Source organism: Lepidochelys kempii, chromosome 1 (assembly GCF_965140285.1).
Source record: "Lepidochelys kempii isolate rLepKem1 chromosome 1, rLepKem1.hap1, whole genome shotgun sequence".
Lineage (NCBI taxonomy): Eukaryota > Metazoa > Chordata > Testudines > Cheloniidae > Lepidochelys > Lepidochelys kempii.
In genome coordinates, this window is record NC_136380.1 from 158,884,937 (window position 1) to 159,029,115 (window position 144,179).

The 144,179-nt window shown below is 42.2% G+C and overlaps 1 protein-coding gene and 1 long non-coding RNA gene across 3 annotated transcripts in view; both read right to left on the bottom strand.

Moving 5' to 3' along the window:
* The window catches only part of LOC144930900 (uncharacterized), a 7,592-nt gene extending 3,217 nt beyond the window's left edge, over positions 1-4,375 (bottom strand). The window contains exons 1-2 of the long non-coding RNA XR_013636374.1: positions 4,249-4,375; positions 3,550-3,630 (exon numbers count right to left, since the gene is read on the bottom strand). This is a non-coding gene — a long non-coding RNA (uncharacterized LOC144930900). The remainder of the gene's footprint in view (positions 1-3,549; positions 3,631-4,248) is intronic.
* Positions 4,376-10,233: 5,858 nt separating this feature from the next.
* ABCG1 (ATP binding cassette subfamily G member 1) lies at positions 10,234-93,015 on the bottom strand. 2 transcript variants are annotated; one of them, XM_073359972.2, is made up of 15 exons: positions 92,910-93,015; positions 89,052-89,292; positions 36,075-36,192; positions 34,809-34,941; positions 32,727-32,777; positions 27,541-27,686; positions 26,290-26,413; positions 24,552-24,666; positions 23,503-23,651; positions 23,231-23,332; positions 21,616-21,784; positions 20,805-20,905; positions 20,100-20,258; positions 19,202-19,320; positions 10,234-17,287 (listed from the first exon to the last, which is right to left on the bottom strand). In XM_073359972.2, exons 1-15 carry the CDS (start codon positions 92,949-92,951, stop codon positions 17,059-17,061), a joined length of 1,998 nt encoding a protein of 665 aa, XP_073216073.1. In that variant the 5' UTR covers positions 92,952-93,015; the 3' UTR covers positions 10,234-17,058. The 2 variants fall into 2 exon arrangements, with proteins under 2 accessions (XP_073216073.1, XP_073216083.1); XM_073359982.2 differs by lacking the exon at positions 92,910-93,015 and adding an exon at positions 92,581-92,665.
* Between the last annotated feature and the right edge of the window lie 51,164 nt (positions 93,016-144,179).

Consider the following 144,179-nt stretch of genomic DNA (forward strand, 5'->3'; position numbering starts at 1 on the left):
GTCCAGGCACTACCTCTGATTTGGGATTTCTGAGTATACTTTTGGGATGCAGATTCTCTTTCTAGCACCCGCTTCTGAGAACTGAGACCCCACAGTCTGAATGCCTGGTTTCTGTGACTTGTGCTGGCACCTCCACTGCTTAAGCATGTCTTTTCCCAGAGCTCCAACCTTGAGGATTCTCTAGTTTACCATTTAGTTCTTTGGGGACACTGAATAGTTGAACCGAACAGACCTAGACCTTGCAAAGATTTCTAGCACAATTATTCTTTACTTTAGATAACACAAGAGAGAAAGAGATCTAGGACAAAACAATTTTTAAAAAAGCCTGTATGCCATTCACTACCTCACTTCCTGCAGCATTCTTTGGGATTTGGGCCAAATCCCAAAGAATTCCAGTCATTCACTCCCGCAGCTCCTGGTTTCCTTTCTGGACCATGGAGAGAGACAGACCATCTTTCCATTGTCTCTCAAATGGTCAGCAATAGACCCTTCCTTTTACAACTTCCAGACCCCTTTTTCAGGTGACCCCCTGATCAGCCTCATCAGGAGATCCAAGTCCCCCACCTTTGCCTGGCTAGCAGTTCACTTGGCAGAATCACTCTTGGTTTGGCCACCTTCTTTGGCATACCCATTGTATGGCCCAGGTAGACCTATTCAAATGACAATGAGTCTTGATAGTCCACTCACCCAACCCAGACACACTACTGCACCGATCACCTATTACTCCCAGCGAGCATCTCTGGAAAGAAGTTAACCCCCTGCAGTCAGGTAACAGGCAGCAAAAGATTAAACAGGTAAACTGAGTCACACATAATATTTCATAAACATACTGCAGAAGTGTCCCACATTCTCCACACCTGGCAATAATAAATCATTTATATCACATTTTCTCTCTGTTAGATTGATACTGTGATTGACAGAGAAGGTAAACTGAGAGAATAGTGACCAATTCAAGGGTAGGTATGAGTGACTCATGAGGGAAAATGCGCAGCCTACCTTTGCCACATAAACCTCCCACTTAGATTAATATCCAAACCCTCATTCCTGTTTCTTGATCATGCACCTGGGCTGAACAGGGGTTACCCCAAAATAAGTACACAGGTGGAGTCGGGATACAAAATAACTCTCCCAAGATAAACAGTATCTGAAATGACTGAGCAAACATATGGGTATAAAATTAGCTTTTCTACAGATTTTCACACTGTACTAATTGTCCTAACCACCCTGAAGGTTCAGGACTGAGGACTGCAAGCGACAATGGAACACAAGGGGTGCTGGGTACTGGCAATTGTCTTTATTTTAGGGCTCAGCAGCCTGGCTAATGGATACATACAACTATGTAAGTGCATTTGTTTCATTTTTTTATGTGTTGATAACAAGCAAAGTCTTGTGCTGATTATTTGGTTAATCAAACCAAGTAATACATTCAAGGGTAGTCTGGGAGAAATCTTAATTTTATCTAAAGAGCTCTGTTAAACCACCAAGCTCTTTCTTGATGATTGTATCCTTTTACTCATCGTTATTATCAGTAATAATTATTATTTCTTGAGCACCATTTGGCCCAAAAGTTTACAGTCAAATTAGCTTCCATTTTTTGTGGGACGCTGCAAAATCTGTCTTTTTTATTACCAAGAACTGTACATAATGCCACAGTAAGTCAAATGAAATCAAAATTAGGATTCTTTTAGGATTTTTAACGTTACCATTTTATAGAAAGTCTGTTTTATTGCAGTAGTGGGGTTATCACAGAATGGGATCTTAATCCTTCTAAGATCCCTTGCAATGGAATGCAAAATTTCTTATTACAAATTCAGCTTATTAGTAACAGTCAAATGTGAAAACCACAAATGATGAAGACATTCTTCTTATTATTTTCATATACAGAACAGCTGACTAAAACATTTGAAAACAATTCCCTTATATGTCAATTAGCTCATGTGTTTTTCCTTTGCCTCATTTGTAGCCATATCACAGTCTTAAAGTATAAAGATTATCTCAGCTCTTGTCCCATAAATACTTGCACACGAGTGACTTTATAATGCTGCATGGTCCCATTAGTTACTCATGTATGCATGTGTTTGCAGGATTGGGGCTAGAGTTTTTTTAAAAAAAAACAAAAAGCACCATGCAGGTTTTATATAACTTTTTTTAAAAAAATCTGTGCAGATCACAATGGGCTTGAGATTGATCTCACTTCCACCCATCATTTTATATTGTATTAAGTGAGTGAAGTTCTTAATGTTTTTCGGGGGGAGGGGGAGAAGTGTCAATTCCATAAATTGTCTGTCAGTCAGTCAATACCTTGACCGCAAGTAATTCTCTACTCTAAAAAGAGCAAGACTTTGTGGTGATGTATGTAGACAGCAATCTGTGTTTGAAATCACAACTGGCCATTAGCCCTAAATTGAACTTCTACGATTAAGACAGGGTTCTGTAACAAAGCCTTCACTTACTACTGTAACTGAAAACACAACGCTTGGTGTTGCAAATTGGTCCTCATCACTAAAGACAACTTTATAGTAGCTTTAAAACAAACCTAAGGGGAAGCTGTCAACGGACCGTGGAATTCTGAAGCACCGGGAGAAAATTGTGGCAGAGATGCAGAAACAACAAAAGTGCCGTGGGCAGTACATTGTTAGCATGAATGGAAAGGAAAGTTGTAACACCCTAAATCATTTGGAAAGGAGAAGTAACTCAAAATTCTGTGAAAACCTGACATTTAAATGTACTCACTTGCAATGTATCATGTAGGTAAATGTTTTGCAATTAAAGGCTCTGGAAAATCTCAAGTCAATGGCTCTAATTGAATTAGCATGAGTGAGATGAGTGAGATGAGTGAGATGCCTGCATGAGTGAGATGTTTCTGCATCCAACAATTGCAATTCATTTGGGCCCTGACTGAACAAAGCACGAAAGCATGTGCTTACCATTAAGGACACAAAGCCCTTGACTTCAGTGGGAGCACACATGAGCTTAAAGGTAGGCATGTGCGAAAGTGCTTTGATGAATCTGGTCCTCAAGATGCTAAAAGCAGCTCAAAGAGATTTTTGTCAAAAGAAATAGACAAAGAAAGAACCCTTTAAATGTGATGTTTGCAAAGGACACAAATAATGCGGGGACTGATACTGCAGACATTACTCAATCAAAACTCCCATCAAAATGAGCCCTGCAGAGAAGTTTATCATCTAGAAGTTAATAAGCCAAAACAAGAGGGAATACAGAGACTTAATTGTTTCCTCTGTTGGGATTGCAGCATTGGCAACTCTCACAGTTTAACAAGTGTCTGGTGCTATTTGGTGCTTTTCTTAAAGCCCCTCTTCTGGAGTCATGAAAGTTAGAGGAGAATCTCAGCTTTCATTTGAAAAATAAGGCAGTTTCTAACCCTCCTGGCTGCAGAGAAAAACTTGAAAACGTAGCCCAAATGTAACCGAAAGGCCCAGAAGCCAGAAACCAAATCAAAAGAACCCAAATTATATATTTGTTCATTTGGGATTTTTTAAAATATCATAGTTTTAAACCAATTGAATGAGTTTTTGAGGCCTTACTCACAATTTTTGAACACTTGAGGCTGGCAATACTGGGATTGTGAGTCATCGTCTCCAAACAGTTTTCTCACAGGAGGAATAACAGCTGCAACAGGAAACAATAAAGTTTACAATGAATTAAAAGTTTTAAATAGGACTCATTTTATTACTTACAACTGACATCACCATTGTTATTGAATGGATGGGAGACTGTAGCCAAGGTATGTTTTGTTCCAGCAGTTTTGTTATAATGAAAGTATTATATTTATAGAAGCATTTGATGTCTGATCAATTACCATTACAATATGAATTTGAGGCATATTGATACTCAGGAATATATTTTGCCCTTGGATGCATGTGGGCTGAAATTAATGTGAGCTTCAGTGGGTGATGTTTACATAGATAACAAACCATGCTGTGTTACGCTAGGCTGGTTAAGGGATCTAAGAACTATAAACCCTCATGCTTCATATTTCATGAACCAATATCTAACAAAGGCGTTTAGAAAGGAACTTTCTCTATGGGCAGAGAATTCCATAATTACTTGCTACAGGGTTTTTGCACCTTTTTTGAAGCATCTGATACTGGCCAATATCAGAGACAAGATGCTGGGCTAGATGGACTGCTGGTCTGATGCGGCATGATAATCCCTAGGTTCCTGTGTGCTCATTGAAGTGTGAAGATCACAGTGCAGAGTGGCCGTAAATCATGAAATGAAACTCACACAATCAGTTAACTTGACTTTGTTTTAAACAGCTCAAGAGCAATGTGCGCAGCAGCCATCTGCCAGAGTGAACTGTGGTTATCCGTACATCAGTGCTGAGGCATGCAACAACAGAGGGTGCTGTTTTGATAACTCTATTGTTGGTGTCATCTGGTGCTTCTTTCCTAGGACAGAAGAAGGTAATAGAGCCATGGGCTTGTTTTTCCCAGTTTTTGAATACACGGAAAACATCACTGTAGTATAGATTAGCTCAGTGTGATTAACCTAAAGCAGTAGTTGGATGGGAGAAAATCGTCTGTAAACAAATAACAGTTCTGGGCTGGGATTATGTGCTAAGACTCCAGGAGGCACAGAACACACAGGACAAGCCAGCGGCAGAGAGGGCCAAAGCCTTTAATCTACTTTGGGGAACCTTCCCAATTCCGGACACCTTCCAATTCTGGACTAGTCAGTGGCCAAAACTTGGCAGAATGAGTGAGTGTGAGGATGGGGGAAAAATCAGTGTCTGGGGAAAGCAGGGGCATGGCGGGTGAGAAAGGAGAGTATCCATCTACATATCCATTCCTTAATTTATTGGATTATTTTTACTTACATAGTAAACACCATCTGACATATCCGAGACTGCATATTTCTGAAGTTCCTTAGGGTTTGTGACTTATAAATTAATACTGTTGGGGAAACATGGGACTTTTGGTGCCGCTCTGTAAAACATTAGAACTGAACAAAATTTGGAATTTTGGTCCCTTGGGAAATCCTGACATTTCCACATTTGTTTTCATCCCACAATGGGGTGAAAGGTGGAAATTTCTATTTATTTGTTTGTTTTTTGCAGAATGGAAATTCTAAAAACATTTGATTCACCATTGTTGAAACGATTGAAATGTAATATTTTGACATTCCCAAAACTGAAATGTTTCATTTCGGTGTATTGAACTGAACCCAAACATTCAGCATTAATCTGCCTTTTCCCATTGTGGCTCATTGACTCTTGGGAGCTATAATTCAGGGGTTTGATGTCCCTATCCTCCCCTATGGGCCAGACTCCCTGGCCAAACTACATCTCACATGATACACCCAGAGTCATGTTACTCCCATGATGCATCATGCAGCTTGATCAGAGGGAAATCCACTTTGGATTATGGGAGATGTAGTATTCCAGGGAGCCTGGCCCAGAGGAGAAGATGGTGCTTCTAACTACAGCTCCCATAAGGCAATGCACTGATAGGGAAATTCAGCTTAATGTTTTGTTGAACTAATTCAAAACAAAATGTTTGGGATCAGTTCAACAAAACAAAATGTGCTGATCTGGGTTTAACTGATCCAAAATTAAATATTTCATTTCAGTTTTCCTAATGAAAAATCAATTTGGGGGGCAAAATCAAAATTCTCCTGTGGAAATTTAAATTTTGCTGAAACTCATTTTCCATAGGAAAATCATTCCCAACCAACTATAGTAAACACCTTTGAAAGTTAGCTAGTCCTGTCTTTGACGTGGAATGGACAGACTTTGGTTTGGAAGCAGATATCAATTATGTGCTTTTGTTTTGTTTTGATTCCAGAATGTGGCATCTAGAGTGAATCTGTCTCTCTCCGCTGAAATTCCTGAAGCAGGACAAGAACAGAAAGCTTTCCTGGCTTACACTATGATTTACATTAATTGCCAAGCCATTTTTGGCTCTCGTACTTTTGCTTTTCAGTGAGATGGCTCACCACTTCTGTCCACAAATGTTTCAATACTTTACTATACAAAGCACATGTCTTAAAAAAATAAAAGCGGCAAACTAAAAGCTTTAAAGCAGTTTCCAATTCTTCTGCAATTACCTTGGGGCTAGATTCTGATTTGTGCTAAGGAGTAAGAGGGATTACAAATCCCCCAACATCCCTATAAGGGCCCTTGGATATAGGTATGCGTGAACAGGTGTCCCACACACGTTGGAAATGGGCAGAAGCTTTACCTGCAATGGTAATAACAAGCAGAACATCTGTAAAATATGTATGTATTATGTAACTCTTCATGGCACAGAAAGAATGCAGAGTGCCAAATGAGACCAAAACAAAAAGAGAGAAATTGATGTAGTCAGTGCTTCTGAATGATCTGACTCTTGACAGTTTTTCTTCAGGAAATAGATCTTCCAAAATATACTTCCTAGATAGGTTCCCTTTTATGGAACTTCTAAAGATAGGCCTCACTACTGAGGCATTGTACTACCTTAAAACTACTAACCATCTCTCTAACAATCTGATCCCTGCCCAGTTACTTTATCCTTCAAAATAATTTTAAAGATGATGTAGGAAAAAGATTAACCCTTATTGTGATAACTTTCCCAAGACTTTGTGCTTTTATCCTGCATTATGAATCAGGATTTAAACGGCTAATAAGTTGAAGATACAGCACAGAAGAGAAGCACAGAAAATCCTTTTACTTAATATTCTCTTTATTTTTTTTAATGTACTTAAAATGAGTTACAGAAGGTAGTTGTACATGTAATGTATACCACTTCTTGCACAGTCGCTAATGAGAGGTTTGTGTTTTGGCTTAGTTTTATAGTATTCACTATAGAATCACACCCTGAAATAATGAGTTTACATTGACACTAGCACTAGATAACATTTTTGGGAGGCCTGGTGCTTTTTGGTCTAGAAAGGGTTAGTTTGGGGAGCAGAAAAAATCCATGACTATGACCCATACCCAACCTTTTAATTTTGCAGGCCTATATAAATACAATATCCACGGCGATCTCAGCTTTAATTGTAAAACTGTCTGGCCTGTAGCAATAGGTTTGCCTTTTTAAGGCAAAGGATGAAACTTTGTTCGTGTGATCTTTCCAAAAGCTCACTAGTTGCTCATATCATCCAGGATTGGCCATTTTACTGACCTGTAAAAAAAAACAATAGCCAAGGGTCCCCTTATTACGAGTAGCCCTGTGGACCATTTAAGAATGGGAGTCAGTGTTGTATGAGCTGCCTCTAATGAGCTTAGACCCACTACACAAATCGACAGCTTAATAGGATAAGAGGAAACCTTGCCCAATGAACTAAGCATTAGGACTGAGAGTAAGAGACTCATATTCTAATCCCTGCTCTGATACGGGTATCCTCTGGGGCTTCAGTCAAGTCATTTAATTTTTCTGATGTTGTTCCGTGCCTGTAACATGGATCATCTACTAATAGGACCTCCATCATTGAAGTGTCTGAGCACGGAGTGTCTGAATTTAGTCTCATAATACTCTTGTGAGGCTATTATCACCATTTTACAAATGGGGAGCTGAAGTACAAAGAAACTAAGGGAGAAATTCTGACTCCACTGAAGTTAATGGCAAAACTCTCACTAACTTCAATGGGGCCAGGATTCCACCCTTGAGTGGCTTGTCTGAGGTCACACAAAGTCTGGGAGAGATCTGGGCATTGAACCTAGAATTCCCAAGTCCCATTTCAGTGCCATAGCCACAAAATCCTCCCTTGTAACTCTGTCACAGGGAGCAGGAGATTCCTTAATATTTGTAAAGCACAACTTGGAGTGCTAAAAATCACCAGAAGGAACATGTATAAAAGTATCTGAACAGCTCCCAGACAAAAAGGCGGGGAATGTGGGCAAGAAGGAGCATGTCTGTGGTGACATGGACTTCAGCATGATCCTCAGCATGAAGATGAAGTGCTTAGCAACATGCTCCTCTCTTTGGCCTTACTCCTCCCAGGCACAAGTAACTTGGCAATGCTCTCATTTATACAGGATTGGGTTTGTCTGCACACCCTGGCCTGTTCATCGCTCCTTCCTTGCATTTATACGGACTATATCTTTGTCCTGCTCTTCTGCTTCCTCCTTGATATTTTATCTGAAAAGGTTCACCTAATGAGAAGATTGACCCTGTACCAGAACTGTACATAAGGAGGGCATGCACACAAGTAATATACAGCATGCTTCATTAGCATGTGTGTACAGGAATGAAACTGTTGTAGACCTTCAGCTTTTCAGAATGAAGAAAGGAGAAGATGAGGAGCACAGAGAGTTGAGTAATGCTGCTTGATATGGCTTATTCTTTAAGAAATTTCCCAGCACCCTCTAGTGCACAGTCGGTGACTATCTCATCTGAGAAAAGGCATTGGTATAAATAGAAACTAGGGTCATGGCTAATTTGTATTATTATTAAATATTGATATTGTGGGTAGTAGCAAGAGGCCAATCAGGCTGGGGTTCCATTAGGCTAGGCACTATAAATGACAGTCCCTGCCTCAAAATTCTTATGAAAGACCCTAAAAATTCACTATAGACAAATAAATTGATTTCATGCGCAATTCATAATCCTGGGACACGTGAGCTCGCATTTGCTCCAGATTTGTATTCACAGCACTTTTCACTGGGTAAGAAAGCCCCTGGCATATGTTGGGCTTGATTTGCAAAGACAGTCACCTAATTTACACATGCAGGAAAGCATGAGCAAACTGACTCTGTGTGCGTGTGACCAGCGAGATACATCATTGCCCAGCTGTGCACACAAATTCCTGCCTTATCGGTACTGCCACAATAAACACACATACAAATTAACCATGCATTTGTAATTACTTTTTGCACATGGCCCTTGCAAATCTGCCTCTTTGAACACGAGGCCTTTCCTTAAAAGTGAAATATTCACGTTTGCAAATTATTAATTTCAAACCAGTTATATCTTTACGACAAGTATATGTTCTGTCACGACTTCAGAGGCTTGTCTACACTGTGGGGGCTTTGGCAGTACAGCTCTGATGTCATAACCCAATAGCGTTGATGCATCCTACAGTGACGGAAATAGATTTGTTTACCTGCCGCATCCGCAGGTGCGGCCGATCGCGGCTCCCACCTGGCCGCGGTTCACTGCTCCAGGCCAATGTGGGCTGCGGGAAGCAGCATGGGCCGAGGGATGTGCTAACTGCTGCTTCCCGCAGCCCCCACTGGCCTGGGGCTTGCCCTGGAGGGCAGTGTGCCGAAGGTTGCTGATCCCTGACCTAGCATCTTGCATCCCAACCAAAACACTTTACAAACTTAAACTGGGATAAAAACTATAGGCTTGAGCCTGCAAAAGCCCTTACTCCTGGGAGTAGGCTCTACTCATCCAAGTAGTCACACTGACTTCAATAGGATTAAGCAGTCAGGTTGATGGGAGTTGTAAACATGTATACCAGGGCTGAATTTAGCCCAAAGAGAAGTTAAGTGATTTTTTCAAGGCCAAACAGCAAGCCAATGGTAACGGAACCAAATTCTGATCTCATTGCAAATCTGGAGTAACTTCATTGAAGCGTGGGAAGTATAAATCCAGAAGGAACAGCTGTAAAAGTTATAAGCTTGCAAAACCAGGGGAGTACTGCTAATATTGTTAATTTGTTTCTACTGGTGCCCAAAATGTGTAATCTACAAATACAACAAAGGGCACAATCCCTGCCCTGAAAAGCTTGCCTTCTAAGAACACAAAACAGAGTTGGAGGGCAAGAGAAAGAGGTTTGACGCAGTAATAAAATGGTCAGAGGGGAACTGGCAACATCCTCATTAAACAACATTTTAAGAACATTTGCATATAAGAAATACCAACCCCACAACTTAGCCATAATCAGCCAGTTCGTTTCTTGAAGGCACTAGGGTAGAATGTTGGTCTGTGGACCAGCTCAGGACGGATACTCCTTGCATAGGGGATAGTGTGGAAGAAGGCATAGGGATGCTGGTGGAAGATGCAGACAAATGGAATGTCCAGGTTGTCATCACAGGCAGAACATTGGGATGGGAATAGGGGTATAATGGAAACTCTTCTTCAGCCTAACTATATTGGGAGATACCTGTAAGTGCCATAATACATATGTGGAACTAAACAAAGAGCAATACACTGCCCTGGATTCATGGCAGAACCTCCCCAGATTGGGTGTATATGTCTAAGAGCAGTCTATGAAATTCCAAATCATTCACTGGCAGATATGCTTGTCATTTCTGATTGAGAGTGAACAGGGAGTAAGGCAGTAATCTTAAAATAATTAATACTTTATTTGATTTTTGTTACATCATCATAAATGTTCTCTGTTTTCAGAAAACAAAGCCCTAATTCGGAAAATAATGCACATACAAATCTCCTACAAGTATACAGAAATATACAAAGCTTAATGTATCGTTAGAATGCCTCACCTCCTAAAGTTGGTACTCGGGTCTATTTCGCCAATGAGTATGAACTACAAAGGTAACAAGCAACCTGAAGAAGACCAGGTTTATATATATCTACAACAGTGCAAATATATCTCAGCGCGCAGGCAACAACTGTCTCTAAAGAAGCATAACAAAGTTGATTCCAAGTAATGCATCTTGCATCACGGAAACGAGAGAGAACAATTACATATTAGACAGACAGTGTATGCACACCTTTGCACACTGATTTAAAATGTTACTTGCATTGAATCTTGCTTTTTTAAAAAAATTAAATAACAATAACAAATTCAAGGGCAATATCTCACTACAAGTTCAACTGACTGAGATCAGGTATTGCACAAACAGTCTAAAACAAGTTAGCTAGAGTCCCAGCTACACTGTAGGACTGATTTTTTTCCCCCTATTAAAACATATCTATAATAAAAAATATAATTTTCCTTCCCCATCAGAGGAGGACACTACAAATGCAGTATATTAACTTTTGTAGCATGCTTTATGAGCATTTTTCTGTCGGAGCATTTTTTATTTAGATTGCATTGTTTTTCAAAATATTCCCGTTGGTATAGTCAGAGTTAACCCAAGCAGCCTGGTTTTCTGAAGTAATAGAAAGAAGTCATTAATAGCATTTAATTTTAATGTGTTCCTAAAATAAGAAGTAATGGTGCAAAATCATGGATGTCACCAAAGCACAAAGATCTTTCAGAAACAAGGACTTCATATTGTCTCTACAATACACTTAAAGTACATTTTAGATTATTTTGGGGGGAAGGCAGGGGGAACACCATTAAATCCAGCACTTCCATTTTCAATATTTCAATAAATTTTGCAAAGGCTGTTAAGATATTGGAATACTTAACATTGGCACCAAGGGCTCAGCTATGCCATTCTGTTTCTACACTATACAGTGCAACACCCAGTGAATAAGGACATGAAGTAACTTGGAGTGAAAGGGTGAAATTCACTCCTGTGCAGAAGCCTAGCAGAAGGACCATGGCCCAGAGCCTTAAAGATATTTAGGTATCTAACTCCCAAGGTCTTGATCTATGCCCCAATGAAGTCCCACTTAAGCTGTGGATAGGCCTTGTGCTGGTCCCATGCACAGAGGTGCCATTCATAAAGTGTGATAATACTGAAGACATTTTAAAAGCTGTGCTGGAACTAAGAAGTAGGCAGGGGCTGATGTTCTGACATGTCATCTATATGTTGTATAACCCCCGTCCCTGCCATGTCACCAGGTAGGCCCTGTTAGGTCTGCAGCACGGCCACTAGTGAATACATAGAGCAAGTAGTTAAGTCCCATTGAGGTCAATCTTGTTTTCTTAGAGTTAGGCATGTGCTAAAGGGCTTTGCTGCATTGGGTCCCAGAATACTCAGCAACTTTCCAGGATTGAATCCAGACTATCCTGTTTTAAATCATATTTTTATATAGTAGGGATCATTTTAACGTGTTACATTCAGGTGGATTGCAGTATGTACGCTACTGTGCTTTGGACATGTCTATGAGTTGCAATTGCCTTCAGCCATAACAACTTCGTTTTAACTCTATGTAGACACTGGCCCATTTCTACTTATTTGTACACATTCCATGCAGCACCTACATACACTAAGAACAAAAGTACTGAAGAGCATGAGCCCTAATTTAGACTTCTGATACCAACACCATATAATGCAGGGGTCTCAAAAACGCAGCCCGCGGAGTTAGTTCCTGCGGCCCGCCAAGCTCCCTGCACCCACCCCCCGCCCTCCCGGAGTTATTTCCTGTGGCCCGCCAAGCTCGCCCTCCCCTCAGCGCGCTGCGTCCCCACTCCTCTGCCGACCTCCAGGCGCTTAGGGCTTTCCAGGAGGTGGGGAGAGGAGTGGGGAGCCGCATGCTTGGGGGAGGAGGCGGAGAAGAGGCAGGACAGGGATGGAGATTTGGGGAAGGGGTTGGAATAGGGGCAGGGAGGAGGTGGAGTTGGGGTGGGGACTTTGGGGAAGGGGTTGGAATGGGGGCAGGGAAGGGATGGGAAGAGGCGGGACAGGGGTGGGACCTCATGGAAGGGGTGGAGTGGGGGCAGGGCTGGGGGCGGAGGGTGTCAGTGATGTGGCCCTCGGACCTCATACTGTACTAGTCCTCATGTGGCCCTCCTGGTGATTTGAGTTTGAGATCCCTGGTGTAATGTATGGTACTTTATATTGTTTTCATTTAAAGGGTCTTCCTTCAATAGGTCTTTGCTTTGTTCCAAGTCTTTTTTTAATGTAAATTATCAAATTGGATCCTCTTCTGGGATGAAATCCACTTCACAATGTGTAAACTACAAGAGCGCAACAGATGTACATACAGCTGAGCAAAGAGCTGATAGGTCAAGGCTGCATACCGCACATACAATTTTTGTTTTCCTGCTGCCAGGGGGTGTGGGGTGCACTGAGTCAGGATTTGTCAACGCACAAGGTCAAGGTAAAATGCATTAGGGCTTAATGTCCCCATTGCTTGTGCCACGGGAGTTAAGACACAAACACCATAAAACAGCAGGTCAGAGAAAAACAAAACAAGGCTGAAAATGAGTCCATGGAAGTGCTGGGTGTGCAGTGAAGGCAAGATCAAGCCCTAGGTTTGCTGTGTTATCGTAGTAAGATTTAACATCTCATGCAAGGCTCCAGTGCAGCGCTAGGGTGAGGTTGCTGTCTTTTAGCCAACAAATAAGCAGAATCAGACACAAACACCATGATGTACAAATAATTCGCTAATGGGATTTTACGTAAAGGGCTGCAAAAGAAACAGAGCTACACAATCGCTGTCAGGAAAAGACTATGTTGATGTTAAAATTTAAAATAAAAGATATTCACATTTAATTGGCAAAATCAGTGTAGACGGTGGCTAAAACAGCACGGAAATAATTTTCATTGTGGTTCCTAACTACTGGTGCAAATATTAGTGCTGGATCTTTGGGACAGGAACTCTAGGCTCTTGCTACATGCATTAAGAACGGGCTTCTGCTCTTGCTCCAGTGCACTGCCGATTCCATTGTTTACCACCCAGCTATTTGTGTTCATGCTAACTCCCAAAGCATGGGTTGAACCAAAGGCACGGGTCAATTCAGGAAAGCATCCCTGCTCAGGAAAACACTTAAGTGGATGTTTAAATCCCACTGAAGTCAATGGGGCTGAAGCACGTGTTTAAATGCTTCCTGAATAGGGATGGATTTAAGAACATGCCGAATCAGGGCCCCAGTTGCCAGACTGGAATACAAAATTCTGCAAAAGGGAGGTGTCAAGTACTGACTAGCACAGCTTAACCCTTGTGAACAAATCCAATTATCTGAAAAAGTTGGGAATCACTAAACTAATAACACTTCCTACATCAGGGCCTGATCCAACTGCTGTTAAAGTCAATGGGAGTCACAGTTTCCACTGGTATCAATGGGCTTAAGATCAAACCCCATACATGAAGCCCTGTCATCCTGCAAAGCCTCAAAGGACTAACTTCAACCCACTGAGTTAGCTACTTTCATAGATCCTAGCGCTGGAAGTGTCCTCTTGATTTGTCCACTACGAGTCCATTGTATTTATCTGGAATGTCAGGGGGGTAAGTAAATGGCAATGTTGAGGAGAGGAGAGCTTGGTGAATTGAAAAAAGGAGGCACATGTTGTTAGGCCACCTGGGGGTTGCATCCCCCTTTGCAAGGATTTTCAGTGGGGGCTGTGTTCACAAATACAAGTTATGATGCCTGAACTCTTCTCTTGAGCCCTGTACGGTTCCCGAATACAAGGGTCACAGGGCAGGAGAGAAGAGGGAAATAGAATTAACACAGTATGTTTAAATATAACTCTATTATGTCACCACACTTATGGCTGTAAATACTAAACACTTTTTTTAGGATCGAACAGCAGTTCTAGATTTGCACTTGTTATACAGCGAGGAAAATATAAGTATACAATAATTTTTTTGTTTAGCACAATTATGCCATTAACAGTAGTATCTGTTTTACAGTGAGCACATAGAAAAAAAATATACCTTCTTCTCTGTGGTGGTCAGTTTCTTCCTTCCTTCCCGCCCCCCAGGAGAATACTTTGCATTGTAGTAAAGAGCTTAAAAGGTTATTTCCTATTTAGTCGGGGTCACTCTGGGGAATGAACCCATTACACGAAGGCCATGTCTACACTACAGGGACGATAATGGCATAGCTACAACGCTGTAGCTATGCTGGCGTAATCCCATAGTGTAGACACAGCCTATAGCAATGGAAGGAGTTTTCCCATCGTTGTAGGAACACCACCTCCCTGAGTGATGGTAGCTACGTCGAGGGAAGCATACTTCCATCAGCCTAGTTGCAGCTACACTTGGGGTTAGGTTGGCATAGCTCTGAGGTGGATTTTTCTCGCCCCTGAGCAACATAGCTATATTGACCTAAACTATAAGTGTAGACCAGGCCTTTGATATAACAAATACACTTTTCACCACAGCCTTGGAGCCAGTGCAAAAAGGAGATGTCAGCTTTCTGGACAGTATGGCCCTAATCCAGCAAAGCTTTCCAACATATAGTCCACTTTGAAGACATGAGTAGTCCCAGAAGTCAAAGGACAACTCTCAAGTATAAAGTTAAGTATGTACTTAAGTGCTTTGCTGGAACTGAGTTTATAAGAACCTCATTGGAATGGAATAGATCCATCTAACATGGAGTAGATGGGGTATCAGAGAAACTCTTCCTTTTGTGAGAACAATCAGGACAGAATGGGTCACCTTACACCATCACACCATTTTCTAAATGAAAACATGGTGGTGATCAGTACAGTGTTAATTTCTGTAGTCACACAGACATTGATGCAAGACCGTAGACCCACACGCCAGCCTCCTACATAGAGTACTGTGATGGGGTGTCCTCTCTACGCAAGGCCCGAAGGGGTTAAGGTGGCCAGGGGGGCCTATTAATTGCCTAGGCTGCACTTGTAGGAGGAGCCAGAGAGCAGGGACTAATTAGAGACCAGGCTCAACAGGAAGGAACAGGGGGGCTTGCATAAAGACCAGCAGCTGAGAGTAGCTAGGGGCTGCAGAGAGAGAGGATGCAGTTACTCTGAGGGTGAGAGCAGGCAAGGCAGGAAGTAGCCCAAGGATACAGCAGTAAGTTTTAGGACTGTGCAGACCTTAACTGCTTGTTGTAGGTTCTCTGGGTTGGAATTCAGTATAGAGGGTGGGCCTGGGTTCCCCTACCAGCCACTGCGGAAGTGGCACTATGAAGGGGCAGTGAATGGGAAGACTGCCTAGGATAGTAGGTCCTGAGAGACTCTGATACCCAAGTCAGGGAAGACTACACTGACCTGGTCTGAGGGCCAAGCCATGAAGCAGGAGCAGTTTCCGTCCTGAGATAGAGAGAGAGTGATGGAGTGCAACAGCAGGAAGGGGAGTCGCTCTGGTAGAGCTAATCCCGAGATGTGGACAGAAGGAGGCGCTTCAGCAGTGAGTAGAGCATCCCATGACAGTAATTCAGACACAAATGTTCACTGTCTCACAGACAGCATTTAACCAGCTATCCTGGTTTGCAGGATTCCTTTAACTATATTCAAGCTTCAGCCAAAAGGAAATATCTGAAGCATTTAATGTTTCAACTGATGCATATATGACCAAAAGTAAAATGATACAAACCATATCCACAGATATGGGCTAGATAAACAAAGAACCCAACAGAATGCTAAAAACTTCTAGATGTCATTACAAAAGAAAACAGCCTTGGAGCTCTTTGCTTTTGCATTCATAGGAGGTAATTCATGTGGATAATGAACACAATTAGCATTTTAAGTATCACAATTAAGGTGGGTTTAAAAGACTTTGCAAAAACAGATTTTTTAAAAAAATAAAGCAATCATCTGTGGACAGCTTAAATATTCCTGACTATCTGTGCTCTATATTTTTTTCCATAGGGAATCACAGGTTTACAGTTCTAACTCTGATTTTGTCTTTTTTCCTTACTATTACAATTTCTGAGTCTCAGACCATCTTGTCAAGTAAAGCACCAGAATTCTAAATTTAGATACACACACAAAAGTGACATGTATCACTGATTTTCTTCTTCTTTTTTTACATATTATCCATCCCTATTGAAAAGATACATCTTTTCTTGAGAATCAATAAGCTTACAGACTTTGGGTTTGGATGGATAATTCTTGTGGAAGAGAACTGCAAAGTGATACATAAAAAAATTTCAGAGATGACACTCTGAATTTAAAATGAAGTGATAATGCTACTTTCTTTGCATTCCCGCACTTGGTACTTGACTGAATGTTGATCAATAGTCACCAGCCACGTAAAGATGTCATTTTACAACTCTGGCTATCAGGATAAACATCATCTTATCACAGAGATGGTTTTCAAAAAGCAAAGTTCCTGGAACCAGTTTTTACATCGTTTCACAGTTGAAATTCTACATGGCAAAATTCCCTTCTATTTCTTCTTCCCAGTTAAAGCTAGAAGTGTAATGAAAATGTGACCCAATCCAAATGGACTGATTAGCTTAACACTACACATCCACTAACCCAATACGGTTCTCTATGGGCTGGATCATAACAGCGTCTGTAACTGGGCACTGGACACCAGCCTGCCACAATGAGACAACAACAAGTGCCCTCTACTGCATGTCTAGGGTTCTTCCTATTGGATAGTTTTGTTTGTTTTTCCTTTACCTCTCTGCTTGGATTTTGTATCTGAGAACAAAATAGGCAATGAGACGCAGAGAGAAGAAGAAAATTCCAAGCACAATGAAGTCCAGGTAAAGTTTGGCATTTTCTACATCCAGTTCTCTCAGGATGGCCGCTGATTTTTGGAAGTGGCAAGTATCATCTTTGTCGCAGTGAAGATCTTCTCGATCCAATCCATAGATGGAGAGAATAACACCTTCAAACCCATACCTAGAAAGGAAAGGATGGATTACAAGATAAAATTCTAACCAGGGCAAGCATTGTTCATTTTTTCAGATGTACCGTATATACTCATTCATTAGCCCGTTCGTTTATAAGCCGACCCCCCCAAGGTGGATAGGTAAAAATAGTAAAAACTATATGACCCTTTCATAAGCCAACCCTATATTTCAGAGGTTGGCAAACTTTGGCTCCCAGTCTGCCAGGGTAGGCTGCTGGCAGGTCAGGATGTTTTGTTTACCTGGAGCGTCTGCAGGCATGGAGCCCCTCAGCTCCCTGTGGCAGCGGTTCGCTGTTCCCAGCCACTTTCCGCAGCTCCCATTGGCTGGGAACAGAGAACCATGGCCAAAGGGAACTGAGGGGCTCCATGCCTGCAGACACTCCAGGTAAACAAAACGACAATGTATTAGATATTCAATTCAATGATTTCGCAGAGTTTTAAATCATCAAATTTTGGTGTAGACCTGTTTATAAGCCGACCCCCGCTCTTTGATGTGTCACGTTTTTACCAAAAATATTCAGCTTATGAATGAGTATATACGGTACTCAAAATGGAAAACACTCATAATTACAGCTCAGATGGTAAACACTGAAGATTTAAATACTGCCCTCAGAGGCAGGAAGTTTTAGGCTAGATTCTTTCTTCAGTTGCATTCAAGCAAATCACACTTCAGTGGGTTTTGCATGGGTGCAATAGGATAGAATTTTGCCTTTAATAGAATATGCAAAAACAATACAGTCAACTTTCCTTAAAGGAGAACACTTTTTAAAAAAAATCAGAATAATCTCTTTTTATATTAAAAAAACATGCTAATGACTTTATTAAAATTGACATGGTTAATATAAATATTTTTAAAGAGAAAATATACTTAGTGCCTGGAGACAGTTGTATTGTGTGATGAGGAAGAAACTGGAATGTCTCATTTTAACTGTCCTCTGCATGCTTCTCGTGGCACACCCTCACCACGAAGGAAACTTCCCCCAGCTCCCCCGTCTAACCTGGATCTGGTCTCACTTAGGACCAGATGAGCTAGCATGGATCCCTCTGTGGGACTCTGATTTCCGTGGGACTTCACATGGGTTGGTCAGGGGCCTTAGGAACAAAACCATTTCTCCTCCATCCTGACATTGGATGCTAGCTACCATCCCAGTTTACACTGACTTCTGGCTTCTGATAAGTCTTTGGATATGAGGCATGAACTCGGTCTGGTGTATTTGCAAACAAGACCAGAGTTTGACTTGTGTTGTCTTTATAGTTCTACAACCTGGAAAGAAACTATTTTTCCCCACCTCAGACTGACTTTGCCATTATCTAGGACATATACAAAAGTTCTTTTAGTGGACATTTTCTAAGTCCCCTTAGCTCCCTCTGCGATGTCACCTTCCTGACCCTTTTCCTCTGGAGAAAACGCATTGCTCACCTACAGTAGTATCAGTATTGGTTAAACTGGACAAACAGGCTTTATCCAGGAGGTCTGTCTGAACCGTCAGTGAGATATGCCATGAGATACACAATAAAGTGCTAAATAGCCTCCAAAGTGAAGTGCTGGCAACCCCATTCAAGTCTTGCTATGGACACTTTTTGTCTTCACCTTTATATGTCAAAGCAACTAGTCCAAATTCTCTGCTGTGCACCCATTGAATTTAGTGAGATTGAACAAGGCATAAATCAGCACAGATATTGACCCATTACATATAATCCATGGTAAGATTTTTCTTATTTCATGTTGTTATACATACTTCGTACAGTAAAATAATTTGGTATTGTTCTTTTACATATTTCTTACTGGAAACATGGAAATACATCACATTAAATCCTGAAAGAATGTGCTGTAAATGTGGTAACCTTAGCATTAAAAGACAAAAAATTCCAGGTTAAGATACCACTGGCTTCCCACATGGTACCTGACATATGAGATGTAGGACATCCACTGGAGGTATGCGGGAATGGTATCAAAACTGACAAAGAATCCTGAGAAAAGGAGGACTGGGATGGCTGTAACTGGACCCACGAATGTTGCCACCTGGAAAAAGGAGGAAACAAAAGATGCCTTCTCAGACAGCCAAACAAACATCCAGGGGCTCGGGGTACTCCCTGCTTTTAATTTCTGCATTGCTGTGAGTCTTTAATTCAGCAAACACTCTCTAAGGCACAAATCCTCTGTCCTTGTGTCAAACTCAGATAAGCAGTTGAAGTTCACCCGGCCAGGCTATGGAATGGCATTGCAGTGTCGCCCCCTGCAGCTAGACCTTCTTCAGGGCAGCAGTCATGTCAACAGCTGCTTCACTCCCTCTATGTAGATGGTTTGGGTTATAGATCTGTTTAGTGGTGACTCTGCCTTGCCTCCTGCACTTTTCTGTCTGTACTTGGATGCCATCAGTGAGCACAGCTGCAGGTCCCCAGCACCCTAACTCCCTTTGCACTACAGAATCACATCAGTTCTGCAACTTATAGGACATAGTGCACTTGTGGGTGAGTGGGGTAGAACATCCATTTGAAAGAGATGGGTGATCTGGCAACTCATTCAGTGCTGAGGTGCTTAAAGAGCTCATTCTTTTAAAATGCTGTAACAACATCATTGCTTTCTCGCTATTATTTATTAATTCTCAAGCAGCTGTAAAGATACCAAGAACAGGCTAGAGAACCCCTTCTTTGCTGTTTCTTTGCAGGTGGTTCAGAGTCAGATGAGAAGTGCAAAGGAGGTCAGAGAACTTACAGCAGCAGCCGTGGCAAGAAGGCATAAGTAGCCATTGCCAGGGGAAGCAAGGTTCTGGTGAGTTCATAAAATACAAATGCCAGTACCTGAAGTGATGTGGAGGCTGCACCTATCAAAAGACCTAATGACTGAGCCACTAGCGATGTCATTGTTCCCAGGGCTGCGAACAGGACAAATCGGAGCGCATCTGATGGCTGTGAAGTCATCCAATACACGATGCTGCAATACGCCACAGGAAACATAATCTGCAGAAAGATACATCTGCAGTTACTACATTATAGAGTCAAGCCAAAAGCCATACAGAATGTTTCAGTGTTGCTGAAAGCAATATCAACACCTAGAAAGCATTGTATCCCACTTAACCCATCTCTCTCATCCCTCAATGCTGTACTCAAAGTGATGATGCTCAGAGGACAGTTAGCACCTCCACCACATCCTATCAAATCTATCGTGTCCTGCATGCTACTTTAGACTAAAAAACCTGCTTCCACTTGTTACCGGCCCTTTGCAGCCACTAAGCACAAAAGCAAATGAAAAGTCCCTATCTTTGTTTAGTTTATTTATTCAGGAAAGCTCAGGTTAGACACAGGATCTTGATTTCAATAAGGTCCTGCCATTTATTCCCAATGGGGTGTTTGGTTTAAGTCAAGAAGCTCACACACTAATACACAGGCAGTTTTCCACCACTCTGGTATGTATATGAGATTAAAACACCGATGAAATGCTGGTATCTACTTCATTTGCAAGCGGATACAAGAAGAATGCTCTGTGGTTTATTCAAAAGTATATACCTGAAAAGGAACATCAGCCATGGTTTTAGCTAGATAGTAGGCCTTCAGACTATACCAGTAGTTCAGATGCTCTCTGAGAAATACACCCATCTCAAGAGGAACTAGATAGAATAAAAATTAATAAGATGGTTACTTACACCGTTAGAGTGTGACATGCTTGTGCATAATAACACCCTACCCATTTGTAATTCTGAGATGCTGCAATACTACAGCGTGCCAGGAACTCCAAAACAATTGTCAGACCAGCAACACACACTGACTCATGTCTCTTGAGGCACAAGAGGTCAGCCTGGAGAGCCTCTCCTTGTGCACATATCTGCCAGGCTGCTCAGATGACACGGTTCTCCCTTAAAGTGGCTTTGTAAACAAAAACTATGTGGTTAAAAGTTGAAAGCCACAAGTCTTCTCTCCTGTCATAGAGGGATTCTAAGATGACAGCCTAAAATGTAAGACTGCAAGTCCCTCACATGTTAATGGTGACAGCCCTATAGTTAAAGAGTCACAAGTTAAAAAGCTTAAAGATGTCATCCTAGTACCTATCCATATACATTGTTTACATATGACACAGGGTCACATCACTGGCATCTTCTGAACATGGCAAATTTCAGACCAGAGCTGGAAATTTTTCTCTGTCCAGTGCAATTAGTCCTTGAGTTGAATGAGTGCAAAATTTACTCAAACACTTTAATTAAAAATTAAGCTAAAATTCATATGTGGTTTCACATGAAATAGGTATACTCCAGCACTGCTTACTTCATTCCAGCTAAAATAACTTATTTACAGAAAATATAGTAACATGGTCAGTACTCACATGTAAGGACAGTTGGCATGAGAGCAGCAAACATAAGGAACAACATGGAAAAAAAGAGGAAGCCAGAGTTGCTTAAGACCTTCTTAGCTTCATTTCCAATCCCTAAATATAGCAAGCCTATGAGAAGTCCAATTCCAATGTGTGATGTGATCCGCAAATGTGTCAGGACCTAGGAGCAAGGAAAAGTAGTATCTCTGATCACCATGTTTGGATCTAACAGCTGCCACACTGAATGTAAAATCAACTAACCGCCTGCAAAAATCTTAAATATATCCTAAAATGAACTACTTTCAAATGGGCATTTCCTACTAGCAAATTGGGCTTCAGATGGACAAAGCTACATTAATGGGATTTCTAGATGTACCCCTGCCAATCAGATACAAGGACCAATGGAAAACAGAATTTTGCTCTCCAGGCAAAGGCTGTAACTGAGGATGTGCCAGAATAGTGTCTGACAATCTCAGTGTAGCCACTGGCATACTTCCTTTAGAGAAGCAGACTTTTTCCTCTGCCTAAAAAGTAGCTGAATCATAATAGAAAGGGCCCTGAAAGAGTCAGACAAGATATTTTGAGCTTATACTGACAAAACCAAATTAATCTGATATTGATTAGCTCTTGGTATTCTCTCAATCATTCAGTATGACTACGAATAGATATGGCACAAGGTACAGAGGCCAGAAGAAAATCTAGAATAGTTGCATCTTTATGATTAGGCAAAAAGAAACTTCCTAAAGTAATAGCTATTAAGTGCCCAATTTGAGCACCCCACTGGAAGAGATGAGGAAACTATTGTACAATGAGAGGATGGTCTTTTGAAGGTCTTATCTGTGGGGTAGCCTCTGTAGGCAACTAGTAAAACTCATGATTTTCTAAGAGGATAATGCCTAGATGGTAAATCTGGAAAATCTGAAACTGGATATTCCTTTTTGGATGCTATTATTCCTTGACATTAAGATTACAGTGTCTTAACTAAACATTTTAATTTACCTTAATTAACTATTGGGAGCTTTGACCAACGGGGGCAATGGTCCCGTGCTGGCACATGAGGAAGTGCAGGGTGGTGAAGCTCCTAATCCAGCATAGCCGTTCAGAGCCACAAAAGGAACTCTAGCTGAGTGACCTGAGAATTCCTCCCAAGCTTCCTGCTGCTGTGCAGCCTCCATACACCCAAACATATACACAATGCACACTGTGACTTCACCTCATTAACTGGCCCGTTATATTTGAAAAGAACACATTTATCCCACTCCTCCCCTTATGACTCTGTAATTAATAACAGCCTGATTCTCCACTGCCTTGCAGTTGGCAGAATCATTTACACCAATGCACCTTTGCACTCCCTTTGCACTGGTGTAATGACTGCACAGGGTGTAGCGTAGCAGAGAATCAGGCCCTGGATGGGATTTTTTCAGACGTTTCTCCTATCGGAATACCAATGAAAACTGCATGATTCCCCACTCTCGTACTATTATTACTGAGACTCAAAACACAACCACCATGTTTCAAAGTTCTGTGCCAATCTGCACGCACATAAGGTGGATGCTGAAGTTAAGCCCACATCACAAACACATGAAAAGTGCCTTGGGCTACAAAAATATGTTAAAAGCAGCCTTACCGAATCCCTCATGATGGTGAGAAAAGTTCTTTTAAAGAGGATGCAGAACTGGGTGAGGCAGCTGGCTGAGAAGCTGTGACAGCCTTCTGTGGATGAAGAGTCCTGAGGCGACAGACAACACAACAAACTAAGCTCCGTGCACAATCTTATTTACTTTTCACTAACAAGCCCCAACTTCATGCAGCAGAACATGCAAAACTCTCCGCTACTTCCTTAATATTTAGATTATTTCTCTCAACCTCCCTCCCCTTCAGTGCTCTGCATGGATTTACCTCTTCAGAGGGTCGATGCCATAAGAAGGGGTTCAGTTCATGCTCGCCACCAGCATCTCTCTTGTAGTCTGTGTCGCACTTCCCTTCCCGTGCTGCTCTGACCAGCCGACTGTTCTGGTCCCCGTATTCACCAGATGCAACCTCCATCACTACACAGAGCATTTAGAAGAGATGTACTCATTCTACACCAAGCATTAGTCACAGGCTTGGCTACTGGGGCCTAATCCTGCAACACTGAAGTCAATGAGAGCTTTTGCCGCTGATTTCAATGGGAGCAGAAGCAGGCCTTAAATGCACAATATTTGTATGTAAAAAGCCCACATTTTTCTGCTGCTAATACTTGTTAAATACAACATTTTAAAGGAAATATAGTGAATGTATGGCTGCCTTAGTACTCATTATATGGATTTCAGACCTGTTTCTTTTGGTCCCTACTGTTACTGTGAATCACTCAGCTATGACTGTAGAATGATGTAGTATTGTTTTCATAAGGGCTGTGGTGTTTCGTTAGAAAACCACGGTAGTTTATAGGTGTGACCCACATTCTGCCTTTCATTTCCTACTACTCCATAGTTTGCATTTCAATCAGAAAAAGTCACTAATTAGTCCCACCACTAGATGGCATTAAAATGACAGAACGAGGAGAAATGGTCTCAAGTTGCAGTGGGGGAGGTTTAGATTGGATATTAGGAAAAACTTTTTCACTAAGAGGGTGGTGAAACACTGGAATGCGTTACCTAGGGAGGTGGTAGAATCTCCTTCCTTAGAGGTTTTTAAGGTCAGGCTTGACAAAGCCCTGGCTGGGATGATTTAACTGGGAATTGGTCCTGCTTTGAGCAGGGGGTTGGACTAGATGACCTTCTGGGGTCCCTTCCAACCCTGATATTCTATGATTCTATGATTTACAAAGAAGAGGGGACTCATTTCACACTGACTCAGTAAAAATATAGAAACAAAAACCAATAAAAGCCTCCCTATTTCTATTTCATTCAGAAGAGCTAATCAAAAGCAAAATAAGCAAACCGGAAAAGTTATTCAATTTTCCTTACCAAAATCTGCTGGATTGTGGTAGGTTGGACAGTTTAAACCGAAATCTCTCAAATAAGGGACAAGGTTTAACACTTTCCCACGGTAAATACATTGTCCTTGACTTAAAACACAGAGCTGAAAAATAAAAGATATAGAAAGTGAGAAAACATCAGAACCTTTGAATGTGTGTCTACCTGCTTTCTGACAGCAACTGGAGTAGTCAGTTACTAGCTGTTTGATTTGGAAGGAAATAGCAATGGATTGAAAAGATTTGTCAACACTGAATGTGGAATTACAATTAATGGAAAATCTGCAGAATATTAAAGATGTTCAAGATGTGAACTCTGCAAAATTACCCCTTCAGGGCTTGTAGTGTACTAATACAGAAACATCATGATGCATCCCTTAGACCAGAAGTGGGCAAACTACGGCCCGCGGGCCACATCCAGCCCACAGGACCATCCTGCCCAGCCCCTGAGCTCCTGGCTGGGGAGGCTCACCGCCAGCCCCTTCCCTGCTGTTCTCCCTTCCCCGCAGCCTCCGCTCACTATGCCGTCAGCGCTCTGGCCCGCCGCTCCTGTGGCTGGCTCCGGCATGGTAAGGGGACGGGGAGCCCCGAGGGGCAGACAGGGAGCAGATGTTCTGGGGGGATGGAGGGCGCCAGTCAGGGAACGGGGAGGGGCTGGATAGGGCATGGGAGTCCCAGGGGGCCTGTCAGGGGGTGGGGGTGTGGATAGGGTCAGGGTAGTCAGGGAACAAGGAGCAGGGGGGTTGGATGGGTCAGGGATTCTGAGGGGGGTAGTCAGGGGGCAGGGGCAAATAGGGGGTGGGGGCCAGGCACAGCCTTCCCTACCCGGCCCTCCATATAATTTTGCAACCCCGATGTGGCCCTCGGGCCAAAAAAAGTTTGCCCACCCTGGTCTTAGACACAGGTTGGAAACCAGGCTGGAAATGGCATGACTGTGCCATCTTATTTCCATAAATTATTTGTGTTTTTGGTATGAAGATGGGGCTGGTGAATTCAGGGGGCAATGGGAGAACAGGAGGAGGAGAAGGAAGAGCAGTAAGAAATAGCTTGATTAGTCTTGCTTTTAGCCTATTGACTTCATTTAAACTTATTGAAAGAGTAGTAATCTTCAAGAGCTTGTTCACCTACTGTAGAGTGGGTTTTCTCTAAGCTCTCACAACTCTCACTTAAATGGCATAAAACGTTTAAAGTAAACTTAAATCTAATCTAAACAGGAACAGACCATATCCTGCCATCAGCGTGAACAAAGATTTCTGACAGACTTTATTTTTCCGTTTTATTCTTTTCACATGAATGCAAAAAAGCAATCTGTTCTCAGTTATTCAGGGTCAAACAGGAGTAATTCCATCAAAAATCAATGGAATTTTCTGAATTTACACCAGAGTAGCCAGGATGAGAATTTGGTCCAGCAACATTACAGACCTTAACAGTAACGCACTCATACTAATTCTTATTTACTATAACACACACCCAAAATTAAAAAGTGTGATAATCACGACTTCTAAAATTTACCAGTCAGATTCTTTAAAAATCAAATAAATAATAAATATAACGTAATATAAAAATAGGAACATGAAGGAAAAAAGTGAAAACCATTTTGTTCAAACCTACGACTCCAGTGATACTGATTCAGGACATGATCTGTGATTTTGCATTATCTCCAGCCTACACCAATTATAGATACAACATATTCAAACAAATATGTAAAGAGAAGAATTTCTGAAGGGTACCTGATCAAATAACTCAAACAGTTTGGCACTTGGTTGATGAATAGTGCAGATGATGGACCTGCCACCCTGGGCTAATGCCTTCATGAGAGAGACAACCTGAAAGCAAGATGCACTGTCCAAGCCACTGAAAATAAAGGCACAAAGGTGTTTATTAGATCTGTGGTTCCATATGCAACTGTTCAAAATAATACATGTCCTATGATGTTTCTGTTTCTCATTATTATCTTTTTACAACATGCATCTTTATCATCTAACAAGAACCCAGACATGCTGTGTGGTATAGTATTTCTCTTCCCTCCCCCTCCCTCCCCCCAGCCTTTTCCTTTATCAGGCATTCATCATACTTAATTAAAATGGGAGCTATTCTCAGAGCTACCTAATGCAATTTTCAAATTCTGTGATTGTGGGTTCTGACTAATGACGCTCCCAAGTCGAACAAACTAAATTCTACTCTCAGATACACACCTGTGGCCTGACTGTCTTCAGGGCTGTCATGAGTGTCTACCTGAGGGCAGAATTTGATCCTAAATATATTATATTTAAAAAATTCAATAATCAAAAATGTTTAAGCTAATTGGAAATCTTCACTTAAAGGGAAACTACACATTATAATCTGAAGAATTTTTTCTGCCTCTCTTCTGCGGGATCCTCTAGGATTTTTCTCAATCTCCCCCTTCTATATTGTTTCCCTAACAACCACCTTTAACAGCCTCATGTCATGTCAGGTTACAAGAGTTAGCCAGTGCACTAACTGGTGACCCTATTAAAATTATTTCTTGGGGGTTGAATTGCTCTATAGCTGTACGCAGGTGTAACTCAGTTGCTTTCTACAGTATTATGTCAGAATAAACTGGAGTAACACAGATGCAAATCAGGCCCTTTAAAAACAGTATTAAAAAATTACAGCTTTTACTGATGCTGATACAAATATTTTAAGTAAAACATACCAGAAGCATTTTCTAGCAATGAAAGGTGAGTGTAGCAAACGAGAAGCTACATAGCCTGATGCAGCATATAATCTGCTGTCTACGTTTCAAAGGAAAGTCTTGATTTTCTTCTGTTTCAGCTAAGATGCTAACAAGGGCTAGTACGTTCTGTGGTAGTTCTCTAGCACATGCTGGGGGGGGACTCACAAAGGTAGGTAGGCATCTAAGTCCCATTTATATCAATGGGCATTAGGTGCCTAAATACTTCTGTGAATCCCACCCATTGTAGCAGCGGTACACTTTCTAACATTTGGCCTTGATTTACCTGGTAGGTTCATCAAAAAACATAACTGGCGGGTTGTTCACCAGCTCCAAAGCAATGGCAAGACGCTTCCTCTGGCCCCCAGAAAGACTTCCAGTTCTTGTATTGGCACATGTCAGCAAACCCAGAGCTGTCAAGATCTCCTTTACCTGGGGACAGAATCAAAGCAACAACACAGGTCATTTAGATTGTTACCACAAAAAACCCCAAAACATCTCTTACTATTATCACTGGTTTTTCTATAAAGGATGAAAACAAACCAGTTGAACACCCTCATGATTTATGCAGATTCTCTGGGATACTTACTCAGAGGATGTACAGAACACTCCAGAAAGGAACATATGCCAGTATCTGTTAAAGCCTCATGCTCTATTGTGTTTCTAAGGTTTCAAATAGCTTTTGTCGTCCCTACTGTGTGCACAATTAGGTCAGAAACAAAGGCAAAGAAAATGTATTACAATCTCCGAATGCTTCAGGAAGGGTGTAAAGTGACCACCACACGGGTCAGAAAGGGTTTTCCCATCTCTCATCTATGAGCAGCACAGCCGCAGCTAATTCTGCAGGAAGGGGCAGAGTGGGAGGAAACCTCTGAGAGTCTCAAGCAGAGTTCCTCTCAAGTCGTTGAGTCAATAGGCCACGGAGCATCCACAAACCCTGACAGATCCCCCAGGGATGTGTGTGAAATTTGGCGGAACATCCCTGAGAGGCCCTGTGCACCTGACCTCACCCCATGCATCCAGGTAGTGTGGTTCAGAGCAATCTACCAAGGACTCCTTGTTGTCACAGCTGCCCTGATACACCACAGAAAAAGGAATATAGCTCCAGTCTGCACTCCCTTTCCAGCTATACCACCAGTCAATATGGGACTGTCCACTTCCCATCCTCAAAAAGAAAAGGAGTACTTGTGGCATCTTAGAGACTAACAAATTTATTTGAGCATAAGCTTTTGTGAGCTACAGCTCACTTCATCGGATGCATTCAGTGGAAAATACAGTGGGGAGATTTTATATACACAGAGAACATGAAACAATGGGTGTTACCATACAGACTGTAACAAGAGTGATCAGGAAAGGTGAGCTATTACCAGCAGGAGAGCAGGGGGGGACCTTTTGTAGCGATAATCAAGGTGGGCCATTTCCAGCAATTGACAAGAACATGTGAGGAACAGTAGGGGGGGAAATAAACAATGGGAAATAGTTTTAATGTGTGTAATGGCACATCCACTCCCAGTCTTTATTCAAGCCTAAGTTAATTGTATCCAGCTTGCAAATTAATTCCAATTCAGCAGTCTCTCATTGGAGTCTGTTTTTGAAGTTTTTTTGTTGAAGAATTGCCACTTTTAGGAGTTTGTGTGTGTGTTTTTTGGAGGGGGGTGAGGGGGTGAGAGAACCTGGATTTGTGCAGGAAATGGCCCAACTTGATTATCAGGCACATTGTGTAGAGAGTTGTCACTTTGGATGGGCTATTACCAGCAGGAGAGTGAATTTGTGTGTGGGGGGGTGGAGGGTGAGAAAACCTGGATTTGTGCTGGAAATGGCCCAACTTGATGATCACTTTAGATAAGCTATTACCAGCAGGACAGTGGGGTGGGAGGAGGTATTGTTTCATGTTCTCTGTGTGTATATAAAGTCTGCTGCAGTTTCCATGGTATGCATCCGATGAAGTGAGCTGTAGCTCACGAAAGCTCATGCTCAAATGAATTGGTTAGTCTCTAAGGTGCCACAAGTACTCCTTTTCTTTTTACTCTGAAACCAAAGAGACTGAAGCGTTCTCCGACGGGTTTTTGAATGTTATAATTCTTGACGTCTGATTTGTGTCCATTTATTCTTTTATGCAGAGACCGTCCAGTTTGGCCAAGGTACATGGCAGAAGGGCACATCCTCACTCACTTAGCCCTGACCCGCTTTCCTTGTATGGATTTCTGTACCATAAAGCAACCTCAGTGGGCCCTGGTCAAGTAGACTGTGCCCCGCAGGTGGCTGATCCCCCACCTCCTTTGCCATTTCCATGCAGATGAAGTGAGATGTGTAAATGGTGCCTGGATCTGGGGAGCACAAGATGGCCCCTCAGCATTTATACTAGGTTAACAGAAATTAAAATCTGGCACTTCTTCCAGTAAAGAAAAAGTGACAGTACCCAGAAAAATCACGGACACCCTAAATCTTGAACCCCCACCAAAAGAAAATGCAGCAAGCCATCTGTTTGGGATAGAGTTGTGTTGTATTTAAGTAGTACTAGTAGTATGTTAAGGCTGGGTCGTGGGTGGCCTGTGGGCACAGAATGAGCTGCTGGCATTGGAGCCGAAGGTCAAAGGGCAAGGGCAGGTAAAAACCGCAAAGTCAGAGTCCATTACCAAATTGGGAGCGTGAGGCGAGAATTGGGTCAGGCTAGGCCAGGGTCTTTCACAGAGTCTGCAATGGCCTTAAGCCAGAGACAATAAATCAAGGCTGGGCTCAGGAGCTGAGCCTAAGTCAAGAGCAGGGAATCAAGGCAAGTTGCAGCGGGGGAGACCTAAGGCAGAAGCACACCAGAGGTCTGCATTGCTCAGACGACTCCCAGAAGTGGTTTCCTGGTTTATATGGGCAGTGCCAGCCAATCAAGGAAAGCTGTCAGTCATGCCTCTTAGAATGGGATTTCCTGCAGCGCTTAGCCTCTCAGTTCCTCTTAGCAGCAACCCTACATGGGCACCTGGTGCTGATGAGGAAGCAGCACCTGCCAGATACCATAGTTCTAGGCCTATGGGTTCTTACAAGCATCAATAATAAAACAGACCAGTTCCTTTAACAATCCCTGCAATCTTTACTCAGAAACAATTCCCATCGACTTCAACTAGAGTTTTGCTTGAGTAAGTGTAACACCGACAGACCCCAGTCGTTGGCGGGCGGGATTGAACCTGGGTCCACTGAAGCTTAGTGCATGAGCCTCTACTTCATGAGCTAAAAGCCACACAGCCCTTAGCTAAGGCTGTGGCAGACTCATTAATCTCTAAGTCGTGGTGGGCAAACCACGGCCCGCGGGCCGAATCTGTCCCGTCAGAGCTTTGGATCCGACGCGTGGGATTGCCACCCCCTTGGCGCCATGGGGCTAAGGCAGGCTCCCTGTCTGCCCTGGGCCCGCACCACTCCCGGAAGCGGCCGGAACCACGTCCCTGCGCCCCCTGGCACCGCCCCCCACAGCTCCCATTAGCCGGGAACAGGGAACCACGGCCAATGGGAGCTGCGGGGGAGGTACCCGCAGGCAAGGGCAGCGTGCAGAGCCCTCTGTCCCTCCTCCCCCAGGGGCTGCAGGGACATGGTGCCGTCCGCTTCTGGGAGTGGCGCAGGGCCAGGGCAGGCAGGGAGCCTGCCTTAGCCTCACTACGCACCGCTGCCACCCTGGAGCCGCTCAAGGTAAGTGGCGCCAGGCAAGAGCCCACACCCCGAACCCCTCCTGCACCCCGCACCCCAATTCCCTGCCGCACCCCAACCCCCTGCCCTGAGCCCCCTGCCACACCCTGTACCGCTCCTGCACTGAGCCCCCTGCCACACCCACTTATAACACCAACAGACCCCGGTCGTCGGCAGACAGGATCGAACCTGGGACCTTTGGAGCTAAAGGTATAAGCCTCTACTGCATAAGCTAAAAAGCCATATAGCCTTGGTTAAGGACTGTAGCAGACTCTTTAATCTCTAAGTGATATGGGTGCCACTAGTGGGGACAGAGCACCACACCCAGGAGGTGCGTGGGTTACATAAGCACTGCAGGATTTATCCCATAATGTCACTTATACAACATTCAATTACTAAAATAACAATAGTTTAGACTTCTATAGCTCCTTTTGAATGAAGACCTTTTATAAGGATGGTGAAGTATTACTGTCATCTTACAACTGGGATAACTGAGTCACAGACTTGCTCAAAGTAACACAGCAAGTCAGTAACAGAGCCAGGAATAGAACCCAGTTCTCTTGACATGTAGTCACTGCTTTAACTACAGGAACACATTATTATGCAAGTCCTATTAGCCCCAGCACTGCCCACAATCACACTAAAGGCTTCCTACATTAAGACACACAGGGACGTGTCTTTTGCTTGTTAGTGTCATTTTATGCTGGACAAAAACACAGCTTTCAGCATGCAAAAATAACCCCCAGCTAACAAAATATCGTATTTTAGTAAAAAAAACCTGACCTAATATTTCACTTCTCATGAATCTCTCAACAACCTGAACTGTCTCTGCTTTCACCAGTGCTGTGATTTCTTTATTTTTAGCCTCAGTTGCCATCCTCCCCGCCCCAATCACATTCTGTATTAAAACATCTACACAGCAATGAATTGGTCTTTTATCACATGCATGGGAATGCTCCTGTAACCTCACCCACACAGTGATGAGCACTTGAGCTGCAAGTCTGCCTAGGAACACAGGCCCACATTTTCAAAGGCCCTGGCTTGCCAGACAAAAAGGGTGCATTTTCCAATTCTGTTACTTCAACTGAGTTAGCTTAACAAGAAGTCACATTAAGATGCAGGCTAACATGTCAGAAGCCATATCAGCTGGCTGTATTTTAAACTTAGTCTCCCCACTAGACCACGGAGTGGCAAACTTAACAGTTTCAGATGTGTTAGCCTGCACCTTCATGGATCTTTTTAATTGTGTTAACTCAACTGAACTAACATGACTGAAAAGCACACCCTTTCTGCCTGGCAAGATGTACCCAAAAACTCATGCCCTTATGTGTACAGTACCTGACTTATGCTTGCAAATTTCTGTAGCAGTTGTAAGAGCTATTGACTATGTTTGTGCATTCCTAGGTGCACACACACAGCAACGGAATTGTACTCGTAGCCAGGCACTGGGGATTAGTATGGACATGTGCAAGAGTGTGTATGCCCTTAGGCACGTAGGTCCAAAAATTTGAGCCACAAAGTGCAACTAAAAAAGCCCCACAAAAACTGCAATATATTTGAATAAATCTTTCATGTTTACCTAATCAACCTTCCCGTCAGCCATACTGAGTGCTACATTTGTAGGATTTTACTATCCCTCCCACACAGTAACAGCTGTCAACTTTGTTATGTTATTATTTACCCCATTCATGCACATTAATTGCAATTCAATTTTAGATACAAACTCAAGCTATATAAATTTCACGTTAACATCTTCACTATGCAGCCAAAGGAATACCTCAGTTTGAATAGCAATATACATACCATCTCCTTTCTGCCTTCATCCTTCTCTTGAAGTTTCAGATGAGCAGATACCTATTATATAAACACACAATATGATGCAAGTTAAATTGGAACTGGTCAGCAACATGATATCTTTGGAATATCCACTGTAAGTCTAAGCGCAGGTCTGCACTTAAAATGCTGCATTGGCGCAGATACACCAATGCAGCTGTGCTGCTGAAGCACTGACAGGAGAGCTTCTCCTATTGGTGTAGTTAATCCACCTCCTTGAGAGGCAGCAGCTATGTCGACAGGAGAAGCTCTCCTGCTAACACAGTGCTGTCTGCACCAGGGGTTAGGTCAGTCTAACTTCATTGCTCAGGGGTGTGGATTTTTCATACACATACCCCCGAGCAACGTAGTTATATCGATATAAGTCTGTAGTGTAGACCTGGCCTAAAACACACAATGCCAGAATTGCAACTGGACAATTTGTTCTAACAAGAGGCAGAAATTAGAAATCAGAAGCTTAAGAAAAGCAGTAATAGCTATGATGTTCTAATCATGAGTATAGTGTAGGCATATGCATGCTTTCTTAAGGGGCCCTCAAGGCACCGACAAAAATAAGTGCTTAATAGAAATGCTCTATCATATCAAAAAGGATAGTCCAGTGGACAAGGAAGCACCGTGGGATGCAGGAAGTTCAATTCCTTGCTCTGCCACACACTTCCTGTGTGATGCTGGATAAGTCAGAGTCTCTCTGCTTTAACTCCCCATCTGTAAAGTGATGACAGCAATATTTCCCTACCTCACAGAAGTCTTAAAAAGCTAAATTCATTAGTGTTTGTAAAGTGCTCAGATACTACAGTGATGTAGAAAATAAGTAGAGAGATAAATAATGCTGTATAAGATGCCATCTGCTGTCCTAAGAGGTAACTACAAAATTCTGCTCTACCTTTATTAGAAGCAATTAAATGTTAACTAATTAATTTTTTGTCAGCACTTTGGGTGTTTAATTTAGACAAAATATATCATCTGGGCCCAACTTACCAAAAGAGGCTCTTTTTTTGCAGCTGTAATTTAGTTAGCCAGTTTGAAAAACATTACCCTATTGGTCTTTGACTTTGATTTCAACTAAATGAACTAGGAAAGCTTTCTGACAGAGACGATCCCTTCCAGAAATCAGTATTAGAAAAATTACAACTCTGGAAAGTAAACAGACAAGGCATACGCCAGACAAGCTGATCGTAACGGTCCCTTGTGGCTTCAGAGAATTGATGAAAGCCCTTTTCCCCTTACCAAATGATAACAGCCATGAACTACTGACATTACATATTGAAGGTTCGGCAGGTACAACAAAACTATTGGGCTGATTTTCTCATCAAACTGAGCAGCAGAAGGTTACAGACTGAACACTCAAGCTGGCTCTCAGTAAACAGGCACTATGTCAAGAGTGAAGAGGAAGAGTTTTTATCAATGTTAAGGCCTGGACTCCTTCACAAGGAGCCCAGGTGAAGACAGAAGGAAAGAGACTGTATCTGAGGGCTCCTGGACCCAAGACAGGGACAAAAGAGTAGTGATAGCCAGGAGCCCTGGCATACAGCAGCATCATGCCAGCATAGAATCACCTGGTTAGGACATGGAAACCTGACAGGGAGATTTAACAGGTCACCTGCCAATGTTCCAAGGAAAGAGATTCACACAGGGGTCTCACAGACTCACTCAGTCTGGCAACACTGACCATGACCAGCATTTCAGGCTCCAATGGTTGGCAGCTACTGGAATACGGAACAAGTGACAGGATACTGATAGGCACTGGGAGGATGCGTGGGTGAGAAGGTGTAGTTGCCCTTCTCTGGTACCAGCCTATTGTTGCCGTTATTATCCAGACACTAGCCTGTCATGGTATTTTATTTCCCTGAGGGTGAAATGAATGCAGGCTCACAAATTTTCTTCTGAACCCTAACAGTGATCTTAAAACAGCAGCGAAGCCTGGGAGACTCAAGTGAAGTCCAGTCTAACTCCCAGAACCACAGCCAGGAATAAAAATGCGTGCTCATGCATAGAGGGGGCCTCACTCTAGTCCCACACCCCAAACCAATCAGAACCAGATAGAAAGTTCACCATCATAGCTTCTTGGACAGTAAGATGAGGGAGCAGCATGTCATCTTGCATGATGTAACAGGACACTTTGCGAAAAGAGCGCAGGTCACGAGGCTGCCCGTTAATGAAGATTGCTCCTTTCATCCCAGTCTCTCTGAAATGAAACAAACAAGTGAGTTAGAGTGAGAGTTCCCTTTATAATCTTTACTACACATCTCAGAGAGTGGGCCTATTGGGCAATTTTAGCCTCTTTTTAAGTGATTTCTTAGGACCAAAACGACAGTGGAGGGAGGCGCACATGTCCTGTGTGTGCATCTGTGTGTGCGCGCGTGTATTGTTACATCAGAAATGTCACACCTTGGCAAAAAAATTAATTCAAACTTGTGCAAAAAAGTGTGCTGCCCATCTGAACGTTTGCAGAAATGCTGGGTCATTTCTTGAAAGGCTGTTTGTGAGGTGTCTCTGCCCCTCCCTTTTGTGATCTGGTAGCAGGAGCAGCAGAAAGCAACAGCTTATGGGGGGGAGGGGAGGGAAAACCACCCAGTTGTTTCACATATTGCAGTTTAATCAAGAATTATTCTTACATCCTGAAATTTTTGATGGAAACATATTTTCAAAGTGTTGATAAAACCTAATTTAAAATACTCCACAGATAAAATCTTGGGCCAAATTCGTCAGATGGCAGGCCAGCAGCCATTTCTCATTTTTGGAATTTTAATAACTATATCTTAGTCTTGCATTTTTGCATTTAAACAAATAACTCAGAAATGTCTGCTGTATAGAACACAGGAACATGACAATGGGGATAGTATAATTCAATATTTGTGAAGAACTTATTTTCTACAAATATTGGGTGAGAGGCTGTAGAGTGGTGGAGTGGCCTCCCTCTGAACTAAAGAGCAAGGGACCACTAGACTCCCGCCTAGTGGGCAGAGCTGAATCCACCCTGCCTCCGGCACCGGAAGTCCAGAAGTGGGGCAGGAAGTATAAAAGGAGAGCCCTGGAGTTCAACTGGGGCTGGACCACCCGAGGGAGCAGACATCTCTTTCAGGGAGCTGAGAGTTCTACAGGATCCCAGACTAGCCCCCAGGCGGAGCTGCCCCCTGCGGTCAGAGGAGACAGATGAGTAACTCAAGTAGCTGCCAGGACTGCTGCCAGACGAATGCCCCAAGAAGCTGTGGGAACAGCGTGGCCCCTCCCCACTCGAGAATGGGGAACCACTACAGAGTCCTTCTGATTTTCCAACAGAGGTCAGACTAAATTATCATGGTGGTCCTTTATACTGACCTGTACCCTGCCAGGATATTCATGAGAGTGGATTTCCCAGCCCCAGAAGGGCCCATAATTGCAACAAGTTCTCCACTGCTGAACTTCCCTGAAATTCCTTTCAAAAGGGTCTTGTAACCTGAAGGAAGAAAGAAAATATTACTAAATGGTGACACTTCACAGTTATTCACTGTATGTGAAATATGCTTCACCTATGCAGAGGTGACAAGGATGGCTGTTAGTGAGTGGAATGCAAGAGGCTGGGAGGAAGCTGGCAGTTATATCAGCATACCACAGCCACTACCACAACCTACAGAATGCACTGGAGGTTGCAGCCTTTTTCTACTACTTGAGCAGTGGTGATGAGCCTACACTGATCCACTTAAAAATGGCTCTATTTTTGATTCACTCCAAGAAAATAAGAATGGCCGTACTGGGTCAGACCAAAGGTCCATCTAGCCCAGTATCCTGTCTTCCGACAGTTGCCAATGCCAGGTGCCCCAGAGGGAATGAACAGAACAGGTAATCATCCAGTGATCATCCCCTGTCACCCATTCCCAACTTCTGCCGAACGGAGGCTAGGGACACCATCCCTGCTCATCCTGGCTAATAGCCATTTATGGACCTATCCTCCACGAACTTATCTAGTTATTTTTTGAATCCTGTTATTGTCTTGGACTTCACAACATCCTCTGGCAAAGAGTTCCACAGACTCACTGTGCGTTGTGTGAAAAAATACTTCCTTTTGTTTGTTTTAAACCTGCTGCCTATTAATTTCATTTGGTGACCCCTAGTTCTTATATTATGAGAAGGAATAAATAACACTTCCTTATTTACTTTTTCCACACCAGTCATGATTTTATAGACCTCAATCATATCCCCCCTTTGTTGTATCTTTTCCAAGCTGAAAAGTCCCAGTCTTATTAATCTCGCCTCATATGGCGGCCGTTCCGTGCCCCTAATCATTTTTGTTGCCCTTCTCTGAACTTTTTCCAATTCCATTATAACTATTTTGAGATGGGGCAACCACATCTGTATGCAGTATTCAAGATGTGGGCATACCATGGATTTATAGAGAGGCAATATGATATTTTCTGTCCTATTATCTATCCCTTTCTTAATGATTCCCAACATTCGGTTTGCTTTTTTGACTGCAGCTGCACCTTGAGTGGATGTTTTCAGAGAACTATCCACAATGACTCCAAGATCTCTTTCTTGAGTGGTAACAGTTAATTTAGACCCCATCATTTTATATGTATAGTTGGGATTATGTGTTCCAATGTGCATTACTTTGCATTTATCAACACTGAATTTCATCTACCATTTTGTTGCCCAGTCACCCAGTTTTGAGGGATGGCAGTTGCCTGGGACTTAACTATCTTGAGTAGTTTTGTATCATCTGCAAATTTTGCCACCTCACTGTTTACCCCTTTTTCCAGATCATTTATGAATATGTTGAATAGGACTGGGCCCAGTACAGACCCCTGGGGGACACCTATTTACCTCTCCATTCTGAAAACTGACCGTTTATTCCTACCCTGTGTTTCCTATCTTTTAACCCAGTGGTCTCCAAACTGGGGTGCGCGAGATGATCCCAGGGGGTGCGCGGCAGCAGGAGTGCCGCCGGACGGCACTCCGCAGTTTTTTTTCTTCGGCGGCAGCTTGGCACGTCCATGGCTAGTGTTCCCCTCCGGCGGCGCGCCTGCGGCAGGTCTTCCAGTCTTCACCCTGGGGGTGCGTGAGCCAAATAGTTTGGAGACCACTGTTTTAACCAGTTATCAATCCATGAGAGGACCTTCCCTCTTATCCCATGACAGCTTACTTTGCTTAGGAGCCTTTCGTAAGGGACCTTATCAAAGACTTTCTGAAAATCTAAGTACTCTATATTCACTGGATCCCCCTTATCCACAAATTTTTCTAAAGTGACTTGGGAGTCCAACTGCCATTTTCCAAAGGCTTTGTTCCTGTATATTAGCCAGGTGCTAGCCTCTCCATTGCGATCCCTGCTACTCAGGAGTTAATACCTCAGCTTTGAAGCAAAAATCCAGGCAGTTGCTTCAAATTTTATGCCAAGTCCCTGCCCAACAAAAAAATAAAGAGTAATTGTCATCATATTTGGAAATCTTAAAAGCAAAATATATAAATATTTGTCTTTCCCCCTCAAAGAGGACAACAAAAGTAACACGGCAAAAGGAGACATACTGTGCAGAAAATCCTACTTGATCCTTTTCTCCTAAAGATAGACCTGAGCCAAAATTCAAAGGGCTTGTCTGTACAGGGAAATTGACTAGAATAGCTATTGCAGAATGTGCCCACATGGGGATCTATTCTGAAATAGCTATAGCACGTTAAATTCACATTCTACCGATTCAGCATAACTTCCTCATGTAAACATGCCCTAAATTGGAACACCCCCAAACTTTGGATATGCAGATTAAACTCATAGCCGCACCTATATTTGACCGGTTGAATGAAGACCTTTGATCCAAATGTTATGATCTGGGTTCATCTCGAGCTGCTTAATGACAACCTTTGAAAGTATACCCAATCTAACAATATGGCTGTTGTGCACTGAAATTCAGGACCTTTAGTATTTGACTCATTAATGATGCTGATGAAGAGAAAGACATTTTACTTGCTCACACATGGATTCAGTGTTCTGTATGCATAAAACTGTCTAGATTAGCACTCAAACAGATGACATCTAGTTAACTATCATTTATAAAGCTGAAGCCACATTAACACAGAGATTGTTAACTGCAGAACATCACTGTCTAACTGGATTTTCATTCTAATCTGTATCTGTGATCCACTAATGTACCTTCTTTGATTATTTGGATTTAGAGGTCTTTTTCCATCAACTGCACCTGGGAGATACCCTTGAGTGTGTGATGTGCATTTGTACTTCTCAGGATTGCCTTTCCTTTTGTTTCTAAAGAGTTAAAAAACGACCCTTTGCTTGGGTTAAACTTTGTAACCTGAAAATATTGGTCAGATGGCAGGAAACAGCAATGCTTTGTGTTGAATGTTTCTATAATGAAATAAAAACAAAAATGGAGGGGGAAAGAAAAGAACCAAGCATATGACATGTTGGGATTTGGCAATTCACTGAACCTAGGTTAATTAATATGCAGAAAGCATTTACACGCAATGTGTTACATATTCCCACTGTTGGAATTATTAGCATAGATTTCAACTGGGACACTGAAATGCCAGAAAATGAACTTGATCACAAGCACCAAGAAAATAGGTGGTAGATTCTCTTCACATAATTTCTGTCTCCTCGTTACCACCTCATGGCCCATCCTGCCTTATCTTGTTTTCCTTTCATCTCCAGATTCCCTCTTCCCTTTCTCGGTCTCCCCTTCTCCTTTATACCTTCTTCTCCTCCTCCTCTGTGTTCTCTGTCCATGCTGCTCTAGCAACAGAGGGCACCCTTGTGCACTCAGGACATGCGATTGAGGGATCTTTCTGATCCACACTCTAGTCCAGGGATTGGGAGCCTTTGGCATGCTGCCTGCCAGGGTAAGCCCCCTGGCGGGCTGGGCTGGTTTGCTTACCTGCCATGTCCACAGGTTTGGCTGCGATTCACAGCTCCAAGCCAATGAGGGCTGTGGGAAGCGGCGCAAGCTGAGGGATGTGCTGGCTGCCGCTTCCCGCAGCCCCCATTGGCTTACCCTGGCGGGCCACATGCCAAAGGTTGCCGATCCTTTGCTCTAGTCTCTGCTCTGAATGTTCCACAGGCAAGGAGCACATCCATGGCCAGAAGCAGCTCAAATACTTCTAGAGGGAGCAACATGCCTGCTCCCAATACCACAGACAGTTGTCTCTAAAAAAAAAAAAATAAACTAACGAAATACTCCCATATACTGGCTCTGAAACCATCCTTCCATTTTTTTTCACAAGCCAGAGGATATTTGTTTTGAAATGCTGGCCTAATCTGACTAATGCAAGCCATCTGGGAGCTGGCAAGATGCTATGTGCTTAAGCATGACCCTAATGGTGCAATATTACAACCTCCGTATGGAGCAAACCTCAAGAACAGTAATAACAGTTTAAAGAGTCTGCCGTATGAGGGTTAGGACAGGGGAATCCAGAAAGGCAAGGATGAGATACCAGTGGCTGCCTGTCTTGCCCTTGATGTCAATATCACCACAGATTGGATCCCAGAATTCAAGGGAAAGAAAAATCACACCTTTTAGAGGGGTATGTTTTTAAAATATGTTAAGATTTATTTATTTAATAATTGTAATAGGGATATGGCCCTTCACACTGGTCCTTTATGTCAAAACTGGTCCTTATTGAAGTATTCTTGGCTTTACCTCAGGTCTTTAGTAGACTGATGAAGGACCAGAATGTCAGGCCTTATCACGCAATTAAAATTACTACACATTACATGCAAATGTGATACCCTTACACTGGGTGAAAACCTGGCCCCACTGAAGTCAATGAAGAGAATTTTATCATTAACTTCAATGAATCCAGGATTTCACTCTTTATGTAGTACTTTACTCCCACAACTAGCCCAAGTACTAGCTTAGTTTAGAATACTATTGACTGTAAGAAAGGCCAATAATGAAGCTCATGTGATAACACAGAAAATACCATTGCAACTTTCTGGTACACCAATTTCTACTGTTTGAGATTATCCTATACCAGTAAAAATCTATATCAGAACAATTTATTCTCACTATAAGGATTTCATAATATGCAACACATCATAAGCACCAAGAATAGTGCAGGAAGTACTGCATGTGCTTCATAACGATTTTATACTACAGCATAAAGAACTGGGCCAGTTATAAATACGTAAGGAGATATAATCCAAAAAATACTTTCATAGCCCAAAAAACTTGCATAGCCTCAAAATATTCATCCAAAATACACATTTACTGACTAAAAATTAAGCCTCTCTTTACTAGTAGTTACACTAGTTTAACTAAAACAGGTTAAATATATTTCCACTACTGGTCCACCTAATGACTCAAAAATAAACTAGGCTTGTTTTAATTGCATTTTCCTTTTAAAAATTTATTTGTAAACCTGTAAGTCAAGTTTTAGTGTATTTGTAACTTGAGTTTTTTCACTGTAAAAACTCTTCTAAACGGAAATGAGAGATCTCCTGCCAAAAGGAGATGTAACGTGCAACAAGTCGGTTGTTCAGAGCCCGTCCATTAAATTGAAGAAAATAGCTAAAACTGCAGAAAAATAAGGAATATCCCTATCTTTAATTAGACAGATTTAAAAATTTGGATCCAGCACTACTGTCTTTGGCAGGATACATTTTAAGCATCTTACATATTGTATTTTGACTAGAGTGGACTAAACTTGCCAAAATCATCTTCATGACACACAGTACGAGAATGATTTTAAAAGGATAAAGAAAAAGAAACTCAATGAATTTTAGGTCAGGATGTCATTAATTAACATTGTCATTAATTGGCACCACTAAGTCCCAACTTATACAACACCATCCCTTATTCTCAGCAGGAGTGGGTGAGAGGTCTTTCTACTTACAAAGGTTAATTCTGCCAAATCAAAGAGAGGAGGTTTTATTATGTAGTGGTAGTATTGTGCCCTGCATAATCCCTTATCAGGAATTAAAAACGTTCTGAGCCATAAGTAACTAGAGACTTCTGTTACAGAATATTGAGGCTAATCTTCCACAGAATCAGTTGACCTATAAATTCTATACTGGAGTCACATGCTTTTCATGAGGAATGGATTATGTGTTTGGAAACATTTGCATTTCTCAAATACAGGGACTGCTTTCCAGCGATATATCTACCATGTATAGCAAAGTTTCCCTTATTTCCCAATTCACTTTGGCCAAATTGTTCCATTTACGAACTAATTCATGTTGGGGGAGCAAGGAGTTGCACTGCTTTAGAGAAAGTTCAGGGAGGGATTGTACCTCAGAGAGGCATAATCCACTCTTAGATTTGCCCAGTGTGTGTTAAGGACTATGGTCAATCCTGATCTAAGTGGCTAAATCTCTGCTGAATTCAGTAGAGTTAGACCAAGGTTGAATTTAGCCCTAGACTGTAAAATACTTTCACTAAAATTATTTTATTTTTTCTTAACAGAAAAATGGCCCGAATTCTTAAAGGGGCTGAACTCTTCTGACATTTCCCAGGAGGCTCTGTGTACTTTAAAGAATCAGGCCTGTATCTGGAATCTACCTGAAATACCCTTTTTTTTTTTTTTTTTTTGGCAAGTTGTATCTTAAAAGCTGGCTAATCAGTTCATACTATTGTCAACAGTTGAATTAGTCAATTTCCTATCGAACATTCTTCCACCAGAAAATGCGGACACATCAACATCAAAGTGTGTTCCAATAAGGTTGTTTCAAAATGACTTTTTTGTATATTACCTTAAAATACTTTTATCTGTATATTATATCAGTTACTAAATAGATTACAGATTACCAAACCAATTAGAATATCAATAACCAATTTCAATAGTTATTACCAGTGACCAGTTAGAATACCAACTGCCTGTCAGAATATCAGTAACTAACTTCCAAATGTCATTTAGACTATCAACTCCAATACCAATAATTAAGGCTAAGATTTTGTCATGGATATTTTTAGTAAAAGTCGTGGACAGATCACAGGCAATAAAGAAAAATTCATGGAAGCCTGTGACCTGTCTCTGATCTTAATAAAAATAACCATGATAAAATGGGAAGGGACTGGGCAGCTGCTGGGTGGCTGGTAGCTCTGGCACCCCGACCACCCATGGGGGCTCAGAGCTCCAGGATCTCCCTACTCCCTCCCCCGGTGGCGGAGGGGAGCTGCAGGGTCCCCCTGCCCCCTCCCCCGTGGTGGCCAGGGACTCAGGGGGTCAGCCTGTCCCCCCATAGTGGCCGGGGGCTCTGGGGGTCAGCCTGTCCCCCTGTAGTGGCCGGGGTCCAGGGAGCTGCAGGGGTCCCCCTGCTCTGCCATGGTGGCTGGGGAACTGCGAGCGTCCCCCTGTCCCATGCAGAGGCCAGTCAAAGAGGATGGAGGCACAGAATAGGTCCACAGTTAGGAATACAAGATTGCCCAGCAGCAGGGTGCAATAAGCAAGTAGATTTCTCTAGCCTTCTGATCCTAGGTCAAGTACTAAGCAACCTTGTATTTCATGTATAAACAATTAACTTTCATCAACTGAATTAGGGAGATTTCCTTACATAATAAAGAAGATAAGAGGGGTCTAATAGAGAAGAATTTTCTCTTTGCTGGAGTCAAAGGCTTTGTTGCAGGACTCAGCAGTGAAGAAGCTTGCAGGAGATTACATCTGCTTTCTCTGGTGGAAAGAAAAGGAGTACTTGTGGCACCTTAGAGACTAACCAATTTATTTGAGCATGAGCTTTCGTGAGCTACAGCTCACTTCATCGCGAAAGCTCATGCTCAAATAAATTGGTTAGTCTCTAAGGTGCCACAAGTACTCCTTTTCTTTTTGCGAATACAGACTAACACGGCTGTTACTCTGAAACCTGTCATTATGCAAGGCACTGCATTTAGCCGTATGGAGTGGAAATCTATCAACTGCATGAAAAAACTCGTAGATGCATCCGATGAAGTGAGCTGTAGCTCACAAAAGCTCATGCTCAAATAAATTGGTTAGTCTCTAAGGTGCCACAAGTACTCCTTTTCTAACTAACTAACACGGCTGTTACTCTGAAACCTTTCTCTGGTGAGGAATACAAGGGTTTCTGGGGAAACTGAGATTTTTCATTTTTTCTAAAATTAGAATAGTCCCAAGGCAGCACATGCTTAACTTTAAAGTGAACAGGACTACTCATGCTTAAAATTACACACATGCTTATGAAGTAGGCTGTCGATCTGGGGTCAAAATCATTATTAGAACTACTGCTTTTCCAATGGATTTATTGAAGTAAACAACATCTTTAAGGTGACAGATTCATTTGCATTTCATTGATGTAATGCATTCATTTGGTATTCAGAGAGATGTCACACAGACTTTCTAAAATTTCCATGAGTTCTAGCATAATTCTGCATCATTAATAGACATGTGGAGCCTGGCTGCGCTCCCATTTAAATCTATGGAAGTTTCACACTGTCTTAAATGGCAGCAGGACTGGGCCTTGAAAATGAATCTAAGCTGTTTCCATTGCATCACCAATCCTTTTGAAGGTTCTGAATGGCTGCTGATGCTGTTTATACCTCTCCTGTACACATGCCATTGACACCTTTTTGCTTCTCTGTGGATTTTCATTGCATATGATGACTAGAACTGCTACCATCTGACCTTGAGGATGTTATAAATGTAGACAATTAGCACAGGTTTCAGAGTAACAGCCATGTTAGTCTGTATTTGCAAAAAGAAAAGGAGTACTTGTGGCACCTTAGAGACTAACCAATTTATTTGAGCATGAGCTTTCGTGAGCTACAACTCACTTCATCGGATGCAGTTTCCACAGTATGCATCTGATGAAGTGAGCTGTAGCTCACAAAAGCTTATGCTCAAATAAATTGGTTAGTCTCTAAGGTGCCACAAGTATTCCTTTTCTTTTTACAATTAGCACAGTCAGCTTCTATAAGCAACTGTTGGAAGACAGGATACTGGGCTGGATGGACCTTTGGTCTGACCCAGTTTGGCCGTTCTTATGTTCTTAACTGTTTTTATTTATATAAACATACAACCTCTCTCATCCTTTTATTAAGCTACATATAAAAAACTATGTTAAAATCTTAAGATTGTAAAGTCACGGACTCCAAAATTAGGCACTGTCAGAATTAAGACTTCCCATGCTCAGTGCAATTAGCACATCCACAAATTATATCTGCAAACCTCTGACAAATCTAATGAATATGTGCAAGTGGCAATTTCCAGATGATTATAACGGAGTCAAATCTGGGTGGATATTCTCTCTTTCACTCTCACACACACACAAAAGACATCTCTTTGACCCCACCAAATTTCAAGTTCCTGCTCCAAAGCATAGAGGAGCTAGAGCTCTTCAAATAAATATTTGGAAAAATGAACATTGGCAAAACTACCTATTTTTCTCTTATCTCAGTCTAGGAAACGGTCAAACCATTTTTGCTGAAACTTTCTCAGAAACCTCAACTTCAGGCAGACACATGGCATGAGAAATTTCAGCCTAAATTGTTGAAGTTTGGCAAACGTATAAGCAACTGAAAACAAGGGTTTATAACAGAAAGTGCTAGGAAACCTTAACTATAAGCATTGTTATCAGCTTTACCTTCCATATTTCTGCCTGCAGCCAGCTGTGATTTTTAAAAGCCTGAAGATTTTGTAAAGCAATCAGTGCTTCAATTGTGCTGGGCACCATTAACTATTGGACAAAATTTATTTGCAAAGATTATTTTTCATTTTTCAGCAGGGATGTTCTCTGGATTTGGATGCTCTCCAAAATCACCCAGCTGTAAATTCAACAAACCGTCCTGGTATTTAAGAAAATCAATAACCTATGTGACATTAATATTTTCACAAGAAATATGCTTTTTAAAATATTGTAGTTACATCTGTTAATTTATTTTATCATAATTCAATTGCCTTGGTGAATTGTAAAGAGAAACCTAGGAACTTTCTTGATTAGATTCACTAGTGCTATTCCATTAGGAAAACAAAATGGTATTTTCTTGCTCTAAAATCCCTGGGCCCATTTCTGATCTTTCTGACACCAGTGTAAGTCAAAGTACAGTGAAGTCAATAGAGTTCTCCAGTATAAAAAGCAATGTAAATGAGATCAGAGTCAGGCCCTGTATTCTTTTCTTTTTAACTTGGGGGCAGAAGTAGGGAATCTTCCTACCATACAAAAAGGCTCCTAGTAAATTCATGAGTCTGCTATCTCACTGAGGTCCATTATGCCCATAAATTAATAGCTAAAGACCTCTTACTTACAGAACTTACTACAGAACAAGGCAAGCATGGACTAACGTTTTTATGTTTCCTATTAAGGGACCAGTTGGTTGAATTATTCAAGAGAAAAACAAGTTGTAAAAGTCCGCCCTGCAGAGGAAAGCTTCATCTGAGTATATTGTGAGGATGTGTAAAAGGACAGTCCCTTTAAATATGTTGCAGAAAGCCTGGCAGGACAGGGCTGGGGAAGGCTGGCAGAAACTCCGCAGTGAAGCAGAGCAGCACATATACACTAGCTTTAGGCCAGGTCTACACTGGAAATTTTTGCTGGTATAATGTGGTTAGGGGTGGGATTCCTTATGACATATTCATGCTTGAAAAAAAAGTTTTTGCTAGTATCATTTATTTCCTTCAGGGAGCTGGTATAATCTACAAACTGCATCTCCCCTGGGAGAGTTTGGCAGGGCAGCTATGCCACTATACAGGCACACCTTTCTTAAGGAAAGCAAGGTCTTGGGTTTTTGTTTTCTTTATCTTAACGTTACTCTTTGTTTCACTGTTAGAAGCAAGCAGCTTTTTACCATTGCCACACGAAAAATACGAACAGCTAAGGAAAGTCACTGAAAAAATGTAACAAGCATTTGCCTCATTCTAAAATACGGGTATTTGTCCTATTTGGGGTTTGATTTTTTTTTAGGCTGTGTTGTCTTTCCATGTACCACATGCACAATTTGTTTACCCTATTTATTTTAATATAGTGTTTGTGTGGTGTCAGTGATACAGATAGGGCACTGAAGTTCTCTGTTTGTCCACAGAACAAGCTGATCATAGACTACGTCCTACACAGGTTTCAGAGTAACAGCCGTGTTAGTCTGTATTCGCAAAAAGAAAAGGAGGACTTGTGGCACCTTAGCGACTAACCAGTTTATTTGAGCATAAGCTTTCGTGAGTTACAGCATCCAATGAAGTGAGCTGTAGCTCACGAAAGCTCATGCTCAAATAAATTGGTTAGTCTCTAAGGTGCCACAAGTACTGCTTTTCTTTATGTCCCACACAGCGTTCCACCAACGTTCCTCACACCTCACCTACCTTTAGGCTAGTATAAATTGCAATCCAACATTCATATCAGCTCAATCCTTGGCCTCTGCTGAAAACAGGCCATTACTCTAAGGAAACAGCTGTGCTTGTGAAAGAGACCATGGCCATCAACAGCACCTTACTAAGTGCAGCCACAATAGGTCTAACAAGTTTTGGTTGCTGAAGATGCTAGAGAAGCAAGCAGGGAGTGAGAGCAGGAAGACTGCTGGAGTTCTCAGAGAAGATCATCCCAGAGTGGAGTTCCAACTGTGTACAACTTTTCTTTCCCTTTACTTCACACAGCTGACTGTATCAGCTCAAGAACAAGCAAAACAAGTAATTCCACAAGCAACACAAGGAAGTTCCAGCCCATTCAAACTGATCAAATCTCACAGCCAACATTCTAAGTAGCAAATGAGTGCAAAGTTACCATCAGCAGTGCAAGTAGAGTGGTACGCTCCAGTACGCAGTACCAGCAAGAGATTTTTAAGCGGGTCTGGGGTACCGGAAAGACTTGGGGAGGCTAGCCCCTGCCCCGGAGTGGGGGTGAAGCTGCACTCTGCTCATTCTTTATATGGGTTTAACAGGCTTTATTTAAGTTTGTTAGCATATGTATTGTGCTGTTACGTTGGTCAGGAGTCCTCAAGAGGGGAGGCGTGGGGGGACGGAAGGTGTTTAAGCAGTGGTTTTGATTCCTGCTCCAGCCTCTGGACTATGAACATATACTGATGGGCGCATTCTAACCAAGGGACTGAGGACTTTAAGGTAATCTGGAGCCTTCATATTTCCTTGATCCTTTGCAGATGGATTTATGAGTTGGATATGGTACAAAGACTATTCTAGCCTCATTGATTTCCGATTTCTCCCTTTCAATGGACAAAGATAGATGTCTGCTGACTTTCTCACATGACTCAGCAGCCTTTGATACCTGTGGTATAAGCAATATAGCCCTTGCTTGAGTGGTTTTGTTCTTTCCTCTCCAAATGTCAAATCCTGTCCGCATTGAACTCAATAGCAAAACTTCTTTTGATTTCAATGGGAACAGGATTTGGCCCCAAGAGATCAGAGAATGTGATTTTGACCAATTTCTTATCTGTCCAGAGACAGTTCTGATGCACGTTCTGCCAGGCTGATTTTTATTGCCCCTCCTGTATGTCATGCGGAGGAAAATAACAACACAATTTGAGCTGTAGTTCTATCAAGATGCACATGGCACACACAGTTCTATGCCTCTTTTCCATCAAACCCAGATGGCACAGCATCTTTGCTTTCCTACCGCCTGGCAGAGAGCAATACATAGGCCTTGTCTACACTGCCACTTTACAGCACTGAAACTTTCTCGCTCGGGGGGTAAAACACACCCCCCTGAGCGATGCAAGTTTCAGCACTGTAAAGGGGCAGCGTAGACAGTTCACCAGTGCTAGGAGCTGCACTCCCAGTGCTGGTAGCTACTCCCCTCGTGGGGGGTAAGTTTTTTACAGCGCTGGGAGAGTTTTTTACAGCGCGACCACACAGCCATGTTAAAGCGCTGCCGCGGCAGCCCTTTAACACTGGTAGTGAAGACCTACCCTTAGATAGAGGTAAGCTGGCAGAAGCTTAGTTTGGATGTAAGGGAGGCACTGTTAGTGTTTTAAGGGAAAGTGGGGTGATTGTCCTTCCTATCCTTTTATTTAAGAAGTTTTCAATTTGGAGTGCTGCTGGATCCTCAATGACACCTGGAAGTCCAGGTGGCACTAGGGGCCCAAAGCATCATTTTACAACTGCATCTGTTTAACAGATTCAGTTGTATAATTTTAGACAGGTAAGGGGGGTGTCGACGGGATGGGGAGAGAGTGGGGGCCCCGGGCTGGGGAGGAATTACATGGAGGGTCACATGGGGAGGTCACGTGCCCCCCCTTGTGTCCCTCCCATGAGTGCAGTACCGGCAAGAAATGATTTCTACTTGCACCACTGGTTACCATGAACAAGTTCATTAACCTATTTGGTGTCCTGAACAGATAAAGAACATGTCTATCATAGCTACACCTTCATGGTTCTATATATATTCATTCCTATGTTTTGTTCATGTTTACGAGGCTCCAGCAAACCAAATGATTTCTGTACACAATCAAGACCTTTAGTTTTTACTCTTTAGCTCTATAACCCAAAGAAAGTCTGAGAAATGTGGCATTCTCAAAATTAGGTGAGTGTAGGTCCTCCCCAGTCCCATGAAGAAATGTGGGTTTATGGTCCGAGTAGGGGTCTGGGAATCCAGACTTCCGAGTTCTGTTATAGCTTTGCCATTGGCTAACTGTGCGGCCTTGGGGACAACTCACTTATGAACAGATTTTCAAAGATGAGTGTTTCAGAGCAACAGCCGTGTTAGTCTGTCTTTGCAAAAAGAAAAGGAGTACTTGTGGCACCTTAGAGACTAACCAATTTATTTGAGCATGAGCTTTCGTGAGCTACAGCTCACTTCATCGGATGCATACCGTGGAAACTGCAGTAGACATTATATACACACAGAGACCATGAAACAATACCCCCTCCCACCCCACTGTGTGTCTCTAGTTTTTGCATACAAATACCATAACTGTGCATATAAATTAGGTCTGTGACTACTTACTTGGCCAATCAGAAATCTCACTAATCACATAAATATCCAATTTGCATATATAAACATGAAAGCTGCACACATACATCATGGGTGTTCAACTGTGTGCTCACAAATGCATACCATTCTCAAGATGTAACTAATAAGTAGATCTGGGTAGGGTGCAGATTTTCTGTTTGCAGGAAATACTGCAATTTTGATTCTTTTTTTGCACTCCAAAATGAAATGAAAACAAAAAATTGAAGTTTCCTGCAAAATGATAGTCCAAGAAAACAAATCATTTTGGGTCAATCTAACTGTTTTATTTTGATAAAATCAAAACATTTTTCCTATTTTAACTTTGTCTATTTTATATTGTATTATAAAAAATTGGAAAGTCATTTCAAAATGGAAAATCAAAACTTTCCATTATTTAAAAATAAAAATTTAGTTGAAATCAGAATATTTCCACTAAATGTTTTTCTTTAGACAAATCAGCATTTTCCAATGGAAAAGTGTTTTTTCAGAATATTTCCAAACAGTTCCACCATTGTGTGATGCAGTTTCCTCATTCAGAAAGTACTTACCTCTCAGTGCTACTGTCAGGATTTATTTCAGAGCGACAGCCGTGTTAGTCTGTATTCGCAAAAAGAAAAGGAGTACTTGTGGCACCTTAGAGACTAACCAATTTATTTGAGCATGAGCTTTCATGAGCTACAGCTCACTTCATCGGATGCATACCGCGGAAACTGCAGAAGACATTATATACACACAGAGACCATGAAACAATACCTCCTCCCGCCCCACTGTCCTGCTGGTAATAGCTTATCTAAAGTGATCATCAAGTTGGGCCATTTCCAGCACAAATCCAGGTTTTCTCACCCTCATCCCCCGCACACACAAACTCACTCTCCTGCTGGTAATAGCCCATCCAAAGTGACCACTCTCTTCACAATAAGAAAAGGAGTACTTGTGGCACCTTAGAGACTAACCAATTTATTTGAGCATGAGCTTTCGTGAGCTACAGTTCACTTGAAGTGAGCTGTAGCTCACGAAAGCTCATGCTCAAATAAATTGGTTAGTCTCTAAGGTGCCACAAGTACTCCTTTTCTTTTTGCGAATACAGACTAACACGGCTGTTACTCTGAAATCTCTTCACAATGTGTATGATAATCAAGGTGGGCCATTTCCTGCACAAATCCAGGTTCTCTCACCCCCTCACCCCCCTCCAAAAACCACACAAACAAACTCACTCTCCTGCTGGTAATAGCTCATCCAAAGTGACCACTCTCCCTACAATGTGCATGGTAATCAAGGTGGGCCATTTCCAGCACAAATCCAGGCTTTCCAAACCCCCCCCCCCCACACACACAAACTCACTCTCCTGCTGGCAATAGCTCATCCAAACTGACCACTCTCCAAGTTTAAATCCAAGTTTAACCAGAACCCCCCCCCCCCCCAGACGTTCTGGTTAAACTTGGATTTACACTTGGAGAGTGGTCAGTTTGGATGAGTTATTGCCAGCAGGAGAGTGAGTTTGTGTGTATGGGGGTGGGGGGGGTGAGAGAACCTGGATTTGTGCAGGAAATGGCCCACCTTGATTATCATACACATTGTGAAGAGAGTGGTCACTTTGGATGGGCTATTACCAGCAGTAGAGTGAGTTTGTGTGTGTGTGGGGGGGGGGGGGCGGAGAGTGAGAAAACCTGGATTTGTGCTGGAAATGGCCCAACTTGATGATCACTTTAGATAAGCTATTACCAGCAGGATAGTGGGGCGGGAGGAGGTATTGCTTCATGGTCTCTGTGTGTATATAATGTCTTTCGCAGTTTCCACGGTATGCATCCGATGAAGTGAGCTGTAGCTCACGAAAGCTCATGCTCAAATAAATTGGTTAGTCTCTAAGGTGCCACAAGTACTCCTTTTCTTTTTGTCAGGATTTACTAATCTTCAAAGAAGGGTTTTCAGATCCTTGATGAAAAATGTTGTTATTTATAGGCATTACTTCAAAATAATTTAAACTTCAAAACCACTTGACAAAAATTGATAAGATGGATATATGATCTCCAAACTCCCTATTGGGTTTAAGCCAACTTAAGTCAATTCTAAATAATGATATTTGGGGAGGGAAAAAAAAGACATCTATTAACTTCAAGGAAAGGTGAACGACAGAATGGGCATTCTGGAGAGACAGAGTGAAATATATCGCTAAAACAATAGGAACTTTCCTTATTACAGAGAGACAGTTAGCATGTATACAAAGGAGGGCAAAATTCCACCTTGGGACTAGTAAGTGTATTAAGGTAACTATCTACCAAACAAGTCATAGCAGGAAATTCACAGGCATTGGTCACAGTGGCTTCATCTGTCATTGGTATGTTACATTTACCTTTATGAACCATTTTGCACTTTATTGCTAGAATCCAAAAATCCCCCAAAGATTATATTTCACCCATTTTCAGGGGTGCAGAACTACAGGATTTTTCCCATTGTCTGAGCTCTGTGACCCGCTTTATGACAATTAATGGAATTTACAATTGTAATGCAGTATTATATGCCTCAGAGCAAACACTCTTCATTATATAAGTGTCTGTAAAGCAGCATGCCCTGGACTAAACCATCAGAGAAGGAAGAAACACTGAATGCAGAAGTGTCTGAAGGGGCCGGATCAAATTCTACCATTTCAAGGTCCTCTTCACTGCTCATTTTGGGAATTTTATTTCATTCAGCTTGACCCAACTAATTGCTTCTTTCATAGTTGGTGAAATAAAAAAAGGTGAGTCAAGCTAATTTTTGTAGAGGGCTAATTTGCATTTCTAATTGTAGTCCATGACCAGGTTTAGGGTTATACACTTCACTTAATCCACAGTAGATCCACCATCTAATAACAATGAAAGGGATTATACAAATTCCAAAGGGAGAATATGGCTCCTATCTAGTAAGTACACAAGCTACTTACATTCAACTTCACTCAAGAAGAAAAATGGTGTCTGGCACTTTAGGACAAGTACTATTTCTGCCCTGTGTTTATTTGGCCATTTATGTGTAATTATATGTGTAATTACCTGATTTGTATATGCCGATTAGTATGCAGTAATTGTGCAAATTAAGCACACAACTATACATCAAAATTATTACTATTTGTTATTTAGATAGAAAAATATAAGTTGGTTCTAGCACCAGGTGCTTCCCAGGGGAAGAGGGTATAATCTAAATCATTTTAAAAGACAGATTTTCAAAACAGTTAAATAAATAGAGCTGGGCTTTTCTTTTCTTTTTTTGGTGGCTAATAATTTATTAGCTGAAAAATGCAGTTTTGGTTGACCTGAAACTATTCACGAATTCAAGTTGAGTTTGCTGAATAGTTTTGACCAAGCCAAAAAATTGAAATTTTTTGGTAATTTCAAAATGAACCATTTGATTTTGACATTACCAAAACATATAATTTTTTAGGCTGAAGTCATAAACGGCCAGAGGAGGCGGTAGTCTCTTTATAACCTGAGATACAGAAGACCCTGGTTCAATTCTCCCCTCCACCTGATGTGGAAAAGGTATTTGAATGTGGGACCCCCATATTGCAGGGGAAGGACCTAACCACTAGACTATGGAATATTCTAGGTATGGCTCTCCCAATCTCTCCTGTTGATGCAGTTCTATTGTGCATAACTAATTAAACAGTCATTGGAGCAGGGACTTCACAGCCTAGGTGAAAGTCCTAGCTGAGAGGCTACAGAATCATTCTCACTCTCTTCCCCTGACTCAAGGACTGTCCATTATTATTCACAGTGGCGATTCATAGATTCATAGATATTAAGGTCAGAAGGGACCATTATGATCATCTAGTCTGACCTCCTGCACAATGCAGGCCACAGTTCATAGTCATTTATGATTAAACAAAAAAAATGGAGTCAGGTGGAATGAAACCTTTCATTTGACCCTACTGTGATGGGATCCTGAGGTGCAATTTGGAAATGGGGTACTGCTGTGCCCCCTTAACTCTCCAGCCTTACACCCCAGAGCTGTATCATCTTGCTCTAGTCAGAAGCCTGATCAGTGTAAGTTAATATCCCAGTTTGCCCCTCCCCCAATGTGTAGAAGACATACACCATTTTTGTAAACTGAGCTGAAGTTTCCCAAGCACTTCAACCAAAACACACTGTTTTAGGTAAAGTACAAAACCAATTTATTAACTAGAGAAAGATAGATTTTAAGTGATTATAAGTGGTAGGCATGAAAAGGTCAGAAATCGCAACCAAAGAAATTAAAAGATAAACGCATAATCTAAATCTTAAACCTTATTACACTAGGCAGTATTTAGATCAACAATTTTTCTTATCCCACTGGATGTTACAGTTCATAATACACAGATTTCCCTCTTAAACCTGGACTAGTCTCCTCAGATACAGTTGTTGTCTTCTCAGCATTCCTGTTGCTTCCAGCGTAGGCGGGGGAGGAGAAAGGCCAAGACATGATGTCACCATCCCTCATTTTATATTCTCAGTCCAAGAGTCTCAAAGACACTTATCCAGACATGTCCTGGTGAGCTTTGTTGAGTCACAGTAACTGAGTAAATCCCCATTGTGTGGACTTGTGCAACTGAGCTATAGAGTTGATTATTGGTCAGTTAACACCCACCTAGCAGTAGAGATTCTCAAACTTACAACTTATTTCAGTAACAACCATACAGCAAAACTCATAACTTCATACACATTGACTATATTCATAATTGGGCAAAACAATGAGTTTCAGTAGATCACGAATTTTCACATGACACCTTACATGGCACGCTTTGTATGGAACCTATCATAATTATAGGACACTGGGGAATATGGAGGTTCCAGAGTGCTGTTTTGAGGTAGAGAGAGCCACCCAACACAAAATGTTTTTTGACTTTTCAATTTGCCAAATATATATATATATATATATGTTTTCAGTTAAACCCTAAAGAAAACTTTTTTCAATTTTTTTGGAATTGCCAACAACCTGAAAAATCCATTATTTGCCCTGCTCCAGTCAGAATTAGGCTTTAGAATTAACATGCCACTGAGATGAATGGGAGCAGCTGACACCTCCCAGTGCTGTTATTTCTGGCTGTCAGCAGACTCAAGAATACATCACTGTATTGGTTGTACTCAGTTCAAACTCGGTAGGTTTTCTTCACAAACATAAATACTTGTTTGTTTAATAAACCCTTGCATCCTGCAGAGTTTGAATGGACTAAAGAGGGCAGATCTTGATCAAGGCTGGGTGTTTCACACCAGTGCTCTAAAACACGTTTTGAACTCTCTTTGTTTAGGTGCCTATAGTGTCACTGCCACCAGCACAAGCTGCTCGTGTCAAAAATACAACCTGACTTTTTCCACTGGATTCCCTACACGCTGCAAGGTACAGTGGAGGCTAGTTACAAATTCTTAGCACTTAATATTGACAGAGACTTTGGCATGAAGTCATTCACCACTATATGTGGTTTTGTTAACAAAAGATGACAGGCTGGTGAGAAGTTGGGAGTTGAGGTGAGAAACTGATCTTAAAATTATAGTTGAGGGAGAATTTGGAACTAAACTGTAGATTATGAAGGACCTGAAAAGACCCTGTTAATTTATTGTTCTCTCAAATCCATGGATTAGATATTAAACTTGTGCAAGATATTGGATCTGACAGTCTGCATTGTTCACCCAAATAAAAAAAGCCCCACGTTTTCAGTCTTTTGAAATTTCACAGTAAGGGCTGTATATACCATGCTCTTTCTCCATTATGCAGCCAGCTCATTGCAAAATTTTAATATCTGAATAATGCTTTTCTTCAGGGTAACTAATAAGATGTGACAGCCTGTTAGGCAGCTAGCCCTCCAACATCATACCATTCAATTTCAAAGTTTAATAGATGGCGTGACCTCACCCATCTTGCCTGGCTGTAAAGCATCTCCTGGCCATACATTGTTCATGAAGAAACTTTAGAAGGAACAAATTTCACCTGCATATTTGCCATATCCTCACAAAACACAAAACCAAGTGCCTGAAAATGAATTCAACAAAAAAATTACAGAACTTGCCATAAAACACTCTATGCCAATTCCCAACCCTTTCCTAATTATTCAAAACCAGTACAATGTTGGAAAATGGATACGCAGATGGATTAAATGACACTTGCATTGTGAAGGCAAGATATTTGTAACATTCATCTGCTGCTTCTTTATATCATCAACTTTGAATATGTACATCATCTTAGTTTACATAAACTAGCATGTCAGAATTGTACAAAACCAAGAGCACACAATTATGGTGCATGGAACTTTAATCTGTCCTGCGCCTTTAAACTTTTAAGCACAGATATCACATGAAGAGTTTTGTTCTCACACTTCTGTAGACTGTTAGAGAAGAGATGCACATGTGCATATATACAGAGAGTGTTCTCTATCACGCGGACATAGAGTCCCCAATTCAGGAAACATTTAAGCATGCACTTAAGCTTCATTGGGACTTAAGGGCGTGCTAATAGTTAAATACATGCTTAATTTGTTTAATTGTGTGGCTCTCTGTCCCCCTCTAGTGGCAAGACCACATAGAGGGTTATGAATCTGATACTGGCTTTATGCTAACAGCGCTGGGTTTTTTATCTTAAGTAATGATGGCTCATGCCTTTTGGTCCAGCAAATTAATCCCCACTACTGAACACCTCAGGATTACATGTATATGGAATACATAACACCAAGCCTGATCTGTCCTGTCCGCTTGGGCATGGCTAAAATAAGACTCTAGTTAGTGTGATTTTGGGGTGTGTCTTAATTTGGCTCCATATAAACTCTTTCCCTCAAAATACAATACAACATTGTATTTACAATGTGGTGCACTGAGTTGGATTCATTAAGCAGTTTACTGGTAGGCAGACTTTGGGTTTTCAAATCTTAATGAACAACAACATTTCCATTCTTTATTACATATAATGATAATTTTCAAATTTCATCATTTATAGAAAAAATTGTCACATGTAGGTAACCACATAATGTGATATTTATGAGGGGCCTGGCTTTTATAAATACAGAAGTTCTATATTTATCATTAAAGCTACCAATTTACCTACTTTTGAATATTAAAATGTTTAACCAATAGGAATGTCATTTATTCATTATGGACCAAATTCTGAGACCCTTAGTATTTCTTCAACCTTTACTCAGGTGAACTCACTATAGTTTGTTCTTACTACAGCATTATTATTTTTATAATTTAATCATCATACACTCTAAAGCAGGGATTGGCAACCTTTGGCACACAGCCCATCAGGGAAATCCACTGGCGAGCCGGGACGGTTTGTTTACCTGCAGCATCTGCAGGTTCAGCCGATTGCAGCTCCCCCTGGCCACGGTTCGCTGTTCCAGGCCAACGGGGGCTGCGGGAGGCATCGGCCAGCACATCTCTCAGGCCACACTACTTCTCGCAGCCCCCATTGGCCTGGAACAGCAAACCAGAGCCAGTGAGAGCTGCAATCGGCCAAACCTGCGGATGCTGCAGGTAAACAAACCGTCCCGGCCTGCCAGTGGATTTCCCTAACGGGCCGTGTGCCAAAGGTTGCCGATCCCTACCCCAAAGTGTGTTAGGTGCCTTAGAGACAAATAAAAAGGACACAACCCCCCACCCCCAAAGGCCTTACAATGGAAGGGTCGGTTCCTGCAAACTCTACTGAACGGAAGAAAGACTCCCTCTTTAGGAAAGGTCTTTAAGCATGTGTGTAAGTTCTTTCCTGAACCAGAGGCCTATGCTTGCAATCATGAACGGTCCTATTGCAAGGCAATATGAGTTGGGATTAAGTTTAGCAATATGTGTTTGCAAGACGAGACCCTCAAGTAGAGACATGATAAGATATGTGAAAAACAAAACAGAAGGAGAAGGCAGGGGAGATGGGTGAGAAGGGATACAAACACATGTGTTAGCTTAGTTGTCCTATACAAGGAATCTTTTTTACTGTTTTGCACCAGGCCTATCTCATTTGCATCTAAAATGTTCCCACCCAAGTTCTATAAACATTGGCTCAATCTAGCTTGAGAATTCTTTGTCTTGCAACTCCACTTATTCACCTGTTGCTTAAAATAATAAAATAAAAAATGTAATATGAATTAATCTAAACAACTTTAAAGTCCAGAAAACCTTTTACTCCGACCCTTGTGTTCCATCACCATCCAATCCTTCCCTCCCAAACTCCCTACAATTAACAACCGTTGGTGCAAAATAAATGGAAGCATCTCTTAGTGACCATTAAAGTGACCAAAGGAATTGTTATGGTAAACCTTGTTTTGTGCATAGATCATGGCGAGAGGAGGGGATGAGCTCTGAAAAATGGGCAGGTGCTAAAAATAACCTTCTGCCATGTCTGAAACAGAGAGATGAGGACAGTATTAACCATGTAAGCCAACGGCTAAGAATTCAACTCAGGATTCTCCTGCCACTAGAAATCTTCTCTTTAACACATGCAGTGAGTCACCAGCCGACTTTGCACTCAGCTTGTTCCAAGGAATGGTACCAGGACACATCATGGCAGAATTCAGGCAGACCGCCAGCTTCCATGGGGGGCAGGGAAAGGGTGGCTCAGCCTGATGTACTGAAAGATCTCTGTTCACACACATTTATCAGGAATGTGCTTACCTCAGCAATGAGGGCTAAGAACGGAAGGCTAAGAAGCCACTAAGGCCACTGTCCTGTCATGTCACTACCCAGGCCAGCTGCTGGGTTGTGAAGCTGCTCAACATTTTTCTAATTTTAAAATTCTAAATTTATGGGTGGGGAGAAAAACAAAGAGAATTTGTTTTAATACTTCATAAAATGCTTTCCCTTCTTTTTGACCAGCTATACTGGGCTTTGTTGCTAAATGCTAATGTGTTCATCCACTGTTCTGAGCCCAAAGCACAAGGTCCAGGTGGTGACCTCTGGATCACAAAAAGAGCTGACTAAAACCTCAGAAACATACAAAACATCAGCAATGCCAAAACTGTTCAAATCGATGGAGGAAACCCTCACATTATGCTTGCTATGGACAACTTCAAGAACAATTTTTGCAGAAAAAGCAACATATGTACTGATTATGGGGCAACGGCAGCATATTTTGCCCCAAAATGATCAATTTCCAATAAAGACAGAAGACCGCATCAGGAGCCATCCATTGTCAGCAGCAGTAGCAGCTTTCACACAAAAACACTGGTCTCACCCAGGGGCCACAGCCACCCATGTGGCCATGTGGCATGGGGATGGGAGGGGCAAGGGTGGGCATGCTTTTGTGAAATGGGTAGGCACTGAGGACTGTCTTTTGTTGCAGGCACCTGTAAATGGGAACAGTAGGAACCAGTATGCCACCTGCAAGTCTGCATTCCCCTGTCCACTAGAAATTTATTTCACACCATGCACATGGGGTCCCTAGCCAACCACCAGTTCCAGAATCTAATAAACCGTCGCTACTTTTCATTACTTAGGGGGGAGATTTTCAAAGGAACAGAAAGCAGTTAGCGCCACAGCTCCCATTGAAAGTCAATGAGTGCTGGGCACCTAACTCCCATTTGTGCCTATGAAAACACATCCCATATGAGTAAACCTCTTCGTTTTCAGTTTAAACCTGTTTTTACACACACACACACACAAATATCCCAGGTTTTATAAAAAGTATTATTTTTCCCCCCAATTTTCACCCTACTTTTGTATCATTCTAATATATAAAAATAACTTGTTTCATTAGGAAAATACAATACCTTGCATGAGATATATGCATTACTATAATGCATTAGTCTGTGTGTATATGCAAAGCTGCCTGTTGAAGTAAGGCTGTGTGTTAGTCTAGAAGATACACACAATAAACAAACAGGCATGCACACAAGCTCCTAAGCGCATGCGCACTTGAACGTACTGATGAATCTCACACCCACCACACACACATTTCAAGCTGTTAGCAGAGGGGTGGCAAACTACAGCCCGGGGGCCACATCTGGCCCTCCAGATGTTTTCATCTGGCCCAGGTGTTTTAATCTAACTCCCCACAGGGGAGCAGGGTCCAGGGCTTGCCCCGCTCAGGTGCTCCAACCGAGGAGCAGGGTCCGGGGCTTGCCCTGCTCTGTGTGGCTCCTGGAAGCAGCAGCATGTCCCTGCTCCAGCTCCTACGTGTAGAGGCAGCCATGGGGCGCCACACGCTGCCCCCCACCCCAAGCACCGGCCCCATAGCTCACATTGGCCGGAAACTGCGGCCAATGGGAGCTGCAGGGGCAGCGCCTGCAGACGGGGCAGCGCGCAGAGCTGCCTGGCCATGCCTCTGTGTAGGAGCCAAGGAGGGGACATGCTGCTGCTTCTGGGAGCTGCTTGAGGTAAGCGCCATCTGGAGCCTGCAGCCCTGATCCCCTCCTCAACCCCCTGCCCCAGCCCTGATCCCCTTCCCGCCCTCCAAACCCATCGGCCCCAGCCCGAAGCACCCTCCTGCACACCCAACCCCTCATCCCCTGCCCCACCCCAGAGCCCACACCCCCAGCCAGAGCCTTCACCCCTCCCACATCCCAAGCCCCAATTTCATGAGCATTCATGGCCCACCATCCAATTTCCATACCCAGATGTGGCCCTCTGGCCAAAATGTTTGCCCACCCCTGTGTTAGCAGATAATGGTTTAAAGATTTGACACACTAAAATGGGAAGAAAACAAAAATCTGTATCAGAATACATTTCAGAACACAAGGGAGTATTCAAAAGTAAAAATAAAATTAAAATTAAAAACAGAAGAAAAGGATCAAGTTGATTGTATGCACTGCAAATGGTGAGGCCCAATTATTAAATGTAAATATTTATAGGCTAATAGTTCTAAGTCTACAACAGTAAATTGTTTAATCCCCAAATAAAACTTTTCATTTGAATAGAGATGTATTGTTTTCTTAAACTCAGAAGTGGCATTGTGTTTTGAGTTCTGTTTTAGTTCTGCAGCAAACCACATGAATTCCATTCGTCAAAGCATTAATCTACTGAATACTTTTTTCCCCTGCCCTTCCTCCCACCAAAATAAACCCCAATATTTACCGAGAAAAATTAATATTTTTGCACCGATTTTCATGTTTTTGTTGTTGTAGTAATAAACACTGATAAATTCCCAGAAAAAAAAGAAATAAAATAAAAACCGAAAATGCAGGGCCCTACGTATGAGGAATCCTTTTCCCTGAATCAGTCTCTAAATCTCAAAGGAATTCTCTAAGAGCTAACTAACAATATTTCTGAAGTATATGGCACATTAACATAAGGTGGTTTTTCAAATGACCACAAGATCTTCATGGGGAGGTGTCATAAATATAAAGGGAAGGGTAAACCCCTTTGAAATCCCTCCTGGCCAGGGGAAAGCTCCTCTCACCTGTAAAGGGTTAAGAAGCTAAAGGTAACCTCGCTGGCACCTGACCAAAATGACCAATGAGGAGACAAGATACTTTCAAAAGCTGGGAGGAGGGAGAGAAACAAAGGGTCTATAGTCTGTCTTTGTCGGGGATAGACCAGGAATGGAGTCTTAGAACTTTTAGTAAGTAATCTAGCTAGGTATGTGTTAGATTATGATTTCTTTAAATGGTTGAGAAAAGAATTGTGCTGAATAGAATAACTATTTCTGTCTGTGTATCTTTTTTGTAACTTAAGGTTTTTCCTAGAGGGGTTCTCTATGTTTTTGAATCTAATTACCCTGCAAGATATCTACCACCCTGATTTTACAGGGGGGATTTCTTTATTTCTATTTACTTCTATTTTTATTAAAAGTCTTCTTGTAAGAAAACTGAATGCTTTTTCATTGTTCTCAGATCCAAGGGTCTGGGTCTGTAGTCACCTAGGCAAATTGGTGAGGCTTTTTACCAAACCTTGTCCAGGAAGTGGGGTGCAGGGTTTTGGGAAGTATTTTGGGGGGAAGGACGCATCCAAACAGCTCTTCCCCAGTAACCAGTATTAGTTTGGTGGTGGTAGCGGCCAGTCCAAGGACAACGGGTGTAATATTTTGTACCTTGGGGAAGTTTTGACCTAAGCTGGTAAAGATAAGCTTAGGAGGTTTTTCATGCAGGTCCCCACATCTGTACCCTAGCGTTCAGAGTGGGGGAGGAACCTTGACAGGAGGGGAATCTATCAGTTCCCTGAAGTGAAGCCTGCGAAACAGATATAATCCCAATTTCTGATCTAAACAACCCATCAACAACAAACCCAAAGCGCTGGGTTTGCTTGCAGCTACAGGCACGGCATTTTTGTCACTCCAGGCCCAGCTCCCCTCCACTCCACCTTCCTTCTCCATTGCTGTGAGCAGGCCGAGTTTTGCAATGTGTAAGAATCCCGCTGCAAAGAACTACTTCAGCGAAGTGCCTCTGTGTCTGCTCCATCTCCTTCCTGCTGAATAAACGTCCAACCCTGACTGCTGCCATTACTCTAACTGGCATGGCTCTTCTGAGCACTTCCTCATCTTTACAGAGACTAATAGCCACTCATCCACTTATCCGTACGTTGGCATGTGAGAAAGTGGATGGGAAAGAGCAAGCCGCTTGTTTCCAAATGGAATAAAGTATTTACTTCAATGGGAGTTTTGCCATGTGCCTGAAGGAAGAATTTCAGCCAAATCCTGAGGAAGAGCTCCTGCCCCAGCAGCAGCACATGCCGAGCTACTATGTGGCTACTCAGTCCTAACCCCTCCCTCAGAAACAGAGAGCACACTCACTCCCCACAGCCATTGTCAACAGAAGGGCTGCTGGAGAATTATGTGGGAGGAGGATGTCTTTATATGGGTTGGGGTCTCCCTAGCTGAAGGGCTGCTGGGGAGATACTGAAGCCAGCAAGCAGCCACACCTCAAGACACAGACACCCCTCTCCAAGAGCCACTGCAGTGACGGTAGCAAAGCCCCCACCATCCTTCCTTAACACACAGTCAAAAGGCAGATTTGAGGGGAGCAATGCCTCCCTCTGTCTCTTCCCCATAAGCTTCTCCCAAGGAAGTAGTAGTAGCCGCTATGGTCCTTGCATTGATAATGGACCGAGAGAGGATTAGCAGCAGGCAAAGGTAGAGCGTGGAGGGAAACAGGGTTCTATATAGATGACACTAAAGACCTATGGAATTTTATAAAAACAATCACCTCTGTATGAGTTTTTTGAGCTGTTTTATAGCAGGCATATAATTCTCTATTCAATCCTATATGATGACTAAAAGAAAACATATAGAAGGGATCTCCTTTTCTGTTAATTTCTATGAGACTTTTGCACAGGGATTTGACTCTTAGATAGGGAGCGTTTCCTTATCAAATGTTGCTTCAAAGGGAGTTAAAGCCTAATTCTGCCTTCGGATGCATGCACATGCAGCCATATGCCTGCATCCAAGGACAGGGATTGCCACTTAAATAGGTCAATGAACTGTAATAGCCCCCACTCCCGCAAACATACATATGAGTAACTCTGTGCTTGTGAATAGTGCTACTGGCTTTAGTGCATTTGGCATTTGCAGAACTGGGGGGAAGAGTATCTATTGTGATCGAGAAGAAAATAGTCTCTTTGACTCCCTCTCCTCCCACCAAAAAGATAATCAGGGTGAGATCACAAGTACCTGATGCACAACTTTGCCTTTTTCACACATCTATTGAAAATTTATTTATTTTCGAACCAGTAAACTCAGACAAATATTGGACAAGTGCTTTTTTTTCTTTGAGTTTCTTTTTTTAATTCTTACATTTGTTTTTGCAGCTTAAAAGTACAAGCAGGTTTATTATTGCCCCCAAAAAAGCCATCCTACGGAGAGATGAAAAGCTGACACATTCAAGGGAATGACAAACAGCAGTCACGAGCATGGTACGTACATAGAGATGAGAGCCCCTTCCGTATGCCAGTCATGCAGAAGGTAATTTCCTCATAATTACAGTACTTTTATACCTCAGAAAGTACAGATAGTACTATTCAGTCTTGAAAAACAGATTTAAAAAAACCAATAGGTTTGGGTTGTTTGGGTTTTTTTTGAATTCTTATTCTAAATCATTCCAGTAGACTGTTACTTGCTTAACAATCTCACCTAACCTCATTTTATAAACACACAGATTTAACTGGGCTGCTCTGTTACAGGGGAGTCGGAACCTGCCTCACATTTCTGCATGGACTATCTGGACCACGGGTCTGGGTATACAAAAATAACCAGGCACTGCACACTTGCTCCTCCCTTCTCCATGCAGAACAGATAGGCGGGGGGAGGGGGGGAGTGGGTGAAGGCTTGTCACCATCCCCCTCCCTCCCCAATGCACAGTAGGCTGGAATGGCAGCTGTTGTACTTTGCTGCTGGTGGAGGCTAGAAGCAAATTCCACCCCAAAGCAAAAGGACAATATTGTTGTTCTGAGGGGTATCTCTGAGGCACAATGCTTCAGGTAGAGTGACCAGATAGCAAATGTGAAAAATCAGGACAGGGGATGGGGGGTAATAGGTGCCTATACAAGTCCCAAATATCAGGACTGTCCCTATAAAATTGGGACATCTGGTCACCCTAGCTTCAGGGCTGCTGCTGAAGTAGTGCATGTTCTGTGCCACCCCTTTCTCCAGGCTGTGTCTACTGGCACTATATAGCCCATAGTTTTTTATTTGCAGAGAAAAGCTTTTCAAACACTATTTCTTTTCTAAGTCAAGGTTTGTCAGACTCACTAAACCAAAGGGGTGAGTGCTGAAAAGCATTGTGCAGACCATAAAGAGAATACCCATCTCCTCCCAACATATTGCAAAGGAGAGTGGTTATCACAAATGTGCATCCAGGATCACATCTTCCTTCAAATCCCTACAGAAATTGACGGATCCACATTTTGTGGATTTTGAAAAATGTTTGGGTTCCACTGCTTATATGATAAAAGTTACTCCACTCTTTGACTTTTAAAATATATGTTCCACATTAAAGGTCAGCTTTAATAATTCATGAAATAACACATTTGACTGCAAACAAAGAGTTGTTTCACGGCAGTTAAATCAAATTAAATTGAAAATATTGTTCAGGCAACAAGCCATCTATATTTTTTGGAGAAGGAGAAAGAACAGCATTAGAACAGATCAGCAATCATGCATTCTAAAATATTCCTACATATGCCTCTCCCTCCCTCCAAGTCCCCACAAATAGATTTGCTTCATGTTTATACATTTAAGAGTCCTCCATTATTGTCCAGTTCCCCTACTCCAACTCCCATTTCTTCCATTCTGCCATCTATTCCATAGACAGACACGTGAGGTTGAGGGAGAGACTTCCACCAAACACACTCAAATATACCCAACTTGTTTAAAAATGCATTTTAAATGAGCTTTCTGCAGCTTTTCACAAGGATCTGAGCAGGCGTGAAAAGGCTTCAAGTCTTTCATTTTGTTTCATCCACCCAATGCTAGGGGGCTCAGAGTTGCCTGTGTAACAACCAGAGAGAAGCTGAAGCAATTGCTCTCAAAACCAGGAGGAAACCGGAGAGAGAAAGAGAAATAAATCCCATAGAAAGTCGCTTCTGAGGTTGAGATAATCTTAATTTCAGCTGAACATCCCCGGAGCCACTTCCTACTTGTGCCTGCCACCTGTTAGCAGTGGGTAGGTGGCAGGCTACCCATGGGGACTCCTGCGTTGAGAAGCATCCATACTGATCCCTCTTATTTGTTTTTCCTGCATCCACTGAAAAAATTTGATAATTACATGAAAGAGAGGCAAGTATAGTGGTAGCATCTGTGATCCTGAATATAAAGAATAAAGATGAAGAGTGTGGCAACAAGCCTTGGATTTCTACCAGCTCTTGGATTTTGGTTAGAATAACTGTTTTTCTCTCTCTTTCTGAATAGTTAGATTAATGAAATCTCCTAAATGAAACCACGACTGAACTATTCTAATTAACTACCCCATCTTCTGTAGCATGTCAGTGCTGAATAAGTTACAGAAACCTACTGTACAGTATGCTGGTGCTGCTGGAATGAAAATGAGTTAGAATAAGCAGATTTCAGAAGGCTGATTTCTGCTTTTTCTGCAGTTTGGAATTGGAGAAGTTGGCAGCCTCATGGGAGCATCCGCTGACCCACAGTAAACTACTAAATTTCCATCTGTTTTAAAAAGCTCCAGTTGACCTACATTCAGTGTTACGGATTAGCTAAAACTGATAGGGTAACATGCAAAAGCTTTGATTCTTGCTGCTAACCATATATCCTAAGCAATTAAAGATTTCATCAGTAACATGTAAGAAGGGTGTTTCAAAAGGAGGATATTTTTGACACAAACCAAAAACAGTTTGTACAACGCATAATTTAATGACATAGTATAAATATACCCAATAATCTCATTACTGACTTGTTTCCAGTACTTTGTTCCACTCTAATGGACACATTTTTTAAATAAAGGTATTGGCCAATACATTCAAAAATGACTAATGATTCTGGGTACCCAACTGAAGATTCCTTAAATAAGCCAGTTTTTCAGAACTGCTGAGCACCCACCTTCTGGAAATTGGATCTTTCAAGTTATCTCATGTTGGACATGCAAGATCACGAGTCATTTTGGAAAATCTTGGCCATTATTCTCCAAATTACCTACAGAATTATAGATTTATTATGAAATTTAATTGATTTATAAAACAATCATCTCCATACTTCATCCGTACAATCATCCAATGGAAATCTATTTTCCTGAGCTGGTTTTCAGTTGTCTAAGAAAAATAATCAGTAACATTTTCTTCTTTTATCAGATGACAGTGAAATTATGCTTTCTGTGTAATTTAGGTTGTCTGGTTTTTCAGTTCCTCCCAGGACTTCTTTTGACATCTTCTGTCCTCATTTACATCTAGACTATTCAATTAACTTCAGTGGGGCTGTGAGATTGTGTGCAGTGCGGGAGGGAGCTCTGGATAACACTGGGCTGTACATTGACTGGTTCGTCTGTTGATAAATATTAGAATTAACAGGAAATTAATGGCACAGAGAGATGCTTCCATTGCAACTGGAAGCCCATCAAAAGGAATTTGCAGATTGAAGTACTCTCCTTTACTCTTGTTTTGCTAAGTATGTCCCTCGTAAGAGGCAGATTCATAAAAGGGAGTATCGGTCTTCCTGTTTCTTTCTGACTAGTTACCCTGGCAATCCTGTGTCCCAAGGTGTGTTTGTTTTTCCAGATACTAGGTACAGTGCTGCCAAACACTGCCTGAGCACTACCTAGGTTATATAGGCATATCATTTGGGGGTAATATGGATGGGATAAATGTTACCAGAAAATGCAACCTGAATTTTTCCTTTAGAATTCTACGTTCTCTTGCAGTACAATTTTGTCACAGGACTCATTTATGTTAAGGTTGCCCTGTGTTCATACTACCTATTATCCCCCCAAAAAAATGAAGATTAACTTGGAGTTAAGTTTACTCAACTGTTTCTCCTAATAACACAATCACTAAAAAGCAAGGAAATAATCAGTTGAAGCAACATTAAACACCCAATCCAACCTGAAATCACACACCTTACAGGCAAATCACCATAACATCCAATATAGGCTACGTCTACACTACACAGCTTTTAGCGACATGGCTGTGTCGCCACAACCGTGCCACCAGAAGTTGTGCAGTTTAGCTGCTGTTTGTCGGCTCTCCTGCCGTCAAAAAACGTCTGTTTGCATTGTTGGCAAGAGAGCGCTCCTGCCAACAAAGCACCGTTCACACTGGCGCTTGTCATTGGAAAACCTTTTCTTTCGTGGGGGGGGGGGGGGAGAAGAGGAGTTTAACACTTCTGAAAGACAAAAGTTTTGTCATTCAATTGCCAGTGCAGACATAGCCTAAACAGAAACTGAAACTGCATCATGGGATGAATTATTAATACACAGCTGTCTGACAATCACATTTTCACCTGTGTGCAGCCATTACTTATATTTGCAATGCATTTGCCTGGTATGTTGAGGAAACACAGATTTAAAGCTGTTATAGCAAAATCTGCTGTATGTACATGCGAAAGCAAAGAAAAGCAATGAAAACTGTAGCATCTGTTCATGGCACTTTTGATTTCAATAAAAAGGAGTACTTGTGGCACCTTAGAGACTAACCAATTTATTTGAGCATGAGCTTTCGTGAGCTCATGCTCAAATAAACTGGTTAGTCTCTAAGGTGCCACAAGTACTCCTTTTCTTTTTGCGAATACAGACTAACACGGCTGTTACTCTGAAACCTTTGATTTCAATGTGCGTGTTTGTGAGCACTGTCCAGAGGTGAAAGGAAGCCGGTACGCCCCGGTACAGCGTACCAGCAAGAGCCCGTGCGCCATACCGGGGCGGATCAGCTTCCCCAGGTGGCAATTTAAAGGGCCTGGGGCTCCCAGCAGCGGCTAGAGCCCCAGGCCCTTTAAATTGCCTCCAGAGCCCTGCTGCCAGAGCCCTGGGGAAATGGCAGTGGGGCTCGAGCGGCGATTTAAAGGGCCCGGGGCTCCTGCCGCACCTACTGACCCAGGCTCTTTAAATAGCTGCCGGAGTGGCAGCAGGGCTCCGGGGACGATTTAAAGAGTCCGGGGCTCCGGCAGCCGCTACCGCCCGGGTCCTTTAAATCGTCCCCGGAGCCTGCCGGAGCCCTGGGGTAGCAGCGGCAGGGCTCTGGCTGCTATTTAAAGGGCCCGGGGCTCCCAGCCGCCTCTGCAGCTGGTAGCTTTGGGGTGATTTAAAGGGCCCGGGGATGCAACGGCCCCGCCTCTTCTGGTTGAGGCCCTGCCCCCTCCTAAAAGCTCCGGAGTACCGGTAAGTCCTTTAAGTTACTTTCACCCCTGGCATTGTGTTTACATAGTGAACGCAATGGCTGCATTTTTTTTTTTTTAAGGCAAGTAAAGATTTCATTAGACTGGCAGACAAGAGATAGGAGTTGCAACAATTTGGATAATGACAAAACACAGTACATTATTCTGTCACTGGATCACAACATTTTAAAAATATTACAGGATAATTTTCTTAACTTGTGTACCTCTCATTAACATTGAGTCACTAGACCTTTGGTGAAGATATGTGTGAAACCCCCAAAACGACTTTTAAATAGGCTTTCCCTCAGTTGTATGATTTGCTGTAAACCAGTCTAGAGATGTGATCTTGTCTGCAAATATTTGTTTGCAGCTTATACTTATCTATTATTTGTATTACAGTAACATCTAGATGCCTCTGTCCAATTCAATCCCAGTGTTTTAAGTACTGTATAAAACACATACAAAATAATCCCTACACCAAAGAGCTTACAGACTTATCACCCTGTTCTTCCAGTACTCCCCACTCTCTATTAACTGTTACTGTAAATTCTCCTTATACATGAAAAAGGAATGCTACAGCATCTTACTGCTGCAATGATCCAAAGCTCTGCCGTAAAGCTCATAGAAGCAGAGATGGCCTAAGAAAGCAAAGGGTCATGTTAGCATTTGGTTAAGATAGGCCTTAGGATTCAAAACATAATCAGGGCTAGAGTATGTTTTCAACAGCCCCACAAGTTTGTTCCCTTAAAATTGTCATCTGCTCGAATGGCAGAAATCTCACAAGAGCTGCTCTTCTCGTGACGAGATGTTCGCTACATCTGAACCAGAAAAAAAAAGGCCCGTAGGCCAGTCTTTGGCATAAGGTAGAGCAGCTGTCACCTGACAGCTGTCGCTCAGGGACTGCTCTGGCAGTTGGGGAGCGCCAGGCTATAGGCAGACCCCAACCACACCCCCTGTTGCCCACCAGACACACTCTCTGTGTCTAGGGCAGAGGTAGGATGGCATGGGAATTGGCATGACGGCTCCATACCACCTAAAGATCTATCTATACAGAGGAGAACCTATCTTTTAACCAGAAAGAAAAGGAGTACTTGTGGCACCTTAGAGACTAACCAATTTATTTGAGCATAAACTTTCGTGAGCTACAGCTCACTTCATCAGATGCATAAAGTAGAAAATGCAGTGAGGATGTTTTATACACACAGACCATGAAAAAATGGGTGTGTATCACTTCAAAAGGTTTTCTCTCCCCCCACCCCACTCTCCTGCTGGTAATAGCTTATCTAAAGTGATCATTCTCTTTACAATGTGTATGATAATCAAGGTGGGCCCTTTCCAGCACAAATCCAGGGTTTAACAAAAACGTCTGAGGAACAGTGGCGGGAGGGAGGGGGCGGTAGGAAAAAACAAGGGGAAATAGGTTACCTTGCATAATGACTTAGCCACTCCCAGTCTCTATTCAAGCCTAAATTAATTGTATCCAATTTGCAAATGAATTCCAATTCAGCAGTCTCTCGCTGGAGTCTGGTTTTGAAGTTTTTCTGTTGTAATATCGCAACTTTCATGTCTGTAATCGCGTGACCAGAGAGATTGAAGTGTTCTCCGACTGGTTTATGAATGTTATAGTTCTTGACATCTGATTTGTGTCCATTTATTCTTTTACGTAGAGACTGTCCAGTTTGGCCAATGTACATGGCAGAGCGGCATTGCTGGCACATGATGGCATATATCACATTGGTAGATGTGCAGGTGAATGAGCCTCTGATAGTCTGGCTGATGTTATTAGGCCCTGTGATGGTGTCCCCTGAATAGATAGGTGGCCACAGTTGGCAACGGGCTTCGTTGCAAGGATAGGTTCCTGGGTTAGTGGTTCTGTTGTGTGGTATGTAGTTGCTGGTGAGTATTTGCTTCAGGTTGGGGGGCTGTCTGTAGACAAGGACTGTTTAACCAGTTACTAATTCATAAGAGGACCTTCCCATGACAGCTTACTCTCCTTAAGACCCTTTAGCGTGAGACCTTGTCAAAGCCTTTCTGAAAGTCCAAGTACACTATATCGACTGGATCCCCCTTGTCCACATGCTTTTTGACACCCTCAAGAATTCTAATTTTTCGTGAGGCATGATTTCTCTTTACAAAATCTGTATTGACTCTTCCCCAACATATCATGTTCATCTATATGTCTGATAATTGTGTTCTTTGCTATAGTTTCAACCAGTTTGCCTGGTCTCTGCTCTAACACTGACCAAGCAAAGCTCTATGGTTTGGTATCTAACTAGATGATACTGTGATTCAAAGGACAGCCCAATCTTGATCTCCTTTTCCTATGTACAACTGTGAAGACCCTGCAAGTATTTGTAACTATTTCTTCCTTTATGTATCTGCATAACATTGAATTGTTATAAATAAGGATATTAAGAAGGAAAAAAAAGTGACATACTCTAGGTTTTAACTCCATTAAAATACATTGGGCAAGTAGGATCTGATTTGTAACAGCACAGTGGTCCATTTGTGCCAGCATAACTAGTGCAAAGTTGCTGTAAAGCTCTTCATGGAAGTACTCCTTGCGCTGGTAGCCTATCCTACCAGCTGCAGAGCTCAGCCAGCTCTGTACCTCTTGTGACAGCCTTAGGCACAGAGAGTGTTCCAAGGCATGTTGGAGGCAGGAGAGAAGTATTCTGGGAGGGGATGTGACTTGGGCTATTATGGCCCTAGCTTGGCTGTGACAGAGACTATGGACAGCCTGGCACAGAACTGGCCCCTGGCAGCCCCAGAATCAAAGGGACACAGGTCTCCCCGAGTCCCTATGGCAATCTCTGTTCTAGTGCTGAGGTGAACTGGGATCAAATAGTTTTGAGGTGTCAGAGTAGAAAAATGTCTAAAATATAGCTAAAAAACAACAGTTGATGTATCTGAACCAAACATTAGGACACGACAAGCAGAATTCAGACTCTCAGCAGGTGGTGATGGAAAAGGCCTGTTAAATTATCAAGTCCATCTCCCTGCCAGGGCAGGATTATTCCCCATTTTATTTTCTAGGGTTTTCTCCAGTGGAGTGTTAAACATCCAAAGCAATGAGGCTTTCGCCACTTCCACTGGGATGCTATTCCACAGCCTAACAGATCTCACCAGAAATTCAACTTACATTTTCCCTTCCTTAATTTCATCCCATTATTACTAGTCACCCCCTCAGCATCACCCTACAAAATTCTCTCCCTCCATGGCATTCATGCCTTTTACATTCCTGCAGCCTACTTGAAATTCACCACACACACACACACCCCGTGGCCACCACATAGCCAATCCATCCCTTCTTAGCTCCTATACCCTTTTCTCTTCACTCAGACCATGTCTACACTACAGGCGCTATAGCAATGCCACTGCAGAACTATTCTATAGACACTCCCCACATTGATGGAAGGGGTTTTCCCATTGACATAGGAAATCCAACTCCCCAAAAAGCAGTAGCTTGGCTGATGGAAGAATTCTTCCATTGAGCTAGCTGTGTCTACACCGGGGTTAGGTCAGTTTAACTACAATGCTCAAGGGTGTGAAATGTTCACCACCCTGAACAACATAGCTAGGTCAATCTGAATTTTAAGTGTAGACCAGGCCTCAAGTCTCTTCATCCCCTTGATCATTCATGTTGCTCTTCTTTGCGCTTCCTCCAGTTTCTCTATATCTTCCTAAAGACAAGATGCTCAGAAATGAATACAAGATCTATCTATATATCTAGGATTTTATTCTGCACAGATTGCCGTGGTATCTGAGTGTCTTAATATCCCTAAAACAACAAGGAGTCCCTGTGGCACCTTAGAGACAAACAAATTTATTTGGGCATAAGCTTTCATGGGCTAAAACCCACTTCATCAGATGCATCACGTGCCACAAGAGCTCCTTGTTGTTTTTGCTGATACAGACTAACATGGCTACCATTTTAATATCCCTAGTGTGACTGCACCACTGCCATGTAAGAGGAACTACTACCCTTTACTGTAATGTCATGCTTCTTCACATGCACCCAAATTTTCTCTCATATCACATTGCAAAATCATGTCTAATTTGTCATCCACTCTCTTTCAATATTTAACGCTTTCCCTCACACAGATTTTCTGGATTATTTTATCAGCTTTAATAACTTATTTCAAGTTGAATTTTGTTTCATCATTAGAAATATAAGCAAGGAAATATCTTCCTGTCCCTTTATATTTGTTTTGTAATCCTCACTAGGATTGCAATTCCTCCCTAGGAGTATCAACCAGGAATTTCATTAATTCTTTCCTTCAAAATAACGAATGTTAGGCTCAATTGCCTCTCCTTAAGACATCTTATGGAGATTTTTCACCAGCTATCTTATTTAAAGGGCTGGGTTTACCTCTCCATCCCTTTCCCCTCTCCTCCCCTTCCCCCATACCTTCACACACATTCCCCTGAGGAATCAGTCACAGGTGGAGTAATAGGACCCTATTACTCCTCCACCCCTGTCCTGATTTTCATACTTGCTATCTGGTCACCCTACCAATTATACACCTTTCCCCAGTTACTCAGATGCGGATAACAAACATTTTTATTCCACCAGAAAATCAGCTACAGGAAGTCTCTACTGTGTGGTCATTGTTTGACTGCGGTTCCCCCCCAGTGTCTTTTGTAGGCTAAAGTGTACATTTTCATTACTTGTCAAATTCTGGGTATTTTACTTCTGGCTACCTAAAAAACATATTCCACCAAGTCTTTGCCATCAACAGATCACCAAAGAAATGGAAGTGAAACAGTTTTATTTAGTAAACATGCATGTTCCCCTTTAAACCCAGCCTGAAAGGGAGTCAGAACAAAGTCCAGGGTAACACAACAGGAATTTCAGATAATGTTAAAATTTGCAAATAGAGATCTAATGTTGTACCACATCTGAGCTGGAATCCCTGCTGACATATTCTGAGGGGTTCAATGACATTCTTCCATGTCACTACTGAGGAAAAACAGTGATAAAACACAATATGAACAGTATGGATTGCAAGAGAAATTATAACAAACAGTAGAAAATTGCCCAGCTCATACAACACAATACGCATCTATTGAGCACTCAAAAGAATGAGAAAGCTTCCATTTTACAGTCCACTTTTCTGCTATGTTCATTTATTATGCAGCTTATCCAGTGAAAACAGGCTTGAACGACTTCTAGGAAACTGCCATTCCCTTGCTTTTGATGCAAAAAAATCGCAATTTTGCTTATCTGGACTGGAGTTTGAATCCAGGTCAGGTTAAAATTGGGGGAACTATCATCCTTTGGTTTATCTCCAAGCTAGTCTGAATTCTTATCTGGCCTTGCAGACTGTAGTATTTGACTCTCTAAGTAAAGCACCTTACTATTTATCATGATGGACTACAAACCTAATTGCACTGGATGATATTAATGTACCTGAACTTTTAAGTATTAGAGCACGCTAATGAATGAAGAGAGGTTTTAAGGACAGAGTTTGATCAGAAAAGAATTTGGCCTATCAACTTCAGTGCGTTTATATCAGGGATGAATTTGGTCCAGAATAGTCTTTCATGAGAAGACACACTTGACAAACTGTTAAAGGATATGTCATGTGGGTCAAATTCATCCTTGTACCACCACAATAACTCTAAGACAGAGGTTCCCCAACTTTTCTTATTACGTACCTCCTTCCAGATCTACCAGCTCCCTGCATACCCCTACCCTTCTCCTCACTGATACTGTGTTCTTCTTAACACTACCTGTCTTCAGCCAGCTGTCCATATTTCACTGTTCTGTACAGATATAATGCAACGTATACAACTGGAAAAAAAAGAGCTCAGTTAGACTGGATAGTTGCTGGGAAACTGAACTTGTGCTGTATGACTATTGTAGGTGAGGGCTCTGTGTGTCTGCGTTCTCATTGGTACATCTTGAAGCAAATTAATTACCGTATTTTATATAACAAATTCCCACAGAGTTTTAAAGCTTCATCAGAGTAACCGATTATGAAAATAGAATAAATAATTAATAAAATCCACCTTTACACAGTTTCTCCCACGTACCTCCTGGAGATGTCTCACATACCGCTAGGGGTCTGTGTACCAGTTTGGGAACCTCTGCTCTAGGATGATACAGCATAAGAGTTGAATCACAGCCTCCCAAGTTAGTCTTGTTTGTTAACGTAAATGCATTTCTATTGCCCTGCTTCAAATAAATGCAACCAAATAAATTATTTTGACTACTGAAAAGTTGCCCATGAAAATCAAACACTATAACAAGGCTGTGATCATGCCCTATCTTCCTGAATTCCAAGTACTGTAAAGAATAAACAAGATTAATGTAATGGTGCAAAATACCCAACTTCATGTTTCTTTTACTACCCCAGTACTGTCCTGCTACTGGTCGCAATCACACTGTAGAAATATACAATAATATTGTATTCCAGGATTCAGTGATTTATGCCTGCTTCAGTTGAGTAATATCTTTTGCCATGAGGTTTACATGACCATATCCTTACATGTCAAAACAAAATGGCAAACATTCTCTCCAAGAAGGTGAAATACTATTGCTTACTCTGACTGCTGATTCCTAATACAATAACTCACACACATGGTAATAGCACACAGTCTTGGACATTAGAACTTGTTATACTATAGTAGAAATGGCAGAAATTCTATTTTCCAGTTTGCAGTTGTTCATAACTATCTGAGATTTTCACATTTTGGTCTGAAATTTTCCATACCCGAGATCCAATCCAATGCCCACTTAATTCAACGGGAGACTTTCCATTGCCTTTATTCGCTATTGGCCTGGACCCTGGGTCTGTGCTGGTGATTTGATTTATTTATTTTTAATGAAAGTTTGAGCAAACCCAAGTCAGCCATTACGGAGTAAGAGAAGAGGGTTTAAAAAAAAAAAGTCCCATTGTTCACAATTCTTGCAACCTGTTTTCGAACAGCTCCCCTATCAAACCTGCTGGAAATTGAAGGTTAAAATCTGGCTGATATTCATAATGGTATTTGTAATCTTTGGTCCAGTATTTACATGTTAATATCAACTTACTCCAAATTTGCCCATCCAAAGAATTACACAAGGTCCAGGACCAAAACCCATCTCTTTCCCATCCCCAAATGAATGAAACCTTCATGGAGAGCTGCACTCCCCAGTTCTTTTACTTGCGTCTTGAGGATCAAAAAGTTCTCTGATAACAGCCTATGACATTCATTTGTCTGCGAGTAAGAGGACTACAAACCCCATGGATCAAGTAGGGTAAGTTTCAACCTCAACTGATATAAGCAGGCTTTTAGAGAAAGCTGGGCCCCAATTTTCATTTTCATGAATATTCAATAAAAAAATGTTAGTTCAAGCATTTTGACCCAACTGCAATGGCAAACCCAATTTGCCAGTGCAAATTTTCTAATTAAGTATTTACCCTCTAACCCCTCTTTCTTTTGATTCTACATTCATTTGCTGATTAAACACATTACATTCACAGTACTTTATTGTTTAATGTCTCAGTCACTTGGAGAAGTGTTTGGCTCGCTGCTTGTAAAATGAAGTAAAAACGCCTGAGTTGTATCCATGCCATCTCGTTCACTTAAACGATTCCAGAGGGATGGCACAGGTTTAACTCCGAGCAGAATTTGGCCCAATATCCTTGGTTACAATAGTAAAACCTTTAGATAACTTTTTGTTTTCAAATTTTATGTTCATTTTAACTAACCATATAATTTCTGATTTTGAAGCTCCCATCTCCTCTCTCTGACCCTAAGATCTATGCCAGGAGTTCTCAGACTTTTGTACTGGTGACCCCTTTCACACCGCAAGCCTCTGAGTGCGACCCCCCCTTATACATTAAAAACACTTTTTAATATATTTAACACCATTATAAATGCTGGAGGCAAAGCGGGGTTTGGGGTGGAGGGTGACAGCTCGCAGCCCCCCATGTAATAACCTTGCGACCCTCTGAGGGATCCCGACCCCCAGTTTGAGAACCCCTGATCCATGCTTTGAAGGTCAGGATAAGATTGAACACAGGCCTAATTTCCTAGGGTCCTGACCATTAACTGTTCCATCTTTTCCTTTAAGTTAGCAGATGTACTCAGGAATAATTACAAGTGTTGTTTATAATTAAACATGTAAAGCAGCAAGAAGTAGCATTCTTACACAAAGGATGTAGGCTGTGGAAAGTAAATGAGAGACAGATGGTAAATTATCCTGCAAACCCTAGGCCTCTGCCATTTATTAGTATTTATTTATTTTGAATGATGAACAACAAACGAGGTTAAATTACATAATGGTTGGAATGAATTAACACATTGTTTTCCTTTAAGGATTTAGACTACTTTGCCATCACCATCCTCTCTCGTGATAAATATATATTATAAATGGTCAGGTCCTTCTCCTGGTAACACTGATTTTTGCTGAAAGCCTAAAACAACTCCAAGTGAAAATGAAAGACTGGGAGCAAAAAGTAACTCCTTCTAGCAAGCTTAACCAAGATGCTTTCCACAATGGGACTCAACAGAACACAACAAAATTTGAGACTTAAACACTACAGGTCTACAACGACATTTGCAAGTAAGTATTATGATTTTATCCACACACTGCTAATATTTAGAAAGCATTAATTTGCTAGTATTTGCTAATACTTCTTTGATACTTTATTATGTGAGAAAAGCTTCCTTCTCGAAAGAAAAAAAATCAAAAATTCACAAGTTTGAGCCCAGATTCAATCAAAACATATGTCTGAGCTAGAACAGCTAATTCACTAGGGAACCAATTTCTTATTAATACATTATCAGTGGGACACCATGGTAGGCCTCCTGATTATGTAAGTTCCAAGGGAAAATAAATGAATAATAAATCTCCACAGCATTCCCTTCTACTACTGAAATAAGAATCTCTGTCAAAGGTCTCCTCTCTTCTTATGTCTGAGCTGCTAGTACCTCTCTCCGTGTGGTGTTTCAACTGTCTTCTTGCTTGGGGTGGGGAAGGGTGAATTGTAGAGCTGGTTGAAAAACATGTTTCATGAAAAATTTTGAAAATTTCATAAATCATTTTTGTTCTGCAGGTTGTAAAAAGGAATGACTTTTCATTTATTTGATGATTGGTGAAAAATATTGATATTCTTTTGGGCAGGGGGTTCCCTTTTCCTCACCATTTCCCCCCTCCTCCTTTCTCTCCTTTTTCTAGTTTGTAACTGAAGGGAGAGAAAGGAAGGGAAGAAAAGCCAAAAAAACAAAATTCTCATTTCTCTGAAAAACAATTTTTGACAAAAATCAATTTTTTATAAATGTTCGGGGGGGGGTTGTTTGTTTGAAGTCATTTTTTATGAAAAATTTAAACCCTGTTCGAGAGAGCTGATTCTGTTTTCTTTGAAACCGTTTAATATCATATATATATATATACACATATACATATACACACAAACACACACATACATACACACACACACACACCATGGAGCTGGAGTGTGCCTTTCACCCTGAGTAGGGGCTGATACATAGATACTCCACGGTGCTCATCCTGTTTGAGGGATGTAGACATCCTTGCAGCGTCTGCTTACTCCTATGTATTCTTATAAGGTCTAGATAGCCCACGCATTAGTAAAAAAAACCCTGGCACTCCCCTTATGCCCATGCATAAACACAGTCCAATTCACAATCTAGTCCTTATTGTTAGTTTTATTGTAATTGTCATAGTTCTTTTGTTAGATGAAAAGACTAAGTTCATATCAGATGCTCTGCATTTAAGTCTTTGTTTATACATAAATGCATGTGTTGCAGCTCAGATGTGAGGTAGTATAAAAAAGCAAATTCTGCCCATTTTTATACCCCAGTGAGATTACATTGATGTAACTACAGGCAAAATAATCCCATATGCCTGTGCTAGAGCACAGAACAATTGATTGTTCCCAACATCCACAGTCCTAGGCAGGTTTCTGCCATGTGGTATGCTGGCTTGAGCCCTGAAGTTATTTCCATCCAAATACTGTGTGAGATTATCTGTCACTTTATTTCTCCATATAAAGCAAGAATGTACTAGCTACAGAAACCTCATATGAAGCACTATGTTGTGGGGTTTTTTGGCTAATAAATTCACGTTTTGCTTCAAGGACATTAGCTTCTGGATTTAGCCACTAGCTTTTTATTTGTAGTGCTCTCTTTTTAAATTTAAATTAATACACTCCTTTAGGCTAAAATATTGTGTCAATTTTGCTAGGATTCTCCTTTGAAGTTCTGGTTTACATGATGCTGAAAATGTTCATTTTCTAAGTAAGATCAAACATTGTTTTGTTTTGTTTTTTAAACGGAGGGGGGAATGTGTGTTGCAGTTTTACAGGCACAGTTCCTAATTATAACTCATAAGGCCAGAATCTGATGTATGCAAGTAATGTCTTGTTCCATAAGTAGTCTTACTGAAATCAGTCAGCTTACCTGCTGAGTAAAATACTCATCCATGTAAGGAAGTGTGGCAGAATTCATTCCTTAGCGAATAAGGGCTGAACCCTGCACCCTTCCCTATGCAAACAAACTGCCCTGAAAATGAACATTTTGCCTCAGTAAAAACTGGGTAGATCCTACATTTTCTAGAAGGTACATTTCAAAACAGCATGTAAATAGAATGGCAGAATACACAGCATGAGCAAGCCCTGCAAGTAATTACCCAGGATTCAGGGGCGTGGGGGGGAGAGGGGCTGGTACAGCCCATGCTACTGCGACTTTACTACTACAATACCTGAGCTAGCTAGATTAAAAGTTACTTGGGTATGTCTACACGAGCTGCAATCAGACCCTGTGATTACAGTACAGACACATCCTAAAGGTACGTCTACACTGCAAGTGAAGGGATGATTGCAGCATGGGTAGGCATACCCATATTAGCTTTAATCTAGTTAGTACAGGTAACAATAATAATGTAGATGTGGTGGCACAGGCTTTAGTTCAGGTTAACAACCAGAGTATGTACTTAGGGTCCCTGGAGGGCTTGTACTCGGATTATTGGAGCATACGAATGTCTGTGCCACCATGTCCATATTGCTATTGCCATCCATTCTAGCTAGATTAAAGCCAACACAAATATGCCTACCTGTACCACAATCACCCCTTCAGTTCCCGTGCAGACATACCCATAAAATGGAAACAGCAGAGATTCTGGCCGGCATAATGAAAGACTACTTTAAGTATTTCAAAAATTCTGTCAAGGAACTAATTTTTCTTGTTATTCATCTGGGACAGTTCATGCCTGGCCATGAATTTTACAAAAACTATAAAATTTGTTATTTTAAAATACTGACTAGACGTCATTTTAAGAGTGAACTGAATAGTCTTAGTTTTAATATACATTATTTTAAAAGAAAGAAAAAAGGCTTGAAAAATACAGACCAAATCCTACTAACCTTCCTCACACCAATAGACTCAATGACTAAAGTCCATTAGGCCAGATTCTGCCAACCTTACTCCACAAGTAACCCCACTGAAAGTGAATAATCCTATTAATTTCAATGGGACTACTTGTGGAATAAGGTAATACTCAACATGAGTAACAGTGGCAGAATCTGGCCCACTACACTGAGTGGGATCTGTCCCAGAATCTGCTATTTTATAAAATGCATGCAAGAGGATGGATAGGGAATTGTTATTTTTTTTGAGGGCCACCTCATGAAATGCCATAATTTATTACAATAGTTGTGTTTTCTCCGTACTTTTTACCATCTTTATACAGTTTGAATGCTAACAAAAGTGTGTACCTCCTACTGGGTTACAATAAAATTAAATTCAGGAATCATCAAGTTAAAGAAAAATATACAATTTTGGTATTGTCAGGCACGGGTAAAATTAAGCTGATTAAAAAAAAGGAAAAGGACCCTTAAAATATCTAGCTCTGGAGCTTGTTCTCTAGTACTGCAGTTAATTTCTACCAGTTAGACTTGTTTGCTCTAACATATGGATACTAAATTACTTACATTTTGCTATCTGAGATGCGAATATATGATCTCAGAGCAAGCAGATTCTAAAGTGGATGAAAACAATACAATCTAGAGAAAAGGAAAAAAAACTATCCCCAGCAAGGGTTTTGGTCCTTACTGTTCTACATCTTTTCCTCTCATCTTAGCAACAGTACATATAGCAGCCAATCAGACGACACTTCCTCTAGCTCTAACGTCAGACTCGGAGGTTACTATAGTGCACTGACCGACAGTAACCGTGAGAGAGGAAAAAGACAGTTCATGCGGCACCTCTACCGCAGTGCACCTGCTATGAGGAGGACAGGCTTTTTCTAACTCCTCTAGGAAGGATTAGCCAGTAATTTAGGGCAAGTCCTATTTTTGATCATTTGGATCTCAGAATGTCACCAAGAGTGAAATCTTTCCGGGACATTACACAAAACACAGAAAAATATATGTTTTGTTCAATTCAATATGTCTGAATGAATTTGTAACAGCACCCAAGAAAGAATTAGAGAAACCTAGTCCTTTGAAATCTATTTTGGCATTTTGACAGTGACTTAAGTCACCTGTGTTTTCCATCTTCTTATTTAAAGAACAACATTTACACGATATATGTATCTTTTAGCTGAAATGTAGGTATCTAAAAATCTCGAATGACATTATTTCAGAAAGTGATAATATTTATTTAAAAATTAAAATAGCTTAACAGCTTAACAAAAATTCTACCTGTCCCCAGACACCATGAGCCAAATTTGATTAAATTGGCCACTTGTCTAAAAGCTTCTCCCACGCAGGGAGAGGATCTTGTTTTGCTTGATAATTTTAAGGTCAAACACATTGCAGTCTTGTAAATTTCTCTTGGACCAACTGTTTTCACAGGGATTGCTGAAAAATGAAAAAAAAAGCCAGAAATTAATGATCACATATTTTACAGAGCATGGGTGTCTGTATTGCTATTAACCAAGTCAATACAAATAGAGTTTTTAGAAAAATTACATTTTGACTGGCTAGAACCCATTTCTTAATAGGTTACTATAGAGCAAATTTTACCAGCCCCTGCATTCTAACTTGGTGCAAATGAGTCATTACAACACTGAAAACAGTGAAGGAGAAAAATAAATTTCCAACTAAAACGTTGCCTAATTAATTGTGAATATGGACAAGTATTAGAAAAAGTAAAACTTGAGTTATTTCGGATTTCTGAGAAGCAAATGATCACTCTCTCCTTTGAGGATATCCTGGACTTATGTTGGAATGATATTTCCATCGGATATTAAATTAAGTCAAAGGTGTCTTGAAGTGTAGATAGGTGTCCTGAAGTGTAGATAGGTGTCCTGAAGTGTAGATAGGTGTCCATTTTTAGTGCATATATAAAACCAAATAAAGTAAAGATGCATGTGTTTGTCAAGGGTCAGAGGGCAAAATAGCATTTTCATCCCTGTGATGTGGTGTCCATACCTCACACTAGCCAAGAAAGTATGGGCTTAAAACTATGGGCAGTGGAAGTCCCGCCCCTCACACTGTGCAGGGCATGCTCCAACTGCTGCCTCAGTATAAAAGGGAGCAGCCCAGCTCATTCTAGGCTGACCACCGAGGGAGAATACTTCATAGAGGCTCCTGCCTAGGAGCTGCTTCAGCACTTGACAGCAGGAACCAGAGATCCCAAGGACTGGAGCAGAGACCTGGTGCCTATAACTGGCCAACTGGAGTCAGAATCCCAGGGAGCTATCTACAATGAGGGGCTCGGAGACTCTGACAATGTATGGACCCTGGCTTCAGGAGACAAGGTAGTAAGTGGCCCAGGGAGGCAGTGTGAGTGGTCTCTTCCACCTGAGGAAGATCAGAGTGTTGCAGTAGGATCCCTGCTGATTGGGTGGTGACCACACTTGCCACTGACAGGGCCCTGGGCCAGGACCCAGTGAAGCAGGAGGTGCCCGGGTTCCCCCTTCCCCGGCCATCACCCCTGCTGGATGGCAGCCCTTTATTCTATTATGCCATACAACCCTGATCCCCAGGGCAGCCATATTGACTCAGGCCATTAGGCCGTATAACCCAGAATCCCAAGGGAAGCCATATTGACTCTGGCTATTAAGCAACACAGCCCTGACCCCTAGGGTAGCCATACTGACTCCGGCCACTGGGTCGTGCTGTTCTCAGTCTACGGATAGGTGGATAGACTGTAACTGCGGTAGTTTCACAACCCCGACCTGTCCTCAAAGCAGACAGGGTGTGCATGCCCCACGACAATCCCCTTTACTGCATGGGGCTAGCCATAATCTGATCCTAGATACATGTATTTTATTGAAGTAAACTAATCTTCTCTTTATGGTGCTTTTAATGAGGAGCATGACAACAGAAGAGTTAACATCTGTTTGAAACCCTGATTTATGGAGGTATAAAAATTTTAATTTCAAATAGCACTAGGCTGAAACTTAGTAGAAGGTCTATTTGCCCTAATATTAATCTTCATTCTTTCATTGGTTAACCTGGGTTTTTCTTTTTCTTTTTTAACTCTAGATTGAGGTATCAGAGTTCGAGGTGGAAATTTATTTCATACCTTATTTTTGTTCAAACTCTAATCAAAATAAGGAGTTGCATGTTAAAAAAATGAAAATTTTGCCTGCAGATAGTCCTCAAACTTTGTGGATTAGGCTTTTGTTATATTGAGAAAATATATTTGACATGGCAGAGGAATTTTTCCTTAAAAGGTGAGTTGGCTCATTGTTCTTAAAAGTGAGGGACATCCAGCATGGGCCTGAACAAATCATAGTGCGTGCACTGTGCACGTTTCCCTCCTCCAGTTCTGCCAACTCACCTCCATTCCAAAATATGTCAACACCTTTACACCAGTCCTGGACCTCAGCTAAGCAGACCGAGTCCCACTTAACTGCATTATAGTTTTGTGATGTGCCCAAGCAGCGGCCAGATTCAAACCATGGAACTCATTTTCACTGGTGGAGAACAGTAATCAGGATTTTATCCTTGCAGCCTCCAGAGCTGAACTAACTCACTCCACAATCTATATCCTTCAAAACTGAACAGCTATTTCACTGTGAAAATCAGAGACTTTTCTCTATAAACCTTACGGGCAAAACTTCCAAGAGTGCCAAAGTGATTTAGAGGCTGACTAAACTATACTGAAAGTCAGTGGGACTTAGGCTCCCAAGTCATTAAGGTGCTTTTGAAAATCTTACCCTACGCCCTTTTCCAAACCCTGTGCTAATGAAAATACCCACTGAAATGGACAGGTCAGAGGTACCATTTGCTTGATTAAGTATTTGTGTGCCAAATTCATTCCCAGCATAATTCCACTGACTTCAAGGGACTTATGTCAGGGATGAATCTGGCCCAAGGTCACCCCTAGACTATCTCATGATGGATTTCTTAATGGCGCATTCCACTCATTTTAATGAGTCTCTTGCGACAAGCAGCATTTGTCATGTAATTCTTTGTAAATGAAAGTGAGTCCTTCCACAGACATTTAGCCGAACAAAAAAGGGAAAATGAAATAGATATATTAAAGAGATGTTAAAGCTGGGACACAGATCAATACAAGAAACATCCTGACTTAAAGGCAGCCATGGTGTATTTAACTTACCTGTTATTGGCAAGTAATGCAGAGCTGTAGTTCTCACTCGGTCTTATAAAAAGTAGATGATGTTACATGCCATATGGGTTTCACTGTCTGAACAATGTGGCTGAACATAAAACACAATGGCAGCATCATCACAAAATGCCCCTGCTTTTGTTAGTTTGGATCTTAACCTTACCTTTACCATACTGTTTTGGTTGGTTGGTTTAAGACTTTCAACTCCCATACAATCCATTTGCATGGATTTTTCTTGGCAAGAAAACTATATTCTCTCATATATTTGAGCATTCACTGAATGTTAACTGTTTTTCTCATTAAAACCAGGCAGAAAGATAAATCTAGGTAAACAGCAACAAATTTTCTGAGCTAGATAGTAAATGAACACCATCAATTTGAAAAAACTCACTGACATCTAAAAATCTTTTACCTATTGTTGCTATAAGTAACACCTAAGAGTGACTAGAATTCGAAGAGATTTTCTATCCTTTTTATTTTGTGTATTTGACAGCAGTTTGCAGTTAGTTTCACGGTTTGTTTTTTTAATTAGTCATTTGTACTTCCTGGGCCTGATTTTTTTGCTGCAGGTGAGTTACTTTGCACTATTCTCGTGTAAAAGCAGACTTAAACCCAACATATCTTGCCAGCAAAAGATCTCTCCAGCATGAGGAATCCCAACCAGCATAGTCAGCTATGTGTGGAGTTCATTGTTGCCTTTTTGCTGAGCCGTAGATTATGGGGCTTTGCAGTGCATTAGTTTCTCAATGGAGGGAAATTGGTAACACAGACTCAGGGTATTTTCTCACATAAATTATTTTTAAAATGTATGCAAACTCTGTTTATTTTATTGCACAGAGTTAATATTTTGCAGAAACCCCAGCAAAGAAACCACAGACCTCATATGAAGAAGCAGCTTTTTGGTCAGCATCTTCACTTGAGAGCAGTTAGGCTGTTCAGTTTTTGATCTTCTATTCCCTACTGTTTTTAGCTTGTCCAACGTAATAACTGTTTTAGTTAAGCCAATGCTCTGAGCCTGCCCCTGGTGGAGAGAGGTGGGAACTGGAGGAAGGGGTGTGGCTTGAAGGCCTCTGTGCTCTGGTGATCCCAAGCAAGTCTAATGGACCTTGAGACCCATTGGCATCTGGCATAATTTAGAGCAGTTCTGAGGAGGCTGCTCTAAGATATGTTAGGGAAAAAGCAAGTGCAAGCCCAACATCAGGACTGGGGACTAGCAAATGGCCCCTTGTAGCTGCCCTGTACAGAGGTGCACAGAAAAACTAACCCTCTCTTTCACACACCAGCATGACGACATCACTGTCATGCACTGCTCTTCCCTACTGCTAGCAACAGATGCATACCAGTAACAGCAGCTGCAGAACTGAAACTGAATTGCCAGGAAGCAAGCAAGCGCTCAATAAGGGAAGAAGCAGAGGCAAAAGCCTGAGAATGTTTGGTAACGATGCTGTTGGTTTATCCAAAAGGTGCTCTTAAATCTCAGAAGGTGAACAGAAAAACATTTAAAAATTTGAGGCATTTTTAAAAGTAAACATCAGTGTTCAATTAGAAAAATGATTTTTTTTAAAATTGAAAAGAATTCAAGTAGATAGCATCCTTTTAATCTCCATGAAATGCTCTTCCCTGAAATAGTCATGGCTATTAAAAGCTAAATGCAAGGGGTGGTTGGAACATTTTCTACCACAATAGAACCTCTGAGTTACAAACACCAGAGCTACAAACTGACCAGTCAACCACACCCCTCATTTGAAACTGGAAGTACCCAATCAGGCAGCAGAGACAAAAATGTACAGTGTTAAATGTAAACTACTAAAAAATAAAGGGAAAGCAGCATTTTTCTTCTGCATAGTAAACTTTCAGAGCTGTATTAAGTCAATGTTCAGTTGTAAACTTCTGAAAGAACCACCATAACGTTTTGTTCAGAGTTAGGAACATTTCAGAGTTACGAACAACTTCCATTCCCAAGGTGTTCGTAACTCTGAGGTTCTACGGTAAATGAAATTTAATTGAAATATGACATTTTGTCAAATCCAAAATGTTTCACAGGGAAGTATCAGTTTTGTCGAAATTTTTATCCAGGAGGGTTTTTTGGGTGCTCTGTTCATTTCTGACCAGAGAAAGAGAAACTGAATCAAAAAGCTCAGGTTTTGGATCTGAAAAGGGACATTTCAACTCAATTCCATTTTGTGAAAACCTTTGAAAAGGTCTTGTTTTCATTCCAATGAGGAACAAAACAAAATTTGAAACCTCAAAACTTGCTGGAATTGTCGTCTCCCATGTAGCTCTACTAAATACATTAAATAGCTTTCAAAAATTCCTCACCACAGAAGGTAAGAGGAAGTAATGATTTTTTTTTTGGGGGGGGGGGGGGCGGAGATGAGATACATTAGGACCCTGGTCCTGCAAACACCTATGCATGTGAGTAACTGTATTCATGTGAACAGTGGGGCAGGGGCTACCCACAGGCATAGGTGTTTGCAGGATCAGAGCTTACGTGATGATGTTCCTTCACCCCAGACATTTCTAGATTATGAAAACTTGGTTACATTAGCCAGGTTGGCATGATGGTGCCTGGGAATTCTGTTTATCTGACAACACATTTTATAAAACAATTTTAAGACGAAAGTTTAAACCAATGGATACACACCCACAGACAGGTAGACTTAAATTGAGAACAAGAAGTGTCATATAAAATTTCACTTACCTTTGTCTCTGGTATGGCTCAACAGCACATTTTATTATTTTTGATGAATAGATAATACCTTACCAAAGCACACAACCATACCAATTTACTCTACAGGAAACAATTCCTTGTGGAAATGTAATGACTGCATTTAAGTATATGAAGCTCTCCTTAAAGAGTTCAATATTTTCTCTTGGGTGTATTTCCTTCCAGAAGCGTCTGCTACTGGGAATATTATACATCCTACTTGCCCCTTCAAAGAGACCACTAATCTGAAGAAAAGATAACTTCACTAGAAAATGCAGTGCACCTCATTCTCCTCTCCCTTGCATCTTGTGTAGCCCTTCGCAAAGTGGGTGGAAAATGTTACTATTCTGATTGGGCAGCATTTTATACCCATATTTCGTAAGTGCAAAAGACCAACAATGGGCAAGGCAAAGGAGAGTCGGGCCCATTATGACAGTTTCTGAGTCCACAAAATGGAGATGAGAATATTTACCTATCTCATGGATGCAGTGTAATGACTAATTAATTACCAAATATGTATACATTGCTTTAAATATGTAAAGCATTATATATATTAGAACTAAGGGTGAAATCCTGGCCCCACTGAAGTTAATGGGAGTTTTGTCATTGACTTCATCGGGACCAGGATTTTACCCTCTGTTTCACTCATCACCTCTGATGTGTTCTGAACAACTAACCCACAATCTGTTTGTTGACCACAATTTGTTAGGCAGAAATGGAAATACATCTGTCTTTGAGCTCATGTTGTTAGACTGGGACTTAAGGTCTTGAAGTGGGGGCGGGAAGAATAATGGAGGTATATCAGATAAAATAAACTGCTGCTGTAGCTGCAGTGGATATAAATACGTTCTGGGATACTTCAGAGCCATATTTAACAACTACTTAGGTGGGAGATTGTAGTAGTAGTTCCTCATTTCAATGAGATATACCATCTGGCTAATAGGCTTACAAACATGGGCCCAGATCTAGCAAAAGTAGCCATGTGGGCAGGCCCTTATATCCACTTGGTTTCCCAAGGACTTCAGTAGCATTCACTATTTGACTTCACCGGCACTCCATGTTGGCAGATTCCTTTGTAGGATCAGGGCCCACAAGCTGCACATGGGGTAGGACCATTTGTTCACAATTTACCTCGCAGTACTTCAGCCAAAAGCCTGAGGTGCTGAGAACACCATTTAAGTCAATAGAAGGTGCTCAGCATCTCTCAGGATCTGACCCTATCAAGAACTACCAACCACATGGGTTCTCTCTCTTTATACATTGTTAGGATGTAAAAAGAATTGATAAAACAGACAAGAGACATGGATGAGCTGACATTTCTACATATTATGGGCTAGATTTTCAAACAACACATTTTAAGAGACACATTCTGCCCTCAACTTCGTGTGCCTACTATACCGCTGAAAAACTCACTCCTCGGAAAAAAAGTTCAAAACCTAACCATTTGCCAGTAAACGTGCCTTCTCTTTTGTCCTATACATAGGATAGAAACATATGAAATTGTAGACTAGGCAAATTTGGTAACCCTGTAATACTGTAATTACTTGGACCATGAGATCTAAATTGAATTTGGAACTCTGTCCAAGAATAAATTCTTTGTTATCTGAACAATAAATGCCAGGGGATCATACAGGATTAATAGTTTAGCTAGAATGAATTTTAATCATAGTCTTTATTTCTACTGTTTCAGCCAAACTCCCTCGGCGACTAGAACTGGTTTGTTAGGCCCAGATTGTGCCATTTAGGCACTGGCTGGAGCTGAGAGCGGTTCTGAACTGTACCACCCCATGAGAAACTCTGGGAGGTACTGTGCTTCAGAAGGTACAGCCCCACCCCCAGCTCTTCAGTACACAAGGGTGGCATCTATGATGCAGTCAGGGCCAGATTTACACCTGATGCACGCCCTCTGCCTACAGCGGACTTTAGTGTTTTCTGTAAAAAATGACACTTTTTAACCACTTATCTTTTAGGAACCCCTAGAACGCCAGTGCCCCAGGCACGTGCCTAACTGGAAATCCAACCCTGGCTACAGTGCCTCATTGAATGGCATAGCTCACACTTCCCAGGGCATCTGCCTAGCACCTGAAGGTAGGGAAGGTCCTCTCAGCACACTCTGAGGTGATCTTCACCCCCAAAGTTACCAGCAAGGAGCACTGCCTCGAAAGCAGGGATTGCTACTGTGCTTGTCCCTTGAGCAGGATAAAGAAGGATGGTGGTGAGGAATGCTCCTTGTGTGCATCCTACCTCCTGCTCTCCCATAGCAAAGCCAGAAAAAATAGCCACTTTAGACTTTGTTAAACACATCACTTTATATTTAAGATAGTGAGCTATTTGCATACTTCTACAGATTTATTTGGAACCAGAGAAAACATCAAGAGTCATTGCAATAAGTGGCTGTGAGAATGCCCCAGAAAAAAACAAACACAGAATGTCTTTTGATGAACCACACTCATTGACTTTGCTTCTCTGTAAACCACACACTACCTCCATTTACCACCACAGGCCACGTGAGAATGTAAAGACCATTTCTCTTGATATTTCTGCTAAAAACATTAGTTTTCCTCACCCTTCTTCCTCCACCATGGTCCTTCCCGGATAGAATATGACAGTTCCTTAAACTCAATGTTCACAGCTGGTCTCCGGGGTAGGTAGGAGAAACGATGAGCTTCTGTTAAAGTGCTGTCCACCTTTTTTAAGTGTCCATTCAACAACCGCACATCTTGGTTATCCGTGACACTTGAGACCACCTCATCCACTGAAACACACACTGACTTTGGCTCAGCCATAGCAGAAGAACTGTTGACATTCTAGAAAATATGAATAGGAAACAAGAAAACTTTTCAGAAACTCTTCACTGGCAACAAATTTCATCAAACTTCTTCATCTGTTCCAATAATCCAAAAAAAAGGTGAAAGGGAACAATTCAGTGGTTTGAGTCCTGTGGCCTATATCTAGGCAAGGGCATAAAGGAGTAGGAGGCAGCAGTGAAAAGGAGCTGTTTCCCAAAATCTAGCAAGCTTGTATGCTGCCATCCAAAGCACACACAAGACTTCCACTAGCACCAGTCACTTTTTTCTTCTTCTTGAAGACTGCACATTGAATGTAGTAAACACATGATCCATAATTCTGGAGGTAAAAGTCAGCTCAGATTACCAAATTTCCTCGGGAGGGGGCGGGGGCGGGAAAAGGTGTTTTATGCATGCTCATAACTAAACTAGTCAGAAATCCAGCAATGCCTACAAAATTTCTTCAACCGTTTGACAGTAATGACATGTAATATGAACAGGATAATGTGAAAGAGGATCTAACAAAACCATAGGCACTGAAAAAATAATGGCTGGCAGCCCAGCAGATCAGCACCTCCCTCTCCCCACCCAGCACCTTCCGCTCGCCATTGGCCCCATTGATCAACACCTACCCTTACCCGCCAGTGCCTCCCACCTGCCGCGATCAGCTGTTTGGCCGCATGCAGAAATCACTGGGGGGGTGGGGGGGAAGGAGTGGGGGCAGAAAGAGATGGGAGGAGGGGGTGGAACAGGCAGGGCAGGGGTGAGAGCTTGGGGGAAGGGATGGAGTGGAGGCAGAGCAAAGGCGGGGGGAGGGAGGGGGGCAAAAGTCAAGCACCCCCTGGGGAACAAAGGAAGTCAGGGCCTATGAACAGAACTAAATTTGTTAACCTCAGTGACCTGTGATGAAAGGTTTAAAAAACTGGGCAAAAAACTTGAGAAAAGAATACTGAAGGGAACCTAATAAGTCTTCAAATATGTTAAGGGCTGTTTTAAAGAGGATGGTGATCAATTGTTCTCCATATCCATTGAAGCCAGGACAAGAAGTAATGGCAATAATCTGTAGCAAGGGAGAAACTTTCTAAAGACAAAGGTAGTCAAGTTTTGGAACAGGTTTCCAAGGGAGGTTGTAAAAACTTCCCGTGAGAAGATTTCCACAAACAGGTTGGACAGAGATGGTCTAGGAGGTTTGCTTGATCCTGCCTCCGAGCAGGGGGCATGGATTTGATGACTTCTCAAGGTCACTTCCAGCCCTAGATTTCTATAATTCTATCTTGCAGGGACTACTTGCTGTGAGCAAGGGCCACTCTTTGAGTAAGGATTTGCAGAATTGTAACCTACAGTAAAGTAAGTGGCAGAACCATTTGCCCTGTTCAAGAGACCGTGATCCTTATCTTGTTAATGCCAATGGGCACAGGTTCAAGTCCTACATTTATATTTGTTTTCTTTAACAAAAGGACTGTTACTAATCAATATAAATATATTTGCATATCAGTTGATAAAAGCAAACAAGCTATTTTTATAATGATACTTATTTACAACTGTGTATGTCAAACCAGTGGTTTTCAAACTGTGGGTCGCGAACCAGTCCTGGGTCACAGGATGTAAGGCACTGGGTCGTGGCAGCTTTGGTCAGCATTGCCGACCGGGCCATTAAAAGTCCGGTCAGTAGTGCTGCCCAGCTAAGGCAGGCTAGTCCCTACTTGTTCCGACACCGCACTGTGCCCCAGAAGCGGCCAGCAGCAGGTCCGGCTGCTAGGCGGTGGGGCCCCAGGGCGCCGCGCACTGCCCCCACCCCAAGCAACGGCTCCGCACTGGGGCAGGGGCAGCACTTGCAGGTGAGAGCCACGCGGAACTTCTTGCACGCCTCCACCTAGGAGGCAGACCTGCTGCTGGCCGCTTCCGGGGCTCAACACGGTCCGTGGTGCCAGGACAGGCAGGAAGCCTGCCTCTGCACCCTCGCTGCATCGCTGACAGGAGCCGCCAGAAGTAAGTCCGTGCCCCAATCCCCTGCCTCCAGCCCCCCTCCTCAAACTCAGAGCCCCTTCCTGCACCCCAAACCTCTCAGCCCCGGCCCAGCCACGGAGCCTGCACCCCCAGCCCAGAGCTCTGACTCCCTCCCACACTCCAACCCCCTTCCCCAGCTCTGAGCCCCCCCAAACCCAGAGCCCCCTCCTGCACTCCAGACCCCCATCCGCAGCCCCACCCCAGAGCCTGCTCCCCCCCACACACACACTCCAACCCTCTGTCCCAGCCCTGAGCCCCTCCACACCCCAAACCCCTCACCCCCAGCTCTGTTGGGTCACAGGCATCAACAATTGTCTTCAACTGGGTCACCAGAAAAAAAAGTTTGAAAACCACTGTTTTAAACTGATGTATGTTTCAATTAATGTGTTTTTGTGTAACAGACAAAGACTCTGCCTGCACCTTCAACCAGATTCCTATGGTTTTATTTTCCAGTTTCTCTGTTGAAGTTTTTAATTGCTTCTGTTTCACAGCAGGCAAAACAATAAACACATTCCCATTCAATGCAGTAAAACTGACCTACATTTCTTGCACTGTGAAATGACTATCTTCTACCAACCAACTTCTCTCCAAATATCTCCCTTTTGTTAAATTCAACCATACGTACACAAAACCCATTAGATAATGAGCTAGAGAGCTTCTATGTTCCTCAGAAAATTTGGTTTGAAGTCATAGGATGCAGTTGTGCAGGACAGAGCATGCTCAGAAAACTGTCTAAGCCCCCCCTTTTTATGAGCGCAAGGCAAGAGGTAACTATCGGTCAAACCTTGCTGTGTGTCCCTGACTTCAAATCCATGATGCTATAAATGAAAAATCACTGCCTCCTGCCTAGTTCTAGCCAGCCTATCCTCTGTGAAATGGCACTAACTATGCCACAAGAATAACCCCCAGACCTTGAGATAAATTCTTTACATGAATTATTTACACAATCAAAGACCAAGGTTAACCAGCCACTCCAGTTGCTTAGAAAGCACAGGCAATTAAATTACCAAGCTATGGCATCCGTTTACGTCTGCATAAAAATCAAGTGTCCTCCTCTAGATCCCCTCTCTCACGGCACCCAGACAAAACGGTTATAAAGCTACTAACCCACCGCAGGCAGACTCACAGACAAGGAAGGCATCACAGCAACGCTTACTACACACTGGAAGCCATCGACCCGGGTTTTTTGTGGCCTGGGACACTTTTGGAGACGTCCCATGGCCCTCCTCACCCCCTCCCCAAGGCACGCAACGTTGCCTCCCGCCTTAAGAGCGCCTGCTGGAAGGCACCGCTGGAACTCACCGCCTGGGGATTATCCTGCCTCACCGCGCCGCTTAGGCGGGGGACGCTGCCCTCTCCCTCCTGGGCTGTCCAGGAGCAACCGGGCGGCGTGTGTACCTGGGGGAGGTTTCCTCTCTCTCCGCGTGTGCGTTTTGAAAGACGGGCCGGCTGGAGGGACGAGCAGCGGGGCCCGAGGTGGGAAGCTCACCCCGCAGCGCCGACCCTGCCGGTGGGAGGGCAGGCTCTGCGGGGCTCGGGCGAGCCTGGGGAGCTCTGCTCAGCCCGTCGCCCCGCCAGCCCCTCGCGCACCAAACCAGCGCCGCCCCGCCCCGGGGGAGGCTTCTCCTTACCAGAGCGGTGCCCGCCGAGAGCGCTGCCATCAGCCAGGCCATGGGCCCGGAGTCGGGCGGGGCGGGGCGCGCGCGGAGTGTGGGGGGGATGGGGGGGGAGGGAGGTAGACTCCAGCCGCAGCCGCGGGAGAAGGTAGCGCGGCGCGAACCGCGAGGCTCGTACGAGTGGCGCCGCCTCAGCCCCGCCCCGGCAGCTAGTCCCGCCGGATTGGCTGAGCAGGGGAAGGGGGCGGGGCTGGCCTCTTGCAGGGAAACGTGCTCTTGTTTTCCTGCCTCTGGCCGGGCGGGGCGCTGCTCTACCCCGCCCCCCCCCCCGCGCGCGCGCGCCGCTGCGCGCTTTATAGCCCCGCCCCCTCCCCCAGCCTGGTCCCTGGCTGCTCTGACTCTCGCCGTGCCTGCGTGCAGGGCAGGGAGTGGGGGGCAGCGCCGTGTGAGGGGTGACCCCCAGCAGCCTTGCCCCCTCTAGGTGCAGCACTAGCGGGATGCACAGAGGAAGCTTTCCACTTCCCTCTGCTCCTTGAGCCTGGACTTGGTGGCCAATGTCTAGGCAGCGAAGAAAACGAAGTTCCTTGCCTCCTGGGTTCTCATTGCTGCTATGGGCAAAGTGTATTAGGAACAAGACAGCTTAGCAAGTGGAGAGCTTTGTATTGTAACGGCACGGGAGAGCCATGATTCCATATTCTTGTGCCATGCATAGGTGTTGGAACTAGGGGTGCTGGGGTGCTGCAGTACCCCCGGCGTGAAGTGGTTTCCATCATACGTAGGGTTTACAGTTTGGTTCAGTGGCTCTCGACACACCCACTGTACAAATTGTTCCAGCATCCTTGTGGCCATAGGGTATGGATGCATTATCAGTGGTTACTGGTGATAAGTTATAAAGCACTGCAACTTCTTACTACATCAGCACAAGATGCAGAGGAGTCAAGAACTGAAAAATTGATTAATCTTGATGTCACCCCTGTAAAGTAAGGAAGTAAGTTTGGCTGGGGGGCTGGGGCTGGAGACCACACAGTCAGAGGCAGGGTTGGAATCTGAGTAATTCCTGTGTGGGTGCTGATGCTGAACAGACTGTCATAGTGTGCCACAAATGCAGCTGGAAAGGTTCTGTCACCAATGCCAGGGGTTCTAAGTACCAGGGATATTAAAGGCACGTGCTGCCGAAGTCACTGCGGGGTTCTTTTTTCCTTGTTTGTTTTTTCTCAAGACAGAAAAGAAAATGCACTCAATCAAGGTGCAGTATAGATGGATATACTGGAGGGTTGGGGACTCAAAGCAAGACTAGTGGTAGTGTCAGGCAGTAGTGTGAGAGCCTGTGCATCATTTTGTGTGTGGACGTGAGATGTGTTATATTCAAGTGGGGGGTCATGCCTCAATGGTAGTTAGCACTCCGAATTTCCTGTACTGTAGTCAAAACCATAGAGAGATGTGATCTGAGAGTAGGATGGAGAGCCAAAAACTACTGAGCTCTGTCACTTACTTGTTATGCCTTGAGTAAGTTCCTAAGATTTCTTTGGCTTTTGCAGAACTGAGAATCTGTCCCAAAGCCTGGTCCAGGTAATAACCACATACTTAGTGGACCTTGTTCTCATTTGTCCTAAGGACCATTTACACTTCTTTGGAAATGTAAGGAGGCCTTAGAGTGGGCATAAATTACTGCCAGAATGGCGTAAAGTGGCCAGTGTCAATGAGAATCAGGCCCAAAATGTCTACAAAGCATATGATAATAAAGTTCATAAACTTTTTGAAACCTTCTAACAGGGAGTCTGTCATACTACTTACCACGTCCATAATGGGGTATGGACATAAAAGTAATCTTCACAATGATCTTGGGCGGTAGGTAAGCATTATATCCCTCTTTTAACAATAGGGAAACTGAGATGAAGAGGTGAAGTTTTACCCTAGGCAGTGGCAGAACTGGGACTAGAACATTTGAGCCTCCAGCACCTAAGCTTTTATTCTGTTTTATAGACATTGCTGGGTCTGTTTGCAAGCACAAATATTGAAAAAGAAAATGAGTGCCTACTGTGGTGTGGGGTACCAACTAAACCGTTTGCGTATCAAAAAGTGTTAATTACAAACCTGAACCATGCTGGAAAAATTATTTCAAAATTGATTCTTCCCTACTGTTCAAAATCAGCTGTCAAGCACTGTTCTGGTTATGTTAAAAGGTTTTAGCTAGCTTGGTTTTGTGAACCATTGTTGACAGAACTTAATATTTGTTTAGACTAGATTCTTCACTTCCCCTTAAAATATTTGCTTTTGAGATAGCCTTCCCTCCTTCCTTTCAAAATCTGAAAAGCATTGTGTTGTGTGTCAGTTTTTGATGTAGAGCATATGTTTAGGAGTTATGTGGTCAGATGGTCTTCTTAAGTAAGCCAACTGTAAAGTAAAACAGATGGGGGGGAAAGAGTAGAGATATTACTGAAGAAGGAGTGTAGCTGCTAGTAGTTTGAGATATGTGCAATACCCACCCATCCAATGCCTGTTACTTCTGCTAATTCTCAACTTTTTGGAATCTAAATGTGGAGTAAAACCCCAAAATGAAGGACACAAGAAAATAACCAGTCCGGAAAGTTAAATTCATAGTGCTGAAATTTTTGATATAAGCAACAGTCTCAACTCAGGCTGTAAGTAATTTATCAAAGTAAGGCCTGGACTGTGCCTTTTAGGGAACATTTCTTACATTGGAAGCTATGCAGAGCTGCTTTGCCCCATTAGGAGCTCCCAGTGCTCCTAGCTGGCTTGGATGGGTCATAATTAACACAGATAAGATAAAACAGCAGAATCAAGCATTAAAATGAAGGACCTCCCTTGTAAAATGGGACAGCTGGGAGGTATGATCTTCTCATCACCCATATTCCCTGTCATCTTGTGTGTCAGGAATGTTGTCATTCATATGATGCGTGACATAGCAAGTGTAAAAATACCCACATATTGTGCAAGAAATATCTTTAAACAATTAATGGCTGGATTCTGACGTCTTTAACCAAGCAACACTCCTGTTAACTTCCACAGGAATTTTGCCTGAGCACGGAGTGCCGGATCAGATCCTACAGATTTATTTTCTCACACAGCCACTGATATATCAGTATCTAACTCAACTTCTTGTAAAGCACTTTGATGTGAAAGATCCTGTGTGAAACCAAATTCTAGCTGATTGGTATCTCAGAGGAAAAATGACATTACATAACTTGGAAGAGTATGTTAACTAAAAATAGCAAAGTGCCCTGGGTTCTTTCACATTCCTTCATTAATTCTTCCATTAACTGCACAGGTGGTCCCCAAATCCCTGCACAGACTAAGATAAAGAGCACAAGCCCAGGAAGAAGAAAAATTAAGATATGGAAGGGTGTTAAAAAACCAGGACAAAACAAACTACAAAAGCAGGTGAGTACTAGGAGTCAGGAACAAAAATTCTGAATCCAAAAATAGTTCTTCTTCACCTGTTCTGTTCTAACAGCTTCCAGGTTGCTGCTGCATAAGACCCACAGAACAATAAAAACAACACAGGAAGGATAAAGATGTATCCTACTGATGAAGGAAGCGAGAATGGGAGAAAGCAGACAAGGGGCAGGGGTAAGGGAGAAGCTTAAGACAGGAGGGAGAGAGATGCAATGGTAAGGAAGAAGGAAGAGTGTGGTTTAGGATTAGAAGGTTGTGAGGGACAAGGAAGAAAGAGAAAATGAGGAAAGAAAAAGACATTACGTGAAAAAAGTGGGAGGAGCAATACATATGTTAAAAAAGTGCAGAGAAGAGGATGAGAGAGTACTTAGGTCATAGTACATATGAGTTGCTGAGTACCCCCAGTTCTCAACAACTGGCTCTTAATAGATGGATTGAAAAAAGGGGAAAGGCATAGAAAAGCAAAGGAGAATTTAAAAAATCCCACAATCTCCCTGAAAGAAGGAAGAAAAAATGTGATCATAACTAAAGTATCACTGTGCTTCCTATACGAGCCCTGATATGAAAACACTTGAAAAATGTTTTTCCTGAACTTTTCTTTCAGGTAACAAATATGTAGCTCACTACAAATGAAAGCCCGATAAGAAGTGGAAAAGTAGTTTTCAGCCATTGACTCACATCAGAATAACTTCCCCACCCAACATTTACATGTAGTGGGGGTTCTTAAGCCTCTCTACTCCCCTGCCTCTTATCTGGCTCCCAGAAACACATCTTACCATCATCACCTCCCGTTGAATTTATCTGGTCATATAATGAACCCATATAAAGCAGACCAATAAAACTTCCATGAGGGAGGGGAGATTGTCGTGCTCCTCTCTTACAAGGGCCAAGAACTACAGCTGGTCAGGAGCTTGCTGACTAAACATTTTTGCTTCAGAACTTGCTGATTTGTCAAAAATGAAACCGTTCAGGGGAAAAGGTCAGTTTTGATGAATCTCCCGATTCAACATTTGCTAAAGCAAAAGTTCCAGTTTCCAGTTTGAAATTACTTTTTGTTTCAAAATTTTAGTTCATTTAGACTTTGAAAAGGTCAAAAAAAATTGAAAACTCAAAATCAAAACAAGACGTTTTGAAATGATTGAAAAAACAATTTCAGATATATTAAAATGAAACATTTTGATAGACCCAGTGTAAAAACAATGTCAGATTACAGGTTTGCAACAGTTTTCATGATTTCAATTTTTCACCCCAACTTGGGACACTGAAAAAATTTCAGAAAATCTTGAAAACTCTAGCAGAATGGAAAACCATTTCCCACCCAGCTCGTCCTTTTTCTTACCTTTGTTCAGTGTTCTTTCCTGCAACATCCATTGTCAGGCCAGCCCTGGTAGCTAGAGCAAGAAGTTGACTTGTATGACTACATGGCCATTAGCCATTATGGCAGGCTTCAGCTACAAAACAAAAACAATATTTAAACACGTATAACTTCTTTCATAGTCCCAGGTTTTGTATAGCACATAGAGGCTTCCATGACTGGATGCCTTTTGTTCCATCTGGTGGCTGAATGAGGCTCGGAGATCTGGACCCCCTCTGGCCACCTAAACATATAAAATAAACTAAAAGAGGACGTGTAACTTTGTGATGAGTCTGGGTTAGGGCCGGTGCTTCCTTCTGCCCCCACCCCCAATCCTATTCTTACCTTGCTTTCATAGATTCATAGATATTTAGGCCAGAAGGGACCATTATGATCATCTAGTCTGACCTCCTGCACAATGCAGGCCACAGAATTTCACCCACCACTCCTAAAAAAGACCTCACACCTATATCTATGCTATTGAAGTCCTCAAATTGTAGTTTGAAGACCTCAAGGAGCAGAGAATCCTCCAGCAAGTGACCCGTGCCCCATGCTACAGAGGAAGGCGAAAAACCTCCAGGGCCTTCCAATCTGCCCTGGAGGAAAATTCCTTCCCGACCCCAAATATGGCGATCAGCTAAACCCTGAGCATATGGGCAAGATTCATCAGCCAGATACTACAGAAAATTCTTTCCCGGGTAACTTGGATCTTACCCCATCTAAAAACCCATCACAGGCCATTGGGCCTATTTACCATGAATATTTAATTACCAAAACCATCTTATCCCATCATACCATCTCCTCCATAAACTTATCGAGTTTAATCTTAAAGCAAGATAGATCTTTTGCCCCCACCACTTCCCTCGGAAGGCTATTCCAAAACTTCACTCCTCTGATGGTTAGAAACCTTCGTCTAATTTCTAATCTAAATTTCCTAGTGGCCAGTTTATATCCATTTGTTCTTGTGTCCACATTGGTACCGAGTTTAAATAATTCCTCTCCCTCTCTGGTATTTATCCCTCTGATATATTTATAGAGAGCAATCATATCTCCCCTCAACCTTCTTTTAGTTAGGCTAAACAAGCCAAGCTCCCTGAGTCTCCTTTCATAAGACAAGTTTTCATCCAGTCCTGGAATTACTAACCTTTGGCATCTGTGATAGCTGCCGAGGAGGAAGTTGATTAATATCATAACAGCTCTCATCAACCACAGGCTTCAAATACAACCAACTTGTTTTAACACTCAATGAATTACACCTCTCTCAGAATAGTTTAAAGTAGAAATAAAATATGCCATCTCTCCCCATAGGCCCTTGCTTACACCCAGAGTAGACTTTCCATACAGTAGTCAATTGTAGTAGATCTTCTTGAAAAATTTGAGTCATTGTTGGACTATTGTAGCCAGACAGCCAGCCCCCCCCTCTCAGACCAGCATTGCTGGAAACACAGGAGGAAGCAGGAACAGGGCACTTAACATATATTCCAGCACAGCCTTTGAAGCTGTGAAAGCACAGGTGTGCTGCTACAATGTGCCTCTGGGAACAGATACAAGGATTAAGCTCACAGCAGGCAGAGGCCCTGTGACAGACATGGCTCTTAGCCCCAACTAAATAGCGTGATGCACACACACCAACATCCTAGGTGGGAAAATATTTACCCTGATAAAAGAAATGTCCAGTAGTCGAAACTTATTGTTTCTCTCCTTTGCAAGTGTAAACTACTCTTGTGAAAGCTGGCGTCACCCCGACAGACCAGCCTCAATTTGGCATAAGAAAGGAGAAAGAGAATAAAGGAGTACAGAGGTATAAGTAGGGGACCTACAGCACCATGATTTTTGAGTGCTTTTCACTATCTATCTGCTGGTCAGATAAGTGACAGCCTCCCAAGGCTTCTGCAGCTAAGAGGGTCCCTACGCCTTGTCCCTTATTCGTCTTTCCGCGGAATTGAGTGACCGATCCTGGCTTGGCACCGCTGGAATCGAGAGATGCAAGGAGGGTAAGAAGCACCCACACCTGATCTCCTATCTTTAGTGTACACATATTTTGAAATAGAGCTCTATACTTTGTTTTCTTTCTTTGGGATTGTGGCTTCAGTTTTGTAACTTGTTTGTGTGTGTAACATCTCTACATTTAAATAAGTAGGCACTAGCAATTTTGTAACCACATGATTAGAATCTAGCTTAATAAATTTTGGTAACCATTTATGCATAAGCCTGACTTGTTTTCTCTGGTTTACTGTAAAGCAGCCAACACAATTAAAGAACCTCAGCCGTTTTGGCTCTAAAGCCTGGCCATTAGGTGAGAGTACTAAGAGCCTAGCGTTGAGTTGTGCCGCCTCCACGGGGCAAACTCTTGGGGCACCTGTCAGTCAATCCTGGCTGCCCGCTGCGAAGGAGCTCTGAGCTCTAGCAGTTAAAGTCACGGGTGGTTAGGACCTTGGGGCATCCGTCAGCCTAGCCCGGGCTGCCCGCCGCGAAGGGACAGTGCGTCCTAGCGGTTAAAGTCACGGATGGTATAAACGGGCATAGCTGGCACCTCACCAAACATCCTTGGCCGTCGGCTAACAACTATGTAAACAATTTTATTTTACATATAGGTACGCTCTACACAATATACATTCCTGTTCCACCCTTTGTTCTTCAGCTAACATACTGATTTGTGGTAATACAAGAACTATCCAATTTATCTTTTATTTTTCAAGTATTTTTAGGTACCCTACCCCCTTCTTACAAGCAGGGCCGCCGGAGCATGGGTGAAAGGGGCAGTGTGCTCTGGGCTGCCCATATGAGACGGCCGTCAAACAGAGTGACATTGAGACCTGGCACACACCTGAGTGGTGCTGCAACCCAGCATGCCAGGTTTGAAGGCCACTGGCTCATGATCCAGGTGCTGCCACCCCGTCGTAACACCCAGAGTGGGGAGCCAGGTCCAGCTCTGCAGGATAGGAGACTGCTGCTATGGGTGGAGTGCAAGGCAGACTCCTTGCCCAAACCTCCACCTTCCAGCCCACCCAGAGGCCTTTTCTCTGGGTTTTTGCCCTGGATCCCCCTGTGCGACCTTATAAGCAGATTTCAGGACAAAAAAGAAATAAAAAAGAAAACAGGATCTTATTCCTTATCAGCATCAGTTTGACTAAGTTGACAGCACTCTCACTTTTATCCCAAGCTAGCAGTTAAGTTTGTAGCCCGTACAATGAATTGGATGAGATCTTAAACCATCTTTGGTGGCTGTCAAAGTGAAAGTTAAAAATCTATCAGTTTATATTTGTATGGTCCTCATCACTGTAATATCTCATCCCAGCACACATTTGAAAATAGCAGGGGAAAATTCCTGGGAAAAAAGTGCTGGAAAGGTCATTGAATAATAACAGTGAATGAGATCATTGCCATGTAAGCTGCAGGATAAAGTAGGAAACATTTCTTCCTCAAAACTAAGACATCATCATGCGATTTTTGACAACTTCTGAATGGAATAAAGTCGTCATCATTACTTTTAAAGGACACCTGCAAATTTTTTTACTAAATGTTCTCAGCTGCAGCAATCCATGCTGCATTCTCCCATAGCCAAGATGAGAAACCTGCAACCTACATATGTTAGCCCCATGCTGCAGTCAACCCTAATGACTAATATCAGCATAGCACTTACTAAGTTATAGTGTAGTGGGGACAAGTCATTAGAGTGAGTCTGAGCAATGGGAGAACAAATAAAGACACAAATGGGGGATTAAACCAAGAATGATCTAAAAACTCTTTTAGCCCAGCTGTTGGGGATTTTCAGCACATATTGTTAGGTCTGAGGGAATTTTCTGCAAACGATTTGTAGGACGCTTTTTTGGAGGAGTCATTTTGCTCATCTGTCTTCACAGAATGAAGTAAAACAACAAATAAACCAATTTACCCTCCCCATGCAAAGAGGATACCACTGAAGTTCAGGTAAGTGAGAGGCAAAAAACAGCCACAGGCAGCCCTGCATTGTTGTAATCATGCTCTTATCACAGAATGAAATAAATGAGAGGACGGCACTACTTTATATTGTCCATTCCTTTAGTGGTGCTGGATTGCTTTCTAAAGTCAAGATGTAGGATTATAGCAGTATTATCAAAAAAACAACAAGGAGTCTGGTGGCACCTTAAAGACTAACAGATTTATTTGGGCATAAGCTTTGTGGGTAAAAAAAACACTTCTTCAAATGTTGCATCTGAAGAAGTGGTGCCACTGGACTCCTTGTTGTTTTTGTGGATACAAACTAACACGGCTACCCCCTGATACTTGACGGCAGTATTATCATGCTTCCTGGTTAACTGTAAACTCTTGTCCTATTGGGCCCGTGCCTAATAACATTCCTAATGCATGCAGATATCCAGCATAACCATGCAAAGTATGTTACTGCTTACCTGTTATGTCTGTAGGGACAGATTCTGATACCTTTACTCGTGTTGAGTAGCACATTATTCTGTAAGTGGTCCTACTGACTTCAGCAAAAACTACTCATGGAGTTAGCATCCATTCAGCGAGAGTAAAGGAATCAGAATCTGTTCCTTAAATGCTAATCAAGATTTAAAATGTAATGAACAATATTCAAGCTCTATCGTTTGATATTCAAGAGCAGTCCAGTTCATTGGTAGCCTTATTCTAGGCTGTTATCCATTTCCTCATAATGGGGGAATAATTAAATATATAAAGTGACTTTAATGACAGTCAAGGAAACTGAAACATAGAGCATCAGACTTTGTAATTAACATAGAGCTAATGTTTAATTACTTTTTTGATTTACACAGGATCTTTTTGCTCAGATAATTCAGCAGTGCTCATGAAATCCTATCTTTTTAAACATGAATTCTCTTTATATGCTGATTCAGTGATTCCAAGGTAAAAATTGCCATAAGCAACTGCAATAATAATAGATAATCCAAACATTTATAGAAGACTCTAAAAACTAAAGTGGAAGCTAACACTGAAATCAGATTAAGATTTTGAACGTACTATGTCTAATGACCTTTGTATAAAATTAACCTTTTCATCACAAGAACAGAATGATGCTTATTACTGAAGTGAGTTGAATAAAATTAAGTGGCAACAATGCTACCCAGAGGGCACAGCTGTTGATTTGAAATGACAAATAGACCAATGACTCAACAAGTAGCACGCTCCCCCTCTGAGTCAGGATTGAACCAATGCCCTAACATTAGCAATAGGGGGCACTATGTTTTTGGAGGTGCTGTCTCAGATAAATTTTCCTGACTGCTTGCATTCATTAAAGATCCAGTGGCATTATACGCAAGAGTCAGAATGTTAATTCCAGTACTTTGGCTATATTCCCACATAAGTAGTTATTACTTTTATAACATGCACTCTATCCCCTCTCTTAAAAGAACATTTATCTGGGGGATATAATTTCTCAGAGACAAAAGAAAAAAAATCACTCTTCTCTTGGAAGAGTCCTGGAATTCCTGGAGATGACAAAGTTTTGTTGCATTTTCACAATGCTATTCATTACAAAGAAGAATCAATTACATCTGTGGGAACCAAATGAATGCGAGATGCAGGTGCTCAGCATCTCTCAGAATCAGTGAATCAAGCCCTTAAAGAGCGAGTTTTGTTTGTGTACTAGCTTCATACTGCACCACCCCCAGAACATTTATCTGAAAACACAAAGGAGAGCAGTGGGGAGAGTGGAGGGAACACGATAAGGGGAAACATTTATCAGTCTCTCCTTCTTTAAAATGTTTTAATAAGTGGACTTAGATCCACATTTTCAAAGGTATTTCACACCTGAAGATGCAGGTAGGTGCCTGCAGGGATATTCAAAGGCACGTAGGGTGTGTTTACACTGCAGCTGGGAGGTGTCATTCCCAGTGCAGGTGGATAGACTCATGCTAGCTCTGCTTGAGCTAGCGCACTAAAAATAGTAGCATGGATGTTACTGGTGGCAGCTCAGGCTAGGTGCCCAAGCTCAGGTGTCTAGCCTGAACCATTGCCACTGCTGCAATTCCCTTTGGTTTCAATGAATGTTAGGTACCTAGGCACTTTTATAAATCCCACAAGACACCTAGCTACATCTTTAGGCACCTAAACACCTTTAAAAATCTGGGTCTCAGTGCTTGTGAACTGTTCTGAACAGACACACCTAGGGTGTGAAATCTGTCCTCTTTGTCCACAGTAGAGTTACAACATGGGCAACTGCAGTGCAAATGTCTCCAAGCAGCCCCTCCAGAGTGTCTCCACCCCCATATGGAGGTGCCATCTGAGAAGGTGCTGCCATTGTTCGTTTTCCTTTCCCTTTGAAACCTTCTCCTCTCTGCCAAGACTGCTGACAAGGCTGTCTTGTTGTATCCAGTTGAGGTGGAGATTTTTGTCAGATGGATGCTTATCTCACAGAAACTGAACTAAGGTCACTCACTCATATTAACCTCTTTTTTTCAAGTGCAGATTGTAAATGTATCTTTGGCATGGGTAACTAGGTCATTCAGAAAACAGTTTTCTTCACATGGAGTAAAATCCACTGATGTGGAAAAGCCAGTGCAAGATCTAGGCACTGGTTAAGTCCTATTTTGAGAGCCGAAGTGGTGCCTAGGCATTGTAGTGAATTTTATCCATGTGGAGCAAGTTTCCAAATTTCACAGTCACTGAGATTTAGACGATGCTTATTACATTTGTAAACCACTTGGCTGTAATCTAAATATTTTCCCTTGTGGGCTGAAATGGATAGAGACAGCAGCACCTAGTGGAAGTTGCAGGAATGTACTGCATTTTCCATCTGCCATTTATAAGCAGGATAGTTTTCCATTCTGTATCTAATCAGGATGCTAAAAAAAGATTTCCAGAACTTCAGTGTAGTGACTGATAAATAGACCCACTCTCAGTAGATTAAAGCCTTCTTTCACAATGTTGGTATTTTGAAAAAAAAGGGAAATTTATATTAATGTGCTATAAACTGTAACTTTGAAGAGCAGCTTTTTCAAAAGAACTGTCAAAAGGATTTTTACGCTATTTACTTGCTGTGCATGCATAATATAGAATCACAGTCACACCAAATGTCACAACAGTGACTCAAGCCAAGCTAGAAAATTAACACTCCTGTACTGATCAACACAGAATCAAACTTGATGGGGAATCTGAAATATGGCCCCCACAATACCAAATATGGGACGCTTGTATTTCTATTGTGTTTTCAGCAGCATGGGCCCTATGATACTAAGGAAGAAACACAGCTTCCAACGATCGAATGCACTATATTGATATGGCTGATGATAGCTAAAAGGATAGGTATTGATTTGTTTACCCAGAAATATGTCATGTCCTAAGATAACCCAGTTTTCAGGAATACGGTAAAAATGGTATATATTTGTTTAGATTCACAAAGGTGTTATTTTTATGGATCAATTATTTCAGTGTTATTACTTTTTTAAAAGTAGCTCTCAGGATGTTCTTTAAGATAGAGAACAATAACCACTAGGGTTAAATCCTATCCATAGTAGAGCAAGGCCACATAATGAGGATGAACAGGGATACCGGCACATACATCCTTCACAACAGCAATTCTGTGGGCTGGAGGGACTGGCTGCTTGAGCTTTCCAGAATTTGTTGTTCCTGTTTTCTCCAGTAGTGGAGCAAAGGGCTCCTTGACTCACTGGAAGCTTATGCTTGGCATCAGGATGGTGCTCAGTCCCTTCATCCAGCAGATCTTGGTGTCTTGCTGTGCCAGCCTGGGGATATGCTCTATGATCTGCACTCCATGACTTATGATATACCGTGAGGGCACTCTCCTGGGAGGGGGTCCATCCAGATTTCAGTCCCTGCCCCAATGAATATTTAGTTATACAGGGTGTAACAGTTTCAATAGGCAAGACTGAGAGAGACACACCCCAGAATACCCAATGATTTGGTAGCTAAGACACCTGGGAGGGCAGAGACATGCATTCAAATCCTTGTTCCAAAGTGGAGATTCAAATCTGGGTCTCCCACATGAGTTCCCTAATTACTGAGTTACTGGGTATAAGACGACCACCAGTATTACTTCTTTTGTGACTGGTGCCAAAACCCCCATGAGTTGCTAGCCCAAAAAATCAAAAGGTTTCATTGTGATACTGTCAAAACAGTTCATTTTGACAGTTCCATTTTTTTTTCATTTTGACTTAAACAATTCACCAAAATTGACGTGAATATGCAAAATATTTCATTTGAGCTGAATCTGCATTGTTTGGCTGTAAAAAGTTATCTCTGACAAATTTTGTTCAGCTGTACAGCCAGCTTACCACAGAAGGGCAGTGTCTTCCAAGATCTCAGGGACCAGGGATCTGATCCAGTATGGTAAAGCCTACATTCCTACCTACTTATTACTATAGACATAGATCCTCAAAGATATTTAGGCACCTAACTCTGATTGATATCAATGGGAGCTAGGCACCTAAATATTTACAAGTTATCTGGAGCCTAAATATTTTATGAGGCAATAACAGGAATCTGCCTAATATTAACATAGCTCGGGAAAAAATATTTTGTTATGAGAAAACTTAGGGGCCAAAAAGTTAATATTGCAAAAAAGTGGACACATCAAGGCCTCTTAAGCATTAAAGAATGGTATATTGGTCTGACAGAGTTGGTGAACCAGTTCTCATTTGAAGCCTAACTAAAGGACTTCAGTACAGTCTGGTCTAATTTTCTAGAGAATTATGATTAATACATCTATTATTGGATTTGTCAGATTAGTTTATTTTTTCCTATAGCTAGAAGCATTTAATATGTATGATATATTAATTTGTCATTTGTATTTATTAGTTAGTGTTTTAATTTCTGATAAATATAAATACTTCATGTTGTGCTACATTTTATTTTGGGATATACATATTTTAAAATTTAAAAAAAAAATTACAGTTAGGGCTAAGTTTCTCCCCTTACAGGTGTGGGTTTATGAAACGGAGCAAAGGAGCTCTGATTTTATGTTTTTTTAAAGGGACCTCCTTAACTTGAAATCCTGTCAGTTTCAAAATATGAATGAAAATAGTGTCAGATACTAACCCTGTCCTTTCTGCCAGTTTCTGTGGCTTTACAATAATACTTTTTTCTCTTTTAAAATTCCATTTCTCTTCAGCAGGAAAAATTGACTGACTACGGACAAAGTTCTGTCAAATGTAAAGGAACAAACTGACGGGGGGGGAAAAGAAGAAGAAGGTATGTGTTTTCTCTAATGTCTTGCAAATAGAGCAATCCAGGGTTTTATGTATATCAGTGGTAGATCTGTTTTGAGACAGCAGAGCGATTTTTAAGTTGACAGTGTCCCTTTCTCTTAAACACTTAAACTATGTCTACACCGCTGTTAAACTTCTGCAGCTGGCCCATGGCCAGTGCTGGTGCTAGCCCATTGGGGGCCCTAGGCAGGAATATTTCACCCTCCCACCTGTTGGATCATATTAAAGAAGTTCTGTATTAAAATCACAAATGAGTTTGATTCCCCATAGTTTAAATTCCAGGGTATTACTAATTAAGAGGTCTCTTGGTTTTTGGTACTGTTTCTGTCCCTCTATGTGTGAAACTTGCAAGCTGCTAATTGTGTTAGTACATTCTAAGACAGAGTCTGTTCTCAAAGCTATTCACAGAGAGAGAGACTCAAAGCAATACTCTGTAACAACAGAAACAGCACCCAGAGACTTCCCGCCCTTTTGTTGTATTAACAATTGTGATTAAAATAGAGATAGAGGATGTATGTGGATGGATGCCTGGTGTGGATAATAACTTAATGATCAGGGAGGTGCCAGCCTAAGAATCCAGTGTCCATCGGCTGAAGAAGGCGTCAAGTGGAAATAACCAGAGGACCCCCGGAGGGCAGACTGGAATCCACCCAACAGCCTCAAGAATGGGAGAACCAAAGAACAAGATAACATCTAGCAGCACGGAGCCATCAGGAATGTGCTATCTGCTGATTGATTCAGCAACAGCATGATGAAGCAATTCCCATAGACTGGCATAGGAAGAAATTCCTATAAAAATGGACTCTAGAAAGTGAGAACTTTGGGGGTCTGATTCTGCAAACCAACTTCCAGGAGCATCAGATGAGCATCTGACAAGGCCCTGCTCCCTCCTCGTGTCCAGGCCACCTGGCCAGTGGCTTGGCATGAGCAACTCTAAGGCTGGTAACTATGATAACAACCTTGCAGAACCTGTGTGTGTGTGTGTGTATGTGAATAAATATGAGATTGAATGGAATGTTATAGCTATAACTAACTGCTTACTATGATTCTTTCTGTATTCACAATAAATGTGGTATTTTGCCTTTTTCCCTTTAATAAGATCCTGCTGGTTTTTATTTTATTGGTATAACACACCCACATACACACACAAGTCCTACTAATAATGGTGGGGGCCCCCTTGAGCTGCTCGGGGCCCTAAAAGCAATTGCGTAATCTGCTTATGCCTAGCACCAGCTCTGCCAATGTCAGCTGACTCAAGCTTGGGGGGCTCAGGATGCAGAGCTGTAAAACTAGAGGTTCAGGCTGTGCCTGGAGCCTGAGCTCTGGAACCCTGGGAGCAGGGAGAGTCCGACAGCCCGGGCTGGAGCCTGAACCAAACGTCTACATGACAATTCTACGGCCCCACATCCCGAGTCAGCTGGCCCGGGTGTTTAATTGCAGTGTACACCTACCCTTATTGACTAACCCTTTACAATCAAGGATGTTATATATTGTGCCTTTCCATGGAAGGGGGGTATAGTGTCCAGAAAACTCTGCATGATGAACCTTCTAGTGTTTCTTTGAAAGCGTCTCCTCACTGGGGAGGAATGTGTGCCTTTTTGGAAGAACCAGGGAGCGTAGCCTTTCCAGCCCACAGAACCCAGGAAAGGGAACATCAAGTCCCATAGAGGTCTGGCCTTTTCTGTGTGGTTTATCTGGTCTCCCTCTTTTGGCTGGCAGCATGATCTTGTTAACAGGCACCCCAGGGGTACAGAAACCTATCTCGCTGAGGAGGGGGCAGGTGTAGAGTCTAACTTAATTCTACTTGAAATTAAAGAGATTATCCCCTACCTCTGGAAGGGAGAACAGTGGCTAATCCTCTTCTTGCCCCCGCAGAGTTTCTGGAGCCTGGTCCCCACAGTACGTCTGCAGAGAGGCTTTCATAGGGCTGCAGGGAATAGGGCCAGATCCACCAGATCAGGGTCCCCCTGCTTATAAAAATGGCGGTACTGATCTTGCGCAGAGATATCACATCTCTGTATCTGTTGAATTAAGCCTTGTTAATCTGGCTCTGCCGCTACTTAGTAATTTTAATCAAAACTGGAAATATTTACAAAAAAAAAGTCCCCAAAATTGTACTGCAAAATAACAATAACAAACCCCTCAGAAATGCAGAATTGTAAAAATAGTATATTTATTTCCAACGTATTTCTGGAAATCATTTAAAATAATGGGTCTTCAGAGAGTTTAACATATTTTATATACATAGTATCATAGAATTCTGTCATTTTATATTACATTACAACCCAGCTATACATAATCTTCCAATCAATATAATTTCCAGATACCAGAAAAACTTAAACTAAGAGTCATGTCCATTATTATTCATACTATATTTAAAAAAACAGAAAAAAATATTAACAGCAGCCAATGACCTTCATTTCTATTTGCAAAGCATAATACTCAGCCTATGTTCTGGGAAGCAAAGTCCCACAGGATCTGTCTACACAGCATTTTGGAGCGAGTGAGCCTCCCAGTCCAGGTCAACAGATTCAGGCTTATAGGGCTCACGCTCTCACTCTAAAATAGCAGTGTGGATGTCTTTTTGAAGTTGCAGCTCAGATGTTGAAGGCCACGCTCCTCACTAGCCTTCAGAGCCCAAGCTCTAGCCTGAGCCGCAGCTTCTAAGCGCTGTCTATCCAGTCATTTTTAGATCTTCAAAATGCTGTGTAGACATACCCATGCAGGTCTAACCCCCTCCATTTGGTCAATTGTATCTTGGTTTCTCCATGAGACATGCTATCTGGCAAAAGAGGAGGGCCAGAGAAAGAGCGCTGAGAGGTCAAACTGACTTGGGATTTGGCCTCGCAAAAAGGAACTGGCTGCACCCATATAAAACGGTAAGAATAGGTGTGCTGTCCCTGTGGACTGGGATGTTCAGAAGGGCATTCAGCCGTCTGGGGCAGTGCATCTCTGCTTTCCTTCTAACTCTGTCTAGGCTGTGCACAAAAGACATGATCTAGCCTGTTAAAGAATAGGACCCATGCTTTTATGAAGAAATGAACTCCATTCTTTTTAATTGACTGCTAACTTCTGAATTGAAGTCAGACCCCATTATTCAGAAATTCCACCCAACCACTATTTTGCAGTAATGCACATTCAGTAACAAATCATAGAACTGGGCATTGGCTCACAGACAAAAGGAAATACAGATACAGACAAAATTAAGTCTATATGAAATACACAAATCATAGTGGAATAATTATTATTATTATTTATTCGTATGCTCAGTGCTGTAAAATACACAAAAAATGTAAACAGGCCCTGTTCCAAAGAGTTTAAAGTCTAGGTGTGATGAAGATAAGGAAAACTCTATAAAATATTTTATGACTATAAAATATACAGGGACTGATTTAATGATTAGTGAAATCCCTGAGTCTTTCCATTGAATTCAATGGGCTTTGGATCGGGTTTATAAAGAGCAAAGTGAAATGAGATTATATGTCAGATTTTTGTCTAATTATTTCTAATAGGTAAAAATGGATGAATTAATCTGTTCCTCCCCAAATCATCTTCCTTCCCTTTCAGTGGTATGTTCAAACTTTACATTTGGCAGTTTCTTTTTAGATCATACATACATGCCTACTTAAAGTCAACAGTACTTTATAAGGATTTTATACATTTATTGCAAACGGTGCTCATTGGTCAAAATGAAAGAAGATAATCATGGAGTTGTGTAGAGTATTCATATGTATAAGTTTATTTGTGATGCGCGTAAGACATGTAGGTACATGCCAACTCACACTTTGTATAAGTGAATTTATGTGATGGGTTCAAACTAAATAAATGTAATAAATGCACAGGCAGACAAAGAGTCAAGTTCTGCCATTAGATGCACATATACAGCTCTCCCTGAAGTCAAGTATTTCCAAGAGCAAAATCTGGACCATAATAGTGGGCTTCATCATGTTCCCATTTAAGACAATGGGAATTTTGCTGGTGGTTTCTGTTGAAGCATCAATTCCTTTGTGTTTATAACTCTTGACACCACATATCTAATCTAGAACTGCCATGTATGGACCATTTCCTTTCCTTAGGTCACTAGCATGGAACTCCAAGCTCTGCCACAGACTTCTCAGGGTAGGTCACTTAGTCTCTCTGTGGCTCAGTTCCTCCTAAATAAAATGGGGATAAAGATCTTCCCTACCTCGCCAAGCTGTTGTGACGATAAATATGTTAAAGATTGTGAGGCACTCAGGTACAACTGTAATGGGGGGCACAGAGTGTCATAAGTACTTCAGATAAAAAGATACATTAAAATATCTCTATTAAATCTATTTTAAGGTAGTGAGTGAAATCACTTAAAGTCAAAGTGAAGGCTTATAAGTATTGGTAGGCAAAATTTCCCAAGAGTCCTTTAGGTTCAAGCCAATATTCACCAGCTTTAGACCTCATCCAAAGGCACATTGACAGTATCAGCAAAGCAACTATTAATGCAACTCCAAGTAGAACTCCAAGGACAATCACCGCTGTTTTCCAGGCCAGATTTGTTTCAGAAGATGTTGGGATTGCTGTAAATGGAAAACATATTTGAGAAATGCCAGTCTGAAATGTCAAAATGTGAAGCCTTTAGAAAGATCGGTGCATTAAATGACAGCTGCATTCAATGTCTGACATCAGACACTTTGAAACTGAGCCGATGTTAAATACCACTGTGTTCATTCCCATCTCTTGGGGCCAGATTGTGGGCAGCTGTGGCACAGGTATGCCAGCTGACATAGCGCGCAAGAAGCTTCCCCACCTTAAATGGCTGCACAATAGCAGTCACTGTGCTGTATGAAGTGTAAGAACTGCTTGCTTCCACTCCTCCTGGGGAGCAAGGTGCCAAGAAGGGAGCACAGAGGTAGAAGGGTCCTGGCCGTATACCAACCCAGAGCAGTGTCCGTGTACCAGGGGGAGCAATCAGCTGTATCCAAATAGTTGGAGCAGATTGCATGCTGTGTGCGCACAGGATTATGCCTGATGTTGTCGATGCGTCTCCTGTGGCAGCGTGGCTCTGCACTGCACCCACCCCAGAGCTGTGATAGAAATGCCCTGATCCAGCCCTTATACTCAATACAAGATATGCCCATGCTGCCCAACATTCAGTGAAGTCAATAGGAGTCTTTTCATTGATTTTAAGGGAGTTACATCAGGTCCTCAGAGGCAAATTCAGAGATGACTCTAAGTGAGCTGAGAGAAAGTCTAAGTTAATGTAACCTGCCTCTTCTTCCAGATTCTTCAAAGTGTGTCTTACACAACGTAGGGTCCAGCTGTGCAGTACTTATGTGAGTAGTTTTGTTCACTCCAGTGAACTACTCCTGTAAGTACGTACTTACCAGGCTAAGAAAGGGTTGTGGGACCTATATGCTTTATACTGCAGCATTTCATTTTTAAGTACTAGAAAAGGAGCGCAGCGGTTAGAAAGCAGCTCAGGGGGTCACATCATGGACCAAGTATGGAGACTCTTCATGCTCCCTTCCACCCAAAGCCAACCATCTGTATCACCAGCCTGGCTGGTGCAGTGCTGGCGTACACTGCAACAAGGAGATCTATATCATTTCCTTCCTTCCGTGTAAAGAGAGCCAGGATTTGCCTCATAGATCTTTAAATATAACAATGCACCCCAGAATATTCTACTCTCACACGGCTAGGGAGAGGTATAACGTGTTTAAAATAGAACAATAATCTACATTCCAGAGGGAATGTGCTGATGAACAGGTGCAACAGAAGAGGGGTGAGGTAGGGGGCCCAGGCCCACCCCCTGCTTACCCTGCTCTGAGCAGAGCCCTAGCCCCAGCCTCCCCTCCTGGCCATGCTTGAGACAGCAGTGTGAGGCAGCCCCACAACTAGAGACCCGTGGCCCACACAGGAAGTAACAGGCTGGGGCGCCCACATCCCTGCCCCCTGCTGGAGTCCTGGCTCTGCAGGCTGGGAGGGGAGGCCTGGCACTTCCCTGAGCCCCCCACCTTGGCTGAAGCAGCAGCACGGGAGTGGCGGGGGGGCATGCAGCCCAGATGCTGGGGCCTTACACAGAGAGCAGGTGCACTAGGGGCCCACAGGACTGCCCTGCCTTGGCACCAGGGCCTGAGGTTGGCATGTCCCAGCACTTCTTTCCCTTGGTGCAGTCCTGAAAACCTGCCTGTAACTGGCTCTGCCCTCTCATGCTGAGCCATGCCTACGGGGCACCCTGCACACCACCATCCTCATTCTCCCACTGAAGAGGGGTCCTTTCCCTAGGCCCCTTCCTTAGGAAAATTCTGGTTGTGCCCCTGTGCTGATGTGAATGTTATTTGAAAAGTTAGCATAAAAGATATGCACCTTGTAGAAGGAAATAATTATTTTTAACAGTTTCTGTGCAGGGCATGAGATTAGATGCTTTCAGGTCCCTATGCCATAACTAATAAGATGTTTTAGTAACACTTACATTGTATGGTTACTTCAGTTTCATTACCAAACACGTCCTTTACTATTTTACTTAAATTTGCTTGAAGAGTATTTTCATCAATGGTCTGTTGTCCTTGTAATAGAGAAACGAAATAGGCAATCACACTCCCAGGTCTGAATCCAACCACGATGATATCAAAGCTGTCATCTCGCAGGCTAATTCGCATTTGTTTAACAACCTGGAAAAATGTAAATCAACATTTGTTCCAAAATGTCAGAGGCAGAGCAACTGTACACATACACCAGTAAATTTATGTTTTGTACACATCACCCTTTTAGAATAAAAAATAGTTGAATACATTTTTTTTCTATAGCACAAAATATTTATTCAAGAAAGGTTTTCTTGGTGATGTGCATGATTTAAAGTATGAAATCATAACTCAATTTTTGGAGTAGCAATCTGTAGTTAACTATCAGTTGGGAATTTTTATGCTCTAACTATCCTTCTTCACATTCTACCACATATATATTGGAACCCGGCAGCACCTTACTGCTATATTTACAAAGTACATATAAGATTTCTAAGGTTACTTTTAGGGTCTCTTCCACTTTATTAGCTTGTACACCTTGACTGCAAGTGTGCTCATCCAATGTGTACACATCCAATGGTAGAAGTTGGAAATAGGCGTTTAAAATGGATATGATGGTGCTATTAGTCTAAACAATAGCATGTACAACTTGTAAAGCAATTATTCACTTTGTTTCATCATCACATAATCAAGAGCCAGACATTTCAGAATGACTAGGCAAAGGAGAGACAGGAGGAAAGATTCTTCTCACAGCCGCTCCAGTGTAAATCAAGCATAACCTCCATTGGCTTTATTGGAGTGACTCCAGATTTACACTGGTGTACATCAAAATGCAATTTGACTCAGTATTTTCTAGTGGATAGAAGAAAAGTACTGGTAGTTCCCTCCCTTCTAGGTAGACCTGGTCAAAAATTGCTGTCAAAACTCTTCATTAAAGAAAATATTTCACAAAGTATCTGCTTTCCATGGAGAATTTCGATTTTTTTGTCAAAAAAACAAATGCCTAAATAACAAAAAAATTGGATTTGGAAACGCTGTTGTAGTGCCAGCTGGGAGTTGCCTCGTGTCTCCATTCTCTTTTATGGGCCAACCTCCCCAGCTGGACTACATGTTCCATGATGCACCATGGCCAGGGACTCCAGTAATCTTCTTCCCAGCTCCAAGACCATCATGGGAGATGTAGTCCAACCAAAGAACCCAGCCTATAGAGGAGAATGGGAACATGGGGAACTTGACGATACTTCCCATGAGGCATCATGACAGCATTTCCAACCCAAAATATTTCATATTTTTGATAAAATTGTCCGCAGAAATAGAAAACATTTTGTGACTTCAGAGGAGGTTCTTTCCCCAGCTCTGCCACTGTCTAATAATAATAATGATAATAATCGCTATTGCCTTGAGCCAGTCATACAAGGCCTGATCCAAAGTTCATTGAAATCGGTAGAAAGACTCCCACTGTCTTTAGTGAACTTCGGGTCATGCCCTTTAAAAAGTCAATTTACCCCTCTATAAAATGGGGATGCTAATAACAACACTGTATTAACGTTCAGCTGATGTGGTAAGAAGGAATTGGTTACTACTTGTAAAATACTTGGAAATTCTTGAGTGAAAGCTACAAAAGACACACTAAGAATTCTTTTCTTTATTATTCAAATCAATGACAGTCTATCCCAACCTTGCAATATTTTCACTCTTCCAGCTGGCTCAGGCATGTAAGTCTTTTTGACAGGGGAATAAATTATCATTAGTTCTTTACATTATCATCATGGCGAGGTAGAGTAGATTTTTTTACCTGCCTGATACCTTTTTCATGAAAATTTTGCTAGGCTGTTCTATGTTATGTAATGTTTCTGAACTCCCATCCTCCCATCTGTATTCCACCATTCTCCCTCCAGTGTCTCAGCTGCCAGCGTAAGGCATTGGCCATGAGTTACAGTATTCTACCAGAATTAGTCAAAGCCCTACATCTTACAAATATTTTTGCAGCATGACTTGAGAACACTATAGTAGCTACTCCTACAGACATTTATCTAACAGGAATGAAAGAAAACAAGAGGGATGAGGAATCCCCCTCCTTTTATTTAAAACTTTTTAAAGTTCCCTTTATTAAATGTGGTACATCTGAGAACTGAGCAGGCAGCAAAAAGCTCCTTCTCTTCCCTGATGATTCTTTTTAGGCACATGCTTTGTGTATTGCTTTCACTGTACAAGGAAGGGTAATTTTCTTCTGCTTAATCACATCAAAATTTTCAGTGATATACCAACCTCTGCGAATTACTCCGGGGCTCATAACAATATTATTAGTGCATTTCCAGATGACAAAGGAGGACAATTTACAAAATGAGAATCCATTAGAAAGTGCCTTTGGCATATCATGACTTACGTCTGTTGTGATGCTTTGGGACAAATTCTGATACCTTTGATTTTCAGAGTTATAAAGTTCAGGACCAAACACCAAGTTTTTGAATAAAATTTCACAAGCAAAAGCTTGTTTACCTGTGGGAGGAAAAAAAGGTAATCGATTCAAAGAATCCCTGACCTTCAATCCATCACTTGTGTCTTCTTGTTAGACTTTCCTACCTCATGTTATTAATTTATTATATTAATTTTATTTTAAAAGTAAATTAATTAAATAAAAACAAAGGAACTCATCAAGTCTTTTCATAGACTAGATTATCTCATGATCCTTTCCTAGTATAATCCTCATCCCTCCCAAAACTTGTCTCACATCACAGTGGCTGCCGTTTGCTTATCATCCCTTCCTATCTTCTGTGACCATTTACAGTGCTCCCACCAAATTCAATGGCAACACTTCCTTTGATTTTAGCGGGAGCAAGATCAGGCTGATAGTTCTGGATCCTTCAAGATGCACTCCATGCTAGGTGCTGAATACCCTCAACTCCCAGGAAGTAAATGGATGATCCCTAGCAAAGAAGACGACACTTTAGAAGCAATAGTCTTATTTAAAAATAAAGACTGAGGCTGAAAGTGAAGCTTTGGTGGAGGGAGCATTCACAACTATAAGCCAAAGAAATGTGAACTTCAGGTGCTAGTTGAACTCACATACCAAAGTAGAGCATAAACTGTATACCAAAAACACTTGCTCCCATGTGGGATGTTACCCAGCAATCTGAAGTCAATCAGGAATGCTTAAAAACTTACTTGAACATATCCGATTTTTGGAGTCAAGACAGTCATTATTTTGTGTTGAGCAAAGCTTAGGGCTGCTGAAGCAGAGAACAGGGTCTGTAAAATAAAGAGCAAAACCAAGTTAAGTGATACACTTAGATACAGAAAGAAAATCCACCCCTGGGTAAAGGGCCATTCTAAGATGTATATAACACATAAACATTCTGAGGCTTTAAGTAGGACAGAAATGGTATATAGAAGCCTTGTTGTGGGCTGTTGTGGTATATATAAACCTTTGCCCAGGTGTGAATTCCACCCAGCGGGAGAGATGATGGGAATTTCCAATGGAATTATATGTCTGTAAAGCAGCTAGCACATTTTTAGGTGTGATCACCCTAGGTATAGAAGAAAGCCTGTATAAAAAGGTTCTGTGTTTCATACAAAAAGGACAGGGCTGACGAACAAAATCCTCAGCCCAGCCTGTAGTAGCCGGCATGGAGTAATTCCCATGGGGAAAGCAGTGGATGCTCTCATGCTATTTCTTGAGAGTATCATGTCTCAAACACCAGAGAACATGTGGAATGGGAGACCAATCTTTCTGGTGCATGAAAAGATGCAGCTGGATCACCGAGGGCTGGATCTCTCCATCTCATGGTAAAACCCACACAAGAGAGCTAATAGGGGAGGTAAGCTTCACAAGGTCTCCCCACAAAGTTCCACCCACATTTTTCCACTGGGCAATGAGGTGAACTGTGAGTCCTGATCTTAGGCCCTGCAGAGCTCATGGAATTCAATCAGTGGGAAGTCAGGGCTAGCCACATGGAGGCCCTGCTGGCCCAGGGAACTGACGTTCCAATGGAGCAGTGCTGCCAGGGCTTCTGCAACTAGCAGCAGTCCCCAGCAACCTACCCATATCTCATTAAAGGGGGTTTCTTGCTACAAAGGGGGTTCTGCAGAAAAGTTATTACAGTGCCAGGACTTTTCTTTGGACTCTGGGGGCCAGAGTGAGGGCCAATATATGTCTCTCTTCATCCATTCCCACTCAGTGCAGAGCCGCCCAGTCCCCTCCCGAAGTCCACCTAGCCTTCACCAAGTGGAGATCCCAGCCTTACACAGAACCCACAACGGGATCCTAGGTAGACTGGAGACGGTGCCATGGATGTGTGTGAGACCACCACTTGTACATGGGAGGAAAAAGATGTGGGAGGGGAGGACCCTGTCAGTGCACAGATCTGTGGGACATGATCTGCCCCTCAGTGTGGAGACAACGTTCAGCTCCACATCCTGTGCCCCCTATCATACATAATAATAGCTTTGAGAATTCCACAGTACGGATCTCCAGGTAGACCATTTAGTTTGAAGCTTTTATGTGTAGAGACATGTACAAGACAACGTTTTTCGTGAAATAAGTGTGGCCTGGGAGAATTTATTTGAGGTTTCTCAGCAACATATTGCAAAATAACATTTTCCTCAGCACAAGTAAGCCAATATTTATTTACCTGTACATTGTCTTCCAGGATTTGTTGGATTCCCATCTTTTATTCCTGGATTACAGTTACATTCATAACTTCCTACAGTGTTGTTGCATGTGGCCAAGCGTGAACATGATGACGTGTTAGTAGCACATTCATTTATGTCTATAAGTTAAGAGAAAGGTCATGTTTATAGACTGAGATAACATTTTCCCCCTTCTACTGTATAAAGGCAGATGGACACAGTAATACACATGAGACTGAAAATTAATTTTTCACACTTGAAAAATCACTGTATGGAAGATTTAAGCAAATAACTTCAGTTAATAAAGATTTAAATGTAACCAGTTTGTTTTTACATATAAACTTACACTGGCCTAATCAAGATCAGATGCCTATCAGTGCACATCTCCAAAATGGTTTCGTAGCCTTTCCTTCTTACCTTGGCATACTCTCCCTGGTACAGCGGGGCTGTGGTCACTGAATCCAGGCTTACACTTACAGGAATAAATTGCCTCATCAGGGGTGCATAAGGCATGTTGAGAACAGTCATTGAATCCTGCTTCGCAGCTGTTTCTTGCTGTAATAAAGTAAATATTTACCCTATTAAGCCCCGCTTGGAAAAAATGAAAATATTAGTGCTGACCAAAACTCAGAAATGCCATTCACAGAAAATTGTGATATTTCAATATTTTCTTTCATCCCAACTCAAAAATGAAAAGTTGACATTTCATGTGAAATGAAATTTCAAAAATAAATAATTTCAGAAGCATCAATGCAACCTTGTCAATATATTTCATTTAAATAAGATGAAAGCTCTTTGTTTTCACTTTATTGTTTTCACAGATTATATCATGTTATATTAGACAAAACAATTAGGTCAAAACAAAGGCTTTGTCCTTACCAAAATTAAACATTTTGTTAATTTTTCATCAGAAATTTCAATGAAGTTGATACAGTCCCATGAAACATTTCAATTTTGCTGAAGCAGCTTTTCCTGATGAAAAACTGTTCCATCAGAAAAATTTTGACCCGCTCTAGTGCTAACGCTAATGGCAACCAACTTTCTATTATTAAAGCTAATATCATACAGGAGTATTTCCAACTGAAGAGATGGCACACATGCTGTGGTATTATTTTCATGTCATGTTTGTTTTTTAGTTCTGAAAAAACAGAAGATTGGTTGCACTTTGTTTTCTTTGTTTGTTTGTTTTTAAGGCAGCCAGTTACTTTAAGATACTGTCTGTAACTTGCATTTTCCTGCCATTTCCTAGAGAATAACTCAGGAAGGTAGTAGGCAAAAATGTTCAAACTTTGGTTCCTAAATCCATATATAGGCACCTAAATAAAAGTGGACTGAATTTCAGAGGTGCCTAGCAATGGGTGATGTGGGAGAATGGGAGCTGTGGGTGCCCAATATTCCAAACATCAGGCCACCTTATTTAGGTGCCATAGGGCCCAGTCCTGCAAACACTTACTGCTGCATGTTTACAAATTGTACACCCTAGTGTAGTGCACTGAGTGCAATAAGACTGTTCAGGAAAGAAAACATGACACATTACAGAACCTGTTTCCAGCATCAAGCCCTTAATCTGGATTTGGGTGCACAATTTTAGGTGCCCAATTTCGGCATTTTGGGCCATAATTCCATGGGATTACTTATGTGGATAGAGTCAATACAAGCATAAGCAGTTGCAGCATTGATTCTTTAGTCACTGCTTTAGCAAGAATAACCAAGTAAAATTACCGAAACACTGACCAGTTTAACTCCTAAGGCACAGATAATGTAGTAAAGATAGATCTGCCCCACAAGAAAGCTTGGGAGACCTTTGCCTTCCCCCACACCCCAATCTCCATCTTGCATCAAGTGCTCCTTTGCCATATGGGATAATTGGGGCAAGAGTGCACAACATGAACAAAAACAGTGAAAGGTACAATTACTGGTCATTCAGACATCATTAATCGTACTTGAAAGACAAGGGTGTGGCTCAGCCTGGACAGTTAGATTTCTAGCTCTGCCTTGACTTGGAAATTCCCTTAATGCCTCTTGGAAATGTAGGAAATTCAGAAATGTGGCATTCAGAGGCACTGTGCTTCCACCATTCTCAGTCCTCTGACTGATGCAGACTTGCTCCGACATGAAGCAATTAAAAAACTTCTGAGAATAACATCATTTAGGTATGTACTGCAGCCAGAGAGCTTAGCAATATGGCAAGAAGCAAATCTTCCAAAAATCAGAAGTAAGAACTACTTTAAAGTATATTCACTTTTACTTTGTAAAAGTAGTCCAGCTGTTAATTTTGTCTGTCAGGGAAGTGAAGGGAATGATGCTCCCAGCAATGGGAAAATTCATACAATTTGGAAATATTTTTATTAATCTGTGACCAAACAGAGAAACAGTTTGTTACTGAGCTTTAAGCGGATGAGCAATGTATTGTTAATGTTAGTGTTGTTTAAAAGCGGCATTGGTTATGTTCTCAGATCAGTGTTTGTGGTTTTAGCCAAATGTGTAGTACTAGCACTTCCATGGCGAGTTGGCTAAAAGCTCTATTGTGCTTTTAAGATTCCTTTATGGGGGCTTTGCGAAAGGCTCATCATCCCACTGAATCCTTGGAAAAGGTGCAGTGTCCTCTCTGCTCTGCCCCTAGCACTCGATCCCAGGCCCACTGCATCAACAGGGGCCTTTCCACTGAGATCAGTGGCTGTTGGATTGGGTCTATATTTTCTTGTGGGTTCTTGAACATCTGAAATAAGGAATAACTCCCTTTGTGTACTGGGCCCTTGTGGTGGGTTGGTGCCCCACCGCCCAGGAAAGATTGGGCTAAAACAGCCCAGAGCGGCTGTGCAGAATTGCAGCCAATCAGAGAGGGCCTATCGGGGAGCCAATCAGTGCCGAGCCAAGGGCAGCCAATCAGGGCCAGGCTAGGCCCTATATAGAGGCTGCCCAGGAGAGAAGCAGTGATTTGCTCCCAGATCTTCAGAGGGGAAGGTCTGTCTCCTGAGCTAAGGAAACACGCACGCACGCACGCACGCACGGCTCGGCTCGGCTCGGCTCGGCTCGGCTCGGCTCGGCGGAGATCTCCAACCCTATACCTGTCAGACTGTGGGCCCTGACCAGAAGGGCCTAGAGGGTGCAAGGGGTCAGAGGGGAAGTGGCCCAGGGAGGACGGATAGATGAGGGGAGAGAAGGAGGGCAGAGAGGCTGCCACTAGAGAGTCCCTGGGTCGGGACCCAGAGTAGTGGGCAGGCCTGGGTCCCCCCTTTCTCCCTTGTAAAGCACCTGGCCGTGGAAGAGTGGCTGTGATAGACTGCCGCCGGCCCTTGAGCAGAGGGGCTAGACCTTTGTGGGTTGTAGTTGGCCACTGCAGCAGGAGAGAACTGGAAAGACTGCTGTTAACCCCTGCCACCACCCCCGTGAAGACAGACTAAGGGGCACTGTCGGAGGACAGTGACCAGAAGCAGATGTCACAAAGCAGGGAACAATGCTGGCCCGGATGCCAGCAGGGGAGCAGACGACGGCGGGACACCGCTAGCAGAGGGTGCCCCACAGAGGTCAGAGCTAATTCCCAGACGTGTCAGCGGGAGGTGCTGCAGTGGTGTGTCCCAACCCTGTCACAGCCCTAAATCCAGAAATCCCCCTACAATAGTTTTTACAGATAAGTCACCATCATTGGTAAACACTGTAATCACAAAGTGTAACACGAACATTCCTCTGAGCACTGGGCCATACCTGCTATAAAAGTGCTTTTGAAGTCCACTTGCCCCAAGGCGCTTTCATTCAAGGCTTTTATTAAAGCGTCGGAGACCGTTGTTTGTGTTAAGTTTTGTTCCACAGGCATCACCATGTTGAAGAGCACAGTCACGCTGCCATTGATAAGACTGTCAATTACTATATGCATTTTCCCTGTGTCAAATAAGTTTTTGAACTCGCCTGTCAATTTTTTCCTTATCTGCAAAATGAAAAGTAACAATTGATCTGATTTTCTTTCGCATTCAAAAATTTATAAACCAACTTTTCCTGCAGCCCTTTCATAAGAGTCACCGATAAAGAGATAACCTGCATTTAGGAAACAGTTCTCTGTTTCCCAAACCATTTTATAGGCCTTTCGGTTATAAATGTAACTGTTTGATGGACTGCCTGTAAAGGAAGAAAATAAACCAAATAATGTAAAACATTCCTTATACATTTACCTGTGGTGTTGTTTAAACTCTAAAAACAAAACAAAATTCCCTATCCTGGGGAAAAGGGGAAGAGGAACAGAAAAAGCAGCATTTTACCATGTGATTCCCATTTTAGTCTTATCTACACAAGTGAATGGAACCATTGTTAATTGAACTAATAGGACATCTCCACTGCATACAGTGGGGCCACATTAGCCATGATGCTTTAGGTGTAGGTCCGTTGCAGTGTAATTTCTGTTGACTATGTATCTGTATTTCAAATGTGCTTACTCTGAGTAACATCCATAGCTAGCTTTTCAGGTACAACAATGAAGAAGCTAGACAGTGTTGATGGCCCATCAGCAAAGACAATGGGCTACAGCAGAGTTTAACCTTCCTGTAAACATTTCAGCCAGCCAGTAAGTAGTGGCTGCTATGACTCAGCAAGGGCATGTGACCAGACCACATGATACTGGACTCCATTTTGGGTACCTGTATTTTTTCAGAAACTGGGCTGGGAACCCGGCTTGGAACAAAGGGTTCTCGCCATATGTTAAAGCTAGATAAGGTGGGGGTATGGCATCATCTAGGGGTCTCACTCCCCACACAAGAGAACTCCAAAGACTGAACTGGGGGAAGTGCTGGTCCCAGGCTAAAAGGATTTCTAGTCTGTGTACGTAAACCTGGTGGACTGCTTGTATCATCAGCCAGGGTGAGAAATTGCAAATTCATATCCAATCTATCTAGTATGTTAGGGTTAGTTTGCATTTTGTTTATTTGCTAGGAGGTAATCTCATTTGATCTGTTTGCTATCACATATAATCACTTAATCTATCCTTTGTAGTTAATAAATTTGTTTTTGCTTTATCTAAACCAGTATGCCTTTGAGTGAAGTGTCTGGGGAAAAATCTCAGCTTGGTTAACATAGGCTTGTTGCATATCCTTCCCATATTGAGGGGAAGGCAAACTTTATTAACAAGCTTACCTTGTACAGATCCCTGTCCAGTGTAAAATGGTATAATTCTGGGTTTATACTCTAGTGGAGGGTGCGGGTCTCGGGAGCTGGGAAACTGGCTGTCTGTTTTTGAGTGGCTTAAGCACAGCACTCAGGTAGCCCAGTTTGTGTGTGTGGTTGTCATGCTGGGTGATAACAGGCGCTGGTGAGGCTGGATGTATCTCCAACACAGCAGTGTGAGCAGCGCCAGCCCAGCTGGGTGGTTAGAGTGGCACAGTGGTTCCCAGGCCTCCCAGACTACACCCCAGGGATAACAACACATCACACCTCCCATTACTGCTGACTCCATCAGAATTAATTTACATGCTTTCTCTTTCCACCTCATGCAACCCATCTCTGAGTGGGGTTCCAGGCACAGCAGCCAACAGGGAAGCTCTTAGTAGCATGGTTCTTGTAGAAGCTATGTTACCAAGGGACCAGACTTAGATGGAAGCTAGTGGGAAGACATGGTGGGGCCTCTGCCCAGATGGCCCTGGCCTTCCAAGATCCCAGAGTTTTAAGTGGCTCTTAGGAGATCTGCTGGTTTGGGAGGCCTAACCCTCTGCTACTTCACCAACGTAAGGCAGAAAATTCCCCTGATCTCCCTCAAGAAGAATGTGACAAACTGAGTGCAAACTCACAGTTACCTGTCCTCTAGGCCAGTGGGTCTCAAAGCCAGTCCGCCGCTTCTTCAGGAAACCTGCGGACACAGCAGATAAACAAACCGGCCTGGCCCACCAGGGGCTTTCCCTGAACAAGCAGCAGACCGGCTTTGAGAAACACTGCTGTAGGCAGTAGTAAGCAGTGTAGGGAATGATAAAGGCCATAGATATTTTGAAGCAATGAATGGTACCTCAGCAATGAATTTCTTTTCAAAGTCTTTAAATGCTGCACTTGATTTGTTTCTGTATTCAGATCTGAACACTTGATCTATCAGCCTGGTTTGTCCTTTGAAGTTTTTGGATGCTGTAAAGAAATAGAAGCATTAAACATATCACTGAAGGATTAAGCTAATGACATTGATGCACTGGGTTTACTAGGCCGAGCAAAAAATAATACTGGACTGCCACGATCAACCTATCCTCTGGGACACTTTGGAAGGCACAAAGGGTTTATAAAAGTCATTACTTATCCAGCCAATTTTAATTTTTAAAATTTAGCTGGATTGAGACAACTTCTTCAGTCAGACAATATTAGAATTGGACTGTGCAAAAGCCTTGGGTCTGATTCCTGTATCCTTCTCCATGTGGAACTCTACTGAGAAGAGTGGGTGGTTCCATTTGTAGAAGGCATACAGGTCTGGGCCCATCATCGCATTTAAACAAAGGAGCAGTGCTTCTATGCAAAGTCAGAGAATGTAACCAATGTATATTTTGTCCTGTTATTTGATGTCCTTTTTGATATTGAGTCTCTAAACCCAAACTAGAGCATCATCAGCCATAAATTAAAAGATGCAAAGGCAGTATATTTATATCTGAGGAGTCTGAATCTCCTCTCCAGCACATCATTGTAAATTGAGAGTAATCCTTCAAAAGCAATAGAACTGCACTGGTGTAAAACTGGAATAAGTGAGAGGAGAATCAGGCCCCAGGAATTTATGAACATTACTGAAATTACACTACAATATTTTCATTCATTCAAAACCCCAATTTGCTATTTCCTTATGAGAGAGAGAGAGACATGTTGTTCTATACAGGCTTGTGCAGCTAAGTCAGCCTTGCAGGACCCGATTTTCAGAAGTACCATGCACCTGCGATTTCATGTGAAGTCAGTAGGTTCTTGGCACCTATAAGGGCTTGTCTGCATGCGACATTAGCGTGCAGCAAGCCACGGTGTGAATCTACAGTGCAGTAGCTTGCCGAGCAGCAACGTCCCACATGGACACCGCTACAGCAGTACACTAAAAGTTCTGTAGTGAACTTTGATGTACTTTCATTTCAAACAGCAGTACCTCAAAGCACATTATGGGACAGTTAGCATGCAATAGCAGTGCCCACATGAGATGTTACACTGCAGCAATCTGGTGTGTTGCAGATTCACACCCTGGCTTGCTGCTTACTACTATCCTATGTAGACAAGCTCAAAGAGTCAGATCCACAGTTACTTGCCTCATTCTGGGAATTACACATAAGGAAAGATGCACTGTAATTCATATGAAAAATCTTCGTGCAATAACGATACACAAGAGCATTATGATGATGAACAGAATATAAATATACAAATAGGAAAAACTGTTACAAGATGCTACGCATGTGTCTGAGGTCGTAGAATTCTTTTTATCATACATGTATTTTTTAGAAATAGTGTGTAACCCTATAATTAAAACTGTGTCATTATGCCTATGCACTATAATAATAATTAATAATAATTAACAGTAACAACAACATAGGGGCACAGTTAAGGTGGCCCAGGCAACATTAACTTTGGCATGACCTTACTTTTGAGTGTTAAATTTGTAACTTAAATACTCACTCACTGTGATTTATTGTACAGATTTCTTTACCTTCTCTAAGTGCCATGGCTGCAAAATTATACAGAATAAGAGCCTGGCCATGCAATCTTCTGCTTAAGCAAGTAGTCTTCTTGAAGGCAATGGGATGAGTCACATAAATAAGGACTACTCACATGAGTAAAGCTTACAGGAGCAGATTCCTGTAAATAAGGTATCTTATCTTATGAGCTATCTAAAAATAGATACCTTATGAGTTAATAAAAAGTTATTAGATTATCAAGGAAATACCTGTCCGAACCATCATTGAAATATTGATCTTCTTATCACAGGTGGAATCCTCCACAGATATTGTGTATTCATGACCAGGAAGCAGATCTTCAAATGTTATGCTTGTCTTATCTCCAGTATTTTTATTCACCACTGTGTTCTCTCCCAACAGAGAAGCTGTATAAGTTCTGCCTCTTCCACCACCTTGAGGTTTCCAATTGAATTGTATCTTTTCACTGGTGACTTGCTCAAGTTGTATGGAAAAATCAACTGGAGCTACAAACAAAAAATAAATTTTCTGTAAGTAACACGTTTACTTGCTTTCTGTGATGCTAAAAATAAAAACTTCTGAAAAATTAAACATTATCATTAAATGATCTCTTATGTTAAGGACAATTTAATACTTTGGGGATTTTTTAGGCTAGTGTTAAGGGCCAAAGATGCACATGAACGTCTCCCATTGAATCAAACCACAGCTCTGTGCCCCTGAGTGTAGAATCCAGCCCTAAGCATTTTGTCTCGCTCAAAGCTGGAATGTAACTATTTCCTCTAAAATTGTAAATTACATTCTAAAATATTAACTTGCATTATCTGATATATCCAAAAGAAAGTTGCATTCTCCTTTTTTAATCTCTCACCACAAATTAAAGATTGCTTCGCTGATAACCATAATCAGAAGCGGAAAGACGGCCCTAAAACAGACTTGGATCTCATAATCATGGCGGGTGTTTTTTTTTGGGGGGGGGGGTTAAGCAGTCAAGAACCCAAAAAGCTAAGAGTGATTTCTATCATGCTAATGTGTATACAGATTATGGTCATGGACATTGCACAATTATGCATTATAACAACAATCACAGCTCCTAACATGCAGCTTTATCTGGGAAGACAGACATTTTTGTCCATGTCAAGCCCTTCTGAATTCACTGTGGCTCTGCATAGGTTCAGGGAGGGACTCCCCTCACAGATCTAATCATGCATTGGAGCCTTAAACAGAATTCAGATCAATATAGCTTTTATAGGATTTCTGGATCATTCTTTCCGGAGCCACATTTTACTAGAGATGTTACTTCCCAGTTAAAGTAGCTAGTAAACACAGAATTATATTTTCATAGCTTATATCACAATTACTTTTTCTCTTACAGTGCAATATTAATTAACTCACTGCAAGCTTCTGATGTGGTAGTTAAAATAGGATTCGTTGTAGATCCTGTAACTATAGCTGTAGATCTTATTGTCCTGCTGAAAGTCTCTGGAGATGTAACAATCGTAGACCTATATGGAGGTGTCACAGGGATTGTAGAAAATGTTGTCAGCATTTTTGTGGTTGAACTCGCAGAAGTAGTTCTGGGTTGCGGAATCATTGTTATGCTGGACGTATCTGTAGATGATGTATCTGATGAACCTGTAGTCAATCTCACTGTGGAAGAAGCTGTAGATGATAAGGATTTTTCTGTGGTAGAAACAGGAGAAGGTGTTTTTGTGGTGTCCACACTAGTAATTGTGGAAGGGGCTGTAGATGTATCATTAGTGTCCGTAGTAGCAGAAGGCCTAGAAGTGCCATTTGTTCGCACTGCATTAGACATCATAGCTGCAGTGGACTGTGTCGCAATTGTTCCTAAGGGGGTAGTCAGAGTTGCTCTGGAAGTATCAATAGATGAGGTATTTGATGACTCTGTAAAAATTCTCTCTGTGGAAGAAGCTGTAGACGATAAGGATTTTTGTGAGCTGGAAAGAGGAGAAGGTGTTTTTGTTGCATCCAGAATAGTACTTGTGGAAGGGGCTGTAGATGTATCATTAGTGTCCGTAGTAGGAGAAGGCCTAGAAGTGCCATTTGTTAGCACTGCATTAGACACAGGAGCTGTAGTGGACTCCGTAGCAATTGTTCCTAAGCGGGTAGTTTCCAGGGCTGTATTATTTACAGAATATGTATACGTGGATTTTGTAGGTACTGATGAATTTACAGGCAAAGTTACACGTGTTTCAGTGGTGGCAGATGTTGAAAAATTTGTCTCAGTAGTTGCTCTTGTGTCTCTATATATTGGCGTTGTTTTGTCTGTGGGAGTACTGTTACCTATTGCTGTGTTTGTAATTATAGTATTGCCAGTAGGACTGGTAAGTGTTATATTACTTATGGGCACTTTACTCACAGTATTTGTTGTTGTGACTACAATTGTAGGGTGAAGGGCAGTAGTTATTAAGGATGTAATTACATTTGTTACATTTACTGTGGTTGGATATATGAGTGATGTAGATTGTGGACTCAGCATTGGTAATGGTACTGTCGTGTTTATAGAAGTTGCAGGTGCAGTTTCAGATTCTTGTGTGGGGCTAATGCTTTCAACAGATGGCTTTGATGTAGATGGCTGTCTTGATGGTGCAGTTGTCCCAGATAATTCTATTATAGAAAAAATACGGCAACATTAAAATTAGAGATGGAGAACATCATTTTTAAATCATACTGAAATGGAATTGCTTCTGCCAGTCAAAGATGTCGTCCATCTACTCAAGCACAGTCATGCAGGGCTAGATTGTTCCCTGGTCTTACTCAGCTAAGCAGGGGAGTAAGAAGGAGTAAGGGCCACATACCCCTTTGCACAGCCTCCCTGGATCTTGGGTCTGGGTCTCATGCAGAGTGCAGCCTCTGCTTTCTGGATCGTTGCCCCACCAAGCAAGCAGGCAGGGAATAGACAGAGTTTTGGCTTCACCAGCCCTGCTTACTGTTGAGAGTACATGGCGAGCTGCCCTGGGGAAGTAAGCTCACCATTTCAAGGGCTGTAGTAACTGAATTTTCCCTGTAGCAAGATGAAATCAGGGCAGGAATTATGAAGCTCTGAGCCACAATTCCTTTCCAGGGCTTTTCCTGGGGCCACAGTTATGCATTACATCTTACGCAGGGCTGGGACTAATAGCTCAGTCTGATCCACAGTTTTTCCCCAGTTGTGTACTGCCCAGTACTCTGGTTGGTTCTGTGTATCTAACTTGCAGGGTCATCATGCAGTTATTTCTCAGCAACTGTACAGAATGTAAATCTCTGCACTCTGATTGGCTCACAACTATTATTTATCAAGATAAAGGTGAAACAGAAGAATTCCAAAATGTAGATGTAAGAGAAGAAAAGAAAATAGAGTTGTGAAGCTGCTGGAAGGGCAAATACCTTTTATATATTTTAAGTCAATATAATAACTTGAGAACTGTTTACTATTAACTATGTACCAAACAAAGGGTTCAACCTCAGAGTTTATATACCCAAAATGTAGTCCTTGTGTTGTAAACAGGAATCACTCTTCAGTTACCATTGTGATATGACTGTGGGTCCAATCCTACATAATTTTACTCTTATATATAATTCTTTATGCAGCCAATTTGAAGCCAAGTCCCTGTCTTTTAAATTTGATTAATCTTTCTTTCCTTTTAAAGGACCCACATATTTCTAAAGTATATCTGGGCCAGACTGTGAATTTTCATTAAGGCATTTCTCTTGAGGAAAAGAAGAGTGTTGTGTTAAAATGCTGTACAGGCATTTGGGAAAGGGGGGTCAAAACTGGCGCTTCTACAAACTTCATGTGCATCATTACTTCATCTCTCTTTGCCTTCTTTCCCCATTTGTGAAATGGAGATAATGATACTTCCTTTCTCCTACCCTTTATCTGTCTTATTCATTTAATCCCCAGTCCTGCAGACACTTAGTAAACCAATGACTCATTCCATTGTACTCTGTTTTAGCTGGACAACACTGTGCTTCAGTTCACCACACGGGGAAGTGTATGAAAGGCAAGGCCTTAGAGTGTATGTCCTTCAGGGCAGTGAACATTTCTCCCTTATTATGTATTTTTACAGAGACTATCAAAGTGGAACTCCACTATTGGTTGGGGCCTCCTGACATAAGATAATAAAATCATCATCATCATCATCGGTTAAGATTCCACCACGTTTTATTCTAGTTATTTTTTTTCTTATTTGCTTAAATAACTCATTTATGAATCTATTTTTAAGAATTTATTTTAAAGAGTCAAATACAAAGTTTTCAAAAATGACCATCTAAATGAATTTAAATTAATCTTACCTTGGCAATCTCTCCCTGGTACACTGGGACTGAAGTCTGTGAATCCAGCCTGACACTGACAGGAATAAGTTGGCCCGCTAACGTTGCATATGGCATGTTCAGAACAGTCATTTAATCCTGTCTCACAACTATTCGTTTCTATAATGAAGTTGAACAAACATAAAAAGAACAACTTTTTAACTCATCATGGAAAAGATGAAAGCTGAGTGCCATTAAATGACACAGTTCACTGCCAGTACAGTTGTTTTCACATAAAGTCACTATCAGTGATAAACACTGTAATCGCTAAATATAAAGAAAACAGTTCATATGAGCATTAGGCTATACCTTCTATAAGCGTAGTGTTGTGGTCCGTTAGAAATTCTGTACTGTTGTTAAAGGCCTCTGTAAAAGCATCTGTGAGCTCTGTTTTTGTTACATTTTCTTCTACATCCAAAACAATCATAAAGTCCACAAGTATACTGCCATTCCTAAGATTGTTGATTACTATATGCATTTTTCCTTCGTCTAGTAACCTTTGCATCTCAGGTGGCAAGTTTTTTCTTATCTGTAAAGAAAAAAGTTAAAATTTATTCAATTTTCCTTTCACAGTCAGGAACTCTTAAGGCAAAAAGTACCCTGCATTGTTCAATTCATTGACAAGTATTACTGATAGTGGAACCAAATGCTTATAGAAATCAGTTCTATGACCTTCAAACATTTTCATAACTCTCATTTATTAATGGCAAATGGTAAAAAATTGCAAGAGTTGATAGGGTTAAAAACGGTTTGAGAGAGAGATCTACAAATCAGGTCGTTCCCACTCCCCTTGAGGATTGTAAGGTGTACAGGACTCTCCTAGTTGTCTAGGTCAGATCCCTTCCCTTCCATGAACACTGGTTTAGAACCAAATTGAAATCCCCTACTTTTAAATCTCTTCTTCCTGTCTCCAAAATTCTGCTTTAGTGGAAGCTTCTGAGTGGTATTTAAATGTAGTAACAAATTAGTGTTTTCTGCAGAAATCCAGTTGGAAGGCCAAGGACTGTATAAATACGGCAAGACCCATATGAACAAAATGTCCACGTGTGTCTAGCCAAATGGAGATGGAAAAAGGCTCATCTTTTCACTGACACTATGCAGGAATCAAGGAGCATGAAAATATCCATAGTGATGGTTAGATACCAGCGTGTCATGAAAGATAGCAGTTATTTGGGTTTGGGTTTTATGCTGTTCAATACATTTTTTTCCTCTCACTTTATTTTTCACTTGCTTGTTTTTAGCTCTGTGTAACCACAATGAAGCACATGCAATAAAAAAGAAAAAATAGAAGTTCAAGTCCAAAGTCTACATATGCATTCACAATCTTTGGAAGTATGTTTACTACCAACAAGTTTTGTATTTCAGTTGTTGGAAAGACTTTAATAAAAAGTTATATTAAAATAAAATTTAGCAATTCTACCACACTTTTCATGTTCAAAGCATATTACAAGCGCTAGCTGTGAACTTCCTTAACAAAGGGGGGAGAAGCCCCCCCCAATACAAAGGAGCAAATGCCAGTGTTTGCACCCTTGCTACATTCTTCACCCTTTCTAGAAGTATCATCCCAATTTTTTCTCGATAGAGCTTTGACCAACTCCCTCTCATCCAAGGCCCTACCTCATTTGGATGTGGAAAGTGTAGAGAGTACACTATGTAATCTCACTATATCTTCTAGCAGGCTCCTTCTGATGGGACAGAAACTCCAAAGTCATGTTTGACTGACCCTCAGGGCACAGAAGTAATTGCTCAACACCACCCTTTTGGATCTAAGAGGATTAAATAAAGTGCAAGTCCATCTACCCCACTTGGGTCCACAGGGCATCAACAAGATCTGCCAATCCTTTGTTACAGTCTTTTGTTTGTTATGGCGTTCACACAGAGAAGTTAGATAAAAAACATAAAATACTCTTTCTGGAATATAGCAGTGTTACACTACTTTATTTCTCAGACTCCAAAACCCTAACACACAAGCACCAAAAATAGAGAAACAAAGCAGACTTCTCCCCTAAAACAGAGAGGCAGAACTGAACCCACCTTGCTCTAGGATTACTCTTTGCAGACTGACTGCTGAAGACCCAGATTGCACATTTCCCTCCAGAGCTCCCTCAACTATAGGACAGATCAGTAAATCCCTTACAAATTAAAGTAATATCTTATCATTTGAATGGTTTTTAATATAACATATCATTTAAATTAAAGGCTGCTGATAGATTTAGGAATTAGAACAGCCCCCTAGATTATCAGTCTCTTGAAAGTAATGGTCAAAGACTAGTGCAGTGTCTTGGTGTCCCAGAAATAATGTCAATTTGAAGGGGGATAAGGAAATCTGAGGATGTCAAAGGACACAGAGATACTTGGCCGAAACTTTAGCAGTAAAATCACTTATTGGGAAAGATAGAGACAAGGCAATAATTGTCAAAACTTGTCTGTGTCAGGAGATGATTCCCTGATTAAAGACATAATTCCTGCTCACATGTAAGAAGCTGGTACCTTACCCTTCTTTAAGGAGGCACTGATGTTCTCAAAACAACAGGGACCCAATGAATCCCTACTGGATGTTGCTAGCCATAAGGCAGGAAGTCACTGGTACCAGACTGCATTTCTCCCTATACAAAAAACTCTCAGTAAATAGAACTGGTGAAAAATCAACCAGAGAAGATTTCACATTTGCCTCCTGCTGGAAATACGCATCTACCTAGGAGGTGACCTAATCCAAATCTCATCAGTCTTATCCTCAAATAACTAGATCATTTTTCACAACAAGAAACACCTGATTCTGCTTCTGGTTAATGGCAATCCAGATTCACTATGCAGTCCAAACCCAAATTCAACATTGTCAAGGTTCCTTCCCCACTCTGAACTCTAGGGTACAGATGTGGGGACCTGCATGAAAGATCCCCTAAACTTATTCTTACCAGCTTAGGTTAAAAACTTCCTCAAGATACAAACTTTGCCTCGTCCTTGAACCCTATGCTGCCACCACCAAGCATGTTAAACAAAGAACAGGGAAAGAGCCCACTTGGAGACGTCTTCCCCCCAAAATATCCCCCCAAGCCCTACACCCCCTTTCCTGGGGAAGGCTTGATAAAAATCCTCACCAATTTGCATAGGTGAACACAGACCCAAACTGTTGGCTCTTAAGAACAATGAAAAAGCAATCAGGATCTTAAAAGAAGAATTTTAATTTAAGAAAAAGTAAAAGAATCACATCTGTAAAATCAGGATGGTAAATACCTTACAGGGTAATCAGATTCAAAACATAGAGAATCCCTCTAGGCAAAACCTTAAGTTACAAAAAGACACAAAAACAGGAATATACATTCCATTCAGCACAACCTAATTTACCAGCCATTTAACAAAAGAAAATGGAACGCATATCTAGCTAGATTACTTACTAACTTTTTACAGGAGTTCTGAAGAGCATGCCTGATCTGTTCCCGGTAAAAGCATCACACAGACAGACAGACCCTTTATTCCCTCCCCCCACACCCCGCTCCAGCTTTGAAAGTAACTTGTCTCCTCTTTGGTCATTTTGGTCAGGTGCCAGCGAGGTTATCTTAGTTTCTTAACCCTTTACAGGTGAAAGGGTTTTGCCTCTGGCCAGGAGGGATTTTATAGTTCTGTATACAGAAAGGTAGTTACCCTTCCCTTTATATTTATTACAACCATTCACTAGCATTTCATGGACACCACGGTGGAAAAAAATATATCACCTCTACCCCATCTCAGATCTCAAAAACTCATTATCCTTCAGTTAATATGACTCTGGGCCAGATCGTCATTTAAACTAAGGCCCAATAGGACCTTAGTGTAAATGGGAGTTCATGCATCACTGTGCAATAATTATCACTGGTATTCTAATCTCCAATCAATGTGTTCCATCTGTGTAGATCGTGTGTAACCTGGTTCTCACATATATTTGGATTACGAAAGGTTCAATAGAAAACTAATTTTATTTGAATAATCCTGGATATGATACCTCCTCAATGAACGTCTTTTCAAAATCCTTAAATTCTTTACTTGATTTATTGTTATACTCAGGTCTGAAGTTTTTATTTGTAATCCTGGTTTTTCCGTCAAATGTTTTAGCTTCTGTAAAGACATTGAAAAAGAGTTCAGCACAGTGCTGCAAGAATGCATTTGTTACCTGAAATCTTTTGGCTACTACCCAGATCAAACACAACATTGGCATGCTACCTTCACCCCAACTTCTGGGACATACTGAAAGGTAAAAGAATTGTAAAGTAATCAAAATATATGTGATCTATATCAATTTTTAAAAGGTTAACTAGAATGAATCTACCGTAAGCAGGAGAAAGTGGGCATGGATTCCACTGTTTGTAGTCAAAAGTTTGTCATATAGAATTATTTAATTAGTGCTAATAGCACAGTAATAAAATTGTTACTGGGGTATGTAGGGTTCTTCATTGAAAATTTTAGGAAGATATTCTTTGGTCAGTTTATTTTATGCTCTATTTCAAAAATGGTTCTCTGTCTAAACACAAACTACAATAGCACTAGGCATAAGGTAAATGTAGGCAGGATGTCTTCATCCACTAAGACACTCAATACTGTATGTAGTGGGAAGTATCTTCAATTCACAGCTAAATCCCCAGTTTGCTATCCTAGTTTTGATTTCTGTTCTATTCTTCTAGGTAAGATATATATATTTCTTTATTAAATATATATATTTGAAACCTATAATGTAAGATGGAAAATATCCAGGATAAAATATAACTATCTACTGTATCTCTCTGACTTTTGCTTAAGATATAGCTGTATGGGCCAGATCTTTTCTTTACTTACACATGTACAACCACACTGATGGCAGAGGGGTTGAGTATGTGTAACTGAGAGAAGAATGGCTCTTATGTCTTTCTGTGTCATTAATATCTTTCAGGGGCCACTTTCCTTTGACTTCTCTCAGATTTCCTGAGTCATAGACAGACAGTCTCTGAGATTCACTGCTACATCATTTAGGACCCAATCCCAAAAGTACCCTCAACTTTCATTGAAAGTCAAAATGAGATCAAATGGGTGATCAAAACATTACAAGATGAAACACTTATTTTTCTGTTTATTTGAGTGATGTGATCACTACAAATGTGACGACTGATCCATCATCACTGACTGCACATCTGGACTTCAGGGTCCATGATATGGCCAAGTCATTTCAGGATTTAGCCCATTTATATCAAAGAGAGTTTTGCCTGAGTAAGCACTTCCAAATTTGGCCATATACGAGTTACTGTAATAAAGAAAAAAATGATTCAATTATCAAGGCAATACCTGTGCGAACTCTCTTTGAAGTATTGATCTTCTTAGCACAAGTTAAAACTTCCACAGATATTATATATTCATAACCAGGAACCAGATCTCCAAATGCTATCGATGTTTCGTTCGTAGTGCTCTTATTCCTCACCGTGTTATCCCTCAACAGATACACAGTGTAAGGGCTGTCTCTTGTCCCACCTTGAGGTTTCCAATTCAACTTTATCACTTCACTGGTTACTTTCTCAAGTTGTAGGGAAAAAATAAGTGAAGCTATAAACAAAAAATGAAGATGCTGTAAGTCATGGATTTGCTTAATTTTTGTGAGTCAAAAATAAATCTTAGTTTTCAAATTCTTATTTTAGGTAAAACTAAATTATTTGCAGAATTTATAACTTAATCAAATTCTTCAGTATAGTTTAGAAATAGAGTTCCGGATCATATTTGGTCTCAATATTTAAGTCACTACTATACTCTAAAATACTGTCTAACCTCTTATTTGTTACTATAGCCTATTTGGCTGTATTTCATTTGTTTAGCAAACAATACTCTAAATCTTCTGAGGCAAGAGGCTGTAGTAGACAGGTAACAGTTCAAACGTCTGATTTCAGAAAGTCCACATATTTCAACGACTGGATGAAGAATCCCTACATGTAGAACAATTTCTGATTCACTGTATGACATCTTTCATTCCTAAAGCCATAGTTTATTGGATTTCTTACTCCCACTTTCCAATATAACACTTATTTAAAACCAAGTATATTTTCACAGGTGACACCGGAATTTATTCTTATATTTTCTTTTTCAATCTTTAGTAAAAAGCACAAATATACTTACTGCAAGTTCCTTGTGGTAATGTAGTTTCTGTGATAGCTGAAACAGTGCCAACTTCAGGTGCTGTACTTCTAACTGTGGGCTTTGTATTCTTCGAAGAACTATCTCCTGCTGTTACAACTGTAGCAACAATAACTGTGGATTTGCTAGTTAATGATGTCTTTGTAGGATTATCAGGAATTATTGTTGTGGCTGTAGTTAGTGAGGAAACAGCTATGTTGGGTGTGGAAAAAGTAGAAGAAACCTGAGATATTGTAGTGTTCGAAAAGGTGATAGGTATGACAGATTTAGCTGTTGTGGAGGAAATCGTTTCAGTTTCATTGGCAGTTATCCTTTCAGTAAGTGCAGAAATTTGGACAGAATTTGAAATAGAATTAGATACTGATGAACTTTCAGATGTTGATGAAAATGAACTGTCTAAACCAGTGAGGGAAGAAGAGAACATAGTTCTGGAAGATATTTCTGCTGGAGTTTGTGCCATAGAGCTTAGGTGAGTCATTGGATTGGTTCCTACAGAAGCTGTACTTTCATCACCCAATTCAGAAGCTACAGAAGCAGTAGAGGAGACCTTCTCCGTGAAGGCAGGTGGGGTGTTGGATTCTCTATCAGTTATGTCGCTACGTGTGCTGCCTATGGGTACTCTTTCTGTGTTTGGAACCATGTTACTGCTGCCAGTGATTTGAGAAACCTCTGTCTGCGAAGGACTATTAGTGGTGAAGGGAGATGTTGCGGTTGGTGCCACTGTGCTGCTGTCCGGAATAACAGTGCTCACCGGAAGAGCTGACTTCTCTGTATCTGTGCTGGGCATCTCTGCAGTCGAACGCACTGAGGAATGGCTCAGGTCTGTTGCAGTTACGTCGTTCAGAGTTCTTTGGTTAGAGGAAGATGTTACTCCCTCCTGTGTACTCAGTTCAGAGGTAACCACTGACAATTCAGCTTTTGTAAACGTAACACCCAAGCTGGATTCCATGACAGTCGCAGAAGGAGTAGAGGCTGTTTCTTCGGTGTGAGCATTACTTGTGACCGGAGACCCCTGTCCACTGACACCGACAGGAGCAGTTTGCTCGCTTGCCTGAGAAGCACTCTTTGATACAGGTGAGGAGGAATAAGAGGTGCTGGATTCTGTTTTGGAGGGGTTTAAAGTCGCTGTGTCATCGCCTGTTCTTGTTGTTGACAAAGGCAGCGTTGTTTCTGTGGAGAATCCAGTTGTGGCTGGACTGTTGGAAGATATTTCTGCTGGTGTCTCTGCCGTAGTACTTAGGTGAGTCATTGGATTGGTTCCTACAGAAGCTGTACTTTCATCACCCAATTCAGAAGCTACAGAAGCAGTAGAGGAGACCTTCTCCATGAAGGCAGGTGGGGTGTTGGATTCTCTATCAGTTATGTCACTACGTGTGCTGCCTATGGGTACTCTTTCTGTGTTTGGAACCGTGTTACTGCTGCCAGTGATTTGAGAAACCTCTGTCTGCGAAGGACTATTAGTGGTGAAGGGAGATGTTGCGGTTGGTGCCACTGTGCTGCTGTCCGGAATAACAGTGCTCACCGGAAGTGCTGACTTCTCTGTATCCGTGCTGAGCGTCTCCGCAGTTGAACGCACTGAGGAATGGCTCAGGTCTGTTGCAGTTACGTCGTTCAGAGTTCTTTGGTTAGAGGAAGATGTTACTCCCTCCTGTGTACTCAGTTCAGAGGTAACCACTGACAATTCAGCTTTTGTAAACGTAACACCCAAGCTGGATTCCATGACAGTCGCAGAAGGAGTAGAGGCTGTTTCTTCGGTGTGAGCATTACTTGTGACCGGAGACCCCTGTCCACTGACACCGACAGGAGCAGTTTGCTCGCTTGCCTGAGAAGCACTCTTTGATACAGGTGAGGAGGAATAAGAGGTGCTGGATTCTGTTTTGGAGGGGTTTAAAGTCGCTGTGTCATCGCCTGTTCTTGTTGTTGACAAAGGCAGCGTTGTTTCTGTGGAGAATCCAGTTGTGGCTGGACTGTTGGAAGATATTTCTGCTGGTGTCTGTGCCGTAGTACTTAGGTGAGTCATTGGATTGGTTCCTACAGAAGCTGTACTTTCATCACCCAATTCAGAAGCTACAGAAGCAGTAGAGGAGACCTTCTCCGTGAAGGCAGGTGGGGTGTTGGATTCTCTATCAGTTATGTCACTACGTGTGCTGCCTATGGGTACTCTTTCTGTGTTTGGAACCGTGTTACTGCTGCCAGTGATTTGAGAAACCTCTTTCTGCGAAGGACTATTAGTGGTGAAGGGAGATGTTGCGGTTGGTGCCACTGTGCTGCTGTCCGGAATAACAGTGCTCACCGGAAGTGCTGACTTCTCTGTATCCGTGCTGAGCGTCTCCGCAGTCGAACGCACTGAGGAATGGCTCAGGTCTGTTGCAGTTACGTCGTTCAGAGTTCTTTGGTTAGAGGAAGATGTTACTCCCTCCTGTGTACTCAGTTCAGAGGTAACCACTGATAATTCAGCTTTTGTAGACGTAACACCCAAGCTGGATTCCATGACAGTCGCAGAAGGAGTAGAGGCTGTTTCTTCGGTGCGAGCATTACTTGTGACCGGAGACCCCTGTCCACTGACACCGACAGGAGCAGTTTGCTCGCTTGCCTGAGAAGCACTCTTTGATACAGGTGAGGAGGAATAAGAGGTGCTGGATTCTGTTTTGGAGGGGTTTAAAGTCGCTGTGTCATCGCCTGTTCTTGTTGTTGACAAAGGCAGCGTTGTTTCTGTGGAGAATCCAGTTGTGGCTGGACTGTTGGAAGATATTTCTGCTGGTGTCTCTGCCGTAGTACTTAGGTGAGTCATTGGATTGGTTCCTACAGAAGCTGTACTTTCATCACCCAATTCAGAAGCTACAGAAGCAGTAGAGGAGACCTTCTCCGTGAAGGCAGGTGGGGTGTTGGATTCTCTATCAGTTATGTCACTACGTGTGCTGCCTATTGGTACTCTTTCTGTGTTTGGAACCGTGTTACTGCTGCCAGTGATTTGAGAAACCTCTGTCTGCGAAGGACTATTAGTGGTGAAGGGAGATGTTGCGGTTGGTGCCACTGTGCTGCTGTCCGGAATAACAGTGCTCACCGGAAGAGCTGACTTCTCTGTATCTGTGCTGGGCATCTCTGCAGTCGAACGCACTGAGGAATGGCTCAGGTCTGTTGCAGTTACGTCGTTCAGAGTTCTTTGGTTAGAGGAAGATGTTACTCCCTCCTGTGTACTCAGTTCAGAGGTAACCACTGACAATTCAGCTTTTGTAAACGTAACACCCAAGCTGGATTCCATGACAGTCGCAGAAGGAGTAGAGGCTGTTTCTTCGGTGCTAGCATTACTTGTGACCGGAGACCCCTGTCCACTGACACCGACAGGAGCAGTTTGCTCGCTTGCCTGAGAAGCACTCTTTGATACAGGTGAGCAGGAATAAGAGGTGCTGGATTCTGTTTTGGAGGGGTTTAAAGTCGCTGTGTCATCGCCTGTTCTTGTTGTTGACAAAGGCAGCGTTGTTTCTGTGGAGAATCCAGTTGTGGCTGGACTGTTGGAAGATATTTCTGCTGGTGTCTCTGCCGTAGTACTTAGGTGAGTCATTGGATTGGTTCCTACAGAAGCTGTACTTTCATCACCCAATTCAGAAGCTACAGAAGCAGTAGAGGAGACCTTCTCCGTGAAGGCAGGTGGGGTGTTGGATTCTCTATCAGTTATGTCACTACGTGTGCTGCCTATGGGTACTCTTTCTGTGTTTGGAACCGTGTTACTGCTGCCAGTGATTTGAGAAACCTCTGTCTGCGAAGGACTATTAGTGGTGAAGGGAGATGTTGCGGTTGGTGCCACTGTGCTGCTGTCCGGAATAACAGTGCTCACCGGAAGTGCTGACTTCTCTGTATCCGTGCTGAGCGTCTCCGCAGTTGAACGCACTGAGGAATGGCTCAGGTCTGTTGCAGTTACGTCGTTCAGAGTTCTTTGGTTAGAGGAAGATGTTACTCCCTCCTGTGTACTCAGTTCAGAGGTAACCACTGACAATTCAGCTTTTGTAAACGTAACACCCAAGCTGGATTCCATGACAGTCGCAGAAGGAGTAGAGGCTGTTTCTTCGGTGCTAGCATTACTTGTGACCGGAGACCCCTGTCCACTGACACCGACAGGAGCAGTTTGCTCGCTTGCCTGAGAAGCACTCTTTGATACAGGTGAGGAGGAATAAGAGGTGCTGGATTCTGTTTTGGAGGGGTTTAAAGTCGCTGTGTCATCGCCTGTTCTTGTTGTTGACAAAGGCAGCGTTGTTTCTGTGGAGAATCCAGTTGTGGCTGGACTGTTGGAAGATATTTCTGCTGGAGTTTGTGCCATAGAGCTTAGGTGAGTCATTGGATTGGTTCCTACAGAAGCTGTACTTTCATCACCCAATTCAGAAGCTACAGAAGCAGTAGAGGAGACCTTCTCCGTGAAGGCAGGTGGGGTGTTGGATACTCTATCAGTTATGTCGCTACGTGTGCTGCCTATGGGTACTCTTTCTGTGTTTGGAACCGTGTTACTGCTGCCAGTGATTTGAGAAACCTCTGTCTGCGAAGGACTATTAGTGGTGAAGGGAGATGTTGCGGTTGGTGCCACTGTGCTGCTGTCCGGAATAACAGTGCTCACCGGAAGTGCTGACTTCTCTGTATCCGTGCTGAGCGTCTCCGCAGTTGAACGCACTGAGGAATGGCTCAGGTCTGTTGCAGTTACGTCGTTCAGAGTTCTTTGGTTAGAGGAAGATGTTACTCCCTCCTGTGTACTCAGTTCAGAGGTAACCACTGATAATTCAGCTTTTGTAGACGTAACACCCAAGCTGGATTCCATGACAGTCGCAGAAGGAGTAGAGGCTGTTTCTTCGGTGCGAGCATTACTTGTGACAGGAGACCTCTGCCCACTGACACCGACAGGAGCAGTTTGCTCGCTTGCCTGAGAAGCACTCTTTGATACAGGTGAGGAGGAATAAGAGGTGCTGGATTCTGTTTTGGAGGGGTTTAAAGTCGCTGTGTCATCACCTGTTCTTGTTGTTGACAAAGGCAGCGTTGTTTCTGTGGAGAATCCAGTTGTGGCTGGACTGTTGGAAGATATTTCTGCTGGAGTTTGTGCCATAGAGCTTAGGTGAGTCATTGGATTGGTTCCTACAGAAGCTGTACTTTCATCACCCAATTCAGAAGCTACAGAAGCAGTAGAGGAGACCTTCTCCGTGAAGGCAGGTGGGGTGTTGTGTTCTCTATCAGTTATGTCGCTACGTGTGCTGCCTATGGGTACTTTTTCTGTGTTTGGAACCGTGTTACTGCTGCCAGTGATTTGAGAAACCTCTGTCTGCGAAGGACTATTAGTGGTGAAGGGAGATGTTGCGGTTGGTGCCACTGTGCTGCTCTCCGGAATAACAGTGCTCACCGGAAGTGCTGACTTCTCTGTATCCGTGCTGAGCGTCTCCGCAGTTGAACGCACTGAGGAATGGCTCAGGTCTGTTGCAGTTACGTCGTTCAGAGTTCTTTGGTTAGAGGAAGATGTTACTCCCTCCTGTGTACTCAGTTCAGAGGTAACCACTGATAATTCAGCTTTTGTAGATGTAACACCCAAGCTGGATTCCATGACAGTCGCAGAAGGAGTAGAGGCTGTTTCTTCGGTGCGAGCATTACTTGTGACCGGAGACCCCTGTCCACTGACGCCGACAGGAGCAGTTTGCTCGCTTGCCTGAGAAGCACTCTTTGATACAGGTGAGGAGGAATAAAAGGTGCTGGATTCTGTTTTGGAGGGGTTTAAAGTCGCTGTGTCATCGCCTGTTCTTGTTGTTGACAAAGGCAGCGTTGTTTCTGTGGAGAATCCAGTTGTGGCTGGACTGTTGGAAGATATTTCTGCTGGTGTCTCTGCTGTAGTACTTAGGTGAGTCATTGGATTGGTTCCTACAGAAGCTGTACTTTCATCACCCAATTCAGAAGCTACAGAAGCAGTAGAGGAGACCTTCTCCGTGAAGGCAGGTGGGGTGTTGGGTTCTCTATCAGTTATGTCGCTACGTGTGCTGCCTATGGGTACTTTTTCTGTGTTTGGAACCGTGTTACTGCTGCCAGTGATTTGAGAAACCTCTGTCTGCGAAGGACTATTAGTGGTGAAGGGAGATGTTGCGGTTGGTGCCACTGTGCTGCTGTCCGGAATAACAGTGCTCACCGGAAGTGCTGACTTCTCTGTATCCGTGCTGAGCGTCTCCGCAGTTGAACGCACTGAGGAATGGCTCAGGTCTGTTGCAGTTACGTCGTTCAGAGTTCTTTGGTTAGAGGAAGATGTTACTCCCTCCTGTGTACTCAGTTCAGAGGTAACCACTGACAATTCAGCTTTTGTAAACGTAACACCCAAGCTGGATTCCATGACAGTCGCAGAAGGAGTAGAGGCTGTTTCTTCGGTGCTAGCATTACTTGTGACCGGAGACCCCTGTCCACTGACACCGACAGGAGCAGTTTGCTCGCTTGCCTGAGAAGCACTCTTTGATACAGGTGAGCAGGAATAAGAGGTGCTGGATTCTGTTTTGGAGGGGTTTAAAGTCGCTGTGTCATCGCCTGTTCTTGTTGTTGACAAAGGCAGCGTTGTTTCTGTGGAGAATCCAGTTGTGGCTGGACTGTTGGAAGATATTTCTGCTGGTGTCTCTGCCGTAGTACTTAGGTGAGTCATTGGATTGGTTCCTACAGAAGCTGTACTTTCATCACCCAATTCAGAAGCTACAGAAGCAGTAGAGGAGACCTTCTCCGTGAAGGCAGGTGGGGTGTTGGATTCTCTATCAGTTATGTCACTACGTGTGCTGCCTATGGGTACTCTTTCTGTGTTTGGAACCGTGTTACTGCTGCCAGTGATTTGAGAAACCTCTGTCTGCGAAGGACTATTAGTGGTGAAGGGAGATGTTGCGGTTGGTGCCACTGTGCTGCTGTCCGGAATAACAGTGCTCACCGGAAGTGCTGACTTCTCTGTATCCGTGCTGAGCGTCTCCGCAGTTGAACGCACTGAGGAATGGCTCAGGTCTGTTGCAGTTACGTCGTTCAGAGTTCTTTGGTTAGAGGAAGATGTTACTCCCTCCTGTGTACTCAGTTCAGAGGTAACCACTGATAATTCAGCTTTTGTAGATGTAACACCCAAGCTGGATTCCATGACAGTCGCAGAAGGAGTAGAGGCTGTTTCTTCGGTGCGAGCATTACTTGTGACCGGAGACCCCTGTCCACTGACACCGACAGGAGCAGTTTGCTCGCTTGCCTGAGAAGCACTCTTTGATACAGGTGAGGAGGAATAAGAGGTGCTGGATTCTGTTTTGGAGGGGTTTAAAGTCGCTGTGTCATCGCCTGTTCTTGTTGTTGACAAAGGCAGCGTTGTTTCTGTGGAGAATCCAGTTGTGGCTGGACTGTTGGAAGATATTTCTGCTGGTGTCTCTGCCGTAGTACTTAGGTGAGTCATTGGATTGGTTCCTACAGAAGCTGTACTTTCATCACCCAATTCAGAAGCTACAGAAGCAGTAGAGGAGACCTTCTCCGTGAAGGCAGGTGGGGTGTTGGGTTCTCTATCAGTTATGTCGCTACGTGTGCTGCCTATGGGTACTTTTTCTGTGTTTGGAACCGTGTTACTGCTGCCAGTGATTTGAGAAACCTCTGTCTGCGAAGGACTATTAGTGGTGAAGGGAGATGTTGCGGTTGGTGCCACTGTGCTGCTGTCCGGAATAACAGTGCTCACCGGAAGTGCTGACTTCTCTGTATCCGTGCTGAGCGTCTCCGCAGTTGAACGCACTGAGGAATGGCTCAGGTCTGTTGCAGTTACGTCGTTCAGAGTTCTTTGGTTAGAGGAAGATGTTACTCCCTCCTGTGTACTCAGTTCAGAGGTAACCACTGACAATTCAGCTTTTGTAAACGTAACACCCAAGCTGGATTCCATGACAGTCGCAGAAGGAGTAGAGGCTGTTTCTTCGGTGCTAGCATTACTTGTGACCGGAGACCCCTGTCCACTGACACCGACAGGAGCAGTTTGCTCGCTTGCCTGAGAAGCACTCTTTGATACAGGTGAGGAGGAATAAGAGGTGCTGGATTCTGTTTTGGAGGGGTTTAAAGTCGCTGTGTCATCGCCTGTTCTTGTTGTTGACAAAGGCAGCGTTGTTTCTGTGGAGAATCCAGTTGTGGCTGGACTGTTGGAAGATATT

Bases quoted from the DNA above. Each gene is read 5' to 3' on its own strand.
- ABCG1 (XM_073359972.2), bottom strand. From the start codon at position 92,951: ATGGCCTGGCTGATGGCAGCGCTCTCGGCGGGCACCGCTCTG. The intron at 27,687-32,726 runs GTATGTATATTG...TTCTGTCCCCAG, and splicing joins ATGAAGGCAGAAAGGAGATG to GTAAAGGAGATCTTGACAGC. The intron at 26,414-27,540 runs GTAAATCAAGGC...CTTTATTTTCAG, and splicing joins TTTTTTGATGAACCTACCAG to TGGCTTGGACAGTGCATCTT.